Source organism: Phacochoerus africanus, chromosome 5 (assembly GCF_016906955.1).
Source record: "Phacochoerus africanus isolate WHEZ1 chromosome 5, ROS_Pafr_v1, whole genome shotgun sequence".
NCBI classification, from domain to species: Eukaryota; Metazoa; Chordata; class Mammalia; order Artiodactyla; family Suidae; genus Phacochoerus; species Phacochoerus africanus.
Genome location: NC_062548.1, coordinates 17,634,268 through 17,741,204, shown reverse-complemented (window position 1 = coordinate 17,741,204; position 106,937 = coordinate 17,634,268). Strand labels below are relative to the sequence as shown.

The window sequence follows — 106,937 nt, the reverse complement described above, 5'->3', positions numbered from 1 at the left end:
GTTGAAGCTTGTCTTGATGTTGCATTCTTGTGAATGTCTTCAACTCTTACATGAGAAAAATGTCGGAATGTTCAGCCAGACCTTTGCTTTTCTAAGCCTTGGGGAAACCAGTTTCTGTTGTAGAAAAATTGTTGCCACATTCCTATGACCCCAGAATGAATATCCTTCTTCTCACTGAGTGATGAACACGTGCTGCCTGAAATAACAGCATGGTGACACCCAGATCTCTTAAGCAAAGGACTCCCCCCCACCGTGCATGCGATGTGGTATTTTTGCCCTGGAAGATTTTAGGCTTCCTTCTATCTACACCCTCAATTCTACCCCCAAGAAAGGGGGCAGGGGGCCCATGTTATAAAATCAGGATTATGACTATTTTAGGCTGAATATTTAAACACTGCAACATTTCTAGCCACTGATGTTGAAGAACAAACTAGGGGGAAGAATTCAATTTCTGCTTCTTGGTTTTTGAAATTATTTGCAACAAATGAAGCCTCTTATTTATCTGATGGTCATATCATTTGAGGAAATAAGAGAAGTTGTGCTTAGATAATAAATTCTAGGGACTCTAGGTGGCTTGGAGAACTTCATTTGGTTTTTCCACTGCAGCTAGTTGCCATCCGCGAGGGTGAACTAACTCAGGTTTAACCAGCTGTGTGCCAGGAATTACTTTTACTTCATGTATGCAGCCTCTCCCTAAATCTGTTACTTTTAAAGATGTGGAAACACGGACTGTTTTCATACAAAGACAAAGATCTATCATTTGGCACCAGAGATCTTTGGACCTACTAGCTAGGATATAGGACCAAGACTACAGTGAAAGTAAAACTGTTAAGTTGACTTTAGTTTGCTTGTATTTCACTTATCGTTAAAAACTATGAGCAAAAGTACAAAGTTATCTTCAGCAAAACTTGACACCAGTGAATGCTGACAGATCTTGTCCTGGAAATCAGTACTGGACAAATGCCAACAAGAAACCCACTATAATTTTTGTTAACCTGTCTGGAAAGGAATACCTAATATTCAGTCTCTGCCCTGGGTGTGTTCTTCCCCAACAGGCAAGCAGTGATGAAACATGTCTATTCAGACATTTTAGGCAGCACTTAACGATTCCTAATTTGTGAGAACTACCCATCAAAAAATCACAGGGGGTGCGGGTGGGGGTGGAAGTCCAGGGTACTTGGTTAAACTTTTTTTTTTTTTTTTTAACAAATCAGCCCAGAAAAGGTAAAATGTTTTGTTATAAAACTGTATTAAGCATGGCCTAAGTATTAGGTGTATGATCTGTATAGTATGTTCCATCAAAAATATTTATTACTAGTGCTTTAAGCTCCAGAGTAAAACATTCATTGAAAATGGAGTTCACTGGGCAGATTTCCCCTTTAATATAGATAGAAATATTCTTTATCAGAGATTTAGGACACAGTTTTGCTAACTGGTAAAAACAAATGTAAATATGTAAGAATGTTTATTTGTTGCACATAACTTTTTTGGTATAAAATAAATGTAGAAGTTACCTGTGGAAGTTGTGCTGCCATCATTCTTATACTGCAGTTATGACATTTCAAAAAGGAAGAGGAAATGAGTTCAGTCTTATAAATTATTCTTGAAAATTGATACTGTACCCTCATTTCTATAGGGACACTGAATTGATTCTTTTTCTCTTCAGTGATATATACCTTGTAGAAGACACAAGCAGAATTCTTAGAGATTCTAGTTCTTGGAATTCCTGTAGGCATATGATGTATGTGCTTGTCAAGAGTTAATGAAAAAGGAGTTCCCATTATGGCTCAGTGGTTAACGAATCCGACTAGCATCCGTGAGGACACAGTTCGATCCCTGGCCTCGATCAGTGGGTTAAGGATCCGGCGTTGCAGTGAGCTGTGGTGTAGGCCAGCAGCTACAGCTCTGATTCGATCCCTAGCCTGGGAACCTCCATGTGCCGTGGGTGCAGCCCAAAAGAAAAAAAAGAATGAAAAAGATGTTACTGCTTACAGTTCTGTAAGCACATAGAATGTATTAATCAGCTATTTTTCCACTGCGTTACTTCAGCTCACCTTGAATACTCCACTCTTAGAGTCTTCTAAAAAGGTAAGATCTGCAAGAAAGATGGTTCTATTTGGAATGCAGCTGGCCGTATTTTATTAACTAGAACAAATGTTTCCTGTGTCAGAACCTCAGGACTTAAGAAATGGACCTTCCCCCGAATTTGTAAAACATTTTAAGTATCTGTTAGGTTTAATTTTTTTGTTTTGCTTTTTTTTTTTTTTTTTAGGGCTGCACTCATGGTATATGGAGGTTCCCAGGCTAGAGGTCAAATCAGAACTGTAGCTACCGGCTTATACCACAGCTCACAGCAACGCCGGATCCTCAACCCACCGAGCGAGGCCAGGAATCAAACCCACGACCTCATGGTTCCTAGTCAGATTCATTTCCACTGCACCACAGTGGGAACTCCTATTTAATTTTTTTTTAATGTTTGTCAGGTAAAGAGTTTTATGTGTTATTACTTAATATTAAACTGGAACACAAGACTTGATTACTTCAAGGAACTCAGAAGTTCAGTGGTAACAAAAGAAATATATAACCCTAGCCTTCCTAACTCATTATCTAAGCTGACTACACTCTCATTTCTTTTTTTTTTTTTTTTTGCTTTTTAGGGCTGCACCCATGGCACATGGAGGTTCCCAGGCTAGGGGTCCAATTGGAGCTGTAGCCAATGCCTACGCCACAGCCACAGCAACCCTAGATCCAAGCTGCGTCTGCGACCTACACCACAGCTCAGGGCAGTGCTGGATCCTTAACCCACTGAGTGAGGCCAGGGATGGAACCTGCGTCTTCATGGATACTAGTCAGGTTCGTTAACCAATGAGCCACAACAGGAACGCCCCACTCCGATTTCTTAAAAGTGGTCTAATGGTGACCACTAAAATGAGGTTCAATTATCTCTACTGTTTCTTTCACGGGGCCTGGAAAGTTAAAGAAGGGCATGTATTGTGACTTGAAACCCACAAGTGAAGTGAATCAAGCTCTGTGTTAAGCATTGTTATTGGTTCATGGTCTTTGATTTGTTTGGATGGTATTTTTCCAAAGCCTTCAGCTTTAAACCAGGATTGATGAATACTGAACTCTTACGAATAATGTACCTAACTTTCCTGAATGGAGCCTGTGGAAGAGGAAGAGGAGGAAAGATTCTATAAGGAAAGACCATCCTTGGGAGCGGAGCAGGTGGCACCAGCTCGGGGTACAAAAGCCTGTTGTGCTTGTCTGGGGCCAGCCTGTTTAGAGGTGTCGTCACAGTCAGTGGAGTCAGCTCTGATGAGACGGGTGGGCTCCGACGCCCCGCTGTCTACTTCAGTCCAGACAAAACTACTGGTGATGCTGGAAGAACGTCCCGTGAGTAAGTGCCAAGCTCCCTTCCCATTCTGACATCCCCCAACTCTTAGCTTTTTCATGCTCATCTGTCAGCTTAACCCTGGAAACTGGTACCCAGACCCTGTGCGTTATTCCAGCATGATGTGATGTCTGTGAATTTGCTGGGACTCCAGCCCAGCCAACAGACTCCCCTCCAGTGGTCTTTGCTGTCACCCACTTAAGGCTGGCCTGCAGCACAGGTGGCTCCGAGGCAGCAGGACTGTCCCTGTGGCAGCGCACAGTCCACAACCACCCACTCTGAATCAGCATACGTGCTGGAACAGGTTTCTCAAGAGTCCCCACTGGGTTAAAGCAATGAAAGCAGCCTGACACATGAAAAACAACTTGAGACGCTTTTCAGCAGTACCGATCATTCGATTTATGGATGGTCCCTTTTAAGCCAACTCTTTAGTCTCATAGTACAAAAGGCTTTATTTTTGCCCCTAACATGCCTTTCTAGCAAATGACCACCAGATTCAGACCAGAAACTTCCCGCCCGGTCTGCCATGCCCAGGCCGGGAAGCACTCACTCAGGGTGCTGGGGAGGTTGTCCTTGGGCAGAAGCTGGTGTCAGCAGAGAGGTAGTTCTTGCTTTAAAGGGTAAACGGGCTGTTTCCCACACACTGTGACATCACAGCTGACTGCAGGTACCTGGTTTCATTGGCAAGTTTCCAGTACCTCTCTCGCAACAGGAATGCTGCACTTTTTGGTTGTCTCTGTCGAGTGAAGATCCCTTTTCTATTCCCTATGGCCCTCTGAGGTGCTGAAAACAAGGCAAAAGGCAGTTCAGATGACGTCTGATGGGCAGATCAGAACCAGCCTAGGCCCGAGCTGGGCAGTAACCAGAGCTGTCCTCTTACGGTTTAGACGTGCTGGCTCATCTTTTACTTGCAAAATAAGGTTGAAAACTTTTTGGGTACCCAGCTGCCTGGTGACTGGAGGGGGGCTGAGACAGAGAGTTATCCCTAGAAAGGCTTGGGCTTCTCTAAAGAGACAGCTCTCCCAGAGGGAGCCAGAGTCAGAAGCACCTAAGTGGGATCTACTGGTGGACTTTTCAACATCCTCCCGGGCAGACTACCTGGTGGCAGTTCCGCCGGGGCTGGCACTGGGAAGGGAGCAGAGCGCCAACAGCCTGTTGAGGCTGTGCTCCCAGCAAACCCTCTCTCCGCCCCCTAGAGAAACCACAGCTTCTGTTAAATGGAAAGTAGGTCTTTCCCACTGAGACGCTCGACAGCAATAATTCTTTCCATGAAAAGCAAATGCCAGGCACGGAGCCAAGGACCTCATCAAATGGGATCCCTGGGTCAGCCTGCGAGGTGGTGGACGTCAGCCCCACTTTACACTTTACCTCATCCAAGGTCACACAGCTGATTTCTTACCATACAAAGCTAGACTTGCCGCCAAGTATTTCCAGGAGCCATTAATCTCATTTACCAACCAGAGTGGAGGCTGGTGTTCTCTTCCTTTTTTCACTTTTATCTCTTTCCATTCTTTTTTTTTTTTTGTCTTTTTGCCTTTTCTAGGGCCACTTCCCTCGGCATACGGAGGTTCCCAGACTAGGGGTCGAATTGGAGCTGTAGCCACCGACCTACGCCAGAGCCACTGCAACGCGAGATCCAAGCCGCATCTGTGAGCTACACCACAGCTCACGGCAACGCCGGATCCTTAACCCACTGAACAAGGCCAGGGATCCAACCTGAAGCCTCATGGTTCCTAGCCGGATTCGTTAACCATTGCGTCACGACAGGAACTCCTACCTCTTTCCATTCTGATTTTTAATTCAATGTTCACTTTCCAAAAACCTGTCTTTCCCCCATAAGTAATGTAACTCCCACTCCTACCAAAGCCTTCCCACGTCCCCAGATTGCTCTTCTAAGTTTATAGTGTATCGAGAGGCTCGTAACCTAGAGGTGTAGAAAGAAATGGGATTCCTTTGGACTGTCTCTGAAGTAGCCCTCATTATCCCCGCTTGAGAAAGTACAGGTTCTGTTCACACTGAAGGCTTTTAAATCTTCCCCCATTCAAAACATTCTGACACTTCACCTGTATTCAGGGAACCCGCCTTTTGTAAGTGAGTAATAGCCAACCGACTGAAATGTCTTAAGTTTCTCGCGCTCTGTACCTTACTCTGGGATAACAAGTGTATCCCACGAATCAATCAAGTACCAGGTCCACTCGTTCCTCATACTCAGGGAAACGGACAGAGGCAGGCTCGCCACCTCTGTCTTGAGACGGTGGGCCCTCCCGTTGGCTTGTTTACCATAAAGCGACTGGGGAAGCAGGCAAGGGATGGCTGCGGGCTAACTGCCACCGACTTTCCCTAGGAAAGCCTCTATGCACCTGCCCTGATCCGATTAGCTTGCCCTGCTCTTGTTTCCTCTGCTCTGACAACCAAAATGTCCTGAACTAAAAGGCCAATGTGAAAAAAATGAGAAGTGGTACATTCCACGAACCAAAGGGCCACTTACATTGGTCGGTCATAAAATCGGCAAAATTCCAGATGAGCTCTCCAACCACATATTCTTTGCGTTTTTGATCCAGAATCACATGATACTGCTGTAGCAGGCCTTTCTGGTATTCTTCGCTGAACATCAGAGGTGGATCCTGGAATTCAAGGCGAAGAGAGAATCTAGGAGTCAGAACCAGCAGAACTGTAAATGTTAGATAAAAATAACGATCCATGTGACCATGACCAAAATATCTGTCCTCATGGTGGGCTACAGTGACTCAGGACTGGCTGATTTTGGGGTAGACACACAGCCAAGGTATGACGTAGCCCAGGGTTAAAAAGAAAAAAAAAAAAACCCTCATTAGTAACTGCTGTATTACAAACAAGACTTCATATTTGCTTTATCTTACTTTTCCAGCTCTATTCCCCAGTGCACTTTTTTTTTTTTTTAATGGCCGTGCCCTCAGCATCTGGAAGTTCCCAGGCCAGGGACTGAACCCAAGCCATAGCTGCAACCTGTGTTGTACCTGCGGCAATGCCAGATCCTTTAACCCACTGTGCTGTGCCTCTATAGTGACCCAGGCCATCGCACTTGGGTTCTTAACCCACTTAAGCCACAGCTGGAACTCCCCCAGTGCCGTCTTAAAGCTGAACTACACTAGGTGTAAAAGTATGTCTCTGGATAATAAAATTTAAAACTTAAGCTTTGCGTAAATATCAGCATTAATCTGAGCACTAGTGTGACTCAGACTCATCTGTGTCTCATCTGGGTAAGCAGCTGCTGTTTAGCACATTCACCCAGTCAATAAAAAATTACTTAGGGAGTTCCCGTTGCAGCTCAGTGGAAATGAATCTGACTAGCATCCACGAAGACCCAGGTTCCATCCCTGGCCTCACTCAGTGGGTTAAGGATCCAATGGTGCCATGAGCTGTGGTGTAGGTCGCAGATTCGGCTCAGATCCTGCGTGGCTGTGGCTCTGGCGTAGGTCAGCAGCTGCATCTCTGCTTCAACCCTTAGCCTGGGAACCTCCACATGCTGCAGGTGCAGGCCTAAAAAGACCAAAAAAAAAAAAAAAATTACTTAGTATCTGCTTATATGGCAGGCATTGGGGACAAAGTGACAAACAAGAAAGATGGGGTCCCTGCTCTCACGGGTTGTACAACCTGGCAAGACACAAGCTGTAAGTATAATGAGAGTGAATCAGGCACTTGCAGAGCCCTGGGGGGTGGGGAGGAGGGGGTGGCTGGCTGGGGGAGCAGACGAGGCAGGAGCTACAGAAAGCCACCCTGCGGGAGCTCAGCTGAAACCAGGCAGGTGAAGAAGGCTGTGCTCAACAAAAGCAGAGGCCACATCTGTGGCCTCGCTCAGCATCTGGTGAAGAGCTCCTGTGTGTCAGCTACTAAGATACAGGGGTCTTTCAGATGGTCATGGAGCGTAAGGTTTTCATCTCAGGAGTGGGGAGGGGTGCTCAGTCTTAGATGCTTGAGGATGCACCCTTTCACTTACTTTCCGGGAGAACCAAACCCAGGTGGTTTTGGATCCCCTTCCCAACAAGAAGAATTAAAATGCCACCATGCAGGATGCGTTGAAGCTCCAGCTGTAGAATTGGGCCGTTTTGTTCCCATTGCCAAAGCTGAATTTGAGGGCAGGGCAAGATGTCAAGTTCCTTACTTTGTGTTTTGTTTTTGTTTTGTTTTATGTCTGCACCCGCAGCTTATATGCAAGGTCCCGGGCCAGGGATTGAATCCAAGCTACAAATGCAGCAGCACCGGATCCTAAACCCCCTGCACCATGGTGAGAACGCTGCCTTACTTTGTTTTACTGGAAATGACCTTGCATTGTCTAACACTCAGCCCCTTGGGGCTGTTTAAATTTAACACTACATTAAACCACATCAACTCAGTCATGCTCGTCAGCTGCCAGCTCCTCAACAGCCACCTGTGGCTGGTGGCTCCTGGTCTGGACAGTGTAATTCTAGCACATTCCATCACAGCAGAAGCTCTATCAGGTGGTGCTAACCTGGACTCCCAGAATTTCCTCAAAATTCAGAGTTGGTCACCTTTTCAAAGAGAGAGAACAAATGTGCATGTACTGTGTCTTCATAAGTCACTTGCCCCTACTTTGCCAGTTTGTAGAGATGGCATTCTGCACAGGCGAGATGAATTGAAGAGAGTGACAGAATAATATGGTCCATTTGGGTTACTGTTCAACAACTAAGGAGCAGCAAATGAAGAAATGTGTGTCGGCACGGAATCCCAGTAGCTATGACAGGTGACGTGTAGCGGGGCTGGGGTGGAGTTCAAGAGTCCACAGTTCAAAATCCCCTCAAGGAGTTCCCTATGTGGGGCAGCGGGTTAAGAATTTGGGGTGGCCGCAGAGATCCCAGCCGGATGCAGTGGGTAAAAGGATATGGCATTGCTGCAGCTGTGACACAGGTCCCAGTTATGCCTCGGATTCAATCTCTGGCCTGAGATCTTCCATATGCTGCGGGTGTGGCCATTAAAAAAAAAAAAAAAAAAAAGGACAAATTAATGAAACAAACTAGTGATTGAACGAACCTTGCACCAAGATCTCACTCATTCCCTTAATAAATCTTTTTTAGCACCTGCTCTGTGCCGGACACTGCTGTGTGAGTGGGAAGCAGTGACAAAGAGGACTTAGTCTCCCTCCCGGAGCCCGGTGTGGTCAAACAGAGAGCCGAACAAATCGTGGGAGCCCACGGGGAGAAACGCGCAGATGGAGGCCAAGCAGCGGAGAGCTTCCTCTGCTGGGCAGCTGGGTGGCCCTCCCGGAGAGAGGCCATCTCAGCTGAGGTTTGAACACGGACTGAGAATCTACTGAGCTGGCAGTTTCGGTGCTATAACACAGGTGGTCCAGGCAGAAGAAGAGCCCGAGCCAGTGAGCCTGGCAAACAGAGACCAGGGGCCAGGACTGAAGGCCAAGGACGGTGAAGACCTGGCAGAGGGCAGAGGACCTGACAGCCCCGACCGCGGATGAGGGCTTCGTCCTGGGGGCAGGGGAAGCCGCTAACGGGACGCCCTGAGGTCTGGATTTGTTAGGCAGCGAGTGAGAGGCTGTCTGGAAACAAGGCCAACACGGAGGCTGCCTGAGGGCCATGCAAGTGAGGCAGAGGCCCCACCGAGGGCGTAGAGGGAGCCTGGTCCGCTGCAGGGGAGGAGGTGAGGGACCTTTCTAGCCCCAGGCAGGGAGTGACATCACTGTCTGAGAGAGGGAACAAGTAACTCCGAAGGGTCTACGCGCCTTACCTCGTGAAACCCTATGATGGTTTCTGCCCCGTACTCGCTCTGGATAATTGGCTTCTGGTAGGCCTTATGCCACCTCTCAAACTGGGTGGCCAGCTGCAGCTGAATCACCTCCATGTGCCCGTAGTCATGATACCAGGAGTAGTAACTGTTCACACAGATCACGTCCACATATGGCACCTAGGAGAGCGGGAAGGTGTGTCCACGGGTCGGGACGTGATAGGAGAGCGTTTGCCGCATGCTGGGGCTGGAGGGGTGCTTCTGGCAGAGGCGGCCAGAAGGGGATGGGGAAAATGATTTAGATGCTCACATGTGTAGGAAACGTAGTCAGAAGTGACCTGAATGGGGCAAGTTTCTAGTTCTGGGCTGGCACCCCTACCTGGTTTTAGCCGGGACCGCATGAGGCAGAGCGGGCGCCCAGGTGCCAGCCCCAGTGGGAGCCTGGAGCCCATACCAGCTGGACTTCGTGCCTCTGTAGGAGGTGCTCCTGTCGCTGGCTGTGCCCTGGCCCCGGAGAAACGTTCCCAATGGAGGGATGGAGGCAGTTTTTCTCTTCACAAAGCCTCTTGATTCACCTTCCTGAGCTAGTGCTGTGAACCCCAAAGTGGCTGGAAAATTCTCTCCTAGGAGGGTAACCCGGGTGACGGGCTAGGACGGCCGTGAGTCTGAACAACGTGGTGCTCAGGACTCAGCAGCAAAGTCACCAGAACCCACGCTCACCTCCAAACTCTGCCCTGGCACCAACCTGGCCCATCTTTCTCGAGTGACTGTGGCACCTTTCTGATGGCGGAAGGATGCAGGCGGGGAACAAAGGCTGAGGCGGTGCCTCTGGGTGGGCATCTGACTACGGCTCACATACCCCATCAGGTGAGATGCCAACCTTCGGGAGGGTGGGGAGGAGGCGCACAGACTCCCTGGGGCCACCAGAAGGGGAAGGGAAGCCACCTGAGACGTCCAGGTCCACCTGTGCCACCCTGGTGTTTGCCCACAGTCTTTGTGCTCCTTTGAAGGGAGTTGTTGAGAGGTGGCACCAGAAGACCAGGGCTGCACGCGGTCCCGTCCATGTGAAAGTGACAGTGCTCACAACTTAAACCTGCCTGGAGTGTTTTCTCATCCACTCCTGCATTAGACGATTTCTCTCCCTATAGCACTTTTGAGTATGGACCCCAGTTCTCTAAGGAAGCAGCATTTTCTGGCTTCTAAGTTTTTTTACAGCTTCAGTGCAACTCAACACAGTTTGAGGCACTGCTGTGCCCAGGGACTGTGAGGGTGGCCGTGGGGTCCAGCTGGCTGTGTGAGCCTGTCCCTTTGATTCTCAGCCCCAGAGGCTGGACCGAGTCAGCGGTTCCCAAAGCTGGCTGATGACTGGAATCACGGAGGAGCTTTGGGCAAACTGATTCCCGCCCTGGGCTTAGTGAGTCGGAATCTCAGAATCCAGAGAGCTGTACTTGCAGACGGCTTCCCTGTGTGGTTCCGACAACCAACCAGGTTTGAGAAACACGGGACAATGACAGCTTTAAGCGCCCTTAAACCTCTGCCCTTTTATGAGCCTATTAAACCGAGGGGCCATAAAACTACACTGAGGAGCATACAATCCTCTGAGTCTGAACTGAGTGAGAGTGAACTTGACCTCCAGGTGCCCAGCCTCCTTAGATTTAAGAAGCCGCACTGCCCGGCCAATCAGCAGGCGGTTCCCTTTAACCTAAAGGCCAAGGGTGGAAACGGCTGGACCGGCTGCTCGTGGTTCCTCAGCAGTGCATGTCCTTGAGCATCGGGGCAGGACAAGAGGACAGAGTGGGGAGTGTGGCGTGGAGACCCCAGACTCACCCCCAGGTCTTCTTCATAGTTGGAGCTGGTCACAAAGGTCACGGGCCGGGAGGGGTCCAAGGCTTTGGTGTGGCCGATCAGCATCCTGTCCGAGGGAGCAGAAGACACGGCGCCGTCAGTCTGGGGAGGAGCATCCTCTCCTTCCCATCCTGCGGCCAGAAAAGGCCCCCTGCTCCCCGCCCTGCCTGCAAGCAAACGTGTTCCTCTGGACAGCTCCTTCCCCGACTTGTTCCTTCCTCCTTTCTCTCTCCCCAGATCCTCGTCCTCCCCCAGAGAGGCTGTCCTCCAGGGGTCAGAGAGGCTCGGAGCCGAGGTCTGGGTGCTGCCAAAAGCTAGGTTCCGAGGCTCTGGCAAAGCTCTTCAAAACAGGAAGGGATGGGGTATGGCTTATGATGGATCTATTTGCTTAACAAGTAATTCCGGGGAGTTCCCATGGTGGCTCAGCAGAAATGAATCCGACTAGTATCCATGAGGATGCCGGTTCGATCCCTGGCCGCACTCAGTAGGTCGGGGATCCAGAGTTACTGTGAGCTGTGGTGTAGGTCAAAGATGTGGCTCGGATCCCACGTTGCTGTGGCTGTGATGTAGGCCAGCAGCTGTAACTCTGACTGGACCCCTGGTCTCAGAACTTCCATGTGCCGTGGATGCGGCCCTAAAAAGAAAGAAAAAACAAACAAACAAAAAACAAAAAACCCCTGCAAATAATTAGGAAGTGTGTACTAAGAAGCAGGCTGAGTGCTGGGCACTCACAAGAGATTAAAAAGCCATGTAGCTGCGGGGAGGGTGGGGGCACAGACATGGGCACAGAGGCGTGTTACAGATCACAAGTGGTGGCAGGAAGGATGGAGGGGAGGCACGGGGCTCTGTGACACAGAACAGGGCACATCAGTGATGTGTTCTGGGACCGGAGAGTCAGCAGCCTCTGAAGACATGGCAGTTAGCCAAGGAGGGTGGAAAGGAGGCTTCCCAACAGAAGGGCCGGTCTGTGCTCAGGGCTCTACCTCCCGGGCACGTCCCCCTGCTTCACTGTTTCTTGTTTGTTCTGTTTGGCTTTTCTAGGGCCGCACCTGTGGCATACGGAGGTTCCCAGGCTAGGGGTTGCATCAGAGCTGTAGCTGCCGGCCTACACCACAGCCACAGCAACGTGGGATCCAAGCCGCGTCTGTGACCTACAGCACAGCTCACTGCAACACCGGATCCTTAACCGACTGAGCATCCTGCAACCTCATGGATACTAATCAGGTTCTTAACCTGCTGAGCCACAACAGGAACTCCCCTCGTTCACTGTTTAAGCCTATTTTCCTCCTCTCTTTCCTCACAGCTGGGTTTTTTTCTCCCCATCACAGCTCTTCTCATTTGAAGGCGGTGGTCTCCACAGGCCAGAGCACTGCCCCCCAAGCCTCAAGCCCAAACCCACTGTCTGAAACAGCCCATTTGTTACCTGAGAAGCTTCAAAGCCCAGGCGAGCTCCTCCGGCCCAGGCGGCTCTACTTATATCCTGCCCCATCTCCACCGCTCCCAAATCAAGCATCTCCCTCTCCAATTCCCAAAAAGCCTCAGCGGGAACCTCAGGTCCATGTTCTAGAAGCCTCAGAGAGCTGCAAAACTCCTGTCCACCAGCCTGGGTCAGTACCCCTGTGCCACGTGCTTCCCCAGGGGGATAGGGTGGGGGGTCCACTCCTCAGGGCCTCCACCCGGGACCCTGGGAAATACGCGGTGTCTGCCTCAGGGAGTATTTCCACCGCCTCCGCTGCCTCTACAGTAAGTGAAATGCCTGATCATAAGAAAGAGAAGGAACCAAGCAACTGAGACAGGTGGGAGCAGCCCCCTGTGGGGAGACAGCCCCTAAGGGGTGTTTTTCTCCACAGCCATGCCTGGGGGGAGGGGGGAGCTAGTGGCCTTCAGTGATGGGGCCATGAACTTTAGATGGCCTGGTCCTGTCCCACAGGGTAACTTTAGAATAGTTAGGATACACATGTCATTGAAAAAGCTGTTTATAATTATATGCCTAGACGAGCCAGTTTTATAAAGCTTAACTCCCCTTTATAGATGAACCCAAAGCATCACAAAGGATTTTGTGCAGTTTTAGCACGCACTGAATTTCCCAGGGATGGAGATACTATAAAAATCGAGGGATGATTATATTTAGTTTTGCTTGGAACTCTACCTGGAGTGGCTCAGTGTTTTAGGAAAGCATAGCACTGCAGGAAACACTGGCCATGCTTTCCAGCCCCCCACATCAGCTTTTGTAGCTGTGCCTTCAGGGAGATTCCACATGTAGGTGCAAAAGCCTGACCCCTTCACTGGGTCTTCTGCAGAGTCAGACCCACGCACTCACATATTATTTTATAAATGACGCTCCCTTATGTCAGGAAGGCCATGACACTGTTTCTTTCTTTTTTTTTTTTAATTTAAAGTTATGTGTTCACTCTGGATTTCATTTCAGCTGTGTAAAGGAGACACGGAAATCACAGTCTGGGCGGATGGGTGTTTGGTCTCCTGAGCTGAGCAGGTATGGATCCACCTGAGCTGGGAGCAGACGCTGCGCCTCTCCCAGCCCAGCCCAGCCCACCCCGCGCCCAGCTCTCCTGTGGCTGCCAGCCGAGGCTGAGCCGGCCCAAAGGGCTGAGGTCCCGTGGCTGCCTGACCCAAACCTGGGGAAGGCAGGGACACTCACTTGAAGTAGTAAGCAGCCTGTTCCAGGAAGGAAGAAGGCTCATTGGCCACAGACCACATCACAACGGCCGGGTGGTTCTTGTCCCTGCGGACCATCTCCTCCATCACCTCTAGGTGGTGCTGCAGAGACGCGTTGCTGAAGCTCTGGCTGCGGGGGGGGGGGGGGGGGGGGCGGAGGAGAGGGAGGGAGTCACATACGCCCTGCCGGGCTGAGGGGCACTGGGCAGTGTGGGCGGCGGGCACTCACACCAGCACGATGCCCACACCCGGACTCTCATCGATGACCACGATCCCATAACGGTCACAGAGCTGCATCACCTCCTCTGCGTAGGGGTAGTGGCTGGTGCGGAAGGCGTTGGCGCCCAGCCAGCGGAGCAGGTTGAAGTCCTTCACCAGCAGCGACCAGTCAAAGCCCTTGCCTCGGATCTAGGGAACAGCAGAGCAGAATGAGGCCCTGTCCCCTGTTCCTGTCCAAGATGTGCTTCCTTCTAGAGCCGGGTCCCTCAAACATCACCCTGTTAGCCCCCTACCCTGCCTAAGCCCAGGCCCCGCTAGGCAGTGCTTTTGAGCATTTGGCTTAACTGCTCTGAGCTGCCCTCAGCCTCTTTGGGGGACAAGGATAGGGGATGGCAAGACACAGCCCCCACAGGGATGGGGCGGGGGGGGGGGGGAGCAACTCACATCTGCATCCTCGTGCTTGTTGACCCCATGGAAATAGAAAGGTTTCCCGTTGATGAGGAACTGTCTCTCTGTGACAGCCACAGTGCGAATCCCCACAGGGAGGGTGTAGAAGTCAGAGAGGGGCCCAGCGGAGGTCTTTGCCGTGAGCTTCACCTGCAGAAGCCAAGCCCTGGTGTGAGGCATCCCAGATGGCCTGAGGCCACGCAGCCCAGGCTGCAGCAGGACGGCCCTTGTCAACTACAGCAGCCCTCTCCGGGACTGGAGGCAGAGCAATGCAGAAGCACAGGCGTCTGCCATGAGCCAGGAAGAACTTTCACCCATCCTGCCCCTGGGGCTTGGTCTTCAAAACTGGGCCTCCCCACCAACAGCTGAAAAAATCAGGGGACTCTTCCACCCGATGGGCTCGGAAGCTCAAAGGACCTCGCCTGCCTACCCACCTGTCCGGCACCCCTGCTGAAGCCAGGGCTGCTGGATGGATACCAAAGGCCTCCCCCAGCCCCAGTGCTCGACGCCATTACCTCCAACGAGTACAGGTAGGCAGGGCGCTCGTGCATCAGGTACGGCCACCAGAGGTGGGCACTGGGCACCTGCAGCTGGCCCTGGCCCCCCATCCCCTTGGCCACCACACGGCCTTCCTCATCCAGAAGGTGCACTTCCAGCTGGAAGTGGTCACTGCCCTGGACGAAAATCTGGTAATTCACCAGTCCTGCAGGAGACAAGAGAGATCAGACAAGAGAGAAGAGGAATGGATGTGACCCGGGGTCAGAGGGAGGGGAGCACCTGGAGGCCACCACTCTGAGGAGTCCCCAGTCAACTGCTGTTTATTTCTTGAGCTCCGTCGGCAGTGTGGGGAGATGGAGGGAGGGTGGCACAGCGGGGACGGGTCAGGGGGTTCTCAGGTGTCCCGAGCTACGGTTGCAGGCAAGCCCCACGTCTCATGGGGCCTCACCTCCTCCCCACATGAAGTCTGGGCAGATGGGTGATTTCTGAGGCCCCTGCCAGCTCAGACAGGCTGGATTTCAACTTCTGAGATGGATGGCACCCTGCGAGGGTTAAGAGGTGCTGGCAGAGCCCTTCTGCTGGGGGATCTTTCCAAACAGGGAACGAAGCCGTGTGGGGCCCGGCGGAGGGCAGATCCTGCGGGAGCCTCACCTGTGTCCTGGTCCACGTCGGTGGTGACGGTGATGTCATCGATGTAGGCGGTAGGCGTGGTGTAGAGGAGCACGGGCCGATGCAGTCCCGCGTAGTTGAAGAAGTCAAAGTTCGTGTTCTGGACAAAGTAACCCTTGGGGTACCTAAGGTGGGAGGACAGTGGCCTTGCCCTGGGTCCTTGGAGCTCAGCTTACATGCCTCCCTGGCCTCCCAGGGCCAGGGCCCCACCTTGGCTAAGGCCACCCTGCCCCTGGCGGGGAGACTACTGGGCAGGGAGGGGAGTGGGGGACGGGGGACGGGGACAAGGTGCTGCTCACTTGGAGGTGTCCGTCTTATAGAGAATGGTCCCTGGCGGCAGGGTGTGGGGGGAGAGCGTGTTGTTGATGGCGATGGTGATGCGGCAGGAGGACAGGGGCCCACTCTGGACCAGCTTGCTGATGTCGGCCTCGAAGGGGAGGTGGCCCCCTTCGTGCTCTGTCACATGGACTCCATTCACCCACTGCAGACACAGGAAGACATGAGGAGGGGGCCCTGCTGTCTCAGGTGCCCCCTCACATAGAAGGGCAGCACAGGGTGGGGCTGAGGATCCTGCCACCTGCCTCAGGAGAGGAATGGAGCTTCAAGGGGAGAGATGAGGCAACCCTCCCAACCCAGGGCACGAACCCCAGGGCCTCCCCCACCCCTCCCTAGGAAGCAGGCTGTCACGTGACAGCTGGGAGCCAGGCACCCCAAGGCAGCCACATGCGTGCCCAGGGGCCGTGCCTGTCCGCTCGCCCCCCGCCTGCTGCTTGCTGCACTCACCACAATGGCGTAGTAGTGGGCACTGCTGATCCTCAGCACCACTCTGGTGCCCAGGTCCTGGGTCCATCGCTGGGGCAGGATGGCCTCCCGTTCATACCACACCCAGCCGATAAAGCTCCGCAGCCGCCCGTCCTGGCTTATGTCATTGAAGCTGGAGGGAACCGGCATGTCCAGGGTGGGGCCCGACTGCAAAAACGAGGGCTGGCCTCAGGTCTAGACCACCTAGGAATCTAGGGGGCCAGGTCCCCCAGCAGCCCTGCCTATAGGAAGAAGGCTGGACAAAACGACCTCTCCCAGATTCCAGGCCACCCGCCACTCTTCTTTGCCAGCGACTGACCCATGTCTTTTATGGACTCATTTAATTTTCACAACTCCATGAAGTAGACCCAGGAACAAACTCACTCAACGGTGTATAGAGAACATACTGCATGCTGTTTTATTTTTATTTTTTTATTGTGTCTTTTTAGGGCTACACCTGTGGCATTTGGAGGTTTCCAGGCTACAGATCGAATCAGAGCCTCTGGCCTACACCACCGCCACAGCAACGCCAGATCTGAGCCGCATCTGTGGTCTACACACAGCTCATGGCAACGCGGGATCCTTAACCCACTGAGTGAGGCCAGGGATCGAACCTGCGTCCTCATGGATGCTAGTCAGATTTGTTTCTGCTGAGCCATGACGGGAACTCCTACGTGCTGTTTTAGACGCTGAGAATAAAACAGTGAACAAGGCCTCTGCTGTCAGGTGATCAGCTCTACTGAAGAGTGTGGAGAGTGGCAGGGGGACTCTTAGGGCTCAGGGGAGGCCTTTGGGGGCCAGGGCCCATGGGATATGAACTCCAGACACCCTGGCAGAACTAGGTGAACCTGAGCCCTGCGGGGAATCCTTGAACCTCCAGACCTTTGAACATCTCAGGTAGAAGGCAAGGCAGGAGTGAGGCAAATAGCTCCGTGAGTCTGGGAGCAGCCTGGGAAGAGTTTCCTGAGGACATATGTGGGGCATGTGACCATCAACGAAGACAGAATTGTGGCCCTGGGGATTACAGATTCCCCCCCTTGTCCCTGCAGGGACTGCTGTGGCTGGGGTTCCATCCCTGGCCCAGGAACTTCCACATGCTCTGGGTGTGGCCAAAAAAACCCACCACCAAAGCAGCAAGAATCTTCTGTCCCTCACAGCTGTATGCCCAGAGTCTGGCACCAGCCCTGCCATATAGCAGGGGCTTAATACACATTGGCTGAAGGGGTGGATAACCGTGCTGATGACATCAGCTGCTCAGATGGTTTGTATCCAAGCTCTGGTGGCAGAGCCCCGGGCACCAAGGTCTCCATGGAAAGAGTTGCGCCCAGGGCCACAACCAGTCTGGGGTAAAGAGGATCTAAAGGGACAAGACTCTGACTAAGAGGAAGGTGATCAACCGACTGCCCCAGGGAGGAAGGCTGGCAGGGGTACCGGAGCTGCTCCGCTGAGGAAACTCTGAGTGCGGCACATGCCTGGCCCCAGCCCCCGCCCCTGTCTTCCTCTGCTGATGAAGCCTGGGCGGCAAAGACTAAAAAAGGGGATCTAAGAAAGGCGAGCGAAAGATGGGCACACAGGCTTGCCCCACTCAAACCAAGTCATAGGGGAGACTAGAGGGGGGTCCTTGGCTGGCTGGCTGCCAAGCCCCGTCCTCTGCCTGAACCTTGGAACCCAAGGTCCTTCCTGCCAGGGCAGAGCTGGCCCTAAGATACCCAAAGCCTCCCCTCCTGCTTCTATGCAGCCACCCGCCCCTGCTCCGTGCGGACACGGCTCGGGTTCCACTTCCCCCAGCAGCGTCGGGCCCACCCATTTCCTCCTTCCCGGTCCCTCCGGTGAGCCGACCCAAAGCCCCCTAAGCCCGTTCGCCTTTAACCTCCTCTTGGCCAGCAGTTCCGAGGGCACATGGGAAGGCGCCCCATACCCCCACCTGACTTCCAGGAGTTTCCCTGCTCTGACCCCGTGCCCCGTCCCCGCATCTCGCACCTCCCGCAGCGGCTTCCGGTACCACTGCTGCTCGAAGCCCTGGCGCCGGTTGTCGGAGAAGTCGGCGCGGAAACTCCAGAGGCCATTCAACTCCTTGCGCTCCCGCGACCGGCTCTCCTGGGGGTAGAGCATCCCGCCCTGCAGCAGCGCCAGCCCGCAGCCCCAGAGCAGCGGGCCGAGCACGGCCCAGGCGCCCGCCGGACCCCGGACCATGATTGCCCAGTGGGCAGGTAGCTGCCAGCCTCCCCACGCCCGGAGCCCCAAGCGCGGGAGGCGGGGCCGGGGGCGGGGCGTGAGTCACGTGTCCCCCTTCCCCCGCCCGGGAGGGGCCATCTTGACTGAAGGCGATTGAGGGGCGGGGAGGGGCGGGGCGATTGCGGGGCGGGGCGGGTAGGCCTCGGAGAGGCCGGTGCCCGGGAGGCGGCACTCCGCCCGCCTTCCTGCGCGAGGGCGGCGACGCGGGGAGGGCCCGCCGGGAGCCCGAGCCCCAGCCCCTTCCCCGAAAAGAGAAGCTTAGCGGCTCCGGGTCTGCATGGTCACTGCCTGCCCCCGCCCTCCTCCTCCCCGGCTCGCGCTCAGGGAGGCCGGACCAGGCGCTGGAACCGGACCCCGGGGGGCCAGGTTCGCCCTTTGCGTCTAGAAGGCCTACCCGGGCCACGTCCACTCGCTTATGCCTGCGGGACACTGGTGAGCTCAGGCGAAGCCTCACCATGCCTCGTGACGTCTGCCCTGCGTGGTGGCCCGGCCCTAGCCTTGACCCTGGACCTCCACCTTCGGTCACCGGGGCCGTGGACCCGTACCCGGCATAGCGGCCACTTAAAGAATGTGAGGAGAGAGCGTCTATGATGCTAGTAACGCGGCCTGGATCCAGTTGTTCCGTACAATTACGTGATTTTCAAGGTATTACGTTTTACTCAGATTTCACGGTCACCAAAGCAATCTTCTGTTAATGGACCTTGGTATTGTAAACAAAGTATTTCCCGGGATAGTAAAAATAAATATATTTTAAGAACTGACAAGGTCTAAAGGTTTTTTCCCCCCTGGATGCTTACAATATAAAAATAAACAGAAGTAGGGTACAAAAGTATATATAGTTTGATCCCAGTATTGCTAAAGTTATATCCACACAGAAATAGAAAGAGACAAATGTGAAGTGTCATTGTCAGTGTTATAGATGATTTCCATTTTATTCCCCATAATTTTCTGAATTGTTGAAACTTTCTATAGTGAACAATGCATTATTTTTATAATCAGAGTGACACCAGTGAAACTTTTCAAAACAGCAGGAGGGGAGTTGCTGATGTGGTGCAATGGGATCAGCAGTGTCTTGGGAGCGCTGGGTCACAGATTCCATGCTGGACAGGGTGGATTAAGGATCCAGCATTATCGCAGCTGTGGCTTAGGTCCTCACTAAGGCTCAGATCTGATCCCTAGCCCCAGATATCCGTATTCCTCGGGGCAACCAAAAATGAAAAAACAAAAGGAGACAAGAGGAGGGAGTTCTGCTGTGGCACAGTGGGTTAAGAATCTGACTGCAGGGGCTGGGTTCCATTCCTGGCCTGGCAGCAGTGGGTTAAAGGATGTGCCACAGCTGCTGCTTCCTGGATTCAGTCCCCCTGGCCTGAGCACTTCCATAAAATAAATAAGAGAAAGAGAGGAAAAAAGGAAGAAAAGAAAAACAGCAGGAGTTCACTGGTGGCTCAGCGGGTTAAAGCTGCAGTGGTGTCACTGCTGTTGCTCTGGTTACTGCTGTAGGGTGGGTTCATGCCTTGGCCTGGGCACTTCCACGTGCTGGTGAGGCCAAAAAATAAAAAAAGAAACTTTCCAGAAAAAAAAAGCAGGTATTTAAAAGAAGTAAACAGGCAAAAATAAATAGGTGTCGATCTGCTTCTATAAATTAATAAATTGATTTTCCATTTGCAAGTCAATCTGTATGTATTTGGTACAAGTTGATTTTCTGCTGGTCAAAATTTTTTCTTGGTCAAGATCCAGTAAAACTTGGTTTCCCATTGTAGGAACCTGACAACCAGACCCTGTTAAATTCCATCTGCCAGTTTCCTTATTACCCCCTAATTCTGCCGCCTTGTACAAACCTATGGTTCTGGAGAGAAAAATGTGGACATGGTCAGCAGTGAGAATGGATGAGGTCACCAAAGAAATGAGGGCAGGTGGAGAACTGATCCGAAGATGGGCCCCAAGACACCCCACATTGGGGGTGAAAAGGAGGAATGAGCAGGTCCCCATCTCCTTGGGGATAAATCCAAACTCCTTAGCACAGTCTTTGTACAGAACACTGGGTGCTCCTGCTGGCCTCCTGCTCCTGCAGGCTTCTGGGCTTAGGGCCATTCCTGTGCCTAGAAGCCCATCTGCCCAGACAAGTTAACTCTTCCCCATCCTCCTCATTCATCTTTGTCTTCACCCCCCTTGGCCTCCAGGCCACTCCCTCCACACACATACAGACCCCAAATCCACCGAGGAAGGTGGTCCTTGACTCAGGCCCCTTCTCCATCCCGCCTTCCGTCCTTGTGAGTGGCCTTCCCATCCTGGGCCTTCGTTCTGTGCCCCTTGACTTGCCTTTACCTTTCCATCCCCCCGGTGAATCCTGCACTGGCCCACATGCTACAGTCTTTGCATTTTTTGAAACCCACGACTTCTGAGATTCCTCCCAGCCTACAATCTCCTGTTTCCACTCTGTTTACTCTGTCTTTATTTATTTGCTCCTTTACCAGATCAAAGCTCCATTTCCCCGCCCCATTTTTCTGAATCCAGCTGTCTTCTCCCGGGTCTTTCAGTCTGGAAACCATTCTCACACCACCCCCTGCCTCTCCTTGGAGCCCCCACCACTCTACAGCTTTTCCTCTGGAGCATCTCCAGCCCTGCCTCCCCCTTTCTTTCTCACTCACCCTTGCTCACTCACCCTTGGAGGGAGGGAATCTTCTCCCCACTCCCCAATCCTAATCTGGGAATGAAACCCGATCCCTCTTTGCTGCTTCCAAATGTAGGCACACAACCTCTATTCTAAGGACGGGTCTACAGAAGGAGAAAGGGAAAACCAAGCCAACAGACGAGAGGAAGTTACTGAGTAGTTCCTGCTTTTTTTTTTTCCCTTTTTTTAAAAATTTTTCCTTTTTCTTTTTTTATTTTTCCTTTTCCTTCCTTTCTTTTCTTTTTTTTTTTTTTTTTTTTAATTTTTCCTTTTTCTGGCCACCCCTGCAGAAGTTTCTGGGCTTGGGGTCGAATTGGAGCTGCAGCTGCCAGCCTATGCCATGACTTGTGGCAACACCAGATTCTTAACCCACTGAGCAAGGCCAGGGATCAAACCTGCATCCTCATGGACACTAGGTCGGGTTCTTAACCCACTGAGCCACAATGTTCCTGCTTTTATTTTGAAACTTTCCTTTATTTTTTTATTTTAAAATTTTTATTTATTTATTTAGTCTTTTTAGGACCGCACCTGTGGCATATGGAGGTTCACAGGCTAGGGATCGAATCGAAGCTGTAACTGCTGGCCCACACCATAGCCACAGCAATGCGGGATCCTTAACCCACTGAGCAAGGCCAGGGATTGAAACTGCGTCCTCATGGCTCCTAGTCAGATTCATTTCCACTGAGCCCCAGTGGCAACTCTGGAACCTTTCCTTTATTTTCTTTTTCTTTTTTTTGTCTTTTGTCTTTTTTGTTGTTGTTGTTGTTGCTATTTCTTGGGCCGCTCCCGCGGCATATGGAGGTTCCCAGGCTAGGGGTTGAATCGGAGCTGTAGCCACCGGCCTACGCCAGAGCCACAGCAACGCGGGATCCGAGCCGCGTCTGCAACCTACACCACAGCTCACGGCAACGCCGGATCGTTAACCCACTCAGCAAGGGCAGGGACCGAACCCGCAACCTCATGGTTCCTAGTCGGATTCATTAACCACTGCGCCACGACGGGAACTCCCGGAACCTTTCCTTTAAATATGTGTCAGAGGACGTGCCTGAATTCGCCGGCAGGTGACCCTGTCCCCTTGATTGCCAGTGAACCGTTTGACAGTCTGAAATGGTCTTGGGGGGTGGATTCCGCCTCGACCCGGAAGAAGCACCCCTTCCCTGGGGCATTTCCTCCTGTCTGCAGGTTGCTAACTCTAGGCTTTCCCATCCTCATTCTAGTTTATCTCAAGGAGGCCATTGACCTTTGAACCCGTCCCACTTAAAAGTCAACCTCCCAGATGCCTCCCACCCTACCTGCGGGACTGCAGAGAGCCAGACAGAGGAGCGGGCAGGATGTGCCTGAGAGAGAAACCCTGGAACTCCAAGCATCGGGGGACCAGGGAAGGAGGACAGGCCTTTGTGTGGAGAGCCAGCCTCCGCAGCTGTTTCCTCCAGGACAAACGTGAGTTCCCTGCAGAGGCAGATTAACCCTGAAGCTAAAGGTTTAAGCTTTAGGGGAGTTCCCGCTGTGGGACAGTGGGTTAGGTAGTTTGCAACTGCAGCTTGGATTCCATCCCTGGCTCTGGAACTTATATATGCGGCGGGTGCGGCCAAAAAAGGAAAAAGGAAAAAACAGTTTAAGCTTTAGGGCCCCTCACTAGCCACTTCTAAAGCCCTAAGAGGGATGCTCGCAGCTATTCACGTGATGTAGTTGGTGCCTCTGGTGCCCTGTGATCCCATCCCCTTCCGCCACCTCTGATTTCAGCCAGAGCTGAGTTCCCTGAAAGCTCAAGCAGTTGCCTCTGAGCAAGTTCCTGAAAGCTCAAGCTCACCCGCTGCTGGCTCTAAGTTGCTGAATTGTGCTTCTTCCCTGGAGTTGAGATGTGGAGGTGAAATGGGTGTTAACATCCTGAAGCCACCATCATCCAGAGGGAGATGGGAGCCCTTGGACGAGTGTTTCAGCCTTTCCTCCTCTAGGAAGGCAACTCTGGGAGACCCTGTGTTTGGCCCAAGTGTGACCTTGTTCATGTGCTTTGACATTGACTTCATTCTCCTCTCCCTCTTCCTGCGGCCATACTCCTGGGAACATTTCCCAGAGGAAGGCCTGCATGTAATAGGCCTTCATCTGAAGCTCTGCTTTTCAGAGAAGCCAGCTGGAAGTGGCTCTAGAAAGCCAACCCTTCGAATGGGATTCTGTAGTTTTAGTTTTTCTTTTTAGGGCTGCACCTGCAGTTCCCAGGCTAGGGGTCGAATCGGAGCTGCAGCTGCCAGCCTACATCACAGCTTGTGGCAAATGCCGGATCCCTAACCCACTGAGTGAGGCCAGAGACGGAACCCACATCCTCATGGATACTAGTCGGGTTCTTAAGCCCACTGAGCCACAACAGGAACTTCAGAATGGAATTCTGGAACTACACAACTTTTCCGGTCATTCAGCAACAAGGGCCCCACTGTCACTCTTGTTAAGTGGAGGGTGATAGCTCCAGAGATGCTGTGGCATTGGAATTACTAAGACTCGGAGTTCCCGTTGTGGTACAGTGGAAACAAATCCAACTAGGAACTGAGGTTGCTGGTTTGGTCCCTGGTCTTGTTCAGTGGGTTAAGGAACTGGCGTTACTGTGAGTTGTGGTGTAGGTCACAGACACGGCTCAGATCTGGCGTTGCTGTGGCTTTGGCGTAGGCCCGCAGCTATAGCTCCAATTAGACCCCTAGCCTGGGAACCTCCATGTGCCATGAGTACATCCCTAAAAACCAAAAAATAAAAATAAAAAAATTTTAAGAATTAAAAAAGAAAAGAATTACTAAGACTCTTACCTGGTGTGAATTAAGATAAAGTACAGTTGAAAGGGGGAACTACTAGGCCAGGCAATTTAACTCAAATGAATTGTGAGTAGGTAATTATTGTAAGTATTGTAAAGTAAGGTGCTTTTGCTAAGTGCCCAAAGAAGCTTCAAGAAAAAGACTGACAGGAGTTCCCTGTGTGGCTCAGTGGGTTAAGAACCCGACCAGTATCCATGAGGATTTGGGCACAAGCTGCAGCATAGGTTGCAGATGTGGCTGGGATCCCAAGTTGCTGTGACTGTGGTGTAGGCGAGTGGCTGCGGCTCTGATTTGACCCCTAGCCTGGGGACTGCCCTATGCCGCGAGTGCAGCCCTAAAAAGAAAAAAAAAAAAAAAGAATAACCAACTATATTTAGTAACTAGCAATCCAGGGCACAGAGGAAAGCCAGAGGGCCTCCCGGGCACTGTTTAAAGAGATGTCTATCTCCTGCAGTTGTAAGAAAACTGTACTGATACCTGGACCCAGTATTTAACCGTGAGATGCCAGAGCTGCAGGAGTCAGAGATCTCAGAGGGGTGGGGGGGGGAGCTGAGCTCTAGGATATGGATGTTGGCGTGGTTGCACCCAAAACTCTCGAAACCCTCACTCTACCTGAATCATCGGGCCAGTTAAAGAAGCCCGACCGCCTTGAGAGTAGCCTCCTCGTGACAGAAACCGCAGATAAAGGTGTCACCTGAGGAGGCTGCCTCACAAGGTACCCTCCTCTAGAGCCCAGCCTCCTCGGCCTCTTGCCTCCAGACCAGTAGCTGGGTCAGGTCTCAGCCCAGGAGGAACAGGGAAGCAGAGGCCCTGCTCTGAGGAAACAGCTCTTACAGGGAAGACTCACAGGACCTGGCTAATATGTACCCACAGGAAGGGAGCCCATGAAAGAGTGGACTTGAGCATTGCAGGCCAAAGGGTGGAACACAAAGCTCGATAGGGAGGGTTCATTGACGCAGGGTGGAGCCTCTCGTCCGTGACGCAGGATATAACGTTACAGAACGGCTGTCTGGAGTCAATCCTACTGCACCCCTGGGAAGGTTCCTCAGATCTTGACCACAGGGGTGGCTCACTGGAAACGAGGTGGGATGTTGGCGCTGCCTCGATGGCGTTTTGAGGAAGGTCAGGTGGAAGCCCTGGCAGCCCCGCCCCTTCTCACCTGCGAAGCTAGTAAACCAGCAGCCTCACGTCACCCCGTGGAACTGCAGGGCGCTGCCACCATCCAAGGCAGAGTGTGCCGGAGGGATGGATGGTCACCCCTGCAGCCCTTCCCAGGTCACTCCACGGCCCCTACACACACTGGATAGACCCAGTGTGGACTAGGGTCAAGGTCAGCCCCCATAAACTTCACCGACTGGTAGCTGACGCTCAGAAGCTGTATCTTTGCTGGAATAGAGCACCACAGCTTCAGGCGCTTGCTGTGTGGCTCCTGATATGATATATGTGTTCATTTCAGTCCCCATCAACAAGCAGAATCAAAAGCAGGTCACGATTATGTGAGAAAGATAGCGGTAGACGTTCACCGTCTGGCCCGAGGACCATGCAAACTCTCCTGTCCTCTGTCATAGTCCAGTCTCTTCTCCAGGGACCGGACCTTCTGCAGAACATCCTACTGGCTCGACACTATCAATGAGAGCACGCTGACTGGGCCTGTGAGCAGAAAGGAGCAGGTGCTATATGGATGCCTTAGGGAGGGAAACACATGCTGGAAGGTGAGAATTAAATCCCACCAAAATTCAGGGGCCTGCCTCCTCAGTGATGTTTCCAGAGGCACAGTGGCCTGAGCTGTGCCAGTATCTTCCCTCTTAGATAAAGGGCATTTATTACACCTTATTCATCCTACCGCCAGGAAAAAGACGCAGCATTTGGCAGGCCTCTCTAGACTCTGGAATCAGCGTATCTCACATCTGGGAATGCTGCTTCTTCCACCCCAGGGCGGGGGGGACCAATAGTTGGAAGTTACCCTTGTGGATACCTACTCCAGGTATGGGTATGCATCCCTGCCCACAGGGCGTCCATCAGCATCGCTAACAGAAGTTTTGCTCAGTCTGATGTGGCAAAAATAAGACCTGGCACCGTATCACCCCAGATGACAGACCCATTTTATGGTGAGAGAGGCCTAAGGATGGGCACATGACTTCCGAATCCACTGGCCCCTCCATAGCGGGCATCGCCCAGAAATGGGGGCCTATTAGGAGGATGGAGTGGCCTTGAAAAGTTTAACAAAGGCACCAGCGTGGGCACAGGGCACTGCAGATGTGGGGTGCTCTCCTCCGGGATGTGGAATGTGCCAACACTTGGTGTTCCCTGGCAGCTGGATCACACAGTCCAGGAATCAAAGCGAATAGAAAAGGAAACCGCCCCCTCACCCTCTCCTCCAGAAACCCATTTTCAGAGTTTGTTTCCCCATCTTCACAACCTTAGGGTTTGATGGATTTCGAGGTCCTGGTTCCCAGGATCAGGAGAAAGGGACCACGTCCACCAGAGGCCCCAGGACCGCATCAAAGATTCAGTGAACTCAGCTCTGGGGCTCCTCAGCCAGGGACTGTCAGGCCAAGAAAGGGTTTCTACACTCGCCAGGGTAATTGACCCCAGTCTTCTTGAGATTCTGTCAGTGGAGCATGTCTGCAGCACAGCGGACTTATGGGGCCACTTCTTGGAGCGTCCATGGCCAGTGTTAAGAGTGAGCAGGCAGTGGTAGCAGCTGTGGCCTGACAGAGCGAGATAACCAAGGGCTCAGAGCAAGCAGGCAACCCAGATGAGTGAAAATGGCCAAGAACGAAGGGCGTCGAGATCGGGCGGTGGAGGAAGGAGAGAATGGACGTAGTGAGGCCGCAGCGGCGGTCGTCTGTGTTTTAGTCCCCTGACTCTCTCACACGAAGTCTTCTTTACAGATTGCAGACGGCAGCCAGGTTGAAGGTTCCCTTCCTGAGCTGACTTTCTGTGGGCCACATGCAGAGCGGCCACAGGGGTGGGATGAAGAAGATGCCTTGGGGCCCCGGGTCCCCTCCCTTGGCTCGCCTCTGGTTTCAGCCTCAGCTGTGAGGGGACAGCTCCATGAGAATTCCGGCCCCTTGAGCTGGCAGCGGCCTGGGAGTGAGATGTGTACACACTGCAGGCTCTCCCCTTCTGCCCAAAGGCCTTCTCGAAACCAGAGGCACCCACTCGGCCTCCTGCTGCAAGCACAGACCAGAAGTGAGAGGCAGAGAAATAGCCGGGGCGGGGGGGGGAGCCAGGGGATACATACTCTCCCCTCCTTTCCCGGAGGCCAGAAATTCTAGAAGCCATTCTGTCTGCTTCTCTGCACCTCCAGTGGCATCAAGGCCCCATTTCTTACAGCCTGGACTTCGGTGACCCAGTCCTGTCTTGGCCTTTCCCTCTCCCTGTCTCACTTGCCCTGCTTCCCAGCATCCAAGCCCTGGTCCCAAGCTCGGCTTTGAGGCAAGCCTGACTTAAAATACATCAATTTAGGAGTTCCCTGGTGGCCTAGCAGTTAAGGACTCGGTGTTGTCACTGCCGTGGCACAGGTTCTATCCCTGGCCCAGGAACTTTTGCAAGCCTCGAACATGGCCAAAACACAAACAAAACACATCAATTTCTTTCTGTAAAATTTGCAAAAAAGTAAGATATTTTACTTGGACTTCCGCTCTCTCTTTGCTCTCTGATTTTCCTTCTGTCTTCATGTCTGACAACACTGGAATGGACTCTAGCATTTTTGGGATCTGGCTAAGGGGAAGTTGAGCTTAAGTTTGGATTTAGTGAGATGTAAAAATATGGTTGAGGAGTTCCTGTTGTGGCTCAGTGGGTTAAGAACCTGACTAGTATCCATGAGGACGTGAGTTCAGTCCCTGGCCTGGGTCAGTGGGTTAAAGATCCAGCATGGCCACAAGCTGCAGTGTAGGTCGCAGAAGTGGCTCGGATCTGGCATTGCTGTGGCTGCAGTGTGGGCCACTAGCTGTAGCTCCAATTCAACCCCTAGCCCGGGAACTTCCATATGCCGCAGGTGTGGCCTTAGAAAGAAAAAAATATATACGGTTGAGTCACTTCCTCGTACAAAGTTATTGCTAGTGGGTCCAACGTAAGGAGGCTTCCAGGACTGTGCCTACTACCCACTGCGCCAGCCCCTTACCTGATACCGTGATACCCAGGTGCAGGGCCGGAGACGGACGTTTGCTGTGCTGTCGCTGGAAATGTATGGGCAGCAGAGGAGAAGCGAGGCCAGAAGTTAAAGATCAGCACGGTTGTAAACAGACAATTACATTCTTGCTGATGCCTAGTCATAATGCAGGAACATTCCTTAATAATTGGGAATATGCTGGAGTTCCCACTGTGGCGCAGTGGAAACAAGTCCAGCTAATATCCATGAGGATGCAGGTTTGATCCCTGGCCTCGATCAGTGGGTCAGGGATCCAGCGCTGCTGTGAGCTGTGGTGTAGATCACAGACCCAGCTCAGATCCCATGTTACTGTGGCTGTGGCGTTTGCCAGCAGCTATAGCTCCAATTTGACCCCTAGCCTGGGAAATTTCATATGCCGTGGGTATGAACCTAAAAAAAAAAAAACCCAAAATTTGGAATATGCTATCATATGTATATGAGATGCATATACACACGTACACACACACATACACCTTGTTTCTTTTTAATAAGATTTGTGTAAAATAGAATTTGTGACCATTTCCCTGTTCATAGGATACAAACCTGTGCCAGCACCTTAAACAGGAGTTGTATTTTTGTGAACTCACACCCCAGTCTTAGCCCACATCTTAGCATAGTTGATGCATCTTGTTCTGGAAGGTCTGGTGGTTCCAAGCAAAAGGGTGTGCAAAATTGTCAGCAAAGTGGTGACAAGAAACAGTGTCAAAACAGTGACAAAACTCCCGTCTGGCAAGGACCTCTCACAGTGACCCCTCCTCTGGCTTCGACAGTTTCTGCCCTGCTACTGAATCACGGCTGGGGAGGATTCAAACGCATTCTAGGATCTCCCATCATAGAAAATGTTCTCCGATCCACGTTCCCCTCCACAGCAAAATTTATCAGAAGAATTTCCTGTGCCCAGTGTCGCCAGATTCTCCCATTCTGTTTACTCTCACCCTACTCCAGTCAGGCTGAACACTCCATGAAACTGCTCTTGGCACGATCGTCCGTTCCGATTGTTGGATCCGCACTCCTTTGCGCTCATCTCACTCTCAGTGACCTTTCCCTCGGTCGTAGAGGTCAACATTCGCCTACGTTCCCATGAAGCTTCCTGCTCTTCGTTTTCCTCCAACGCCACTGGTCACGTCTCTGCCTCCTTTGCTGGCTCCCTCTATTTTGTCTGATCTTTACGTGTGTGCAGTATCTCAGGGTTCTCTGTCTGTATCCTCTCCCCACCCAATTATCTCATCCGTTCCCATGGCTTCATATACTATTTGTATGCTGGTGGAATCTCCCGAGATTCAGGTCCTTGTATAATCTAACCCCCCCACATCATATCAGGGCTCATCTATGTGAAATGAAGAGGAGTTCCCGTCGTGGCGCAGTGGTTAACGAATCTGACTAGGAACCATGAGGTTGCAGGTTCGATCCCTGGCCTTGCTCGGTGGGTTAAGGATCCAGCGTTGCCGTGAGCTGTGGTGTAGGTTGCAGATGAGGCTCGGATCCTGCATTGCTGTGGCTGTGGCATAGGCAGGTGGCTACAGCTCCGATTCGACCCCTAGCCTGGGAACCTCCATATGCTGCGGGAGCAGCCCTAGAAAAGGCAAAAGGATTAAAAAAAAAAAGAAAGAAAGAAAGAAAGAAATGATGAGAAGTTGGCAGAAGTGATATTATGTTGCTTCCAAGACAAGATCAAGTGTGATTTCTGCCTCTTGCTGTCTCTCGGATGGCTTGCTCTGGGTGAAGCAAGCTGCCATGTCCTAAGGACATCCAAGCCGCCTGGGGGGTGGCATACGTTGGGAAACTGAGGCCTCCTGCCAGCAGCCATGTGGGTGGGTGAGCCCCAGGCAAGCCTTCAGTTGACTGCAGCCCCAGCTGACATCCTGACCCCCACTTTATGAGCAACCCCAAACCACAATTACCCAGCTAAGCCACTCCCAAATTCCCGACCCACAGAAACTATGAGATATGAGGACACAGGTTCCATCCCTGGCCTTGCTCAGGGGGTTAAGGATCTGGCATTGCCGTGAGCTATGGTGTAGGTGGCAGACTCGGCTCTGTTCCTGCATTGCTGTGGTTGTGGTGTAAGCCAGCAGCTACAACTCTGATTGGACCCCTAGCCTGGGAACCTCCATATGCCATGGATGCGGCCCTGAAAAGAAAAACAAACAAACAAAAAAAGAAAAACAGAAACTATGAGATAAATAAGTGTTTTGTGGTTTTCGGTTGCTAATACAATCTCCAAGTTTATATCTCCAGCCTTGTCCACTCCACAAGTTTCTAAATTCACATATTGAAGTAGTACTACCTGATATCAACCCTTAAATATCAAAAGCATGTCAGAATTAACATGGACAAATCAAAACTCTTGATTCAGAAAACTCTACTACTGCCCAGTTTCTACTCTGGGAGAAATCTACATCTCAGGAACAGGAACCACATGGGGAGTTCCCTTTGTGGTTCAGCGGAAACAAATCTGACTAGTATCCATGAGGATGCAGGTTCGATCCCTGGCCTTGCTCAGTGGGTTAAAGATCTGGTATTGCCTTAAGCTGTGGTGTAGGTTGCAGACGTGGCTTGGATCTGGCATTGCTGTGGCCGTGGTGTAGGCCGGCAGCTGCAGCTCCGATTCAACCCCTAGCCTGGGAATTTCCATATGCCTCGGGTGTGGCTCTAAACCCCCCCCCAAAAAAGAGAGAGAACCACTCAGCATCTCAGGCCAGAAACCGAGGAGTCATTCTTTATTCCTTCCTTTCTCTAACCCTGCACATCCAAACCCTCAGCTCTACTTCCAGGATTTATCTTGACTCTCTCTACCCCTTTCCACCTCTGTTGCTCCTGCACTGGTCCAGACCACAGCCCTCTCTCACCTGGACTGTTGCCTCTTAACTGCCTTCCCCTCCTCCATGTCTGCCCATCCCACCAGAGCAAGAGGAATGAAGGGTCTTTAGAAAAATTATACCATGTTATCTGGTTAAAACCCCCCAGTGGCCTCCCAGTACACTTTGGAGTAAAATTCAGACGCCGTTCCATGGCCCTCAAGAGCTGTGTGCCCCATCCCTGCCCGCTCTCACTCTTACTCACCATTTCCCAAACATTTGAACCATTTTTCTGTTCCTCAGATGCTTCAGGCCCATTCCTGCTTTGGGGACTTTGAACACAGTGCTCTCATAGTTTCTCCTTCTTTGTGACTCAGGCCTTGGCTCAAACGTCACCTCCTCATTGAGTTCCCCTCTACCCACTTTAAATTTAGGAGTTCCTGTCGTGGCTCAGTGGTTTAGGAATCTGACTAAGAACCATGAGGTTGTGGGTTCGATCCCTGGCCTTGCTCAGTGGGTTAAGGATCCGGCGTTGCTGTGAGCTGTGGGGTAGGCAGGCGGCTACAGCTCTGATTCAACCCCTAGCCTGGGAATCTCCATATGCTGCAGGAGCGGCCATAGAAAAGGCAAAAAGACCAAAAAAATAAAATAAAATAAAATAAAATTCAACTTAGTAGTTAACCACTGTAGTTAATAGTGCTGTTCACCAAGCATTTCTGGTCCTCCTCTTTTTTCTTTTTTTTTTTCTTTTTTCTTTTTTTCCCACTGTACAGCAAGGGGATCAAGTTATCCTTACATGTAGACATTTTTTTCCCCACCCTTTGTTCTGTTGCAACATGAGTATCTAGACATAGTTCTCAATGCTACTCAGCAGGATCTCCTTGCAAATCTATTCTAAGTTGTGTCTGATAAGCCCAAGCTCCCGATCCCTCCCGCTCCTCCTCTTTCCTAACCACGTGGTCCTTGCCCCTTTGAAGTTAGGTGTGACCACGTGACTGTTTTTGTCAAATGCAATTGAGAGAGCAAAAATTGTAAGAGCCAGCGTCTGACCTGCCACCTCCCAATTCCTGCCTTGGCAATAACGGAAACACATGTCTAAATTGAGTCCTGAGTGAGTTAGGATGAGTCATGCCCCCCTTCCAACCTGTGATGGATGTTGGGCATAGGTTAGAAATACATTTTCATGGTGTCAAATAACTGAGATTGTGGGGCTGTTTGTTACTATAGCACAATTTGCCTCTCCTGACTGATATACTGTGAGCCAGGTACTCATCTGGGTGTTTTACATGTATTAACTCTTTCACTTCTCACAACAACCCTGTGAATAGGTACAGTTATTATTCCTGTGTTACAAATGCAGTGACTGAGGCACAGAAACGTCAAGTAAGGGGCAGAGGTAGAATTTGAACCTGCTTAGAGATTTATGCTCTTAGTCATTCTGCTACACTGCCTCTCAAAGACTTTCTTTTCTTTTTTCTTTTTTTGTCTTTGTAGGGCTGCACGCATGCATATGGAAGTTCCCAGGTTAGGGGTCCAATCGGAGCTACAGCTGCCAGCCTGAGCCACAGCCACTGCAACGCCAAATTTGAGCTGTGTCTGTGAGCCACACCACAGCTCACAGCCAGATCCTTAACCCACTGATCGAGGCCAGAGATTGAACCTGCGTCCTCATGGCTACTAGTCAGATTCATTTCTGCTGAGCCATGACAGGAGCTCCTCAAAGACTTTTTTTTTCATCTTTTTGTCTTTTAGGGCTGCACCCTTGGCACATGGAGGTTCCTAGGCTAGGGGTCCAGTCGGAGCTGTAGCTGCTGGCCTACGCCACAGCCACAGCAACTTGGAATCTGAGCCACATCTGGGACCTACACCACAGCTCACGGCAATGCCGGATCCTTAACCCACTGATTGAGGCCAAGGATTGAACCCCCATCCTCACTGACTGAACTCTCTTAACCACTGAACCATAACAGGAACTCCTCAAAGACTTTCAAACTCATAGTTGAACAAGGAATTGCCAGAGTCATAGGTTTTATTATATATTCATACATATATAGAGAAAAGGGAACTGCCAATTTTCATCCTTACAGAGTGTGTGTGCGTATATCTTTTAGGAATACAGAGATGTCATTTGATATTTTAATTGCTATTTTAATGTCAATACCAGCAAAACGATTATCAAGTATAACAACCAATCAGAATAACAAATATTTCAGAAGTTAAAGGTTATTTTTACAAGATGTAAAAACAATCTCTAAAGTTGAGTGTCCTAAAAGACTCTATCCTATCTTGTAGAAATACCTTCAAGGGCTTTTTTTTTTTTTTGGCCATGCCCAAGGCATGTGGAAGTTCCCGGGCCAGGGATCAAACCTGAGCCATAGCAGTGACCCAGACCACAGTAGCAGAACAGTCCTTGGAACTCCAAGGACTTTTTTTTTTATAGTTTAAAACAAATTCCCTTGAGGCATAATTTACAAATAATGAAATGCTCACATTCTAAGTATATAGTGTGACAAGGCTTTGGCAAATACCTGTCAGAATATAGACCTTTTGGAGTTTCCTGGTGGCCTAGTGGTTAAAGGGTCCAGCAATTGTTACTGCTGTGGCTTGGGTTGCTGTTCTGGTGCGAGTTCCCTCCCTGGCCCAAGAACTTCTGCAGGCTGCAGGTGCAGCCAACAAACAAATAAACAAATAAATAAATAAAAATTAAAAATGGGAGTTCCCGTCGTGGCGCAGTGGTTAACGAATCCGACTAGGAACCATGAGGTTGCGGGTTCGGTCCCTGCCCTTGCTCAGTGGGTTAACGATCCGGTGTTGCCGTGAGCTGTGATGTAGGTTGCAGACGCGGCTCAGATCCCGAGTTGCTGTGGCTCTGGCGTAGGCTGGTGGCTACAGCTCCAATTAGACCCCTAGCCTGGGAACCTCCATATGCCGCGGGAGCGGCCCAAGAAATAGCAACAACAACAACAACAAAAAAAAAAAATTAAAAATGTACAGGGAGTTTCCACTGTGGCATCAAGGGTTAAGGATCCAACTGCAGCGGCTCAGGTCACTGTGGAGGTGTGGGTTTGATACTCAGCCTGGCACAGCAGGTGAAGGATCCAGCATTGCTGCAGCTGTGGCTTGAATTCAATCCAAGGCCCAGAAACTGCCATATGCTGTGGGTGTGGCATATGTGTATGAAGAGAAGGGGGAGGCTTTTCCACTATTCCAGGCAGTTCCCTCCTGACCCTGCCAGTCTATCTTGCCCCATCCCTGGCCCCAAGTAACTACTGATCTACATGGTGTCATCATAGATTCGATTTGGCTTTTCTAGAGTTTCGCATAAATAAAATGGTACAGGATGCTTTTTTGTGTCTAGTTTCTCCCATTCTCCATGTTTTTTTGTTTTTTTGTTTTTTTTGCTATTTCTTGGGCCGCTCCTGCGGCATATGGAGGTTCCCAGGCTAGGGGTCGAATCGGAACTGTGGCCGCCAGCCTATGCCAGAGCCACAGCAACGCAGGATCCGAGCCGCGTCTGCAACCTACACCACAGCTCACGGCAACGCCGGATCCTTAACCCACTGAGCAAGGGCAGGGACCGAACCCGCAACCTCATGGTTCCTAGTCGGGTTCGTTAACCACTGCGCCACGACGGGAACTCCCCATGTTTTTGAGATTCTCCTTGTGATTGCCTGGGTCAGTATCTCATTCCCAAGGACAGTTTTCAGTAACAGAAAAACAGAACACGTTTCAATTCTGGGCAGAACTTGCAGAAATAGTCTCACTTCCACACTTTGTTCAGATAAGAGTCTTTGAAGCAATTTTATGACATGGAATGGTGTCTACCCTCTGTGGAAAGAGGAAATTCCTGAGATTCCTTTTCTCTTGCAACATTCTCAAGACACCATACCCGCTTTCCATTAGAAAAGAAAGGTCCTGGAACCTCAAAACCCACCTTATGGAAAGGAAGGCTGCAGAAGAGAATTCTAAGTCAGAGGAATGAGGGTCAGAAATGGGTTGGCTCCAATACACCTGATATAAATCAACACCTTCTTCCTCTCTCTGATTTGTCCCTGACACTTCTCACGATCTGAGGTGACTGCATCCATTTCCTTTCCAGAACGTCTGTGGTTGGCTGAATAACAAAGCCCTGCCATCAGTGCCCTTCCTGGGAGAGGATCCGACAACCACCCCCACACACAGCAGGCACACGCCTTGGCCAGATCTGGCCATGTAGACACACGCCGTCCTAGTCCATCCACTCGCATGGCTGGAGCGTGTCCTGTGGTGTGGAGGCACCCCTGGTGATTTCGCCCTTTTCCTGTTGAGCGTTGAGGTTGTTCCCATTTTTCACTTTCCCATCAGCACATTGCTCACAGGCCTTCTGACCTTGTGCTCACAGGTGAGGTTTTCCCCAGGTGGGTCCTAGGGATGGAGCTGCCGGGCCAGGGGGTCGGTGCGTGGCGCTTTGCTGTGGCCGAGCACTCTGCCCGGTGTTGGGGACATGGCTCGGATGGTCAGTGTCGCAAATGAGACACATGAACACGGGGAGATCTCGAGAAGGCTCTTTACTTCTGCAGAAGGACGTGGGCGCTCAAAAAGCACGCGCGCTGAACCAAGGACCCTCCCCAGTTTATTCCTAATGCAGGTGATGTCCCTGTCCCCTTCCCATGGGTCAGCTCAGGGTGCACATTCTTCTCGGTGGGCTAATTTGAAATGAATTGTTACTGGGAGAAGAGAGAAAGAGGAGGTGGGATCGCAGGAAGGCGTTTCAGCCAAAACCGGAGCAAAACGGAGTAACCAAAAGACTTCCTTTGATAGAAAAGAGATTATGGGAGTTCCCGTCATGGCTCAGTGGTTAACGAATCCGACTAGGAACCAGGAGGTTGCAGGTTCGATCCCTGGCCTCGCTCAGTGGGTTAAGGATCCGGTGTTGCCGTGAGCCGTGGTGTAGGTTGCAGACACAACTCGGACCCCCAGTTGCTGTGGCTCTGGTGTAGGCCAGTGGCTACAGCTCCGGTTGGACCCCTAGCCTGGGAACCTCCATATGCCGCGCAGGTGCGGCCCTAGAAAAGACAAAAAGACAAAAAAAGAAAAGAAAAGACATTATGCTACTTTCCACTCGGGGTCTGTACACAGGGCGTTCTTCCTCCCAGCCACCCCTCCGAAGCTGCCCAGCCTACGTGTCTCCTCTTCCACCACCTCTGCTTATGTATGGTTCACAAAGAGATCTCCCTTATTTTTATCTCGCCTGCAACTTTCTGGGTCTTTTCTCTTTTTTTGTGTTGTACTCGTCTTTATTATATATTTGAAGCATGGGTCACAATGCTATTTGGCTGTAAATCTGTCCTGAGCGACTTTTCTCTGCATCTCCTCCACCCCACAGTGCCTTTCTACTGGTCTACTTGCTCCTTGGCCCCAGAAACAACCTTCCCAGGCTTGTCTTGGAGGCTGCATAGTTCCTGGGTTATTTTTCTAAGCTTGGCTCAGATGTCAGCTCTTTTGTTTCCTCACTAGGACAGAACTTCCTCCTGGGATAGCAGCTGCCACCACATTTTATTTTGCCTTTTTTTGTTGTTGTTGTTGTTGTTGCTATTTCTTGGGCCGCTCCCACGGCATATGGAGGTTCCCAGGCTAGGGGTTGAATCGGAGCTGTAGCCACCGGCCTACGCCAGAGCCACAGCAACGCGGGATCCGAGCCTCATCTGCAACCTACACCACAGCTCATGGCAACGCCGGATCCTTAACCCACAGAGCAAGGGCAGGGGCCGAACCCACAACCTCATGGTTCCTAGTCGGATTCGTTAACCACTGCGCCACGACGGGAACTCCATGCCACCACATTTACAGTCAGGGCCCTGAACTGAAGGCCTGGCTGCTTGGCCTGAGCCACACGGTGACCCCTTTCATAAGCGCAGTGATAGGGGACCTCAGTCGGAGGGGAGAGCGTACAGAGGATCACTTGGCGACCCGGTGGGGGAGACTGTGTGTGGGGGGGGTGCCCACTGGGTTCCTACCACGTGATGGCAATAGTAACAGCAGCCTCCAGGAGCAGGCACTCTGCTAAGGGATTCTTGACAGTTTCTGATGGCCTGGACAGAGAATAATAGAATAAGCTCCCCCTGGTGGCGGGGTGCATCAATGCAAAATGTCCTTGCAAAGACGTGAGGGACACAAAAGCTTGAGCATAATAAGCTGGTCACAAGGACACTCAGCTGATCAGAGCACACATGTGAGAGTTCCCCTTTTTTTTTTTTTTTTTTTTTCCAATAGACAAATTTCAGTGCATTTTAAAGATACCACAAATTAGTCTTGGGGATCATTTGGTATCTTCTTCTTTCCATAGCGAGGCGTCTCTTAGGTCTTACTCCTCAGACTGCCGATTTTTCAGAGATATGGATAACATCCCAATTTTTTCTGATTTCCTTGTTTTTACCTATGGCTTGCTGAGTCAGAGCAGCTGAATTTGATGCAAGGTCAATGCAAATCACTCTCCGGTCTTGAGATACTGCATAAGCAATGCCTGGCCTTATATGAACCCTGCAGATTTTTCATCCAAGAAACTTCAGATTTCAAGAGACCTGTTCTCCTGAATACAGACACGGTTGGGGAAGTGAGCACACACAGACACACTCCTGTAATGGAAGCCCGTGGAACACCCTTGATCACGTCTCTGTTTGACTGTGGTCAGCATGAACTGGAGCTGGTTTTTTTCTCTGCTGTTTGTCAACCCAGAGCCCCTTCCTGTTCTTTCCAAGGAGACTGAGCTCCATACCAAACACTGTCCCTCTGCAAGATTCCTCCAGGGCCCCTCACAGCAACTGCCCGAGTGACAGGGACATTTTCTGGAATGCTGATGTTCAGGTTGCTGAAAACAGTCTTCATTCTCCTATTGGATTCAGCAAAGAAAGCACATTTTCTTTCTTTCTTTCTTCCTTTCTTTCTTTCTTTCTCTCTTTCTTTCTTTCTTTCTTTCTTTCTTTCTTTCTTTCTTTCTTTCTTTCTTTCTTTCTTTCTTTTGGACAGAGATGCAAACTAGAGTTCGCTATTCTCTATATAAACTCACATACATTCCTTCACATCAATCCAATCTTTCCATACCAATTTTTTTTTTTGTCGTTGTTGTTTTTTTGTTGTTGTTGCTATTTCTTGGGCCGCTCCCGCAGCATATGGAGGTTCCCAGGCTAGGGGTTGAATCGGAGCTGTAGCCACCGGCCTACGCCAGAGCCACAGTGACGCGGGATCCGAGCCACGTCTGCAACCTACACCACAGCTCACGGCAATGCCGGATCGTTAACCCACAGAGCAAGGGCAGGGACCGAACCCGCAACCTCATGGTTCCTAGTCGGATTCGTTAACCACTGCGCCATGACGGGAACTCCCATACCAATTTTTTTATTGAGGTATAGTCCGGAATTACAATGTTGTGTTCCTTTCAGGTGTACAGCATGGCGATTATTTTTCAGATTATTTTCTCACGTAGGTTATTACAAGATATTGAGTATAGTTCTCTGTGCTATATAGTAGGTCCTGATTGATTATTTTATATCAAAGAGCATCTTAAGGTTTATTTATTTATTTATTTATTTATTTATTTATTTATTGCTTTTTAGGGCCACACCCATGGCATATGGAGGTTCCCCAGGCTAGGGGTCTAATCGGAGCTACAGCTGCCAGCCTACGCCACCGCCACAGCAATGGCAGATCTGAGCTGCGTCTGCCACCTACACCACAGCTCCTGGCAACGCGAGATCCTTAACCCACTGAGCAAGGCTGGGGATTGAACCCGCTACCTCATAGTTCCTAGTCAGATTTGTTTCTGCTTCGCCATGACGGGAACTCCAAGATTTATTTTTTTAAAGAGTTTTTTCAGAAAAAAAAAAAAAACTTTTTCGAGATATAACTCACATGTATATAGTTCACCCATTTAAAGTGTGCCTCTCAGTGGCTTTTCGTATATTCATGGATATGGGTGGCCGTCATTATAATCCATTTTAGAACACTGTTATCATCTCAGAAAGAAACTCTGTACCCTTCTCTCCCTCCCACCCAGCCCTAAACCACCACTAGTTGATTTTTTTGTCTCCATAGATTTGGCTAGTCTGGATGTTTTCTGTACATTATGTAACATGTGATCTTTTGCCTCTGAATGTTTTTAAGTTCAATGTATTTACACTGCAAATCTGCTTTGGACTGGAATCATCAGAATCAGAGGTTTTAGCTCTGGGATATCATACAGGTTCGGCTCCTGACCCTGAGAAAGGAACTCATCAAACTGATCTGCTCCTTCTGACTCCCCCTCTGCGGAAGGTCAGCCAGGTCCCTGCTCCCACCAGAGTCCCTTTACCCAGCCAAACTGACAAGCCTTTGTCTCAAATATTGGGCGGGCATCCTATGACTCTGGGACAAGACCTACATGTGAGCACCTGTTGCATTGCCAACTCATGGGGTTAAGTAGATGCTCTAAGGAGGAGGATGGCTCTGGAAACCTCAGAATCCAAATTCTACAATCTCAAGGGAGCCAGGGTGGGGGCAAGGAGTTGTTCCACCTGAGCTGGAGTAGAGGGGAGACAGAAACGAAGGCCCAGTGCCAAAGGGAGACCTGGCTTGTAGCACGAGGGCAAGAGGGGAAAAACACAAAAAAGAGATACAATGGCAACAAGCAGATTCAGAAGGTCGGATACGAGGGGCCAGCTGTAAAGTTGTATGTGGGTTTTTGACTGCTCAGAGGGCTGGTGTCCCTAACCCCTCGTTACTCAAGGGTCAGCAGTATTTGCTCTGGCTGGAACCTAAAGTACAGTGTTTAACGGCAGGAATAAAAGCAGGCATCCTTGTCATGTTCCTGATTTTAAGGGGAAAGCTTTCACTCTTTGAGTATGATATTAGCTGTGGGTTTTTCATAAATACCCTTTATCACGTTGAGAAATAGTCTCTTTATTCCTACTTTTCTAGGAGTTTTTATTATAGAATGATGGTGGATTTTGTAAAATGCCTCTTCTACCCCAGTTGAAATAATCATGTGGTTTTGAAGAATTCCTACTGTGGTGCATCAGGTTAAGGATCTGGCATTGCTGCAGCTGTGGCATAGGTTGCAGGTGCAGTTCAGATTGAATCCCTTGCCTGGGAAGTTCCATATGGCCAAAAAAGAAAAAAAAATCATGCGGTTTTGTTTCCTTCATTCTGCTAATGTGATGCATTACATTGATTGACATTCTTAGTTGAACCACCCTTGAATGCCTGGGATAAATCCCACTAGGTCATGGTGAATAATTCTTTAGGTAGGGTATTGAATTCAATTTGCATATATATTACATGCAAATATAGTGTATGCAAATACAGTGTAAATACATTGAACTTAAAAACATTCAGAGGCAAAAGATCACATGTTACATAATGTACAGAAAACATCTAGACCCTCGGCACGTGGAGGTTCCCAGGCTAGGGGTCAAATTGGAGCTACAGCTGCCAGCCTGTGCCACAGCCACAGCAATGTTTGATATGAGCCACGTCTGTGACTCACACCATAGCTCACAGCAATGCCGGATCCTTAACCCACTGAGTGAGGCCAGGGATCAAACCCACAACCTCATGGCTCCTAGTTGGATTCGTTTCCACTGCTCACCCGCCACGGGGAACTCCTCAATTTGCTAATATCTTGTGGAGGATTTTTGCATCTATGTTCGTAAGGGAAATTGGTCTGTAATCTCATTTTCTTGTGATGTCTTTATCTGGCTTTGACTGGACTCATAGGATGAGTTGGGAAGTGCTCCTTCCTCCTTCCATTTTTGGAACGAGTTTGAGAACCATTACTGTTCATTCTTCTTTAAATGTTTGGTAGAATTCACCTATGAAGCCATCTGGTCCAGGACTTTTCTTTTTCTTTTTTTTTTTTTGTCTTTTTGCTATTTCTTTGGGCCGCTTCCTCGGCATATGGAGGTTCCCAGGCTAGGGGTCTAATCGGAGCTGTAGCCACCGGCCTATGCCAGAGCCACAGCAACGCGGGATCCGAGCCGCATCTGCAACCTACACCACAGCTCACGGCAACGCCGGATCGTTAACCCACTGAGCAAGGGCAGGGACCTAACCCGAAACCTCATGGTTCCTAGTTGGGTTCGTTAACCACTGCGCCACGACGGGAACTCCCAGGACTTTTCTTGTTGGGAGGTTTTTGATTGCTGACTGAATCTCTTTACTTGTTATGAGTATGATGAGATTTTCTATTTCTTCTTGAGTAAGTTTAGGTAATTTGTGTGTTTCAAGGAATGTGTCCATTTCTTCTAGGTTACGTAATTTGTTGGTGTGCAGTCATTCAGAGTATTCTCTTATAACCCTTTTTATCTCAATAAACTTGGTAGTTACCATCCTCATTTTCACTTTTTTTTTTTGTCTTTTTAAGGTCACCCCTTCGGCATATGGAAGTTCCCAGGCTAGGGGTCAAATCAGAGTTGCCACAGCCACACCAGATCCAAGCTGCGTTTGTGACCTACACCGCAGCTCACAGCAACACCGGATCCTTAACCCACTGAGCAGGGCCAGGATCGAACCCACATCCTTGTAGACACTAGTCAGATTTGTTTCTGCCGTGCCACGACGGGAACTCCTCCATTTTCATTTCCGAGTTTAGTTATTTGCAGCTTTCTTTTTTCCCTTTGTAAAACTATGCTGTGCTCTGAATGTTTATGTCCACACAGAACTAATCTGTTAAATCCTAATGCTGAATGTGATGGTATTAGGAGGTGGGGACTTTGGAAGGTGCGTAGGTCCTGAGGGCAAAGCCCTCATGTGAATGGTATTTGTACCCTTATAAAAAAGGCTCCAGAGAGATCTCTGGCTCCTTATGCATGTGATGGATGATATAATGAGATGTCTGCAACCCAGAAGACATTTCATGCCCTCACCTTGCATTGGTGGTACCTTCATCTTAGACTTCCAGTGTCTAGAGCTGTGAGGGATGAGTGTCTGTTGTTTATAAGCCATGGTATTTTGTTAGAGCAGCCTGAACAGTCTAGCAAAAACTTTGTCAATATTGTTGATCTTTTCAAAGAACTCACTTTTTGTTTCATTGATTTTTTTTTTTCCCATCAAATACCTTTTTTGGGTGACACAATTTAACCCATAACAGTGACCATATTTGGAAATAGAGTTTTTTTGGCAGATGTGACAGTTAAAATAAGGTTGCAATGGATTCGGATGGGTTCTAAATCCAAGGAGTGGTGTTCTTACACTTTCCCATGAGCAGTGCACAAGCGCTGATTTCTCCACATCCTTGCCAACCCTTGTTTTCTGTATTGTTTTGTTTTTTACTTTTTTAAGGCCCTCACCCATGGTATATGGAAGTTCCCAGGCTAGGGGTCCAATTGGAGCTATAGCTGCTGTCCTATATCACAGCCACCAGCCTACATCACAGCCACGGCAACCCAGGATCCAAGCTGAGCCTGTGACCTATACCACAGCTCATGGCAGCGCTGGCTCCCCGGCCCACTGAGCAAGGCCAGGGATCTAACCCGCATCCTCACGGATACTAGCCAGATTTGTTTCCAATGCACCGCAGCAAGAACTCCTGTTTTCTGTTTTTTGATAGTATCCATCTGGTTTTGGTTTGCATTTCACTATTGATTAATGATGTTGAGCATCTGTTCATGTGCTTATTGCCCATCCATTTATCTTCTTTATAGAAATGTCTACTCAACTCCTCTGCCCATTTTTGAATCAGGTTGGTTTTTTGTTTTTATTTTTGTTTTGCCTTTTTAGGGCCACACCCACGGCATATAGGAGTTCCCAGGCTAGGGGTCCAATCGGAGCTGTAGCTGCCGGCCTACACCACAGCCACAGCAACTTGAGATGTGAGCTGCATCTGCAACCTATACCACAGCTCATGGCAGTGCCAGATCCTTAACCCACTGAGCAAGGCCATGATTCAAACCTGTGCCCTCATGGATTCGTTTCCGCTGAGCCACGGATGGGAACTCTCAGGTCATTTGTTTTAATTGTGATTTTTCTTTTCTTTTTTTTTTTGGTCTTTTGTCCTTTTAGGGCCACACCCGCGGCATATGGAAGTTCCCAGGCTAAGAGTCTAATCAGAGCTGTTGCTGCCGGCCTATGCCACAGCCACAGCAATGCCAGACCCCAGCTGCGTCTTTGACCTACACCACAGCTCACAGCAACGCCGGATCCCTAACCCACTGTGCGAGGCCAGGAATCGAACCCGCAACCTCATGGTTCCTAGTTGGATTCGTCTCCACTGTGCCACGATGGGAACCCCTGTTGAACATTTTGTATCATGAAAGCATACTGAATTTTAACAAATGCTTTTTCTGCATCAATTGAGATACTCATGTGATTTTCTTTCCTCTTCATTCTGTGAATGTGGTACATTACACTGATTTTTATATGTTGACCCATTCTTGCATTCTAGGGGAATATCTCACTTGGTCATGATATATAATCCTTTTAGTGTTATTATTCTTATTGGATTTTGTTGTTGTTACAACTTGGTGTAATAAGATTCTAAAGATTCGTGATTCTCAAACCTGAACACACACATCAGGATCACCCGAAGGACTTGCTGAAACAAATTGCTGGGCCCCACCCAGCATGTGATTTAGTAGGTCTCTGTGGGGACTGAAAATTTGGGTGTTTTTTTTTTTTTTTTTTAAAGCCATGGCAAGGAGTTTTGATTGGCTGTGAAATGGAATGGAGATGCACCAGAGTGCTTTTTGGGGGGTGGGGGCGGCGGAGGGGCCAGCCCATGGCGTGGGGAAGTTCCCGGGTCAGGGATCGAACCTGAGCCACAGCCGTGACAGTGCCAAACCCTTAACTGCCAGGCCACCCAGAGAACTCTCTGAAAATTTACTTTTTAAGGAGTTTGAGGATAATGATGATAATGGCCAGGAACCACACATTGAGAACCGTGACTCTAGAAGATTCTGTCTATGATCCACGGCTTTGAGCCTTTTGGGAAAAGTGGTGTGTGTCGTGTCCCCACTGCTGGAGTGTTGGTTGTTTCACTGGGAGTCTTTTCATTGTTCCCAGAATCACTTGGGCGAGGGGGAGTTATTCTTTCCTCTTTGGGTTGAACTTATTCGTCTTTGTTGTTAAGAAATGTCTGACGTATATTTTATCATCAGGATTGTGATGAGATTTGTGTAGAAGAGGTCTCTGCATCTCTGCAGGTTCCCTGTTACTGAATACTTACCGTGGGCCAGGCCTGGCCTCTGGTGACCGTCCCTCCCTTAACCGCGACACGGGCAGGCCCCTCTGGCACCCCCTGGCTGTGGTCCTCCCTCAGGCTGGTGGCTGGGAATTTGCTTGCACATCACTCTCGGGGATGCAGGAAGCCCACCTGGTGCCTGGCGTCACAGGCTAGCCGGATAACTGACTTTATCACCAACCACACCATCCCTCTCAGGGGTACCCTGTAGTGGTACCCGACGGGCTTACGCAAGGGGAGTGTGTGAGCAGGAAGGACACCGGGAGGAAGGGCGATAGACGGGGGTTGACCGGGTTAATCAAGCCCATCGGGTCCACCAAGACACCCAAGGCTCCGTGATGCCCGGCAGCGAAGTGTGGGGGGTGCGCAGGGCAGAAACTCTGATGAGAGCCCCTCCTCCCTCCCCAGCTGTGACTCTAGCCAGGCTTGCCCCGTTTTTCCACTTCCTTGAGGACTCTTACTGCCAGTTCAAGACCCCCGAGAGCTCCCCTCGGAGGGAGACAGGCTGGGCAGGAACCACACACAGCCTCCGCTTGGGTCTGTTTTATTTGGGAGCGGGGAGAGGAGGGCTCTAGGCCTGCTGTGCCCGCAGGAGTGCTCGCACCTGGGCGATCTGCCAGTCGACACTGGAGCGCGCGGTGCCACCCAGGGCTGTGTACTGCTCCACGCTGTGGCTGTAGTCCCACACCTGGCTCACGTCGCCCGAGAACAGGGGGCTGGGGGGGAAGGAGGAGATGGACCAGGGCGGCCCGGCCACCCCAGCCTTGCTTCCTGGAGGGCGGCAGAGGGAGGAAAGGTGGGAGGAAGGGGACGTACCTGATGTTCTGTAGCTCCTGCAGGGACAGCTGGTTGAGGGCCACCCCCTTGGTCTCGGCCATGAACACGGCTTTCCCGGAGGCCTCATGGGCCTGGCGGAATGGCATCTGGGGGGCGCCAGGGCGGAGGGCGTGCTGATACAGGCTTCCTCCGCTCTCAGTACTGCTGGGGGTGCCTGTGCCCTCCCTGAGCACCCCCACCCCCCACCCCCCGCCTGGAGAACAGCCCTGTCCCCCGGCCCCTCCACCCTGGCTGCCCCACACTCACCCCTTTGCGGACTAGGTAGTAGGCGAGGTCAGTGGCCAGCATGTCGGGACTAAGAGCCTGTGCCATGTTCTCGCGGTGAACCTGGGGACAGCAGGCCAGGCGAGTGGTGACTCCTGGGGACCCTGGGTCCTGGAGCTGCCAGCCCCCGGCCCAGCCACCTCAGCCAAGACGTCCCCTGCCTTGGGCGGATCCCCTCTTCCACCCTGGTCTGTGCTCTCTGCTTGCACCATCTTTTCATAATTACTGGTAATTATTAGCTGTGTCCAGGGATTGCCTTGACATTGTCAAAGGCTCTTGAGCATCAGAATCACCTGGAGGATTTAATACGCAGAGGGATCACTGTGGCCTAACCCAGAATCTCTGATTCAGTAGACCCGGAGTGGGGCCCAGGATTGCTGTTCTGTCAAGTTCTCAGGTGACGCTGATGCTGCTGATCCTGGGGCCACACTCTGAGAACCACTGCTTCGGAGACGCACCCTGAACCGTTTAGGAATGAAATGACAGGATGAGGGGATTTGCTTAAAAACAATGGTGGGGAGTAGAGTGGATCAAGACAGCGAAACAAGCGTTGATTGTTGTTGAAGCAGAGTGTTGGTGCGTAGGGGCTCATCATACATCCTCTCAACTGTTGTGTACTGCAGTTTCCCATAGTAAGTGGTTAAAAAAGACATCTGGGAGTTCCCGCTGTGGCTCAATGGGTTGAAAATCTGACACTGTCTCTCTGAGGATGCAGGGTCAATCCCTGGCCTCACTGAGTGGGTGAAGGATCCGGTGTTCCCGCAAACGGCACTGTAGGTCGCAGATGCAGCTCGGATCCAGTGTTGCTGTGGCTGTGGCGTAGGCTGGCAGCTACAGCTCCCTTTCACCCCTAGCCCATTCCATACACCGTGGGTGCGGTTGTAAAAAGGGGAAAAAAAAAAAAGAAGACATGTGGCCGGGCAGTTGATGGGGCCCCTGAAGCCCAACCCACTTCCATTCGACTGCAGCAGCTTCAGTTTGTCTCTTCACTGTTCCCAGGGCAGGAACAAGCAGGTACCCTTCCCCCTGCCCCAGGGCTTCCAGTCCCACCCACCCACCCTTGCCTCCTCTCAAGATCACCCTCCCGGCATCCCACCCCTGCGTTTCGGGACCTAGTGGTGAAGAGGCGTGTCTTGCCTGCAGCGTAGAGATGACCCCAGTGGCCACCTGGAGGACGGCGCTCATGGTGTCAGACACTTCAAACACGGCTTCCTTGTCCTCCTAGGAGGCACGAGGCATGAGATAAGGGCCCAGCAGCCAGGTCCCCACTGCCTTCCCCTGGGAACACTCAGCACCCCGTACACCTTGCACCCAGGGAGGGTGAGAGCTCTCGGGGGGAGGGGGGGGTCAAGGGCTGGCTGCACAGTTCCGTGGGGCCCCTGCCTGGGCGTGCCAGGACCCCGAGAACTGCTATGTGATGTGTATGCAGGCAGATCCCTCATGCACTCATACCTGCAAGTCCTTGTTGTAGGTGCTTGGAAGTCCCTTGAGTGTCATCAGGAGTCCAGCGCACTGAGGGGAGGGCGAGGATGAGGAGGCCGCACCTCGGAGCTGTCCCGGAAGGTCCCTTGGGCCCCTCCGGATCAGCGTGGAGGCCTGCCCCCACTCCCTGCCCTGCTCACCCGCCCAAACACTCGCCCCGCCTTGCTCCGGATCAGCTCCAGGCTGTCTGGGTTTTTCTTCTGGGGCATCAGGCTGCTTCCAGTGCTGGAGACAAAGAGCTGGGGGCTGAAGGGGCTCCCCTGCCCCTTGGCTGGTCTGCTAGGCAGGTCAGCCCAGGGACTGGGGAGTGAGGGGAGGAAGGAAGGCAGGTCCTGGGTGCAGATGTCTTACCTGTAGGCGTCTGAGAGCTGCACAAAGTTGAATTCCTTGGTGCCATAGAGGATGAGGTCCTCGGCCATCCTGCTGAGGTGGGTCATGCACAGCGAAGCCCAGAACAGGAACTCGGCTTGGGGGAGGAAAGGGAGAGCCGGCTGCCTGGTCACCTGGCACCTCTCACCCCCTCATCCCTGCCCCCGGAGAAGCTCCAGGTGGGCCGTACAGGGGTAGCAGGAAGCTGGAGAGGCACCAGGGCTGGGGGACTAAAGGCACACCCTGCTGCAGTGGGCTGGCTGCCAGGACTCACCCACAAAGTCTCGCTCGCTGGTGGCATCCATGCTGTTTAGAGTGACGGCACCAAAGTTCAGCTCTGGACCAGGCGGGAGGGGGAAGGCAACGGGGCTGGGCCGGAGGAAGGAGGGGCCTTCTCTCCCCTGAACCAGCGCCCACTCAGGGAGGGGGAGCTGGAGGGGCAGGAGGTCGGCGGGTGGGGGGGGGGTCTCTCGTATACGTCCCGGGAGGGAGGTGGGAGCCCTGAGTCTCCCCCGCCCCAGGCACCCCGACCCCGGGCCTCCCTTGCTTTTCCAGCCTCATGTCCACAGATCACGGGCCGGTTTCTCGCAGACCCCGGCCCGGGGTGTCTGTGGTGCTCCCGCTCTCCCAGGAGGAGGGGCAGCGTGCCTCACCTGCTCGCAGCAGCTCCCGGTCCACACCCAGAGGGTTGCCTGCAATGGCCCCGCTGCCGAGACAGGGGGTTCCGAGTGAACGGGGTGGGTGTCCTGGCAGGCAGGCCGGGCACGTACACACGTGCACACCCGTGCCGGGCTCTAGCTGCCAGGACCACTGCCGGTCAGCTTGGGTGCCGATACCTGTCCCCACGCAGGGGACATGACACACTGTGAGCTGCTGGCTGGCTCTCTGGAGCTTCTTTAGAGAGCTCTGGCCTTGCTGACACACCCGTCATCCTCTCAGAGCCGAGGGGCCATGTGTGGTCGTCCCCTGTCCCCTCCCACCTCGGACAGTAGGCTGATTGCCTGGCTTTCTGTCCCCCTCTGTCCTCCCTGCCTCCTCCTCTTCTGTTGGACCCCCATACGGCCCACCTGGAGCTTCTCCGGGGGCAGGGATGAGGGGGCGAGAGATGCCAGGTGGCCAGGCATGCCCACCCCCTCCACCCTCAGGGTCCTGGGGCCTTGCTCACCTCCCCAGGGGCAGGACATTGATCCGCTTCTGCACCTCCAGCAGCCTCTCGAAGTCTCTGGTCAGTGCCACAGCATGGCTGTGGGGAGCCGGGAGCAGGAGGGTCAGGGCAGCCTGCGCCCCTCCCCTCAGGCATGGCCCCCCTGGCACCGCCCCGCTCACCTCAGGATCCAGTGGCTCCAGCGGATGGGCTGAGCCCTCTGCAGGTGTGTGTATCCCGGGAAGAGGATGTCACGTTCCCTGGTGGGGGAAGAGCAAAGGCGGGGAGCCTGAGGGGCTCTGGAGGTTCAGGCGAGGCTGCCTGTGACACTTAGGACCCTGCAGGCCTCCAGGGCGGGCCCACCAAGAATCTGCATAAGGGACCAAGTGATCTCCTGGGGACAAACATGGTGTCAGGGAAGAGTCCGGAAGTGGGGCCTCCAGGGGGTGAGCGTGGGACCAAGCATAGGTGATGCCTTCAGCTCGGGCCCTGCACCTTGGCAGCAGATCTGGGCAGGGGCCAGGCAGGGGAGAAGACACACACAGATACCACCTGGCAGTGAGTTTGTGAGTGTGAGAGTTGCTCCAGAGGCGCCCAGAATAGCTGGGGACCCTTTAAAGTAGGGAGGGCAGAGGCAGAGGTGCTGTGGGTGACAGTTCTGCTTTTAAAAAATAAACAGCTTTATTGAGATATAATTCACATATAAACCACCCAATTTAAGTATACGGTTCATGTACAGCCATCCGCATACAGTTTCATCGCCCCAAGAAAGAAACCCTCGGCTCCTCTGCAGTCACTCCCTATTCCTCCCAATACCTGCCCCCAGGATGACAGTTCTTGGGCCCTTGTTTTCCCCCAGCGGTGAAGGCAGTGAAACAGGGGTCACAGGGAGCTGGGAAAGAGGAGGGGTCCACCCTGTCTCTGACACCAAACAGAGCCTTCTCAGCCGTGATGTCCCAGAACCAGAGCTTGGGATGAGGCCAGCGGGAGGCGGCCCTCGGCTCGGTCCTTTGCCCGCCATGCTGGGTGGGTATGGGGACATGGGGCACGGGCAGGCTGAGGGGTGACTCTCTGGCTGCCCCAGGCCAGCCAGCCCCTTTCCTCAGGCTTCAGGGCATCATCCGCCCAGCGCCTTAGCCTCCTGCCTGTGGATCTGCAAGGGTGAGCTTGCCCTGCTGCTGAGCGGGGCTGCCTCAGGGAGGGATGCTGCAGCAAGTGCCCCACGCCTGGCTGCTCCTGCCCCGCCTCTCTCGGTCCAGGAGCTCTGGGAACCCCTGTGCCCCAAAGCCTGGCTCCCCAACCCTCAACACCCCTGCCACCTAGGTCTGTGGCTGCCTGTCTCAGCGGAGCAGAGTCCTCAGCTGCCTTCATCCCGTCTCTGCCACCCGGTGTCCCGGGGACTCACGCCTCTGCCCGATCCACCATGGTTCTGATGAGCTCCCGGAGGAGGGCCGAGAGGGTGGAGCAGTTCTGCCGCATCCACAGCCTGAGGTCAGTGACCACCTGTGGGGAGAAGGAGGTGGCCCTCAGGGACACAGATGTGCTGCTTCCCTGGGGAGCCAGGATCGAGGCTGAGCCCTAAGTCTGTTGCCTGTGCTCCCCAGGGCTGGGAAGGCGCAGGGTGGGGACAAGGGCAGGGGGCTGCAGCACCTGGTCGTTCCGACTTCGTCCTGTGTGCAGCTTCCCTGCCGTTTCACCGATGAGCTCCTGGGGGGTGCACGGAAGCGGGCGGTCGGGGTCAGCCCAGGTGGGGCGCACCCCTCCCCAGCCTGTGGCCCTCCCTCCCTGCCTCAGGGTCCCCTGGTGCTGCCTACGTCCCTGCCATCCCCGCCGAGACCTCCTGTTCTGAGGTCATATGATGAAGGGAAGAGAATGCTGGTGCTTATGCTCAAAGGGACGCAGGGCAAGCAGGGTGGAGGGCGGGGCTGGTGTCGCACCTTCAGACGCCGCTCATTGGCTGTATGGATGTCTTCATCATTGGGGTTGAGTTTGAAGGTGCCCTGGGCCCACTCCTCAGCTACCTGCAGCAGGTGGCAGCAACACAGAGGTCAAGAGGGCAGGCACGGGCAGCTGAGTCCTGGCAGCACTTCACAGGAGGGGCTGTGTCACCACCCACCCCAGGAGCATCTCTGGCCTGGTGCACTTTTGCTCAGGAGCCACGGACCACAGGGGGCATTGAAAAATAAAGAGAGACAGCACAGCACAAGGTTAAAGGGCATCTCTCTGGGCTTATAATCACCACGAGGGGACGGGAGATGCTTGGGATGACACTGCAAGGGGCGCGCGGGGATTTGATGGAAGCCTGGGACCCCGGGGGCGGGTGGGGAGGGGGGAGGTCAGGGCATGGAGGGTACCTTGTCCAGGCCGTGGAGTATCTGGTCCATCTCAGCCTTGGTGAGGAGCCCCGCCTTCTCCAGGCCCCGGCTGTAGGCCTTGCTGCCCTGCACGTCCACCTCCCACAGGTGCCGGTCATAGGCGATGGACGCGTTGAACTTCTCCATGATGGGGTCCACTGCACCCACAAAGCGGCCACCCCACAGCTTCCCGCTCTAGCCAGGAGAGCAGACGCTATGAATCTCCTCCCCCCTTGAGAACAGTGCCTCTCACAAAGGGCCCTTGGGACAGATATCAGAGTCTGATGGCAGTGGCAGCCGGCGGGCAGGGAGCCTCTCACTGGACAGATGAGGGAGCTGAGGCTCAGAGAGCATCAGGCACATGCCCAGAGTCACTCAGGGAGTGAATGCGGGAACCTGGCTGGACGCTGAAGTTAGGGGGCATCTTTCCCACCAGGCGGTGCTGCTCTAGGGAGATGGTGACAGGCACCTCTGAGGCCACAGAGAACTTCCGGGACCTTTCCTGCCACTGATCAAGGTGAGAAATCACTCTGGAATCCAGAGTTGGAATCCAGCTCTGCTATTCGAGGGGCAATGACAATAATACTAACATACGTCCCCTTCTCATTGTGTGCCAGGCACCATCGGCCACCCTCTGAAGGAGGTACCAGTGCTACTGCGCCACAGAGAGGGGCAGCCCGAGGCGCTAACCCCACACTCCATCAGGGCCTCTGCTCGCTCTGCTGCTCTGAATTTTTGCTGCAGGGACAGCGAGGAGGCACCTGAGGGGCCCCTCAGTCTCACGCTGCCTGGGTCTCCCTCCCCCAGCTGGGGGTGGGGCTAGGTTCCCAGCCTCCCCCTCCCCCTCTGGAGAGCCCCCTGAGGCACCCTTTGTTATTGCCTTCTGGGAGGTCACTGGCTGACCCTCTGCCCCCCTGGAGCCAAGGGCAGAGGGATGGGACAGAGATACCTCTGTTTTGAAAGAGGGCATAGGTCAGGGCATGGGACAGATGGGGGAGGGGCGCAGAACCCCTGAGGGGCAGTGGAACGCCCAGCATGCCAAGGGAGGTATGCCAAGGACATGTGTCAAGGAGGGGAGGAGGGGGTGCTGGGCGGAGGTGGACATGTTACTTCACTGACATCTTTTCTGTGGAGGGGTGGTTTACAGTGGCCTCCGGGGACATATGTTCTCCTCTGTCCCCCGGCAGTGTCCCAAACCTGTGTTAGCCTCTTGACCATACGTATGTTGCGTAATCTCTCTAACCCTCGGGGTTGCCTCTCTATGAACTAGGAATAACAATAACACCTTTTTGATGGAGTTGCGAGCGTTCAATTAGATTAAGCTAATGGCATACAGAGCACAGTAAATTCTGGGTAAATTCTTGGCCGGGGGCTGCCAGGGTCTGGGTGTGCCTTAACTCCACTCCTGGCACCATCGAGACCTCCACCGTGCTCTGGACCCAGGCTCTGAGCTGACCCTCAGTGTGCAGCAGCCTTGGCTGCCAGAGGACTCTGCCCTGCAGATGCAGCTTCTGTGCCCCTCAGAGGCTGGACCCGCCGCTCAGCCCTCTGCTGCCCAGCCAACCCTAGACCTCCAGCAAAGCACCACGTGAGGCCCTCCCTGGTCCTTAGCACGGGGGTCAGAGGGCCAGGGCCAGCCAGTCAGGATAGGGAGTCAGCCTTTCAGCCAGTGGCTGGGCAGCACCTCCCCAGCAGGTCCCTGGACTCCCTTCATGGGTTGTTCGTAATAACAACTACTTAACAAGTGGGGCTGCAGCCAAACCAATTAGTGCCAACCCACAGGACAGCCTGGGGCAAGCAGAGTCTCCTGAAGGAGGCCTACTCCACATCGGACCGAGCTTCTATGCCACTGGCAGGCCTAAAAGGACCCCAGGAGGATGTCAGAGTGAGGTGCCACCTCCTGGGCACTGAGTGAGGAGCCGGGTGGTGGGAGAGGGCTTTGTAAGCCAGAGCACATCTGGGCCAGAAGGGTCCCTTTGGGGCAAGGGCACAGGGACACCAGGTTGGGCTGGGATGAGTGAGCAACAGCCAATTTTGAACACCCGTGGGGAATAGCAGTGTTGTCACTCTTTGTGTCATTAACACCGTTTATTGAGCACCTACTATTGTGGGGCCCTGTGCTAGGCACTCTCCAGACGCTATTACACCCTCCCAGGAGGTGGGCACTGTTACCCCTATTTTACAAATGAGGAAAGAGGTTCAGGGAGGTTGAGTAACTACTTCAAAAACCAAGTCTCTTTGAATCCAAAGTCCAGGCCCTGCCATAGACCCTCCACCATGACCCAGAAGCCAGCAGGGCCGGTGGTCTTAGCCACTTTACTCAGAAGAACAAACTAAGGCCCAGAGAGGAAGTGACTTGCCAGCTCCGGAGGGCCAGAAAGGGACTGAAACCCAGACCTCCTGCTCCCCAGGTCCAGGGTTCCCTTCACTGGGATCGAGCAAACAGCCCCTTTTACCTGACGGGTTCAAAGCAATGACTTCATGATCCAGTACCTCACAGAGGCAGACAGACAGCTGTTATTATTCCCATCTGCCAGATACATCAACTGAGGCCCAAGGAAGGGAACCTGTGTCTTGGCCTCCTGCCACTGTCAGGACCCAGGAGTCCTCTGGCTCTGAGGGGGAGAGGCCAGTGAGACCGGAAGCCACCAGGTACTGGGGCCACAAGGCACAGTCCCCTACCTCCGGGCTCTTAACACAGGCAAGAGTCACGTGGACTCTGCTACACAGGCACCAGTTGCTACCAGGAGAGGGGAACACGATGGGGATTGACGGGGTGGGGTGGGGAGGAATGAGGAGGTAAGGGGGCTGAACGAGTGGGCAGCACCTTTTTCCTCCTGGCTTAGACCACTATCGAGTCAGGTCAGGGGCACCCTCCTCAGCCGTGTGGGTTGGTACGTTAGCCAGGGGAGGAGGGAGAGCAGACGGTGGTGGGGACACCGGGAAGTCGGGACAAAGTTCTTCCCTGGGGCTCTGGCAGGTGCGCCATGGGATACCCACCGCCTGGAGCCAGCGAAGACAATTACCAGGAGGGCGGCGGGAAGATCGCGGGCGCAGGTCACGCCCCGACCGGCCCCCAGGGCGCCCCACCCCTTCCTTTGGAGGATCGGCAGACAGGCGTCCCCGAGGTCCCACTAACCTCTGATGCCATGTTGGGCGGTTCCTCGTCGTCCGGGAGCCTCAGTCCTCCGGGTCTGGAAGACAGGACAGGACTGAGGACCTCCTCGGCCCCCTGGCCGGGGGTCCCTGGGGCGAGGCGGCTCCAGGTTGGGGCACGGCGCTTGGTGTAGGCGGACGTGGGCAGCCCTAGGGCGCTCGTCCGGGTCCTCTGCGTCCTCCACTCCCGCCCGCCCCGCCTGTCCAGCCGCACACTCACCACCGCCAGGCTGCGCCGTGCGTCTCTCGGAGCCACCCGGCTGGGCTTTTCTGGCCGGGAGCGTCAGCAGCTGCCTGGCTCTGCCCCCTCCTCCTGGCAGCGGCCGCACCAATCCTGGCGGCCCGGCCTGGTGGGCGTTGCCTCTTCCCTCCAACCCGGGCTGTGGGCGGAGCCGCCTCCGAGCTGCTCCGGGCTGATCCCCCACAGGTAGGGAACCGTGAGGGTGGTGCCTGAGCGACAGTGCTCAAGACTGCAGACTGCCGCGGGCACAGGAGGGAGACCTAGGCTAGGGATAGAGGCAAAGACACTGGGCCGGGTTGGCGGGCTCACTAGAGGTATAAGGTGAAATGGCATGCCCAATCTTTCATTCATTCAACAAGCACGTTCCCGGCACCTCCTCTGCACTAGATACAGAGTTAGACGCTGAAGAAATGATACCTGCATCAAGAAGCTCTAACAAAGCGTGGACAAGGTGTGCAGGGAGCACAGAGGGCAGCGCAGGGCGGGGCGTTTATCTTGGGGTTCTCAGGGGTCCTTGACACGACTTCAGCACAAATGAAAGCCTGGGTTCTAGGCGCCAGGAGTACAGGCTCGAACTTCTGCCCTGGAAGTGCCACATTCTGGGGGAGATGTCCCCTGAGCTGGGTCATAGAAGATGGGTCATTTTGCTTTTAGCTCAGCGAAAAAGAGGATTAGAACATTCCCTGCAGGGGGAGCAGCCTGGGCAAAGTCCTCGAGGCCAGAGACCAAAAGGTGAATGGCTTGCTTGGAGAACAGGAAACCTTCAGAGAGCCTGTCACACAGGGTCAGGGGCTTGAGGACAGGGGTGGGGAGGAGAGGTGGGAAGCAGGTTGGGGCAGGTCAGGGTCTTGAATGTCAAAGGAGAAGGTTTGGTCTTGGTTCCATAGGTCATAGGGAGAAAAGAGTTTTTTTGTTTTTGTTTTTGTTTTTAATAGTTAACTTTTTTTTCCCTTTTATTTTCCCACTGTACAGCAAGGGGATCAAGTTATCCTTACATGTAGACATTTTTTTCCCCACCCTTTGTTCTGTTGCAACATGAGTATCTAGACATAGTTCTCAATGCTTGCTACTCAGCAGGATCTCCTTGTAAATCTATTCTAAATTGTGTCTGATAAGCCCAAGCTCCCGATCCCTCCCACTCCCTCCCCCTCCCATCAGGCAGCCACAAGTCTCTTCTCCAAGTCCATGATTTTCTTTTCTGTGGAGATGTTCATTTGTGCTGGATATTAGATTCCAGTTATAAGTGATATCATATGGTGTTTGTCTTTGTCTTTCTGGCTCATTTCACTCAGTATGAGATTCTCTCGTTCCATCCATGTTGCTGCAAATGGCATTATGTCATTCTTTTTTATTTCTGAGTAGTATTCCATTGTGTATATATACCACACCTTCCGAATCCAATCATCTGTCGATGGACATTTGGGTTGTTTCCATGTCCTGGCTATTGTGAATAGTGCTGCAATGAACATGCGGGTGCATGTGTCTCTTTTAAGTAGAGTTTTGTCCGGATATATGCCCAAGAGTGGGATTGCGGGGGTCATATGGAAGTTCTATGGATAGATTTCTAAGGTATCTCCAAACTGTTCTCCATGGTGGCTGTACCAGTTTACATTCCCACCAGCAGTGCAGGAGGGTTCCCTTTTCTCCACAGCCCCTCCAGCACTTGTTATTTGTGGATTTATTAATGATGGCCATTCTGACTGGTGTGAGGTGGTATCTCATGGTAGTATTGATTTGCAGTTCTCTTATAATCAGCGATATTGAGCATTTTTTCATGTGTTTGCTGGCCATCTGTATATTTTCCTTGGAGAACAGTCTATTCAGGTCTTTTGTCCATTTTTCCATTGATTGATTGACTTTTTTGCTGTTGGGTTGTATAAGTTGCTTATGTATTCTAGAGATTAAGCCCTTGTCAGTTGCATCATTTGAAACTGTTTTCTCCCATTCTGTAAGTTGTCTTTTTGTTTTCTTTTGGGTTTCCTTTGCTGTGCAAAAGCTTGTCAGTTTGATTAGGTCCCATGGGTTTATTTTTGCTCTTATTTCTATTGCTTTGGGAGACTGACCTGAGAAAATATTCATGATGTTGATGTCAGAGTGTTCTGCCTATGTTCTCTTCTAGGGGTTTGATGGTGTCCTGTCTTATATTTAAGTCTTTCAGCCATTTTGAGTTTATTTTGGTGCATGGTGTGAGGGTGTGTTCTAGTTTCATTGCTTTGCATGCAGCTGTCCAGGTTTCCTAGCAATGCTTGCTGAATAGACTTTCTTTTTCCCATTTTATGTTCTTGCTTCCCTTGTCAAAGATTAATTGACCATAGGTGTCAGGGTTTATTTCTTGGTTCTCTATTCTGTTCCATTGGTCTGTCTGTCTGTTTTGATCCCAGTACCACACTGTTTTGATGACTGTGGCTTTGTAGTATTTCTTGAAGTCTGGGAGAGTTATGCCTCCTGCTTGGTTTTTGTTTCTCAGGATTGCTTTGGCGATTCTGGGTCTTTTGCTGTTCCATATAAATGTTTGGATTGTTTGTTCTAGTTCTGTGAAAAATATCATGGGTAATCTGATAGGGATTGCATTGACTCTGTAGATTGCTTTGGGTAGTATGGCCATTTTTACAATATTGATTTTCCCAATCCAGGAACATGGAATATCTTTCCATTTCTTTATATCTTCTTTGATTTCTTTGATTAAAGTTTTATAGTTCTCAGCATATAAGTCCTTTACCTCCTTGGTCAGGTGTATTCCGAGGTATTTGATTTTGTGAGGTGCAATTTTAAAAGGTATTGTATTTTTGTATTCCTTTTCTAATATTTCATTGCTGGTATACAGAAATGCGACTGACTTCTGAATGTTAATCTTATATCCTGCTACTTTACTGAATTTATTAATCAGTTCGAGTAGTTTTTGTGTTGAGTCCTTAGGGTTTTCTATGTATAGTATCATGTCGTCTGCATACAGTGACAGTTTTATCTCTTCTCTTCCTATATGGATGCCTTTTATTTCTTTTGTTTGCCTAATTGCTGTGGCTAGGACTTCCAAAACTATGTTGAAGAGCAGTGGTGAGAGTGGGCATCCCTGTCTTGTTCCAGATTTGAGTGAGAAGACTTTCAGTTTTTCCCCATTGAGTATTATATTTGCTGTGGGTTTATCATAAATGGCTTTGATTATGTTCAGGAATGTTCCCTCTATACCCACTTTGGCGAGGGTCTTGATCATGAATGGATGTTGGGCAAACAGATTTTAAAAGTCAGCGGAGGGAGTTCCCTTCATGGCTCAGTGGTTAAGGAACCTGACTAGGATTTATGAGGATATGAGTTCGATCCCTGGCCTCACTCAGTGAGTTAAGGATCTTAGTGTTGCTATCGCTGTGAGCTGCGGTGTAGGTCACAGACTCGGCTCGGATCCCACATTGCTGTGGCTGTGGTGTAGGCCTAGCCTGTGAACTTTCATATGCTGCGGGTGTGGCCCTGAAAAAAAAAAGCAAAAAAAAAAAAAATCGGGGATCCAAAACTTTTTTAGAAAAATAAATCTCAACAGTATTGAGGGAGGAATGGAGGGGAGAAGAGATCAATAGCTGGGTTACCTCGTGGGTTACTGGTTTTTAGCCTTCACTCAAGGGTGGAGTTACTTGGAGTTGCTAGAATGCATCTGGCGATTGCAAACTTTCCTAAATGCTCTTCCCTCTGCCTGGAATGCCCTGCTCACTGTCTGTTTTGCTACTCCCCTTCATCCGTCAGTATTCTAGCCAAGCATCTTCAGTGTTGGGAAGACTCTTGCTGAACCAGGTGTCCAGCTGCAGGCTCTTGTGGGGTCTTGGAGGAGCATCCAACAGTCTTTCCCCGAACTAGTAGCATGTGGCTTCTGGGCTTTCTCCCCTACCCTACTGTGAGCTCCTTGGAAGCAAGGCTCGGCCTCTTAATCCTGACCCCCAGCCCTCTCCTTCTTCTCCCACAGAAGCCCTAGAACTGGGCTGCAGGAGGCCACAAGGTGGGCAGGGAAGCCCTTGAGACCAGCCATTGGTCCTGACAACTGAATGTTGTGGCAAATCCCTGGGATCTGCCTGCTAGTGCCTGACATCCCTTCCTGCAAAAGTCAGTGGTGCTCTGCAAACATGAGGTCCCTTTCCTGAATATCCAACAGCACGCAGGGGGCAAACCCTTTGGCAAATGAATGGAGGCTAAAAAGGGTGTTGAGAAAGCGGTAAAAAAAATGCTCATGGACTCACTGTTAAAAGCCTCATGAGGAGTTCCCGTCGTGGCGCAGTGGTTAACGAATCCGACTAGGAACCATGAGGTTGCGGGTTCGGTCCCTGCCCTTGCTCAGTGGGTTAACAATCCGGCGTTGCCGTGAGCTGTGGTGTAGGTTGCAGACGCGGCTCGGATCCCGAGTTGCTGTGGCTCTGGCGTAGGCCGGTGGCTACAGCTCCGATTCAACCCCTAGCCTGGGAACCTCCATATGCCGTGGGAGCGGCCCAAGAAATAGCAACAACAATAACAACAACAACAACAACAAAAGACAAAAAGACAAAATAAATAAATAAATACATAAAAGCCTCATGAACCTGGATATATATGGATGTGTGTGTATGTATATGTATAAATATATAATGTATATATTAGCTTTATTGATATTTAGTTGATATACAATAATATATACATATTTAAAATGTATAATTTGCTATGTTTTGACACATATTCACAAATGAAACCACGCCGTACTCAAGACAGTGATCATATCCATCATACTCCAAGGATCCTCATGCCTCTTCAGAGTCCCTTCTTCCTTTTCCTTTGGCTGCACCCTCGGCATGTGGAATTTCCTGTGCCAGGGATCGAACCCACACCACAGCAGCCACCAGGGCCACAGCAGCGACCTGAGCCACTACAGTGACAATACCAGATCTGTAACCTGCTGTGCTACCAGGGAACTCCTCATATTAATTAATTTTAAGAGTACGTTTCTGTAGCGTTACATTTACATTGCTGTGAAACATAACTCCAGAACTTTGTCATCTTGAAGAACTGAAATTGTATCCATTAAACAATTCCACTTCACCCAGTGCCCCCAGCCTACTTTCTGTATATATGTATTTAACTACTTTGTGCCATCTCATCTAAATGGAACCATACATTGTTCTCCCTTCGGGACTGGCTTACTTCACTTGGCATAATCTCCTCAAAGTATATTCATATTGTATAATGAGTCAAGATTTCCTTCCTTTTTAAGGCCACATTATTTTTGCATTCTTTTTTTTTTTTTTTTTTTTACAGCCACACCTGCAGCATGCGGAAGTTTCCAGGCCAGGGGTCAAATTGGAGCTGCAGCTATGGCCTATGCCACAGCCATGGCAATACCAGATCCTTAACCCACTGAATGAGGCTGGGGATTGAACCTGCATCCTCACAGAGACCAAATAAATAAATAAAAGACATCTAAAAGTCAACATGCTCAAAACCGGCCCTAAAAAGACAAAAAGACCAAATAAATAAATAAATAAATAAAAGACATCTAAAAGTCAACATGCTCAAAACCGAAGCCCTGCTCTCCCAACCTCCAAAAGCGATTGTCATTTTGTCTTTCCCGTGACAATAAGTGGCAACACCATGCAGCTAATTGTTCAGACCAAAACCTTTGGACTCCTGTTTTTCCCCTCACATCCAAATCTCATCAGTCATATAATCCTGCTGGATCTATTTCAAATTATATCCAGGATTGAACTGTTCCTCCCACGTCCATTGCTTCTCCCTGGACTGAGCCACCGTCATCTTTTGCATTGACTATTAGCTTACAACAGCCTTTCTGCTGGTGTCTCTGATGCCATCCGTGCTCTTGGAAGGTCTTTTCCTAACACAGGAGCAGAGGATCTTTTAAAAATTTAAGTTAGATCATGTCACTTCTCTGCTCAAAACCCTCCTGTGGCTCCCCGTTTCATTCAGAGTGAAAGCCAACATCCTCCCAGGGGCCTAGGACTCAGGGACCTGCCCCTTCCCCCTTCTTCCTTACCCCCCTACCCTCTTCTCCTGTGATTCTCCTGTCACCCAGTCATTCTCTACTCCAGCCACATTGGCTCGCTGTGTTCTTCGAACATCCAGGCATGTTCTTGCCATGGGGTCTCCATGTAGCTTGCTGTCCCCTGTGTCTGGAATGTTGACCCCAGTCTCCGCATGTGTCCCCTTCTTCATGTCTTTACTCACATGTCTCCTTCTCAGAAAGTGAGGACTTTCCTTGACTACCGGTTTGCTTCTTCTTGTTTTTTTTTTAAGGGCTGCGCCTACATGTGGAAGTTCCCAGGCTAGGAGTTGAGAATCGGAGCTGTAGCTGCAATCTACGCCACAGCCATAGCAACATGGGATCCAAGCTGCATCTGTGGCATATGGAGGCGCCCAGGCTTGGGGTTGAATTGGAGCTGTAGCCGCCGGCCTACGCCACAGCCACAGCAACTTGAGATCTGAGCTGTATCTGCAACCTATACCACAGCTCACAGCAATGCTGGATCCTTAACCCACTGAGCAAGGCCAGGGATTGAACCCGCAACCTCATGGTTACTAGTTGGATTTATTTCCGCTGCGCCACGGTGGGAACTCCTATATAGTGATTATAGAACTTGAATCCTCACATCCATCTCTTGTGGTCAATGCTGTAATTACTCCCATTCTGCTGATGAAAATACTGAGTCTGGGAGCGGTCAGGTGACTTGCTTCTCAACACCCAGCTAGGAAGTGGCAGAGCTGAGGATGAACCCCAGCAGTCTGGCCACAAAGCCTGTGTTCTGGGCAGGCAGCAATAACATCCGTCTGGCGAGCATGCCAAGAGATTGATTTATCAGAAATTAATGACCCAAGGGATTGAGTTAAAAACAACTGGCCTAAAGGATCATTATTAAATCTCACATGACCGTCAACTGTCTTTCCAGTCTTTGTGGTGAAAACAAAAGTTAGACTAGGAGTCTTTTTTTTTTTAATTTTTCATTAGAGTTGATTTACAATGTTCTGTGAATTTCTGCTATACGACAGGGTGACCCAGTTATACATTTATATACAGTCTTTTTAAAAATGATTTTTATATTTTCCACTATAGTTGGTTTACAGTGTCTGTCAACTTTCTACTGTACAGCAAGGTGACCCAGTCAAACGTACATGTACACATTTTTTTCTCACATTAGCATGTCCATCATAAGTGACTAGATATAGGTCCCAGGGCCATACAGCAGAACCTCATTGCTTATCCATTCCAAAGGCAATAGTTTGCATCTATTAACCCCAGACTCCCAGTCCATCCCACTCCCTTACCCTCCCCCTTGGCAACCACAAGTCTCTTCTCCAAGTCCAAGAGTTTCTTTTCTATGGAAAGTTTCATTTGTGCCATGTGTTAGATTCCAGGAGTTCCCGTTGTGGCTCAGTTGTTAACAAATATCATTAGGAACCATGAGGTTTCAGGTTTGATCCCTGGCCTTGCTCAGTGGGTTAAGGATCTGGTGTTGCTGCGGCAACAGCTCCAATTAGACCCGTAGCTTGGGAACCTCCATATGCTGTGGGTGCAGCCCTAGAAAATACAAAAAGACCAAAACAAAAACAAAAACAAAAACAAAAAAAGATTCCAGCTATGTGATACCATATATTTGTCTTTCTCTTTCTGACTTATTTCACTTAGTATGAGAGTCTCTGTTTCCACCCATGGTGCTGTGAGTGGCATTATTTTGTTCTTTTTTATGGCTGAGTAGTATTCCATTGTGTATATATACCACATCTTCTTAATCCATTCATCTGTTGATGGACATTTAGGTTGTTTCCATGTCTTGGCTATTGCGAATAGTGCTGCAATGAACATACGGGTGCGTGTGTCTTTTTCAAGGAAAGTTTTGTCTGGATATATGCCCAAGAGTGGGATTGTTGGGTCATATGGTAGTTCTATATTTAGTTTTCTAAGTTACCTCCATACTGTTCTCCATAGTGGTTGTACCAGTTTACATTCCCACCAACAGTGCAGGAGGGTTCCCTTTTCTCCACACCCCCTCTAGCATTTGTTATTTGTGGACTTATTAATGATGGCCATTCTGACTGGTGTGAGGTGGTATCTCGTGGTAGTTTTGATTTGCATTTCTCTAATAATCAGTGATGTTGAGCATTTTTTCAGTGATGTTTTCATTTTTTCAATCAGTGATTATTGGCCATCTGTATATCTTCCTTGGAGAAATATGTCTATTCAGGTCTTTTGTCCATTTTTTCCATTGGGTTGTTGGCTTTTTTGCTGTTGAGTTGTAGAAGTCGTTTGTATGCTTTAGAGATTAAGCCCTTGTCAGTTGCGTCATTTGAAACTATTTTCTCCTATTTTGTAAATTGTCTTTTTGGTTTTTTTTTTTATGGTTTCCTTTGCTGTGCAAATGCTTGTCAGTTGGATTAGGTCCCATTGGTTTCTTTTTGCTTTTATTTCTGTTGCCTTGGGAGACTGACCTGAGAAAACATTTGTAAGGTTGATGTCAGACTAGGAGTCTTGAGGGCTGTGGGTTACCACACTCTCCATTTGTTGAAATAAGATTGACCCCATATAGGAGTTCCCGTCATGGCTCAGTGGTTAACAAATCTGACTAGGAACCATGAGGTTGCAGGTTTGATCCCTGGCCTTGCTCAGTGGGTTAAGGATCCGGCGTTGCCGTGAGCTGTGTGTAGGTCCCAGACGCGGCTTGGATCTGGCGTTGCTCTGGCTGTGGTGTGGCCCGGCAGCTGTGGCTCTGATTAGACCCCTGGCTTGGGAACCTCCGTATACCGCAGGTGTGGCCCTAGAAAAAGACAAAAAAAAAAAAATAGAATCACAAGATTGACCCCATATAGATGGTATTGAGTGTGCAGCCACAGGAATGGTCAAGAGCCCCAGTCCTGTTAGTTTATTTTGTTTGTTTTGTTTTTTTGTCTTTTTAGAGCCACACCCACAGCATATGGAGGTTCCCAGGCTAGGGGTCCAATCGGAACTGTAGCTGTTGGCCTACACCACAGCCACAGCAACGCCAGATCCCAACCTATACCATTGCTCATGGCAACGCCGGATCCTTAACCCACCGAGCGAGGCCAGGGATCAAACCCATAACCTCATAGTTCCTAGTCAGATTAATTTCCAGTGCACCAAGATGGGAACTCCCCAGTCCTGTTAGTTTTAACGGAGACAGTTGTGGGCGACCCAGCCCAGGCAGCACTTCAGAAGAGCTCAGGCAGCAGTTATCATACTGGAGGTATGTTTCGTGTTTTTTGTTTTTGTTTTGGCCACTCCTGTGGCATGTGGAAGTTTCCTGGCCAGGGACTGAACCCACACCACAACAGAGACCTCAGCCTCAGTAGTGATGATGCTGGATCCTTAACCCACTGAGCCACCAGGAAGCTCCTGGAATGTGCTTCATCCAGACTTTGAGAGTCAGAGGAGCCACGGGTTGAATCTGAGCCACAATCATTCCTTGGGTGTGGCCTCAAGTAAGTGACTTAACTCCTTGGAGTAAATGAATTAACTCCTTAACTCAAAAGGGAAAATCTTACCCATGCATGGAGCATTGAGTGGGAGAGAAATCATATACGTATGATGTCAGATTATACTAAGTGATAGTTGCTATTATTATTAAATGAAGCCCTGCTGGGCCAGGATAAAGCTGGTTTGAAGTAGTAATATTCATGAGGACAACTATTTATTCTACACCGCAGCTCATGGTGTTGCCAGATCCTTAACCCACTGAGCGAGGCCAGGGATTGAACCACATCTTCATGGATACTGGTCGAGTTCATTCCTGCTGAGCCACAGCAGGAATGCCTATCATTGTATTCTTGAAGCTTTATTCAAAATCTCATTTTCTTGCTTTGGATGTGTGGCACGATAATAGTTAACATTTCCCGCCACACTTTCCATTTGTCAGGTGCTATATTAAGCACCGGTAAAGTAAGTACTGCTATTACTATTTACAGATGAGTAAACTAAGCTGTAGAAAGGTTAAAAAACTTACCTAAGATCACACAGCTAGTGAGTGATAGAGCCTGGATTTAACTCAGACTGTCAGGCTTGAGAACCCACATCTGTAACCACCAAATTCGACTGCCTTATCCCCGTGTGTCCCCAGGAGTACAACCCAGGATTGGATGTCACCAAGGGTCTACAAATCCTGCCCCTGGGGTGGAAAAAAGGGACCCCCAACCCCACTCTACTTTGTTGGTGGACCTTGAACATAGGCAAAGCTTCTGTGTCCATTCTCATTGCCCCTCTGGGGGTTCAGGACCCTTCAGATGGATGCGAGTCATTTTCAGCTGCGGCGGAGCACTAGACAGGATTTATCTGCCTCAGAAGAGTGGAAACCTTGTCTGGCCTCTCACCCCTGAAATTACCACCGTGGTGCATCAAAGGGATCTAGGAAGGGTCTAGTGCAGAACAGGTGGGAGAGGGGTAAGGTTGGAGTCGGCCTGAGAAGCCTGAGAACCCTGGCATAGCCCTGAGAAGCCCTTGGGGTAAGTGAAGGTGAGCATGCCACTGCAGCACCTGGCCCCATCCCCATGCGGATTTCCTGAGGATTTAATGACTCTACACACATGACAGCTTAGATCAACTCTCTGGCAGCTGGTAAGCACCCAGCAGGTCTTACCAGACTTTCTTTCCCTGGGTGACTTTTCTTTTCTTTTTTTTTAAATTTTTTGGTTTTGTTTTGTTTTGTCTTTTTGCCTTTTCTAGGGCCACTCCCTCGGCATATGGAGGTTCCTAGGCTAAGGGTCGAATTGGAGCTGCAGCTGCTGGTCTACACCACAGCCACAGCAACACCAGATCCGAGCTGTATCTGCGACCTACACCACAGCTCATGGCATCGCCGGATCCTTAACCCACTGAGCAAGGCCAGGGATTGAACCCACAACCTCATGGTTCCTAGTTGGATTCGTTAACCACTGAGCCACGACGGGAACTCCTGGGTGACTTTTCTTTTTTCTCCCTCATCTGCGGCACGTGGAAGCTCTGGGGACAGGGAGTGAACCTTTGCCACAGCATCGACCCTAGGCACTGCAGTGACAATGCTGAATCCTTAGCCCACTGTGCCACAAGGGAACTCCCTGGGTGACTCTAAAGATTTGAATCTCTGTTTATACCTTCAAAGGCTCTATCTGCCAATTTCCTTCTGGGCTCTGGGGGTGGGGGGAAAGAAGGGGAGGGGAGGAGGAGGAGGTTCACTGTTCAACAGGACATTTCCACTTGGAGGACATACCGGCTTTGCTGATGCTCTGACCCTTTGTAAATATTTAATACCTCTGCCTAAAAAAGGCCTGCTGTTAAGGGAAAAAAAGCCATTTTCTGGAAGTGTGTGTTTTGAGTGGCAAAGAACAGAGACTCATTAGGTAGCTTCAGTTTAGGAACGCTGCAGGGTAGCCCTGAGTGGGGACAGGCCAGGCAGGAGTTTCGGCTGTGGACTGGCCCTGCTTTGTTGCCTGGGTCACTTCACTGTGCAGGCTCCTTCTGGGCAGCTTTCTTGACTACTTTGCTGCCTCCATGAGATAGGTTGGGTGGCAGCATATGGCCCCCAAATTCTCAGGGTAGCGTCCCTTGGAGAACGTGCAGCTTAGCCATTTTATCACGGGGCCCTCAGAGGCACCCCCTCTCTTCTGTGGAAGACCATCCCTGAAGCCTTGGCCGTGTGCGTCCCTCCCTGCACCCAGCTCAAAAGGCCCTGGCTTTGGGACGCCTCTCCACCTCATTAGTCATTCACGCTTCTTCTCTGCAGCTTCCAAGCACAGCACGTTGTAGTTATTGACGTCCAGAGCTGGTTCCCCAACTAGGCTGTCAACCAGGCAGGGCGGGAGATGTGTATTATTCACACTTGTATCATCAGCACCAGACGGGCCAGCAGGCATGTTTGCTGAGTGAATAATGCAATGGGCATCTTTAGGACTTCTTTGAGGGCCCTGCCCTGCTCCAGGGAGGTCCAGGGGACCCTCCACCTGAATCAGGCCAGCTGGGTCTGGGTTGGCATTTTATTTACATGTTGATTTTTTTTTTTCAGTTTTATCTATCTATCTATCTGGCTGAGCCCATGGCATGTGGAAGTTCCCAAGCTAGGGGTTGAATCGGAGCTGCAGCTGCGGGCCATAGCCACAGCCACAGCAACGCGAGATCTGAGCTGTGTCTTCGACCTACAACGAAGCTCACAGCAACACTGGATCCTTAACCCACCAAGTAGGGCCAGGGGTTGAACCTCTACCCTCATGGATACTAGTGGGGTTCATTACTGCTGAGCCACAAATGGGAATTTCAACACCAGATCCTTTAACCCACTTCCCCAGCCAGGAATGCAACCCATACCTTCGCAGCGACCTGAGCTGCTGCAGTCAGGTTCTTAACCCACTGTGCCATGGCAGAAATTCCAAGAACTCCTGTGATTCTTAATGAAAATTAGTTGTTTAAAAAAATATTTTTGGGAGTTCCTGTCATGGCTCAGTGGTTAACCAATCCGACTAGGAACCATGAAGTTGCAGATTTGATCCCTGGCCTTGCTCAGTGGGTTAAGGATCTGGCGTTGCCATGAGCTGTGGTGTAGGCCACAGACGCAGCTCGGATCTGGTGTTGCTGTGGCTGTGGCGTAGGCCGGTGGCTACAGCTCCGATTGGACCCTTAGCCTGGGAACCTTCATATGCCGCAAGTGTGGCCCTAAAAAGACAAAAGACCAAAAAAAAATTAAATAAATAATAAAAATAAAAACATATTTTCATAGTTTAAAAATAACACATAAACTGAAAAAAAAATTAAAATTCTGAATGTGTAAAGTTAAATGTTAAATTCCCCTCACTTCTCTTCCAAAGCAATCCCCATAGGCAAATATCCATTAAAAATATTTTAACAGCTTTATTGATATTTAAATCATCAGATACCATACAATTCAACCATTCAAAGTGTACAATTCAAAAAACAAGCCTGCCTCAGTCTCTTCAGTAGTAAAATTTGAGTGACAAAGGAATCTACCTCATAGAGTAACATGGTTGTACTGTCATAGTAACTAATATTTGTCGAGCATTTACTATGTAGATACCTAACGGACCTATGATTTATAGATTAGTGAATTGAGGTTAGGAGAGGTTAAGTAATCTCCCAAGGTCAAACAACCCCTAATAAACTGATGGAGATAAACAGAATCAGAGGCTGCCTGCAAAGCCTGCATTGTTAACTGTTAATATCAGGGAATAACAAAATGCTTATCAAGGAGACAGTGTTTAGTAAATGATAACTGATATAATTATAAAAAAGTGGAAAAATTAGCAATTGATTCATCTCCTAAAGACACCAGCCATTTTTAATTTTTGGCATATTTCCTTCCAAATATTTCAAACATACTAAAAATTCAGAAGAAAATAGACATAAGCCTTCCACTTTTTTTTTTCTTTTTGTCTTTTTAGGGCTGTATCTGCAGCATTTGAGGTTCCCAGGCTAGGGGGTAGAACAGGAGCTGTAACATCCTGCCTACACCAGAGCCGCGTCTGTGACCTACACCACAGGTCATGGCAACACTGGATCCTTAACCCACTGAGTGAGGCCAGGGATAGAGCCTGAGTCCTCATAGATGCTAGTCGGGTTTGTTAACTGCTGAGCCACAACAGGAACTCTTTTTTTTTTTTTTTTAAGACAAAATTTCATAGATTAGGTGGCTCTATCACCCTTACCCTGAGGTCTTTTTTTCCCCTATGCATTATTTTTCTTTAGATTATTAGAGTCACAACACATCATTTTCCATCTTAAAAAAAAAATCTGTCTTGAGCATTTCCCCAGCATATCAAATATGCTACAAGATTACTTGGGCCACATATATCGTACTGTATACTGTATGGCTGAAACACGATTTATCAATTTTCCATTGTTGGGTATGTAGGCTATCTCCCAGCAAAATTATCATTACACGTTGATCTTTCGTCAAGCATCTGATGATTCCATTTGGGCAAATTCTTAGAAAGGCCAGATCAGAGACTGTCAAGAAGTCTCTTCATAATTTTCTGACAAATAGTGCTAAAGAATGGGAACAGGGAGAAGGGAGTCTGAGATTTTTTTTCACCTTTTAGAACGTTTTATTCCATTATAACACACATACAGAAATGTGCACATAAGCCACAGCCCACCGAATTTTCAGAAGCACCACCTACTCGGCGTCCAGATCCTGAAAGAGAGCATGTCCAGCAGCCCAGGGCCACCTCGCCCCTTGCCATCGCTACTATCCAAGGGGTGGGATTTTAACGCTGCAAATGCCTACTAATCCGATTACATGTTTGGAATTAATACTTGGATATACCCTAGACCACGAAAACGTGAGCTAAGTCCTTCTGCAAACGTTTGACAGCCTGAGGTCGGACCAAGAGCGCAGAGACAGGTCGGCAAGACGAGCCAGCAACGCCCCCGGCCCCACGGGGGTCCTCCAGGATCCCGGCGTGCAGTGCGGCGATCCCGGCGTGCACCGCGGTCCGCGGAGCCGGTTTCCGGGCGCTTTGCGCGGGCGGCGAGAGCAGCGGATGGCCGGTGAGGGTCTGTGTCCGGCCGAAGGCGACGAGGCGGGGACGACATGGAAGTGTAAGCCGCCGGGGCGCGTCGTCGGCTCAAGGGCGACGCTCAGAGCTAGGGGACGGTTAATTCCTGGGAGCCGGGAGATGTGGGCCGGGGGCGACTCCTCGTCCGGGCGGGCGGGGAGGGCGGCGGGCCAGGAGGCTAGGAAGGGACTCTCCCTCCGGCCTTCTGAACCTTCGTCCCCTCTCCCACCGCGTGCTCAGGACGTGGGGCGAGGGCCACTTGGCCCGGCTGCCTTTAGGGGTGCCAGGTGTCTGTTCCCTCCCTCACCCACTCAACAGCGTTGCCAGGTCGCGGTGGGGAGCTCGGTATGAGAGCAGGGACTTACTAAAACCCTGGGTCCGGCCTGGAAGTACCTGGAGGAGAGGTGGGGAAATGCTGGAGTAGAGTTTTGCTTAGGAGCAGTGGAGGTGCTCTGCAAAGTAGTTAAGAAGCAGGTAGCCGTGTGGGGTTGGGGTGGGGGGCTAGGAGTAGAAGCCATTCTAACAATTGTAACTCCACATCGGCTTTTCCATGTTTGCTCCTTGTACTGCGTGCAGAGGGAAGTTTTTGCAGCTACTTTGTATGTGGATTTTTATACCTATGTTGCGTTCTCTTTGGCAACATGTTTATGTTTTGTTTGCTCTTTAGGGTCACAGGTGTGGCTTATGGAAGTTATCAGGCTAGAGGTCGAAGAGGAGCTGCAGCTGCCAGACTCCGAGCCTCCTGTGCGACCTATGTCACAGCTCACGGCAGTGCGGGTCTTTAACCCACTGAGCAAGACCAGGGATCAAACCCACATCCTCATGGATACTTCTCGTGTTCGTTGCAGCTGAGCTAGGACAGGAACTCTGATTGTTTAATCCTGACATTTTCTTTTATGTTCTTTTACTTCATGTTTCACGTTTATATGTACTGTTTTGCAGACTTAAAAACACACACACACACACACACACACAATTGGAGTTCCCGTCGTGGCGCTCGTTAACGAGTCCGACTAGGAACCATGAGATTGCGGGTTCGATCCCTAGCCTTGCTCAGTGGGTTAAGGATCCCGCGTTGCCGTGAGCTGTGGTGCAGATTGCAGACGCGGATCGGATCCCTCATTGCTGTGGCTCTGGCATAGGCCGGTGGCTCTGGCATAGGCCGGTGGCTACAGCTCCGATTCAACCTCTAGCCTGGGAACCTCCATGTGCAGTGAGAGCAGCCCAAGAAATGCCAAAAAGACAAAAAAAAAAAAACCAAAAAACCACAATACGTATATGTATCTGAAGTGAAAGCTTCCTGAGACAGTGTTGTATACAGTAACTCTAGTAGTCTCTTCTCTTCTATTAAAATAGAATGTTGACCCATTAAATTGATTTTGCAGTCCTCTATTTTAGGTTTGTTTATGCTGAGCCACCATGGGAACTCCACTTTCTATTCATTGATTTTTTCATTTTTTTTAATTTTTTTTATTTTATGGCCGAGGAAGTTGCTGTTGTGGCTCAGTGGTTAATGAATCCGACTAGGAACCTTGAGGTTACAGGTTCAATCCCTGGCCTAACTCAGTGGGTTAGGGATCCGGTGTTGCCATGAACTGTGGTGTAGGTGGCAGACTTGGCTCCGATCCTGAGTTGCTGGGGCTCTGGCCTAGGCTGGTGGCTACATCTCTGATTAGACCCCTAGCCTGGGAACCTCCACATAATGTGGGTGCTGCCCTAGAAAAGACAAAAAGAAAAATTTTTATGGCTTCATGTCATTTAGAAGTTCCTGCCCCAGGAATTGAACCCAAGCCATAGCTGTGACCTGTGCCACAGCTGCAGCAACACTGGATCCTTTATTTTATTTAATTTATTTTTTTATTTTTTTGTCTTTTCTAGGGCTGCTTCCCATGGCATGTGGAGTTCCCAGGCTAGGGGTCTAATCGGAGCTGTAGCCACTGGCCTACACCACAGCCACAGCAACACAGGATCTGAGCCTCATCTGCAACCTACACCACAGCTCACGGCAATGCTGGATCCTTAACCCACTGAGCAAGGGCAGGGATCGAACCCACAACCTCATGGTTCCTGGTCGGTCGGATTTGTTAACCACTGAGCCACGATGGGAACTCCAACGCTGAATCCTTTAACCCGCTGCTCTTGGCCAGAGATTGAATCTTCACCTCTGTGGAAACCCAAGCTACTGCAGTTGAATACTTAACCCATTGTAGCACAGTGGGAACTTCTTCTGTTCATTCTTTTATTTTTATTTTTTTGGCCTCACCTGTGGCACATGGAGGTTCCAGTACCAGGAATCGAACCTACACCACAGCAGCAAGCCACAGCAGTTGCAATGCTGGGTCCTTAACACCCTGTGCCACAGAGGGAACTCCCATTCTTTTACTCTTGAACTTAATATACATAGGGAGAATGGACTCTTCTCTATAATCTGTTTGAGATAATATCAGAATTTCCTTCATTTTATAGCTGGAAATACTGAGATTTAGAGAAGTTAGCTAAGAGGTCCTTCAGCAATTCAGTAACAGGACAGAAAAGAAGGTAATTTGTTTGCTAGCTCCTAAGAGAATGCTGCAGTTTTAATTGTTCATTGAGGGACTTCCCATTGTGGGACAGCAGAAATGAGTCTGACTAGTGTCTACGAGGATGCAGGTTCGATCCCTGGCCTTGCTCAGTGGGTTGGGGATCCGGCGTTGCCGTGATCTGTGGTGTAGGTCACAGATGTGGTTTGGATCTGGCGTTTCTGTGGCTGCGGGTTGCTGCTGTGGCTATAGCTGGCAGATAGAGCTCCCATTTGACCCCTAGACTGGGAACTTCCATGTGCCGTGGGTATGGCCCTAAAAAAAAGGAAATAAATAAATTGTTCATTGACTTGGAAGCCTGTTCAGTTTTCTTGGATCACAATTTAGTTTTTCACAGCAGGACTTGGGTTGATAACTTAGGTTGAACATGGAAGAATTTGAACAATTCTGTTGTCATTGTGTTCTTAAGAGTTAACTGTGTGGCAATTAATAGACACTGTTTGCTTGGGCTTTTTTGTACGTGTGTGTGCCTCTAAGGAAGGTCTGTCAATAGATCATTTTGTTGTTTATTCCGAATAGATGTTTATATCCATTAAATTGACTCAGCAGAAAGTTAAGGAAATTTTATAGGTAAATTTCAAAGTGCAAGTCAACTTCAGTCAGCTAATTCATTACTTAAGGAAATTAAGTGACTGCCTTCCTGTAAGTTTAGATTCAGACAGTATTTAATATTCACTTAGAATATTCATTTTAAACATCCGTAAATAAAATCAGTACTATTCTCAGTCCTACAAGAGAATGTGAAGGAGCATGGGAGGAAAGTGTCCTCAATTATAAGTTATACTAATGTCTTTGTTTTAAACTTAGAGAATTCTTTAGTTTTACATCTTCATTTTTCTCAACTTTTTACCTTGAAAAATTTTAAACTCTTTGGAGAGTTGCAAAAAGAGCATCACAAGTACCTTTTATATCTTAGAGTCACCATTTGTCAACATTTGATATATTTGCCTTCCCTCTGTCACACATGCATGCATTCTCCACACATACACACACACATACACACACTTTTTACTGAACTATCCCAGAGTTATAGATGTATCATTTTATCAATTTTTAAAGTGTGTTCTCCTGGAGTTTCCGTCGTGGCACAGTGGTTAACGAATCCGACTAGGAACCATGAGGTTGCAGGTTCGGTCCCTGCCCTTGCTCAGTGGGTTAACGATCCGGCGTTGCTGTGAGCTGTGGTGTAGGTTGCAGACGCGGCTCGGATCCCGCGTTGCTGTGGCTCTGGCGTAGGCCGGTGGCTATGGCTCTGACTCAACCCCTAGCCTGGGAAACCTCCACATGCCGCAGGGGTGGCCCAAGAAATAGCAAAAAAAAAGACAAAAAAAAGTGTGTTCTCCTGTGTAACTGCAATACCATCTTCACACCCAGGGAATTTAGCACTGATAAAAATTAAAATGCAATCTGTATTAAAATTTCTTCAGCTTTCCTAATATTTTAGCTGCTTTTTTTTTTTTTTAATGGATTTAGGATCTAGTCAGTAGTCACATACTGCATTTAGTTTTATGGTTCTTTAATCGCTTTTAATAACAGTCTCCTAGCCTCTTTTTGTGACATTGGCATCATGACAAATGACAGTGATATTTGAAGAATCTAGACCATTTGCTATGAAGCTTCCTCAAATTGCGTTTGTTTATATTCTCATAACTAGGTTTAAGTTTTTTGACAGGATTGTCATAAGGGACGTTTCCTTCTCAGCGCATCACGTCGTCGTAATTACTTGTGCTGTTAAATTAGATGACCTTGATTAAGTTGATGTCTGTCAACTCTCACCATATCTTGTTCTCAACAACCTGCCACTTAAGCGGTGGTTACAGTAACATCTCCAGGATAAAAACTGCCTTTAAAAAATTTCCCAATATACATAGTTCACTTAGGACTTGAAAGACAGATACTGTACTCATTGATATTTTAATGCCTAGCATGTTTTGGCATTTATTCCACTAGTATTTGTCTGGGTAAAAAAAGTAATTTTCTTCCTAGTAAGAGAGTCAGTGAGGGAGTTCCCTTCATGGCGCAGAGGAAACAAATCCGAATAATATCCATGAGGATGCGTGTTTGATCCCTGGCCTTGCTCAATGGGTTATGGATCCACAGTTGCTGTGAGCTGTGGTATAGGCTGGCAGCTGTAGCTCTGATTGGGCCCCTAGCCTGGGAACTTCATATGCTGCATGTGAGGCCCTAAAAAAGGCAAAAAAAGAAAGAAAAAAAATCAGTGAATAAATTAGCTTCTGCCCTCCAGAGTCTATAAGATACAGTAATTGTTTAAACATCCATTGTTGTTTTGGCCCGCAAACACAAGTTCATTAAATACACATGAAAGAGCCTTTCCCTCTCTGGGTATTGGCTCTGGAAAAGGCAGATGATGTTCTTTGGATTCTTGCAATTAACAGTGTTCACTTGGACAGAGGAGCAATAATTTGGAAGAGTCCAGGACAGATTTCCCAGGGCATGGAATAGTCTGCATCACAGGGAAGGGACTATTATTTGGAAATGAAGTTGTCTCAGTGGCACTTGGGATGGATCCATTGGCTTTGAGAAAAAATAACATTTGTAATTTTTCTCCATTCTGTTCCAGGAAGGGATGTCTTAGTTGCCTCGAATGTTAGGACACAGGGAGTTGTAATTCAATTTCAAGCAAAGATAGAAGGAGGCCTTGTGGGCTGACTTCCTGATTAAGTAGGCAAAGATGACATGTGGTTTGATTTGTCATTTTCAATTTTAATGAGCCATAACATGTGCTCTAATTATGCATTATCCTTCCTGTGTTAGATTCCCTTTAAATATGATATTCTTTGTGACCTGAGTGCAATTGTGGTCATTTGGGCAAAGCAGCATTTTTGTGAAATCCTAGCTATTTGTTGAATGACATAGCATTTGGGAAGCTTCACATGCTGATTTGATTACAGTTGCTGACGTCACTGTGCTGATGACCTAAGGCCTAGGTTGGGTCCTTGTGTTAACTACCTGCTTATTTTGCTTTATTGATTGATTGGGGAAATCACCCATCTATTTCGTCCATGTTTTTGAAATTTTGTGTCCTCATTTTCATCATACAGCCCCGCTCCTAGTTTAAGAGCCATCTGTAATCTTTGTTGCACATTATGTCAAGTCCAAACTCCTTCCTGAATTTTTAGGATTCTGCATTTTTGGTTTCTGTTGGTCCAGTCCCGTTTTATTTTTGACAATTCCATAGTTATTGTCCATGTTAGTTAGGCTGTGTGCCCTTGAGCAAGTGTTTTAATCTCTGAGCTTCAGTTTCATCATCTTTAAAGAAGGAATCACAATAGCTCCTAAATCACAGTTTTTAATGAGAATTTCAGTGAGATGATATCTTTTAAAAATGATAGCCTTTGTTGAGGGAGATCCCAATAAATACCAAGAAACGTGTTATATTTATAAAATTTGTCGTCTCCTTTCATCCTTGTACCAGCTTTCTGAAGTGGGAAGAGGTTGTGATGATGGTAGCATAGGTAGTAGTGATAATAGATGGCATTTATTGAGCACCTAGTGTTTTCCAGGTTCTGGAGTTCCCACCGAGGCTCAGCGGAAGTGAATCTGACTAGGATCCATAAAGACACAGGTCCGATCCCTGCCTTGCTCAGTGGATTAAGTATCTGGCGTTGCTGTGAGCTGTGGTGTATGTCACATATATAGCTGGATCTGGCATGGCTGTGGCTGTGGCAGAGGACAGTGGCTATAGCTCTGATTTGACCCCTAGCCTGGTAATCTCCATGTGCCAAGGGATTGGCCCTAAAAAGACAAAAAAAAAAAAAAGTGTTTTCCAGGTTCTTTACATGTTTCAACTTAATCCTATAATAGTTTTACGAGGTTGGTACTATAACTGACATTTTATAGATCAGGAAATTTAAGCATAGAGCAGTTAAATAACTTACCCAAATTCACACAGCTAATGGATAGCAGAGCTGGGTTTATTTTTTTATTTTATTTTTTATTTTTTTGTCTTTTTGCTATTTCTTTGGGCCGCTCCTGCGGCATATGGAGGTTCCCAGGCTAGGGGTTGAATAGGAGCTGTAGCCACAGGCCTACGCCAGAGCCACATCAATGCGGGATCCGAGCCGTCTGCAACCTACACCACAGCTCACGGCAACGCCAGATGGTTAACCCACTGAGCAGGGGCAGGGATCGAACCCGCAACCTCATGGTTCCTAGTCGGATTCGTTAACCACTGCGCCACGACGAGAACTCCTGGGTTTATTTCTTTACTTTGTTTGTTTGTTTTTGTCTTTTTAGGACTGTTCCCGTGGCAAATGGAAGTTCCCAGGCTAGGAGTCGAATTAGAGCCTTATCTGTGTCCTACACTACAGCTCACAACAATGCTGTATTCTTAACTCACTCAGTGAGGCCAGGGATCAAACTGAGTACTCAGGGATACTAGTCGGGTTTGTTACCACTGCGCCACAATGGGAACTCCCAGAGCTGGGTTTAGAATCCAGGCTGTACTTGTAGATACTAGTTTATCCCCATTTTTTGTTTTATATGAGGATGCTTTGGGGGGTTAATTAACTCACAAAAACTCACATACCTTATAAATGACAGAGCTGTAATAGGAACCCAGATTTGTCTGATTTCAAAACTAATTTAACTTTTTTTTATTGACATATAGTTGATTTGCAATGTTGTGCCAATTTCTGCTGTACAGCAAAGTGACTCAGTCATATATGTACGTGTGCATGCCTATGTTTATTCTTTTTTTTTTTTGTCTTTTTGTCTTTTCTGCAGCCGTACCTGAGGCATATGGAGGTTCCCAGGCAAGGGGTCTAATTGGAACTGTAACTGCCTGCCCAAGCCACAGCCACAGCAACACCAGAGCCGAGCCATGTCTGTGACCTACACCACAGTTCGAGGCAACACTGGATCCTCAACCCACTGAGCAAGGCCAGGGATCGAGCCCAAAACCTCATGACTCCTAGTTGGATTTGTTAACTGCTGAGCCACGACGAGAAACTCCCTATTCTTTTTTTATATTATTTTCTATGTGGGGAACTTTTTTTTTTTTTTTTTTTTTTTTAGGGCTGCACTTGCAGCATATGGAGGGTTCGCAGGCTAGGGGTTGAATCAGAGCTACAGCTGCCAGCCTACACCACAGCTCGTGGCAATGCCTGATCTTTCACCCACTGAGCGAGGCCAGGAATTGAACCTGCAACCTCACGGCTCCTAGTCAGATTCTTTCCCACTGAGCCACAACAGGAACTCCCTGGGAAATATTCTTTGTGTTATTTCCCATCATGGTCTATCCCAGGAGATTGAATATAGTTCCCTGTGCTGTACAGTAGGACCTTGTTGTTTACTCATTCTAAATGTAATAGTTTGCCTCTGCTAAGCCTGTATATATTTTTTAATTGAGGTATAGTGATTTATATTGTTTCAGGTACACAGCAGAGTGATTCAGTTATACGTGTGTGTATGTATATATATATATATATATATATATATATATATATATATATGTATTTAATTCTTTTTCAGATTCTTTTCCCTTATAGGTTATTACAAGATACTGAATATAGTTTCCTGTGCTGTACTGTAGGTCAAAACCCTGTTTTGTTTTGGCCTCACCTGCAGCGTGCAGAAGTTCTAAGGCCAGGGATCATTCCCGAGCCACAGCCATGACAGTGCCAAGTTCTTAACCGCCAGGCCATCAGAGAACTCCAAAACTGTGTTCTTAATTAGCACACTGTGCTTGGTTGGCTCTTGCGCAGGGGTCAGGCTTTTGACCCCTGTTCGACACGTTAACTCTACTCTTGAGGTGGTAGGGAAGATGAGCACCTTGGGAGTTTTGTGGCTCTCTGGCAGGATTCCTGATGTCGCTGGAATTTCTAGCAGCCATGTTAGTGTTAAGGATCCCGTTTCGGGTGATTCAGCAGGAAGAGTTGGCTGCCCGGAATGTCACTAGCCGGTGGAGGGCAGATGGTGCTGGAGAGAGCCTGGCTGTGGGGCGAGACAGCACTCTGTGTCTCCAGTCAGTTCTTGCACCCTCTGTTTATTGACATCCCCCTCCTCCCTCTGTGGTTTTGCCCTGTGTTCTTCTGTACCTAACTTCCTCTAGACGTTGGACTTTTCTTAACTTCTGCCTGTTTGGACCAGGGATCAGTACAGTATTTTAATCGCCCATCTGGTGAAGGATGTGTGACATACTATGGCTGTAAAAAGAATTTGCTCTGAAATTGCCCATTGCCAACTAAATCAGTAAGACTTAGGACATTTCTCAATCTTAGGTTGTGGTCCCCAAGTTCCTGGACTTGAGTCTTTACAAAGGGATTATTTTGTAAATATTTAATTCCCACAAAGGGATGTGAGCCCACATTGATGATAGTTTACTTTATTTTGCAGGAAGGATGCCAATTCTGCACTGCTCAGTAACTACGAGGTAAATAGCTTTGGATTATCATGTTTTCCTCCCTGATGATTTGCTCTTTGCTCCTGAAGATTATTAAATTAGTTTTGGTTAGAAATGACTGAATTTGTTTGGCTCTCCCACTTGAAAATAGAAGAGATGGCACCATCTGGTGGACCTTGGAATAGTTGTAGTTTGGTAAATTACATACAGCATAGTAATTCAGGGAAGCTGGGAAGTCTTTAGTCACTGTAGGCAACCTGCTGCAAACCCCAGAGGTTTTAGATCTTCACTTGGGATGCCTTCATGAGACAGAAGCATCTCTTTTGGAACTGATTCTGTTTGCAAAAGTTTTTCATTAAAATACTTAAACCTTTTCCTAATGACCACTCTCTAGCTGTAAAATGCTTTTATAAATGTTTATTTTGATCCTCATAATAGTCTCATAAGTATTAACACCTTCATTTTGGGATCAAGAGCTTAGTTGACTCACCATTATGAATAATTTAGTGGGAACTAACAAATTTGGCATTTGGGGGTTTGAGGGTTGGGTTGTTAGAGAAAGAAAGGAGGGAAGGAAAGAGGAGAAGGAGGATAGAACATTATTTTTACCTACCTTCTTTTTTGCCTGGATCTTGTTTGGTATCGGCAAAACTGTCTGATAGTAACTTCAGGTATAGAAAGAACCATTCATATATTCGTTGTCAATTTTTCATCTATCAAGGTCTAAACTCACAAAGACTTACAGGAGATTTGAGTCTCCACTGTGATATATGTAGAAGGTAGTAGAATGAACCCAGTGGGCCGTATTCCTGTCTTCCTAAATGTTCATCTTCAGTGGTTGCTGCTCATAACAGGAAGAAAGTGGCCACTGGTCAAGCCATTGGCTTTTAGGAGCCTCCTTGTTCAGTCTGGACTCTGGAGAAGGTGTTCAGTGTTTGATCCATTGAGGAAATGTTGCATTAATTGGGTCGCATGCCACTATTTCTGAAAGAAATGACAGGCAAGGGAAGGGTTGCATTGTATCTTGTTATTACTGTCTGTGTGCTTCTCAGTTCCCTGCTGCAGGAAAGAGATTTACTCCTCCCATTCTTGTTAGCACTGATACACATATGCTTCTTCCTTGTGGGAAAAGTTTACATCTGAAGTTCTTTTTTTTCTTTGGGTAAACCACTTTTATCACTTCATAATTTTTCTTTTCCAGAAATAAATTAATCTAGATTTTCATGCTAGAGAAGCAGGATCTTTTTTTAAAAAAACATTTATTTTAGGAAATTTTTTTTATTCAGATAAAACTGACATACAACATTATATTAGTGTCAGGTATACAGCACAGTGGCTGGTATATATTGCAAAATGATCACCATAATAAGTCTAGTTAACATCTGTCACCATACATAGTTACGTAATTCTTTTTTTTCTTGTTATAACTTTTTAAGGTTTACTCTTAACAACTCTCCAATATGCAATAGAGTATTATTAACAATATAGTTGCCATGCTATACATAATTTCCCATGATTTATTCATAACTGGAAGTTTGTAACTTCTGATCACCTTCATCAGTTTTATCCCCCCCACCTCTACCCCTCAGCCCCAGCCCTGGTCTCTAGATAACACTAATCTGTTCTCTGTATCTATGAGCTTGTTTTTTTGTTTGTTTGTTTTTTTTGTCTTTTTTTTTGGTCTTTTCTAGGGCATATGGTGGTTCCTAGGCTAGGGGTCTAATCTGAGCTGTAGCCACTGGTACGCCAGAGCCACAGCAACGCCAGATCTGAGCCGTGTCTACGGCCTACACCACAGCTTACAGCAATGCCAGATCCTTAACCCTCTGAGCGAGTCCAGGGATCGAACCTGCATCCTCATGGATCCTAATTGGGTTCATTACTGCTGAGCCACAATGAGAACTCCCACCTGACATTTTTATTTATTTATTTATTTATTTTGTCTTTTTGCCCTTTCTAGGACCGCTCTCGCAGCATATGGAGGTTCCCAGGCTAGGGGTCTAATTGGAGCTGTAGCCATTGGCCTACGCCAGAGCCACAGCAACGCGGGATCTGAGCCGCGTCTGCAACCTACACCACAGCTCACGGCAACGCCAGATGGTTAACCCACTGAGCAAGGGCAGGGACCGAACCCGCAACCTCATGGTTCCTAGTCGGATTCGTTAACCACTGCGCCACGACGGGAACTCCCATCTGACATTTTTAAAAGGCTCTTTTATCTAAGTCAGGTAGTGCAAATTCACTTATTTAAACTATTTCAAGTAACAATTGTCACTGATCTTCTTTGATCTCAAAAATAATATATTGAGTATTTGAAAGTAAATTTTCCTAAAATGTGATCATCAAAATTCCAGTTGCACAGATTTGCTCTGGCATAGGCTGGCTCTGATTGGATCCCTAGCTTGGGAACTTCATATGCTGCTGGTACAGCCCTAAAAAGACAAATAAATAAATAAAAATGTAAGATACTTCTCAGACTCATTTGCTCTAATGCAGGAGCTGTGGGGAGGGTTTATGAGAAGAAAAGGGTATTATTCTATTTATCCTTTAAAATCATTGACCTTGAAGTTGGTACAATTCTCAAATTTATTTATGAAAATCTTTTATATATCTCTTCTCAGGTGTTCCAGTTACTGACTGATCTGAAAGAGCAGCGCAAAGAAAGCAGCAAGAATAAACACAGTTCTGGGCAGCAGAACTTGAATACTATCACATATGAAGTAAGCCTAGGCTTCCTAAGGGTCTGCTCCAACTACCACTGAAGGGGGTTGGTTTATTTTGCTGATGGCTAGCCACCAAGTCATGACTGCCTGTTGTCTGATTTGAGTAGTTTTACTCTAACCCAGTTTTTGTTCTGTTTTTAGAAGTGGAAAGGGTTTAGCCAGTTGTGAGTTTAGCCATCTATAAAGTTAGAAGAAATAATCAAAAGTCTGTCCTTACTTCTAATACCAATTGCAAGTCAGGGATACCTAGGTCATGCTCAGTTTAATAACGCTCTGGAAGTACTCACAGAACTTACTGAAAGCATATTATATTCACACTTATAGGTTGTTAACAGGGAAAAGATATTTATTTTATTGACTTTTTTTCCAATTTTTTTATTATTATAATTGATTTACAAAAGACACATTAAAATTGGCCAAGGTTTTGGTCTCTGGTCCAGGAACTTCTGCATGCTGCAGGGGCAGCCAAAAAAAAAAAAAAAAAGTTTTGGCCAAGGGAAGAAGCAAATGGGGATTCCAGGAGTGATGCTTTTTTTTTTTTTTAGTCTTTTTGCCATTTCTTGGGCCGCTCCCGCAGTATATGGAGGTTCCCAGACTAGGGGTCTAATTGGAGCTGTAGTCGTCTGCCTACGCCAGAGCCACAGCAACGCAGGATCCGAGCCACGCCTGTGACCTACACCACAGCTCACGGTAACGCCGGATCGTTAACCCCCTGAGCAAGGCCAGGGACCGAACCCGCAGCCTCATGGTTCCTGGTCGGATTTGTTAACCACTGCACCACGACAGGAACTCCCAGGAGCGATACTTTTAAACACAGAGCTTCCACTGTCCTCTCATGTGAAGTCAGAACATGTTTCTCTTGAAATCAGTGTGTGTTAGTATACACAGAATGTCACCAACTAGGGACTCTCAGCTGAGCGTTGATGTCCAGTTTTTATAGGGGCTCCTTACTAGGCATGATCGAATTATTGGTTGCCTGTGTAGTTCACGTCAGCCTCCAGCCCCACTGATACTGCATGACCCAAAGCCCTGGCTCAAACATTGTTAAGGCCATCCAGTAGGACCTAAGGCCCCCAGACAGGTACTCTTATTGGGTATAATGTTCCAGGAGCCTGGAGGTTACCTCCCAGAAGCTGAGGGCAAAGGCCAGATCTTTTTTGGTAAAAACCAAATTCTTTATTGCAGAGAAAGTGATACCTTTTATTACAGAAAACTCAGTACCAAAAAAGATAAAGAAGAAATGAAAAGTAGTTCACGATATTAATAGTTTGTTGCATTTCCTACCAATCTTATATGTTCTGTCTTTAAAAAAGAACATCAAAGCCATTATGTTTGTTCTATGTGATCTTTAATTTTGTATCTGTCATTTAAATTTTTCTTGTTATTTCCTTTCTGTTCTGATTTTCTCTATAGAGATTTGGATTTAACTGTTTTTATCTTTTCAAAGAGATTTGAAAAGCTGCATTATTTTATCATAATCTCTTTTACGGAAAATAAGGGGTTTAGCACTTTTTTAGTCACCATTCCTTCTCATCTGATTTTGTTCATTTAACATGTGTTTAGAACCCCAGAGTTCACTTATTCATTCATGTTTTTTTATGTTATATAGCTCATCTCTTTCGAAGAAGAAAAAAGTTAATTGGTAATTAGTTTTATAACCGTATTTCAAGCTATCAAGTACCATAACTATACACAGTTGGTTTATGCTCACTAGCACTCTATTAATTCTTAAGAATTAAGAATTCTTGCTTTTAATTCATGGTGCCTTAAAGAAAGTTATTTTGTGCCCTTCTCATTGCATGATACAGAGTACGTGATATCAGTGTCTTATTACTGATACTGTTAACTTTGATCACTTGGTTAAGGGGGTATCTGCCTGGTTCTCCACTGTAAAGTTACTGTTTTTCCATTTCCATATTCTGTTAATTAGAAAAGAGTCACCAAGTGCAGCCCATGTTCAAAGGGGAAGGGGATTGTGCTTCGCCTTTTGAAGGGAGGGATATTAAAGAATTTGAGGACGTACATTAAAACTACCACAATAATTAATAAGTATTTTGGAGAAGATGCTTTGAGACTATGTAAATATCTGACTTCTCCTTAAGGTTTTACCCATTAATTTTAGTATTCATTGGTGGGTCCTTCCTGCAGTAATTATTACTGTGGTGCCATGTTCTTTTTTTTTTTTTTTTTCGTTCTTTTCTTTTTTTTTTAGGGCTGCACTCCGCCATATGGAGGTTCCCAGGCTAGAGGTAGAATCGGAGCTTCAGCCGCCAGCCTATGCCACAGCCACACCAACTCAGGATCTGAGCTGCATCTGTGACCTATACCACAGCTCATGGAAACTCTGGTCCTTGACCCACTGAGCAAGATCAGGGATTGAACCCACATCCTCATGGATGCTAGTCAGATTTGTTTCTGCTGTGCCACGACGGGAACTCCATGGTGCCATGTTCTAATGGTGATTTATTTCTCTCATTCTTTCTATTTTTTAATAGAGTTCTTCTGTAAGAAAGAATTGTTCCTTTCAATCCATTTATTGAGTCATTTGTATGTATATGGACTTGTGACTTTATTTTATTTTTTGTGTTCCCTATCTATAAAACTTTTTCTGAAATATGACAGCTCAGTTGTCAGACTGAGTCTTTTCTTTAAGATCAGAAAGGTTTTTCATGTTTGTTTTTTATTTTTTGGCTGCCCCGTGGCACATGGAGTTCCTGTGCCAGGGATCAGATCTGAACCGCAGTTTCGAGCAGCTGGATCCTTTAACGCAGTGTGCCAGGTGGGGATGGAACTGTACCTTGGTGCTGCAGAGATGCTGCTGATCCCCTTGCACCACAGTGGGAACTCTAAAATTGTTTTGTTTTTAATTTCAGTAATTATTTCTTTTGTTCTACTTACTGGTTTTCTTTTTGAGGAATTCCTGTTATATAAAGGTTGACTCTCCTGAAGCCGTTTGTTTTATAGCAGATTTTTGAAACAAAATTTTAGAATACTAAATTATAGCCATTACTTTCTCTTTCTCATTCAGGGTTGTTTGTCTTATGCTTACGTTTTCTTTTTTCTTTTTTAATAGACATTAAAATACATATCAAAAACACCATGTAGGCACCAGAGTCCTGAGATTGTAAGAGAATTTCTCACAGCAATGAAGAACCACAAGTTGACCAAGTAAGTAAAAAATATGTTAAGTGGGAAAATATTGACAGGTAATGAAAACGTTAGCTTACAAAAGGCATCCTCAGCAACTGTGTGTTTATGTTTAGTTGGGTTTTGAATTATAATTAATACTCTGAGCTCTTTTACAGCAGGATCATGGGATTATAGATGAGACAGCTGAGATTTAGAATAAAGTTGATGAATTAAATCATGAGACAATCGTGTTTGCTTGGGGTAAAAATGATAATATTCTGTCCACTCTTCCTTAACCTGCTGAGCCACCAAGGAACTCCTTTCCCTCATTCTCAAAGGGCAGTTTTGCTTGATATAGCATTCTTACTTGAGAGGTTTTTTTCTTTTTGCACTTTTGAGTTTATTGGCCCCACTACCTTCTGGCCTCCAGAGTTTCTGATGATATATCTGCCAATCATCTTTTTGTTGTTGTTGTTGTTGTTGTTGTTGTTATTGTTGTTGCTATTTCTTGGGCCGCTCCAGCGGCATATGGAGGTTCCCAGGCTAGGGGTCGAATCGGAGCTGTAGCCACCGGCCTACGCCAGAGCCACAGCAACGCAGGATCCGAGCCGCGTCTGCAACCTACACCACAGCTCCCAGCAACGCCGGATCGTTAACCCGCTGAGCAAGGGCAGGGACCGAACCCTCAACCTCATGGTTCCTAGTCGGATTTGTTAACCACTGCGCCACGACGGGAACTCCTCTGCCAACCATCTTAATGACGGGTTCCCTTGTATATGACAAGTCACTTCTCTCTTGCTGCTTTCAGGAGTCTGTTTTTGTCTTTGTCTTTCAAGTTTGTTTATAATGTGTCTCCACGTGGGTCTGAGTTCATCTTATTTGGAATTGAGCTTCTTAGATGTTTATATTCATGTTTTTCATCAAATTTGGGAGGTTTTCAGCTGTTATTTCTTCACTTATTCTTCCTGCCCCTTTCTCCTCTTTTCCTTCGGGGGCTTCCAAAATGTGTGTGTTGGTCCACTTCATGGTGTTCCATAGACCTCATAGGTTCTGTCCATTTTTCCGTGATCTTTTCCCTTTTCCTGTTCAAGGGCATTGATTTTGTTCTGCCTGTTCACATCTGCCTTCACATCTCTCTAATGTTTCATTTCAGTCATTGTACTTTCCAGCTCCTGAATTTCTTTTGTTTTTTTGTTTGTCTCTATTAATATTTCAATTTTATTCATACATTGTTTTCTTGACTTTCTTCATGTTTTCCTTTAATTCTTGGAGCATCTTTAAAATAGTTGTTTTAAAACCTTTTTCTTATACACCTGCCATCAGGGTGTTTTTGGCTTTCTCTCTCTCTCTCTTTTTTTTTTCCTCGAGCCATATCCACAGCATATGGCGGTTCCCAGTGTGAGAGTCGAATTGGAGCCGTACCTGCCAGCCTTTGACACTGCAGGCACAGCAGCGCAGGATCCAAGCCATGTCTGTGACCGACACCACAGCTCACGCAATGCCAGATCCTTGACCCACTTGAGCAAGGCCAGGGATCAAATCTGCATCCCCATGGATACTAGTCAGATTTGTTTCCCCTGCACCATGATGGGAACTCCGCCATCAGATTTTTTTTCAAGGACATTTTCTGATATATATTTTTTTCCTTTGAATGGGTCATACCTGTTTTTTGTTTGTTTACCTTGTGATTTCTCTGTTGAAAACTGGATGTTAAGTAATTGGGTAACTCTGGAAATCAGATTTTCTTCCTTTCCCCAGGCATGCTGGGTTTTGTTTATTGTTTGCTGTTTTTGTATTTTGTGGATTGTCTCTGTGCTAAGGATAAGCCTGAAGTATAAACTCAAGGCCTTTTCTGAGTATAATCCTTTTTCTCGGCATTCATAGTCACTCTCTGATTTTCTGTATATAGGCGGTTGTTTTTGAATGTCCTAGCTTTTAGCATCTGAGCTTTAAGAAAAAGAAGAAAGAAGAGGGTGGAAAGGACGCTGGCCCTTTAAGTCCTAGAAGTCACTTCAGCTGGAGGGGGAGGGGCTTGCAGCAGTGCTGGGCAGGTGCTACGACAGTGGCTGCTGCCCTTCTGCTTGCATCGCTGTGATCAGAAGCAACAATTGGTGATTAGTGCATGGATCCTTGATATTTGGAGGACAAGATCCTTTTTTGCCCTCTTGAGCTTCCACAGTCTGTGTGCACAGCTACCTGCCAGTGGCGTTGGAGGATGGGCAGCTGCTACTGTGCTAAGATCTAAAATTGAACAAAATTAACTGCTGTTTACCTTCCAAACTTAACCTGGAAGTTGCAAGCCTTCAGTAGACTTTAGGGCTCCAAAGTAGTTAATGTCAGATGGGATCTGCCAGTGCATTTTTTTTGGGGGGGGGGGGTGGAGGCAGATATCTGGTACTTCCTACTCTAGCACCTTTACAGAATCATCTCTGTTCCTTTTTTCTTTTTCTTTCTTTTTTTTTTTAAGACTTCATGTTTTTAGATCAGTTTTAGCAGCATTAAGGGTAAGGTACAGAGATTTTTTGTATGCTCCCGCCCCCTCATTATCAACATCTCCCATCAGAGTAGTAAATTTGTTAGAACCAGTGAATCTATAGTGACACGTCATTAACACCAAAAGTCCATAGTTTGTATTAGGATTTACCTGTGGTGTTGGTACAATTCTGTGGATTTGGACAAATGTATAATGACATTATCCACTGTTATGGCATCATGCAGCTTCTTTTCTCTGGCCTAGAAATCCTCTGTGCTCCAACCATTTATCCTTCCACCCCACTCACAACCCCTGGCAATCACCAACCTTTTTTACTCTCTGCATAGTTTGGCTTTTTCAGAAGGTAATGTAATTGGAATCATACAATATGTAGTTTTCTCAGATGCATTTAAAGTTCTTCCATGCCTTTTCAGGGTTTCTTAGCTCATTTCTTTTTAGCATTGATTAATCCATTGTCTGATTATACCACAGTTAGTAATCTATTACCTATTGAAGGACATCTTGGTACTTCCATGTTTTTGCAGTTATCAAAAAAAGCCACAGATGGCACAACATTGTAAATCAACTATGCTGTAATAAAAAAATAGGGGAAAAAAGCTACTGTAAACATTCGTGTACAGGTTTTTTGTCAACAAAAGTTGTCAGCTCCTTTGCTTAAATACCAGCGAGCATAGTTGCTTGATCGTATGGTAAGAGTATATTTAGGGTTTATTATTGTTATTGTTATTTTATTTTATTTTATTTTTTTTGTCTTTTTCCAGGGCTGCACCTCTGGCATATGGAGGTTCCCAGGCTGGGCGTCGTATCGGAGCTTCAGCTGCCGGCCTACGCCAGAGCCACAGCAACGCCAGATCCAAGCCGCTTCTACTACCTACACCACAGCTCATGGCAATGCCGGATCCTTAACCCACTGAGCGAGGCCAGGGATGGAACCCCCAACCTCATGGTTCCTAGTCAGATTCGTTAACCACTGAGCCATGACGGGAACTTCTAGATTTTTTTTTTTTTAATTATATATATAGTTGACTTATAACGGTTCTTCTTCAATTTCTGTTATACAGCAGAGTGACCCAATCACACCATTTCCCTCTGCTATACAGTAGGGTCCCATTGCCCATTCATCCCAAATATAACAGTTTGCATCCAAAAGACCCAAACTGCCTGTCCTTCCCACTCCCTCACCCTCTCCCCTGGGAACCTCATGTCTGTTCTCCTTGGCCATGTTCTCTTTTTGTTTGTAGATAGGATCATCTGTGCCATATTTTAGATTCCACAAATAAGTGATATCCTGTGGCATTTGTCTTTTCCTTTCTGGTTTCACTTAGTATGAGAATCTCTAGTTCCATCCATGTTGCTGCAAATGACATTAGTTTATCTTTTTTATGGCTGAGTAGTATTCCATTGTATACATGTAGCACATCTTCTTAATCCATTTATCTGTCAGTGGACATTTAGGTTGTTTCCATGTCTTGGCTGTTATGAATAGTGCTGCAATGAATACAGGGGTGGCATGTTTCTTTTTGAATGAATGTTTTGTCCGGATATATGCCAGGAGCGGGATTGCTGGATCATATGGTAGTTCTATATTTAGTGAGTATATTTAGTTTTGTGAGAAACCATCAGACTGTCTCCCACAATGGCTCTACCATTTTTCATCTCCACCATCAGTGGATGAGAGTTACTATTGCTCCACATTCTCATCAGCATTTGGCGTTGTTCATGTTCTGGATGTTGGCCATTCTGATAGGTAGGTGGTGGTATTTCATTGTTGCAACTGCATTTCCCTGATGACCTATGATGTGGAGCATCTTTCATAAGCTTATTTGTCAGCATTATATCTTTGGTGAGGTGTCATGTCTATTCATGTCTTTTTTTTTTTTGGCTGGGTGAGAAAGTGATACCTTATTTTTATTTGCACTTCTGTTATGATGAATGAGGTTGAGCATCTCTTTCAATGTTTAAAAGCTTTTTCTATGGACTGCCTATTAACATCCTTCATCCACTTATTTATTCTTTCTTTTTTTTGTAATATAGTGGATTTACGATATTGTATTTTAGGTGTACAGCCTAATGATTCAATATTTTTGCATATTATACTCCATTGTAGTTTATTACAGGATACTGGGTGTAATTCCCTCTGCTGTGTAGTAAATCCTTGTTGCTTTTCTATTTTGTGTGTAGTATTTTGTATCAGTTCATCTCATACCCCTAATTTGTCTCTCTCCTCTCCCCTCTCCCTTTTGATAACCGCAAGTTTTTTTTATATCCGTGAGTCTGTTTTGCATATATATTCATTTATATTAGTTTTTAGATTCTGCATATAAGTGATACATAGTATTTGTCTTTGACTTATTTCACTGCACATAATAATTCTCTAGGTCCATCCACATTGCTGCAGTGGCAGTGTTCCATTCTTTTTTATGGCTGGGTAATATTCCAGTGTGTGTGTGTATATATACATATATATATATGTATATATATATATTCCACTGTGTATATATATATTATAATCCAGTCATCTGTAAATGGGCACTTGGGTTGTTTCCATGTTTTGGCTATTGTAAATAGTTCTTTTGCCCATTTTTTAAATTGGGCTTTTTTTTTTTAATTGTTGAGTTTTAAGAATTCTTTCTGTATTTTGGATAACAGTCCTTTATCACATGTGTCTTTTGCAAGTGTTTCCCCTGGTCTGTGGTTTATCTTGTTTTCCCTTTTTTTTTGGCTGTGCCCATGGCATGTGGAAGTTCCTGGGCCAGTGACTCCAGCTGCTGCCGTAAAGCCGGATCCTTAACCTGCTGGACCACAGGAGAAGTTCTCTTTTGTTTTCTTGACTTTGTGTTTCACAGAGCATATGTTTTTTAATTTTAATCAAGTCCAGTTTACCGATTATTTCTTTTGTGGATTGTGCCTTTGGTGTTATGTCATTGCCATGTGCAGGGTCATCTAGGTTTTCTCCTTCCTGTGTTATCTCCTAGGAGTTTTACAGTTTTGCATCTTACATTTAGGTCCAGTTGTCTAGACAGTTGTTGTGCAGGTGGGGGGGGGGGGAGTGCAGATTCCTGGTGTTTCCTACTCTGCTGTCTTCCCTGAATCCTCTCTATTCATTTTTTCTCCTCTTTGTTGTTCAAATGGGGTAGTTCCTATTGAACTATCTATAAGTTTGCAGACTCTTTATATTCAACTCTATTTTGTTACTAAGCCCACCTAGTGACTTTTTAATTTTCATATCTTTTTCAGTTCTAAAATTTTTCATTTATTTGTAATTTTTGTCTCTTTCCTGAGAATTTTTATCACTCCATTCATTTCAAGAACTTTTACTTATACCACGCTGTAGTAGTAGCTACCTTAAAGTTTTTGTCTTATGATTCCTTCGTTATAGTCATCATAAGTTTGGTATCTGTTGATTATCTTTTCCCTTGAAAATGAGTGGTATTTTCCTCATTGAATTAATTTTATATTGTACCCTGGACATTTTGAATATTGTATTTTTTTGGAGCTCTGGTTCCTGTGAAACACCTCCGGTTAATGTTGCCTTTTTTTGTTTCTTTTAGCAGTTAGGTTCATACCTCAAGTCTTTCTTGGCTTCCATGGCAAGGATTTCAGTATAAAAAGATTAGGTTTTAAAACCTTTGCTGTGCTTCTTTGGATCTTTTTTGCTTATAAAACTGGAGCTGTGGTTTAACTTGTTCACTTCTCAGGGTCTTTGCTGTGCTGCGTCTCTTTGTTGTTTGGGGCTGTTCTGTACATGAACAGCTCAAGGGGAACCTAGGACTTGTGCTGATTGCTACTCAGATTTAGAGGACTCCTCTCTCTGGTTCTCCTCCCTGGGATTGCCCCTAGACTCTCTGGCTTGCATGTGCCCTTTTTTGGGTCTAGATTTCTCTCATTGCTTCAGCTGCCCAGGTGTGCATTTGTCACTGGTGCCATCTTGGGGCAAAGAAGGGAGGGAGAAAGGAAGAAAGGGGAGAAAAAGATAATCCTTGGCATTCTGGACCACATTCTGGCTTCCTTCCTGGCCACACCCACTGTCAGGGTTCCCAAAGGAGCTGCCCTCAAGTTGTGGGCTTTACCCAAATCGCCAGATCTCTGGGGCCCCTTTTCTCAATCTTCTGGCCAGAAAGATGGAGTTTCTCTTGGGGTTTTAACTGTCTGTGGAGCTACTGCCTTAGGGCAGCACTGCTAAGGACGGTCCTGAGGATCAGGGCTTGTGAAAGAAGAAGGGAAAAGAGAAACTCATATCTATCCCCAGCAACAACTCGTTCTTTTTTTTGAGTTTTGTTTCCCTTCCCAGTCCACCTACTTTTGTTTCCAGAGTCCAGACTTTTGCTTTTGTATTTTGTCCTGAGTTTGTTGTTGTTGTAAACAGCAGAAAGAGGTTTTAGTGGACTTGCCTACCACAGAAGTCCTAATAGTTGATTTTTAAGACCTCAGCTGTTTGTCTGATATTTTGCTTCCCAGTTCCTTCAAGAAGCCTACAAATATGAATTGCCTTGCAAGCTTACTCATGATTGGCTATAATGTATATAAATTTTAAAGCAGATTGTGATATTCATAGGTGTTTTTTTTTTCTCCTCTTTTTGGCTGCTCCATGGAATATAGAAGTTCCTGGGCCTGGGACTGAATCCAAGCCTCAGCTGTGACGTGTGCCACAGCTGCAGCAATGCTGGATCCTTAACCCACTGTGTCAGACTGGGGATTGAACCCGTGCCTTGCAGTGGCCTAAGCCACTGTATAGACATCACCGATCCCACTGCACTACAGCAGGAATTCCCCAGAGGAGGATTTTTTTTTTCTTTTTTGGTCACCCTGCAGCATATGGAGTCCCAGGGATCAGATCTGAGCTACAGTTGTGACCTGTGTCACAGCTGCTTCAATGCTGGATCCTTAACCCATTGTTTTGGGCTGGGGATCGAACCTGTGCCCTGGAGCTGCAGAGACGTCCCCCAATCCTGTTGCGCCACAGCAGGAACTCCAGAGGAGGATTTTTATCAGGTTCCTTTTTTGCATTGTGATCCTAAATTTGAGGGTTTGTGAAGTCCTTTTTTTTTTTGGTCTTTTTGCCATTTCTTGGGCCACTCCCATGGCATATGGAGGTTCCCAGGCTAGGGGTCTAATCAGAGCTGTAGCTGCCAGCCTATGCCAGAGCAACGCAGGATCCGAGCCGCGTCTGCGACCTACACCGCAACTCACGGCAATGCTGGATCATTAACCCACTGAGCAAGGCCAGGGATCAAACCCGCAAACTCATGGTTCCTACTCCGATTCGTTAACCATTGCACCACGACGGGAACTCCTGTGAAGTCCTTTTTGACCCTTTTCGTTAAGTGTTTGATTCCTGGGACAGATGAACATGCCAGGGTTCTTTGGTGGGTTATATAGGTTCTGACTGTCAGAAGCAAAAGCTGCAGGCAGTGTTGTTCTGAAAACAACCGGTAGAGGGGACTGGTAGGCTTCTTTCACTGTCGCTGGGCCTGGCTCCTCTGGAAGGTTGCCAGCTGTTGCAGCCCATTGGAATTCATTTGGCCTCAGTGCCTGGTGACTCAGGGGGCTGCTTGCCATATGCTGTTAAGACCTGGATCATCTTGTGCTAGCCAGTACAGTTTCAGATGGGAACCACATTTATAACAGAACCTGCTAATGTGTTCTTTCATGCTGATGTCTGACTATTCCCCTGATAGAGTTTCTCTCTACCATCCTCTCAGGAAGAGGAGATTCAGTATAATACCCTTAACTGGTCTGGCCCTAGTAATGCAAACTGGAGCTCCACTAATTTGCTAAAAACCTCCACTGGAGTCTTTGAGGATTTGGTAGGAACCATGTTTTATTTGCCTTTTAGCTTTATCCAGCAAAATGATAGTCTTGAGACTCTGCTGAAGTCCTGTATCATTTTTACCTGTAGCAGGTTAATTCCCCCAAGGAATTTGGTACTCTAATCATTTACATTTTTTGCCTAAGGCACTTGGTTCCTAAGAACTGCCGCCTAGAGTTCGTTTTGTGGCTCAGCAGTTAAGAACCTGACGTGGTATCTCTGAGGATGCGGGTTCGATCCCTGGCCTCGCTCAGTGGGTTAAGGATCTGGCATTGCTGCAAGCTGTGGTGTAGGTCACAGAGTGGCTCAGATCCCTCATTGCTGTGGCTGATGTGTAGACCAGCAGCTATAGCTCCAGTTCAGTCCCTAGCCTGGAACTTCCATATGCTGTGAGTGCAGCCCCTCAAAGAAAAAAACAACAAAACAAAAAAAGCTGCAGCCTGGCTTGCAGTCCCAGATCTTATCCTGAGATCTCCCTAAGATGTACAGCTGTGTCTGCCAGGACTGGAAGGTCTCATCTTTGAGACCCAGCTTAGGCAGGTCTGTAAATAACCTTGGGTCCCCAAAAGAGATTCTTCTGTGCACAGATTACTCTTAGACTTTGGCACCATATTTGGGACTCTTATCTCTGGGGCCAGCAAAAGTCAGAGCAGATGGATGGGTTGAAGGTTTCCTTAATATCTGGAATGTGGTTACTTTGTCTGCTTAGAGAACGTGGAAGCTTGCCCCTTACTCTCTCCTGCCCTGACAGTTGTCTCTCTCTAGAAGTTCTGCAAGTCAGTGCTTCTCTAGCTCTTTGTTTAATTTATTTTTCAGATCACACTTATCTCATGCCACCTTAGTCATAGGTGTTGCTGGTACAAAGATGAATAGATACAGTGTAAGTGCTATGGCAGTGGGGACGAATTAGACACTAAAGTGTCAGAATTTGAGTGTATCATTTTGTCAGTAGGAAGTGACGCTGGGTTTTCATATAAAGGTAGAGACAGCCAGAGACAGGTGAGCATTCGCTTTCTAATAAGCAAAGGGAGCATGAAGTGCTAGGGCCTGGAATCTGGAAGTATCTGATGTTTTCCTATATAGAGCTTGTGGTTTCATTCAATTGGGAAATGCGTGGTTAGGGAATGTGAAGACATATGAACCTAGGGAGACTGACAAAGACCAAATTTCAATGGCTTCTGGAGGTTGAACTGAGGAAATTAAAGTTTATACCAAAAACTGTGAGGACAGTGAGAAGATAGATAAGCAGGATAATGAGATGATCAGATTTTCATCTTTTAAAAGATACCTTAAGGAGTTCCCCGCTGTGGCACGGTGGGTTAGGAATCCAGTTGCAGTGGCTTGGGTTGCTGTGGAGGTGCGGGTTCAATCCCCACCCCTCACACAGTGGTTAGAGGATCTGGCATTGCTACAGCTGCGGCTCTGATTCAGTCCCTGGTCCAGGAACTTCCCTGTGCCACAGTTGTGGCCATTAGAAAAAAAAAAAAAATAACTGTAACTTCACTTGTTAGAATGAAGATAGATTGAAAAAGTCTTTGAGTTCAGAGGCCTTTGTCCTCTAACCAAGAAGAATTGAAGTGGCTTGTAGAAATGGTGGGGGGGGGGACAGACATCATGAAAGAAGTATAATCAGTAATTCTTGGTGCCTTAATATGGGGCAGTGGGTGAGAGGGAGGAGTCGGGGTGACGCAGTTTTCTGTCCTGTGCGTTTAGCTCTTTACCGAAATGGGATGTACAGAGGGAGGAGCTGGCTTGTTCGAAAGGGTAGTTAGATTGCTTTGGGGTGTGTTGAGTTTGAAATGTGTCTGAGATCTTTTGGTGGCAATTGGTTACAGAGGTCTGGAGCTCAGCTCACACAGCTTGAAAACATGGATTCCTTGGATGAAAGATGGCACCATGGAATCTTAGAGAGGCAAGCAGAAGAGAAAACCTAGGAAGAGGTAGGAGGGAATAGTCAGGAAGATAGGAGAAGCAGGAAGGAATGGTGTTGTGGAAGCCGCAGGGGGAAATGGTTTTAAGGAGGGAGTGATGAGCAATGTCAGGTCTCGCAGAGGCGGGGTAGGGCAGGACAGAGAAGCATGGAGTCCTTTAACGAGAACAGTCTTGGTGATCACTTGGGGCAGAAGCTAAAGTGCAGTGAGTTGAGAGGTGAAGGGGAGAAAGTAGAGATGGTAAAAATAAGCTTGGTTATGAATCCGGGTGGGGGTGGGGATGTTTCTGGCCCCTGCCCCCAAACCTGGCATCTGCAGCAGTGTGGTTCTGTGACTTCTTTTCAGCAGGGCTCAGCTCCTGGAGTGCAGAGCAGAGGGCTTGCTTGGTTGGTTTGACACTCAGGTCGGGTTTTTCAGGGAGCCGCTGTTAATGTTTTCGTCGATAAAAGACGTACAAGATCGTTTTTGCACTGCAGACACTTCTCCAGCAGTTCACAGCCAGGCAGGATAATGACTATTCTGTGAACTGGTTCTGTTGCTTTGATTGATTTGTAGCTGAGATGCTCATTTATTCAGCCATGTCTTTTCTCTGTTCCTGCTTTTTATTTTTATTCATACTGTTGGATGGTGATGGTTGAGAGAAATAATTTTGTCTTGCGGGAGGGTCTGTATTTCCGACTCGGTTGGGCCCGCAAGCTGCTTGCTGCTCTTATCGCAGGTCTCCTCCGTACTCAGGTCTCTGCAGCTCCTAGTCCTGTAACCCTCTTCACATCCAGACCTCTCCGATGGTGACCTCACTTCGGCTTCGCTGAGAAGACTATCCAAAATGAACTCCTTTCCCTTCCCGTCTCCTCACATTTGCCTTTTTTTCCCCACATTGATGTGATCTCGGTGGAACATGAACCCTTTTACTGGAACTTCGAACCGTGGGGTTCTTTTTGAGGGTCTTTCCCTTTCTCCTGTAATTTTAGCCTCTCCATCTGCTTGTCTCTTTAGCAACAGACATGCCTCAGTTTCCCTCCAGAACCTGCCCTCCTCAGGCCATAACTGAGGCCTTTTTACTTCAGTCAAGAGATTATTTCTGCCCATGACACTGAACCGAACTGGACCTGCAGCCACCATGAACAGCAAAGGTCAGCGTCCACCACAGCAGACCTACTCTGCCAGCCTCCCGGGCGTTCAGTGTACACGTGGATCTTGCATCTTCCTCAGGCCCCACACTATCTTGATGCTTCACCTGCCTGCTCGGAGGGCTGTGGTCTGAGCCTTGGGCCCTCGCCTTGTCCCCACCATGTCAGCTGCTCTTCCTGGCACCTCACAGTATCTTCCCATGGCCCAGTCTGTGGCTGTTAGCACTTTAGGTTCCACAGTCCCCATAGCTTAATGAGTGGTTGTTCCCATCTCTCCAGCTGGTCCGGCAGTGCTGGTGGTGCAAGGAGGGTGGGATGCAGGTCCAGATTCGGAGCAGAGGCTACTGCTGGCAGCGTTCCTCTCCACCCCAGGGTGTCCTCCCAGCACTGCTCAGCGTGCAGTCATGCAGGGAGCCATTGTGTTACAACTCAGCAGAAGGGAAGCCTCATGGGTGACTCACTTGGTGGCTTCAGCATCCAGTGAGGAACCAAATGCACCTCTGTGCCAGGAAAGACATCACATAGCTTTTCACAACATTAACCTGAAGTGGTGGCTTAGGCATACATTGTTGGGATGGCTTTCTGGTGCCCAAACTGTCAGTCACTTTTCATACCTAATAAGTAGCCACATACGTGGTGGTAGGAGTGAAGTGCCTCCCTAGAGCATTTCGATGCAGGAGAGGTATCTGTTCATAAAATGAATGTGGGTGAAGCAGCCCTAAGGATCTTCCTTAGGGGGAGAATTATGGGACAGAATTACTTTGCTGGGTCTTTGCTTTTAGTAATACAGCCTCAGATTAGGTTTGGAGAGAGCTTTGATCATCTAATTAAAGTTGCCAAATTATTCTGATTGGTCTTTAATCTCCTGTAAGTCTTTGATATCTATTACTTGTTATAAATGAAACATGTTGGTTGTCTGCTTTTTCCCTTCTGCCCTTTGCTCTGTATCCCACCCTCAGCCCTAGGTTCCCGTTCCCTCCCACCAGTCTCCGTTGACTCGGTGGTGCAGGACAGAAAGCCATGCAGACCCATTTCATTCCCTCCCAGCTGTCATCTTTGAACTCGTCTCTCACGAGGATCCTCTTAGACCCGCTCTGCCAGAAGCACAAACCCCAGTACCTCTGTTCTGGCTCTTCGTAGGCAGAAATGGAGAGTGGCTTTGGACCCTCCTTAAAGGTCTCTCTTTATACATGAACCAAACCTAAATTTGTTTTGGTACCAGAAAAACTGGACTTTTTCTGATATCCAAGGATATCAACACAAACTATACAGAAAACAGTTTAAAATATGAGGGGCAGTGATGTGGTTGCCTTTCAAAAGCCTCATGACTTTAGAGCAAAATTAAGGGGAATTTTTAGATCACAAATTGGTTACCATTGATTGTCAGAGTGCCTGACGCAGGCGCTCATGGCTCCCGAGAATTCCTGTGCTGGGTTAATGGGGTCCTTGTGAACGCCCCACTCCAAAATGACTTGAGTTCCGTGAAATCTAATCAGGCCTAAGAACATCTTGGGATCCTTAATCTTTTGATTTTTGTTTTCTGAAATTGAACTACTGTCATTCCACTGAACCACTTGCCCAGGCCACCAGTGCCCGCCTTTTTGGGAAATCCAGCACCTTCTCCACTATCAACCTCCTTCCCTGTCTTCAGCATTTGGCACTGTTGATGATACCCTCTGTCCTGAACTTTTCCTCTCTTGGTTTCCATCGCATCACTCTCCTGGGTTCCCTTTTTCTCTCTTCACTCCTTTCTCCCTCGCTACCTTTTCTCCCGGCCCCTCGAATGGAGGTGTTTTGTGGTTTTCTGTCCTGCTTCTTCACTTCCTCTGCAGCTGGTCTCTCAACGCTGATGTCCACTCCTGTGGTTTCACATTACTCTTTGATAATAAATCCAGCTCTGGTCTTTTTCTTTTCTTTAGTTCTAGACAGAACCAGAACTGGACAGACTGTTTAACAGAGACCTCTTCGTTGTTGTTTCAAAAGTACCACAAACTCAAATTCAAATTTCAGTAAATACCTTTTTTCCAAACAGACTAAACATCTGACAGTAAACCTCAGTTCTTTCCTTTCCTTCACTCTACCTCCCACCCATTCTAGTTGTCAGGTCCTGTTGACTAGACCTGAGAGTGACCGGGAACATTTGACAGGTCCAAACTGGTTGCCATCCCTGCTGCTGACGCCCTAGTTCACAGCTTTTGTTTTCTCTCACCCGGAAGTGCTTCCATTTCACAGGTTTTCCACCCCAGCAAGGTGTTCAGTCCTTTCCTTGGTTGCTCTCCTGTGTCTACAAAGTAACATGCAGCCTCTTGGGAGTCACGGCCCTTAGTGGTGGTGTTCCATGTGACTCATTCAACCTTGTGTTCCACAGCCTTTCTAGCAGCCATTTCCTAAAACTCCATGAATTTTTAGTTCTTCTGGGAGTTTACTTGTGCTGTTTGTGCCCTGACTGCCCATTTCTCTCATCCTTTTCCCCTAGAAAATCCTTAAAGGGCCCAGTGCAAGAGTCGTCTTCTTTATGATGCCTTCCTCTTTTAGCCTAGAGTAAATGTTTGGGGGATTATGAGGAGTTGAACTTAACTACAGCTGCCTTAGTAGTGACTGCCGTTTGTGGAGAAATGACAGGGTCAGTCGTCACTGTGCACACTGTGAATATGAGAAGCACGTGGCTGGAGGATTCGAGCTTTGATGGCAAGAGTCCCAGCACCGCCATTTACTAGCTGTGTAGCCTTGGGCACATTATTTATTTACCACCTCAGCATCAAGTCTGAGGTAAGTGTGCCTGCCGTATGGAAAGTAGGTAACAAGTGGTAGCTGCCACCACTATAAATGGCAAGATTTTCATCCTTCATAACCTCCTTGTAAGATAGCTAAGTCATTCGTGTTTGGCGGGTGATGAAACCAAGGCTTAGGGAGAAGTGGGGACCTGGCACTGCTTCCCTGGACCTGGCGATGGGAATGGTGGTTTATTTTTCTCTTTATTCCAGAATATGTTTAAGCTCACTAAATATTGAATTGATTTGAAAGGTGAATTATCACCTGCTCAGGGGTGAGTCTTTTTTTCAAGTCCTGTCGTCTTTGAGAATCCACACATCTCAACCTCCCTTTCAGCAGTGAGCTGTATATTGTCTTGTGACAGACAATAATTAGTATCTTCAACTGTTATTTAAATCTTTTGGGGAGTTCCCTTCATGGCTCAGCGGTTAATGAACCCGACTAGAATCCATGAGGATGTGGGTTCTATCCCTGGCCTGGCTCAGGGTTAAGGATTCAGCGTTGCCCAGCTTGGGAACTTCCAATATGCCACAGGTGCAGCCCTAAAGAGCAAAAAAAAAAAAAAAAACAAAACAAAACAAAATAATTTTGTTAAAGTTTGCTTGTATTTGTCTTCTTTCCCCAACTGGATTGTAAACTCCTTGAGGACATAAGACTGTGTCTTATACTACTGTGTATTAACTCCCATCCCCTTAAGAGTCTTTGTTTTTGTTTAGTAAGATAACAGGTCAGGTCAAATCTGAGTAACATTTAATCTTAATCTCAAGAAAGAATTCTAAGCGATGACCAACCAAGATTATTTTGTTAATCTTTACTTTCTATTATTTGGATTAAGAAAGCATTATTTTATTTATTTCCAAATAAAATTTATAAAAAAAAACCCCTGTGCTTTCTGCTGTATTTCTTACAATCCAAGCCTCTGTACCCTTAGCCTCTGTGCCAGTACACATTTGTGTCCTTGAGTAAGAGTCACTGACATAGGACTCTCCTGCTCCCATTCTTTCATTTTACGACTGAAGAAACTGAGGGCCACCTTCCAAGTTGTTCTTCCATGTGTTATCTGACCAAGTGTTCTCTAAATGGCTTGGCCAGGACTTGAGATCCTTAGGGGTATGAGAGTTTTAAATGCTCTGTACTTTTCTTTTGACAGAGCTGAAAAGCTTCAGCTGCTGAATCACAGACCTATGACTGCTGTTGAGATCCAGCTGGTACGTGAAGGAGGCTTGAACTTGGGCGGGTTGGTTTCTGGGTCTCAGAGGGAGAAAGGGTCATAACGGCTGAGCACAGAGCAGCCAGGAACAGCCATTACTTGAAAAGACTGCCAGACCTCCCGTTTTATAAGTGAAAGGAGACCTCACCAGTTTGATCCTAGTTAGTACGGACTTGGGGACAGGACGAGACTGGAGAAAATGGAATTCTTTTTGTAGAGTTTGGGGCTCTGACTTGGCAGCTCTTTGTCTCCCCAGTGTCCTAGGCCATTCCGTAGGAGTTCTTTATTGCCAGCCAGATGCTGCATGAAAACATTAGATTCAGCGTGACTCTGGTGGAGTTCTCTCCCCCACTCCCACCCTCCAACCCTTCCCATATCCTCTCTTGGTTAATGGAGCATATGCGTACTTCCCCACATGCTCACCCTCTGGACCCAGTCTCCCAAGCTTGGGTCCCGGAGGTCAGTCCCTTCCTGTTCTCTCCCAGTGGGTCAATCCCGGGCTCTGCTGCTTCTGTTTCCTCTTGCCCTCTCTTTCTCCCTCCTGCATTGCATTGATTTCTGTCACCATTTCTCAGCTCGGCCCTTGCAGTTGTCCTCTCACTGTCCTCCCTGCCTCCAGTCCAGCCCCCTCCTGTCCATCTTCTACGCCACAATCATAGTTTACTTTCTAAAACTGTGCGTTTGATGGTCTTATTTCCCTGCATAAAACCATTCAGTGGAACCTCAGCACTTGCAAGGTCTAAATTGCAATCATAGCGTAAGGCTTTAGAATTGGGGAAGCCAGCATAGAAGGCAAAGATTGTATATGGAGAAAGTGAAAACGGGATCTGGCAGCACACACCAAGTGGTTGCTGTATTGGCATCTGCTGCCTGTGGCATTTTCATTGGTAAGCTACAAATATTAGGCAGGCCTTCCAACTACCAGTAAAAAACTTTGGCTGGAGAATTAAGATGGAGAATAAAGCAGTCTCCAAAGTCAGTTTTAGAAGTATTTAGCTTTGTCAAATTTCCTTCAGAAAAATGTGGAAGAAAATGGCCAAAAATACTCCTGATATTTAGAATTGCTTAAAAAAAAAAAAAAAAAGAAACCCAAACCCTTAGAATTCCCATGTGGTTCAGCAGATTAAGTATCTGGCATTGTCACCACAGCGGCTCAGGTCGCTGCTGTGGCACAAGTTCATTCCCTGGCTCAGGAACTTCCACGTGCCATAGGTGCAGCCAAAAACCAAAAACAACCTTTTTTGAAAGGGTTGTGTGGTATTTAATTTTTGACTAAAGCTTGTCTTCTCGTTGTTTCTGCTCTTCAAAATGCACCTAAAATTAAATTAGAAAAATTCCTTCCATAAAGGGTGCCTTCTGGGGGAACAGGCCTTTAGGCTAAATAGAGGTCGTTTTTTTTTATACCCTCATTATTCTGATGCTTTCAACTGTGTTGGAGATTGAGTTTAGAAAAGAGGAAAAAAAAAAAACAAACAAAACAGCAAGAAACTAATCCCTGTCCCTCTGGGTTAAAGATCACATGTCGTGTCTCCTCCACCTTTAATCAGCAACATGTGTTATGCGTGGCTTAATGACAGATGGAGAGAAGAGATGAGGAGGATTAGTGTCCCAGAGCCTGTAGAAAGCCTTCATTACTTGGTAAGATTAGCTGCTATTATGACTGCCTGCTGTGTGCCAGACTTGGTGCCAGGGGCTTTGTGTATGTCACCTGTGATGCCCTCGCCGTAATCTTGGCTAGCGAGTGGCCGAGTGGGTCTGATTCAGAAGCCTTGCTCTGTTTCTCCAGGCCGTGTGTTTTTGGCATGGCATCCCCTCAGACTCTGTACGCGCTTCTCCTTTCACAGGTAGGTAGGTGGGCCTTCAGAAAAACCACGTGTTGTTGTCCAGCAATGGGACCATTTGGGGCCAGATTTTTTTCCCCAGCCTGGGATTTGGCTGCGAAGGGTAGCAAAGCATTTACCAAGGTTTGTGGAAGTGTCTCTTCTCATCAGAAAGGGATAAGAAATGAGGTTTTCGCTAGAGTAGAAAGCGCAGAGGACGTGAGAATTCATTCCCCTGCGTTAACCCGACAGCCGTTATTCTCCCTGGATCCAAAAGTCATCCCAACATAGCAGTTGTCAGGGTTCAGTTCAGGAGGCTGAAGCTTCTCTCTCTCAGTTATGCCTCGGCTGTGGCCCGTTGTGGTCCTCACATCCACGGCTGGCTGCCGGCTGTGTGTGAGGAAGCTACCCAGCTGTGGGAGTGGCGCCATGCCCTGCCACGCGTTCACTTGGGACCCGTGGCCTGAGGACAGGTCCGTGAACCCTGTGACCTCACAGGCCGCTGTCCTGAACCAATACTGTTATCTGTGCCTGTTATAATTTAATGATTATGAAAAGGCTTGCATTGTATAGTTTATGGCTTATAAGACGCTATCATGTGTGTTCTCCTTTGGTCCTTACTATAGGCATTACTTTTGTTTTACTTTAGAGAACACTGAAATTTATAGAGGTTAAGTGAACTGTTCTGTGTCAGAGAGCTAGAAGTCTCGGTTGCTATGAGATTTTGAGTTGTTTTGAGGAAAGTAGAAGGTTAGACTTGGCAGCTTAGAGTGAAAAACAGCAGTTTTTGGAGTATAGCAGCCCAGTCTGATGGCCCCTGGGCACCAATATAATTTTTGTAAATGATAAAAAAATGTATCTTTCATGTGGACTTGTCTGCAAATACTTTGTATTTTTACATTTCATTAACTCTTACATTCTGAATGACTTGAACCCTTTGATGTTTGGGAAAGTTGAGATGATGCTTTGCATTTCTTTATCTGGGTTCTGTTTCTTCTGTGTTGGAAAGAAAAGGTGAGGAATAATGTAATTATTTACTCTAGTGATCCAGAGGGGTTAGTAAGTTTTTGGTTTCTGCAAGTTTCTTTGAGTATATTTCATTGTGTTTAATGCAGCTCAGGTTTTCATTCTTTGACTGGGAAAGAGAGTTTCCTGACTCTAATTGTCTCTGAAGGTTGATTGCTGATAAAAACTTCTTCTCTTGGCAAATTTGGCAAAATTAGTAAAGCTTATCAGCCCTATTGCCAGGAACACCTACCTGAAACCCGATTTGCCAAGCCCAGAGATTAGGATGCAAGAAGGTAGCCTGTTGAAATCCTCTCTGGTTTTCTAGAAAGACCCCTCAGAGGTCATGTAGCCAAACTCTTTCAAACCAGTGGACTCAAGTGTGCCATACAGTGTGTCTGAGAAAGGAAATGATAGAACCTCCGACCCAAGGCCATGGTATTTTAGAAGAAGCTGGGATCCAGAGTCTCAAAAGACCTTGCTGAGAGATCCAGATCATGTTGTCCTTGTAACGCTGAGCCTCCACGTGCTCCTCTGTGAATTGTCCTGACTTTGTGCACAGCCTCCTGCAGACGCCCTGGTGGCGGTGATTCCAGGAAAACCCCTCGATAGGTGTGGAGCACCGCGCAGATGCTGGTGGGAGGCTGTCACTGGTCGAACGATGGTCTGTTTCCTTCCAAATGGAGATCATTTTTTCCTCGGGATTAAATAATCAAATTAGATATATTCCTCCCTCCTCCTCCTTCATTCTTGGGAGGCAGTGCATATTAGATTATTTCCTTTTACAGACTGTAATTTTACATTTAATTTATTAATTAATTTATTTATTTTTGTCTTTTTGCCTTTTCTAGGGCCGCTTCCCTTGGCATATGGAGGTTCCCAGGCTAGGGGTCCAGTCAGAGCTGGCCTACACCACAGCCACAGCAACGCCAGATCCGAGCTGAGTCTTCAGCCTAGACCACAGCTCACAGCAATGCCAGATCCTTAACCCACTGAGCGAAGCCAGGGATGGAACCTGAAACCTCATGGTTCCTAGTTGGATTCGTTTCAGCTGCACCACGACGGGAACTCCTTACGTGTCTAATTTTAAAAGTGTGTTTTTGAGGATTGTTCCTTTTTCAGTAGAGAAGTTACGTGGAGCCTTTGAATCTTTAGAATATGGTCGTTTTATTTCACAGCATGAGGGGAAGTAGCTTCCTTGGTTCACTCTGGATCTTTACTCTGGAACATCCAGGAGTATTGGCTAGTTCTGGAAACATTTTTGGACTGAGATGAGTGAAGAGGCCAGTGGTTTGCTGGGAGTTTGATCTTGGGCACATCACCAGACTTCTTTAGCTTCTGTACTATTGTTTGTAAAGCTAGGCAGTCAAACTGAAGTCTTTTTTAGGATCATAAGCCTAGCTTGTCATCATGCTTTACTTAAATCTGCCAGAAATTCTTTCTGGAACTCCTTTTGATCTTAGTGGCCAGATTTCAGAGATTGTTATGGGAAATGCCATAGGATAGGACCCTGGACATCTTTAGCTGAGAAAGTGGTTTGTGATCGATGGCTCATGCCACCAAGTGAGTGTGGTTAGGTAACTTGACTGCCTGCAGGCTGCTTTTACAAAAGTGGTTGATTGCATTATTTTTTTGTTTGTTAACATATTGAGAATTAGAGATGAGGCTAAGAAAACTGGCTTATGATTGTGGATTTCATCATCTCTATGTTCAGCTGCCCAGGAGCACGTCAGAAACTGGGCTCGAAGCAGACCTTTGATGGGGTCGTGGGAGATTGTTTCCCAGCTGTCATTCACAGACTCCTGTTCTGCATTCTCCTGGCCAAGGCCGTGCGGCCTGTGTTAGATTGTAGGTGTTAGAGATGGGCAGGCCTGGCTTGGGATTCTGCCCTTTGCCAGGCTTGTCGTGAGGTTTAACAGAAATAATGAGCATGAAGTACTAGGTGCGGCGCTGCACTGGGCACAGAAGCTCCCTAAAGGGCTGTTGTCAGTGGTGATAGTAGTGGGGATTAGCAAAAATATATAAAGCATTTGGCACATAGTGGGCGGTCATCCAAAGAGTTGTTGATACAGTTTATAAGTTACAGCTGTGTTGTTGTGAAATTACCAAAGTATATAAGATGCCATTTCGCTCCCCAGAGGTGGGTTTTCTTTGCATGTCCAACATATTCATGTGTGTATATGGATGGGTAGAGAACTGTTAGGGTTTGCTTTTTCTTTCAGGAAAAAATGTTAACCTGCAGCTTGCTTTTTTCACTGACCCTTGTGGAGCATTCACACTGGCTTACTCTGGAACTTGAGCTGGCTTCTCCCATTCATGAAGATGGAGGACCCGGAGACCAGGGGTGGCTCAGGAGCCAGGCCCTGAGCCCTGGGCCTAGACCAGGAATAACATGGGTGAAGAGGGCGAGGCTGGGCCCCGCCATCGAGGCGTCTCTGTAACTCCTGGAGGGTTTTCTTTCCTTCTGCAGATGGTGGAGGAGAGTGAAGAACGGCTGACAGAGGAGCAGATCGAAGCTCTGCTCCACACCGTCACCAGCATCCTGCCTGCCGGGCCAGAGGCTGAGCAGAAGACACATACCAGCGATGACGTGACAATGGACGAAGAGGACCCGGCCTAGAAGAGCACAGTTGGCTCCAGGGTCTTGTGAAGTCGAAAGGCCCAGCAGCCATTTCCCAGACATTCAAAGGATTGTTTATTTGGTTTTACCTTCTGTCCCAACAGGCCTGATTTTGTGGCTGGTTTGGTAAACCACAAAAATAAGCCTTCCTCAAAAAGAAGCTAAAAAGAAATTCTTGTGCTTTGGAGAAGAAACCTGGTAAAGACAGGCTGAGGTGTGGTCAGGGCAGAGAGCTAAAGAAAGGAGGGCAGGGTCGAGGAGGACAAGGACGGGGAACCCCCTGTGGTAAAAATCCTTCCATGGTCTTTGGCGTGTTCGGGGCAAGGTCCTTGTGCATAGCTGGTGGAACACTTCCTTGTTGCCTTTGATGGGCTCTCGCCTAATTAATTCCATCTGCTTCCCTGGGCGCTTCCCTGAAGGCCGCGGAGCACTGCTGGGATGAAAGCTGAGTTAGGAGAATCCCAGTAGAGGGCTAAAAACGCGCAAAGCAGCAAATGGTTGCTCTGAGTTAAAATCAGCTACTGACCTTGGCTTACCTCAGAGGACTCTTTTCCTTGCGAGAAACAGAGATAAAAGAACAGCCTGGCCAGCCCTTCCTCAGGCCCCTTTCCTCTGCTGGCGTGGGCCCTGTGAGCCAGCTCCCTAGTTAGTCCGAAGTGTTAGAGCGCCAGCTCCCTCCCGTTGAAAAGAGGCATCCAGGCCGAATGACCGCGTCGCCTGTCTTTCTGCCTACCTTCAGTTTCCTGCCCCGTGACAGGCGCTGCTTATTGAGGCCAGCAGGTGAGCTTCATGTGCACAACGGGCACATTGCATCTTTTTAAAGGGCACAGTTATGTCTCTCTTTTTGTGGACAGAATATGAAGAGCTAGAGGTTGATTAATAAGACTTTAAATTTGTTGGCTCTTGCAAGGTTGCATCAGTTTTTGAAAATTTAAAATATTAGAATAATTACCATATGAAGAACTTCTTAATGTTCATGCTTTGGAGAGTGTCGTAGCCCCAGACGTGTAGTTGCCCTTAGGTCTTAGGAATATTGTTAAAAATTAATTCCCCCGTTCACTCTGCTCCCTATTTGGGGAAGAAAATGCCCATAGACATTAATTTTTCAAATTGGTACTCATTTTGTTGTGCAATTACATATTTTCAGTGCTTCTGTTAATTGGATTACTTCCCACCTCTTGCTATTCCCAAGTTATTTCAGCCTCCCCACCACCCCTGCCAGCTGGCAGTTACGTTCATCTTAACCTTATCTTCTAAGGATCAGTTGAGATCTGCTCATAGGCAATGTTGACATGAACAGGGCATTTATTTTTAAATCTCCTTCAAGTATCAGGAATTTTACCAGGAGCTATTGATTTGTCAAGACACCTATTTAGGTGCTCATATCATTGTTGTTGCATTTTTGAGGTGCTTTTTTGCTTCATGGATTTAAGGCTTGATTAGTTGATGATAAATTGTTTCCAGGTGACTGCCAACTTGTGCTATTTTTATCTTTCAAGAGTTTGTTTTGCCTTGATTAGGAAAAAAAAGAAATCTGACTTAGAAAACATATATAAAATATATACATGTTAGTATTTTTCTTAAATTGAATCTATTTAGATCCGAATTTAGCCTCAGCTTCTGATTAGGTCAGACTTACTCTTTATAAGAAATATGGTCTGTGTAATATCCCCATCACATTAATAATCAATATATCAGAAATAAGTTGTAATTTACACAGGATCACATCTGGGAAGGAGAGCTGGGAGACTGGGAGACTTGCTTTTTTGTTTTATATCCTTCTGTATGGTTTTAATGTTTGACCAGGTGATTGTTTTATTCTTTAAAAAGAAAAAATGTTTGTTTGTATGTTATCCTTGGTCTCTGTGAAAGTTAATAAATGCATTGTCCGTAGTTAAATTACGTTCCGAACGTGGAGGCTGACACCCAGTCCGGTCACTCTGGGAGACACAGCACTGAGGGGAGGTGATCTTTCGAGAAGGTGCTCCTGAGCTCTGGAAAAATGAAGTTGATTCCCAGTTAGTGGTTTATCCAAATAACCTCCTTGCCTCTTCTTGCTTCAGAGTTTTTGGATGACCCACTGCCAGCTCAGGGGACTTGCCATTTATTCAAGGTTCATTCCTGAAATAGTGGGTACCATTTTTCTAATAGTTGTTGTGTAACCATATCAGCCCTCAAGAGTTTATACCCTAGTGAGGGACGAGTGAGTCAATCCTCCAGTATATTCTTCACTAAATCATTTTTTCCCCTGAGCCAATTTATTGTCACTCTTATAAACAGATCATGCCTCAGTAAACTGTATATAAAACAGATCACATCCCCTGAAAAGGACCATCAACCTTATTTAATTACATAATGAACGAAGGGGATAAAAGGAAGCAAAATGGCCCAGAACTTCCCAGAAATCCTTATACCTATTTTTAAACTTAGGAGATAATTCACATACCATAAAATTTACCGTTTTAAAATATTCCACCCAGTGATTTTGAGTATAATCACAAGATTGTACAATCATCACTACAACTTATTCCAGAATGGTTTCATCACCCCTAAAGGGAGCCTCATATCCATTAGCAGTCATGCTACATTCCCATTTCCTCGTGGTCTCTGGCAACTAGTAATTTACTTTGTACTTTCTCTCTCTCTCTCTGTATTTGCCTGTCTTGGACATTTCGTATACATGGAATCATACAGTATGTGCCTTTTGTATCTGGCTTCTTTCACTTAGTATATCTTCAAGGCTAAAACATGTTGTACCATTCCTTTTCATGGCCGAATGGATATACCACATTTCCATTGACTGGATAATACCACATTTTATCTGTTCATCACTTGGTAGATGTTTGGGTTGTGCCTGCTCTTTGGCTGTT

General features: G+C 48.1%; 3 protein-coding genes and 1 pseudogene across 7 annotated transcripts; 2 read left to right on the top strand and 2 right to left on the bottom strand.

Moving 5' to 3' along the window:
- Positions 1 to 3,823: 3,823 nt before the first annotated feature.
- GUSB (glucuronidase beta) lies at positions 3,824 to 18,538 on the bottom strand. Of its 2 annotated transcripts, XM_047779945.1 has the most exons (12): positions 18,260 to 18,538; positions 16,262 to 16,447; positions 15,778 to 15,959; positions 15,461 to 15,603; positions 14,827 to 15,014; positions 14,309 to 14,461; positions 13,875 to 14,053; positions 13,629 to 13,775; positions 10,952 to 11,036; positions 9,128 to 9,304; positions 5,880 to 6,015; positions 3,824 to 4,174 (listed from the first exon to the last, which is right to left on the bottom strand). In XM_047779945.1, exons 1-12 carry the CDS (start codon positions 18,470 to 18,472, stop codon positions 4,005 to 4,007), a joined length of 1,959 nt encoding a protein of 652 aa, XP_047635901.1. In that variant the 5' UTR covers positions 18,473 to 18,538; the 3' UTR covers positions 3,824 to 4,004. The 2 variants fall into 2 exon arrangements, with proteins under 2 accessions (XP_047635901.1, XP_047635902.1); XM_047779946.1 differs by lacking the exons at positions 15,461 to 15,603; positions 15,778 to 15,959; positions 18,260 to 18,538 and having other exon boundaries at positions 16,262 to 16,328.
- A 537-nt stretch (positions 18,539 to 19,075) lies between these two features.
- CRCP (CGRP receptor component) lies at positions 19,076 to 105,966 on the top strand. 3 transcript variants are annotated; one of them, XM_047779942.1, is made up of 7 exons: positions 19,076 to 19,159; positions 22,403 to 22,625; positions 77,418 to 77,454; positions 80,046 to 80,144; positions 83,221 to 83,315; positions 98,563 to 98,620; positions 103,918 to 105,966. In XM_047779942.1, exons 2-7 carry the CDS (start codon positions 22,462 to 22,464, stop codon positions 104,065 to 104,067), a joined length of 603 nt encoding a protein of 200 aa, XP_047635898.1. In that variant the 5' UTR covers positions 19,076 to 19,159; positions 22,403 to 22,461; the 3' UTR covers positions 104,068 to 105,966. The 3 variants fall into 3 exon arrangements, with proteins under 3 accessions (XP_047635898.1, XP_047635900.1, XP_047635899.1); XM_047779944.1 differs by lacking the exon at positions 98,563 to 98,620 and having other exon boundaries at positions 103,918 to 104,052; XM_047779943.1 differs by lacking the exons at positions 19,076 to 19,159; positions 22,403 to 22,625 and adding an exon at positions 68,329 to 68,524.
- ASL (argininosuccinate lyase) lies at positions 44,655 to 54,036 on the bottom strand. Of its 2 annotated transcripts, XM_047779941.1 has the most exons (17): positions 53,953 to 54,036; positions 53,716 to 53,770; positions 50,577 to 50,771; positions 50,160 to 50,243; positions 49,873 to 49,929; positions 49,628 to 49,725; positions 48,405 to 48,482; positions 48,244 to 48,321; positions 47,732 to 47,784; positions 47,353 to 47,415; positions 47,061 to 47,175; positions 46,850 to 46,934; positions 46,680 to 46,739; positions 46,365 to 46,448; positions 45,210 to 45,290; positions 44,943 to 45,049; positions 44,655 to 44,842 (listed from the first exon to the last, which is right to left on the bottom strand). In XM_047779941.1, the coding sequence occupies exons 2-17, from the start codon at positions 53,725 to 53,727 to the stop codon at positions 44,698 to 44,700; spliced, it is 1,395 nt and encodes a 464-aa protein (XP_047635897.1). In that variant the 5' UTR covers positions 53,728 to 53,770; positions 53,953 to 54,036; the 3' UTR covers positions 44,655 to 44,697. The 2 variants fall into 2 exon arrangements, with proteins under 2 accessions (XP_047635897.1, XP_047635896.1); XM_047779940.1 differs by lacking the exon at positions 53,953 to 54,036 and having other exon boundaries at positions 53,716 to 53,946.
- On the top strand, positions 93,094 to 97,853 carry LOC125127230 (DAZ-associated protein 2-like; annotated as a pseudogene).
- Positions 105,967 to 106,937: the final 971 nt, after the last annotated feature.

What these genes read in the sequence shown, in the direction of transcription:
- GUSB (XM_047779945.1), bottom strand. Translation starts at nt 18,472, where the DNA reads ATGGTCCGGGGTCCGGCGGGCGCCTGGGCCGTGCTCGGCCCGCTGCTC. An exon ending in ACCGGAAGCCGCTGCGGGAG is followed by an intron (nt 16,448 to 18,259) that starts GTGCGAGATGCG and finishes TCGTTTTTGCAG; the next exon opens with TCGGGCCCCACCCTGGACAT. An exon ending in ACAAGCACGAGGATGCAGAT is followed by an intron (nt 14,054 to 14,308) that starts GTGAGTTGCTCC and finishes GCTGTTCCCTAG; the next exon opens with ATCCGAGGCAAGGGCTTTGA.
- CRCP (XM_047779942.1), top strand. Translation starts at nt 22,462, where the DNA reads ATGCCTCCCACCCTACCTGCGGGACTGCAGAGAGCCAGACAGAGGAGC. An exon ending in AAGAACCACAAGTTGACCAA is followed by an intron (nt 83,316 to 98,562) that starts GTAAGTAAAAAA and finishes TTCTTTTGACAG; the next exon opens with AGCTGAAAAGCTTCAGCTGC. An exon ending in CTGCTGTTGAGATCCAGCTG is followed by an intron (nt 98,621 to 103,917) that starts GTACGTGAAGGA and finishes TTCCTTCTGCAG; the next exon opens with ATGGTGGAGGAGAGTGAAGA.
- ASL (XM_047779941.1), bottom strand. An exon ending in TACTCCACGGCCTGGACAAG is followed by an intron (nt 50,244 to 50,576) that starts GTACCCTCCATG and finishes CACCTGCTGCAG; the next exon opens with GTAGCTGAGGAGTGGGCCCA. An exon ending in CAGCTCTCAGACGCCTACAG is followed by an intron (nt 46,935 to 47,060) that starts GTAAGACATCTG and finishes CTTTGTCTCCAG; the next exon opens with CACTGGAAGCAGCCTGATGC.